This window comes from Rana temporaria, chromosome 9, assembly GCF_905171775.1.
Source record: "Rana temporaria chromosome 9, aRanTem1.1, whole genome shotgun sequence".
NCBI classification, from domain to species: domain Eukaryota; kingdom Metazoa; phylum Chordata; class Amphibia; order Anura; family Ranidae; genus Rana; species Rana temporaria.
In genome coordinates this window covers 124,574,729-124,700,202 of record NC_053497.1, presented here as the reverse complement: position 1 = coordinate 124,700,202, position 125,474 = coordinate 124,574,729, and the positions used below count along the sequence as shown (strand labels likewise).

At 44.8% G+C, this 125,474-nt stretch overlaps 2 protein-coding genes across 2 annotated transcripts in view; both read left to right on the top strand.

Moving 5' to 3' along the window:
- The first annotated feature begins 5,435 nt into the window (after positions 1-5,435).
- On the top strand, positions 5,436-85,603 carry TTF1 (transcription termination factor 1). The gene is made up of 13 exons (XM_040324418.1): positions 5,436-5,539; positions 10,810-10,931; positions 16,769-18,591; positions 23,343-23,509; positions 41,458-41,643; positions 50,198-50,276; positions 53,154-53,284; positions 64,935-65,151; positions 71,815-71,904; positions 74,996-75,058; positions 77,342-77,427; positions 79,987-80,072; positions 84,980-85,603. The coding sequence occupies exons 3-13, from the start codon at positions 17,840-17,842 to the stop codon at positions 85,088-85,090; spliced, it is 1,968 nt and encodes a 655-aa protein (XP_040180352.1). The 5' UTR covers positions 5,436-5,539; positions 10,810-10,931; positions 16,769-17,839; the 3' UTR covers positions 85,091-85,603.
- A 32,900-nt stretch (positions 85,604-118,503) lies between these two features.
- Positions 118,504-125,474, top strand: part of SETX (senataxin) — a 199,136-nt gene continuing 192,165 nt past the window's right edge. The window contains exons 1-2 of the mRNA XM_040324416.1: positions 118,504-118,627; positions 121,132-121,319. Of these exons, the coding sequence (XP_040180350.1) occupies positions 121,140-121,319 (180 nt within the window). The 5' untranslated portion in view covers positions 118,504-118,627; positions 121,132-121,139. The remainder of the gene's footprint in view (positions 118,628-121,131; positions 121,320-125,474) is intronic.

Here is a 125,474-nt window from a genome sequence, read left to right as displayed (position 1 = left end):
CCTGGTCATGAAAGGGGTAAATCCTACCGGGACTAAAGTAGTTAAAGTCACCATTATACAATATGGCCACTTGAGGGCAACATAACACCAGTTTTCCTGTCTCATTGTCATGTACCATGTACTGACCTTCTCACTGTTTTATATGAACCAGTCAGGTCTAGACAAAATGTATTAAAGGCTTTATTTGTTAGAATTAACCCCTGCAGACTAGATAGACTAGTATTCTGACCCCCTTAAATTTTTCACTCTGTTATATTGCAGCCATTTGCTAAAATGATTTTAAGTTCATTTTTTTCCTCGTTAATGTACGCACAGCACCCCATATTGACATTTTTTTTTGCAGATTTATTAAAAAAGAAAAACTGAAATATCACATGGTCCTAAGTATTCAGACCCTTTGCTCGGTATTTAGTAGAAGATCCCTTTTGATCTAATACAGCCATGAGTCTTTTTGGGAAAGATGCAATAAGTTTTTCACAACTGGATTTGGGGATCCTTTGCAGATCCTCTCCAGTTCTGTCAGGTTGGATGGTAAACTTTGGTAGACAGCCATTTTTAGGTCTCTCCAGAGATGCTCAATTGGGTTTAAGTCAGGGCTCTGGCTGGGCCATTCAAGAACAGTCACTGAGTTGTTGTGAAGCCACTCCTTTGTTATTTTAGCTGTGTGCTTAGGGTCATCGTCTTGTTGGAAGGTAAACCTTCGGCCCAGTCTGAGGTCCTGAGCACTCTGGAGAAGGTTTTCTTCCAGGATATCCCTGTACTTGGCCGCATTCATTTTTCCCTCGATTGCAACCAGTCGTCCTGTCCCTGCAGCTGAAAAACACCCCCACAGCATTATGCTGCCGCCACCATTCTTCACTGTTGGGACTGTATTGGACAGGTGATTTTTCGCCACACATACTGCTTAGAATTAAGGCCAAAAAGTTCCATCTTGGTCTCATCAGACCAGAGAATCTTATTTCTCACCATCTTGGAGTCCTTCAGGTGTTTTTTTTTTAGCAAACTCCATGCAGGCTTTCATGTGTCTTGCACTGAGGAGAGGCTTCCGTCGGGCCACTCTGCCATAAAGACCCGACTGGTGGAGGGCTGCAGTGATGGTTGACTTTCTACAACTTTCTCTAATCTCCCAACTGCATCTCTGGAGCTCAGCCACAGTGATCTTTGGGTTCTTCTTTACCTGTCTCACCAAGGCTCTTCTTTCCCGATAGATCAGTTTGGCCGAACAGCCAGCTCTGGGAAGGGTTCTGGTCATCCCAAATGTCTTCCATATAAGGATTATGGAGGCCACTGTGCTCTTAGGAACCTTAACCACTTGCCCACCGGCCCATAGTCAAAGTACGTCCTGTGTTTAAAGATGGATATCTCGGTAACGGCAGCAGCTGCTGCCACAACCGAGGTATCCATCTTTAGTGCCAACGGTCCTGTAAACGATAACGGCGGTCTCCGTGGCGGATTCGCTGCAAGATCGCCGTTATCGGTGGCGGGAGAGGGCCCCCCGCCGCTCTCCCGCGCCCTCCGCCGCTTACCGGAGCCGTCGGTAGCGGCGGAGGCGATCGGGTCCGTTCGGCACCTGTGTGGGGATGCGACTGCGGGAAAAAACGCCCCCACCCGTCCCCATAGCTCTGCTGGGCGGAAGTGACGTCAAAACGTCAGTCCCGCCCAGCAACTTAAAGAAACATTTTTTTTTTGTCATTTGAAAAAATGACAGTTTAATTATTTTTTTGCATTTAAGCCTAAATATGAGATCTGAGGTCTTTAAGAGGACCTGTCATGCTTTTTTCTATTACAAGGGATGTTTACATTCCTTGTAATAGGAATAAAAGTGATAATTTTTTTTTTTTATTTCAGTGTAAAAAATTATAAAAATAAATAAGAAAACGAAAAAATTTTTTTAAAAACGCCCCGTCCCGACGAGCTCGCGCACAGAAGCGAACGCATACGCGAGTAGCGCCCGCATATGAAAACGGTGTTCAAACCACACAAGTGAGGTATAGCCGCGATCGTTAGACCGAGAGCAATAATTCTAGCCCTAGACCCCCTCTGTCACTCAAAAATTGCAACCTGTAGAATTTTTTAAACGTCGCCTATCGAGATTTTTAAGGGTAAAAGTTTGACGCCATGCCACGAGCGGGCGCAATTTTTAAGCGTGTCATGTTGGGTATCATTTTACTCGGCGTAACATTAGCTTTAACTATATATAAAAGAAATTGGGCAAAAATTATTGTTGTCTTATTTTTTAATTCAAAAAAGTGATTTTTCCCCCAAAAAAGTGCGCTTGTAAGACCGCTGCGCAAATACGGTGTGACAAAAAGTATTGCAATGACTGCCATTTTATTCCCTAGGATGTCTGCTAAAAAAAAATATATAATGTTTGGGGGTTATGATTAATTTTCTAGCAAAAAAAATGTGATTTTTACATGAAGGAGAGAAGTGCCAGAATAGGCCCGGTGGGCAAGTGGTTAAGTGCGGCAGAATCTTTTTTGTAACCATGGCCAGATCTGTGCCTTGCCACAATTCTGTCTTTGAGTTCTTCAGACAGTTCCTTTGACCTCATGATTCTCATTTGCTCCGACATGCACTGTGAGCTGTAAGTCTTATATAGACAGGTGTGTGGCTTTCCTAATTAAGTCCAATCAGTATAATCAAACACATCTGGACTCGAATGAAGGTGTAGTGCAGGGATATGCAATTAGCGGACCTCCAGCTGTTGCCAAACTACAAGTTCCATCATGCCTCTGCCTCTGGGTATCATGCTTGATGCTGTCAGAGTCTCGCTATGCCTCATGGGACTTGTAGTTTGGCAACAGCTGGAGGTCCGCTAATTGCATATCCCTGGTGTAGAACCATCTCAAGGATGATCAGAAGAAACGGACAGCACCTGAGTTAAAGCGGAGGTTCACCCTAAAAAAAGGGAGTGGGCGTTCCTATTCAGAGGTTAGATGATTGACGTCTGGTGAAAAACTTCCCCTGGCGCATAAGGCACGTCACCAGTTTTCTGTAACTAGCCGACCTGCGAGTCGGCTCTATACGGAGCCTGCGCCCGCCGTGTAGAGCTGACTACGCAGGCGCCATATAGAGCCGACTCGCAGGTCGGCTAGTTACAGAAAAGTGGTGACGCGCCTTATGCGCCAGGGGAAGTTTTTCACCAGACGTCAATCATCTAACCTCTGAATAGGAACGCCCACTCCCGCGGGAGCCGGGGGGAAAATAACAATAAAGCGGTATGTACGGCAAAAAAAAAAAACAGCATACTGTAGATGTCGGAAGTTTGCTGGATGTAATGGTATATCATTGTTTTAGGGTGAACCTCCGCTTTAAAGGGTCACTAAAGGAAATTTTTTTTTTTGCTGAAATGACTGTTTACAGGGCATAGAGACATAATAGTTAACTGATTCCTTTTAAAAATTATTAAAAATTGATAAAAAAACAATCATATAATGTGCCTGCAGTGTAGTTTCGTTTTTGCTGTTGTTTGCTGGTTCTCTGATGTACAGAGAGCCACTAGAGGGCAGTCAGCCAATAGAGAGCAGTGATACTTTGTCTAAAACTCCTCAGCACCAATCCAGTTTCGTTTTACACACAATAATCACATTAGTGACCACCGTGAGAAATCTCCCAGCACTGTGGTTATCAGGAAACAGGCAACCAGGAAGTGTCCAGAACAGAGAGGAATTACAGCAACATGAAAGCAAAAACGAACAATGAGGACATGAAACCAGGACTGCAGCAAGGTAAAGGAAGCTATTTAGCTAAAAAAAAAAATTCCTTTAGTGACCCTTTAAGTATACGAGTGTCACAGCAAAGGGTCTGAATACTTAGGACCATGTGATTTTTGTGCATCTGATCATCCCCCCCACAGCTACTACCCTTTGTTCCACTTAACCCTCCCTTCTAGACTGTAAGCTCTAACGAGCAGGGACCTCTGATCCTTGCTTTATTGAATTGTATTGTGACTGTACCGTCTTCCCTGATGTAAAGCGCTGCGCAAACTGTTGGCGCTATATAAATCCTGTATAATAATAATGTGATAGTTCAGTTTTTCTTTTTTAATAAATCTGCAAAAATGTCAACAATTCTGTGTTTTTCTGTCAATATGGGGTGCTGTGTGTACATCAATAAGGAAAAAAATGAACTTTAATGATTTTTGCAAATGGCTGCAATATAACAGAGTGAAAAATGTAAGGGGGTCTGAATACTTTCCGTACCCACTGTAACTGATTAGATGTAACCGTTCATGATTGGGAAAACTGAGGGGAGCATACACACAGACGGGATTCCGGGCCAAAAGCTCTCCTCGCAGTTTTCCCAATCATGAAAACTGCGCAAAAAAAAACGCCGGACAAAAAAAGAGAACGTGCTCTTTTTTTTCCCGCCGGAAAGTTGTCCTGTGGGGAAAAAGCACTATGGAGCATACACACGGTCGGGATTCTTCGTTACAACTTGCCTGCAACTTCAACAGAAGTCAATACAAGTCTTACTGAAGTCGGACCAAAAGTAGTGCAGGAAGCTTTTTCCAAGTTGGAGCGACTTCTGATACGACTTGTGCTCCAAAGTCAGAGCTCTATGGGTCTCTAAGGTGGGGGGGGGGGGTCCTGGGGAAGTCTCTGCTGCTGATATAAAGGGGGGTCCTGTGAGGAGATCTCTGCTGCTGATATAAAGGGGGTCCTGGGGGAAGTCTCTGCTGCTGATATAAAGGGGGGTCCTGTGAGGAGATCTCTGCTGCTGATATAAAGGGGGTCCTGGGGGAAGTCTCTGCTGCTGATATAAAGGGGGTCCTGGGGGAAGTCTCTGCTGCTGATATAAAGGGGGTCCTGGGGGAAGTCTCTGCTGCTGATATAAAGGGGGTCCTGGGGGAGGTCTATGCTGCTGATATAAGGGGGGCCCCAGGGGAGGTCTATGCTGCTGATATAAGGGGGGCCCCAGGGGAGGTCTATGCTGCTGATATAAGGGGGGCCCCAGGGGAGGTCTATGCTGCTGATATAAGGGGGGCCCCAGGGGAGGTCTATGCTGCTGATATAAGGGGGGCCCCAGGGGAGGTCTATGCTGCTGATATAAGGGGGGCCCCAGGGGGGTCTCCTATGCCTACATACTTTTACTAATAGGTGTCCCCCCTCATTCCCATCTCAAAAAGTTGGGACAGAGGAGGAGAAGGTTAGACAGCAGCCAGGACAGGCCACTTCCTCCCTCCAACTCACATACCTGTCTGGTGTAGTGATGTGGTGAGGAAATCACACATGAGGGGTCCTATGAGGACACAGGATGAAGGGGGACACAGGCTCCTTCATGACACCTCCTCCATATGACTGACAGTTATACAGACACCTCTGACAACCTCCCCCCAGTCCGTGCCTTTCCCGGGACACTCTGACTCAGAAAATACAACCCGTAAATCCTCAACGTTTACAAGCACCGTGGATCTCCTCCCCCGGAAGTGACGTAGCGGCGCTGCTTGTTGTGCTGGGGAGCGTTGTGTGAACGGTCACCTGGGTGGTAATGACGACTTCCGGGGGGCCGGAATATACACACGTGTGGTGCTGAGGTGAGTGTGTGAAGGGGAGGAATTGCGGGAAGGGGATCTAGTGATGCCGAAGGATAGGGATGGCGGTGCTTTGTGCCGAGGAGGGGGAGGGAATTTCTGTAGGGCCGGGCCTCTGTAAATAGATATGTGTCCAGACATGTGTAGCAGACCGAGCTGTTATTTGTAGTTCCGCACACTGACCAGCAGTGGGAGGCAGAAAACTGAGTCTGGCAATAAAACTTTAACAGGATAATGTGGAACTAAAGACAAAACTTGCTTCATCAATGTGAAGCAAGAGAGATTTGCCTTCACTTCCTGTCTCGTAGCCAGAACAGGAAGTGAGAGGAAGTCCCTGAACCTGGTTCATCCTGCCACTTCCTGTGTCCCTCTTTGTGTGCTGACCACGATAATCATGACTACTGAGCTCTGACAACTGTGGTCAGTATACGTTCCGCTGTCATCCGCAGATCCCCTCTCTCTTCTCCCTGCCTGGCATCTCCGTGTCTCTGCCCCCCTCCTCTCTTGCTGCTTTTAGTATAAAATATTAGAAATTAGGGTTGTCGGATAGCGATACTAGTATCGTTATCGATACCAAGCATTTCCCCTTGTACTCTGGGAAAATGCTTTGATTCACCCGATACCTGGGCAGTCAGAGATGATCTGTGCGGCGGGGGGGAGTTGCAAGCACCGATCTCCCTGTATAGATTTCAATACAGCCTGACCGCTTCTCCGTGGACCCCACCACCCCTTTTTAGCTGTTTTAGTGAAATCTATACAGCAGTGATCAGTGCTTGTAACTCCCCCAAAGCCGCACCGATCACCACTGACTGTCGCTGTATCCTCCTCCAGTTCCTCCATTCTGCTCTCCCCCTCCTCGCTCAGTGTCCCCCTCCATTCTGCTCTCCCGCCACTGCGCTCGGTGTCACCCTCCATTCTGCTGTCCCCCTCCTCGCTCAGTGTCACCCTCCATTCTGCTCTCCCCCTCCTCGCTCAGTGTCACCCTCCATTCTGCTCTCCCCCTCCTCGCTCAGTGTCACCCTCCATTCTGCTCTCCCGCCACTGCGCTCGGTGTCACCCTCCATTCTGCTGTCACCCTCCATTCTGCTCTCCCCCTCCTCGCTCAGTGTCACCCTCCATTCTGCTCTCCCCCTCCTCGCTCAGTGTCCCCCCTCCATTCTGCTCTCCCGCCACTGCGCTCGGTGTCACCCTCCATTCTGCTGTCACCCTCCATTCTGCTCTCCCCCTCCTCGCTCAGTGTCACCCTCCATTCTGCTCTCCCCCTCCTCGCTCAGTGTCACCCTCCATTCTGCTCTCCCCCTCCTCGCTCAGTGTCACCCTCCATTCTGCTCTCCCCCTCCTCGCTCAGTGTCACCCTCCATTCTGCTGTCCCCCTCCATTCTGCTCTCCCCCTCCTCGCTCAGTGTCACCCTCCATTCTGCTGTCACCCTCCATTCTGCTCTCCCCCTCCTCGCTCAGTGTCACCCTCCATTCTGCTGTCACCCTCCATTCTGCTCTCCCCCTCCTCGCTCAGTGTCACCCTCCATTCTGCTGTCACCCTCCATTCTGCTCTCCCCCTCCTCGCTCAGTGTCACCCTCCATTCTGCTGTCACCCTCCATTCTGCTCTCCCCCTCCTCGCTCAGTGTCCCCCTCCATTCTGCTCTCCCCCTCCTCGCTCAGTGTCACCCTCCATTCTGCTCTCCCCCTCCTCGCTCAGTGTCCCCCTCCATTCTGCTCTCCCCCTCCTCGCTCAGTGTCACCCTCCATTCTGCTCTCCCCCTCCTCGCTCAGTGTCACCCTCCATTCTGCTCTCCCCCTCCTCGCTCAGTGTCCCCCTCCATTCTGCTCTCCCCCTCCTCGCTCAGTGTCCCCCTCCATTCTGCTCTCCCCCTCCTCGCTCAGTGTCCCCCTCCATTCTGCTCTCCCCCTCCTCGCTCAGTGTCCCCCTCCATTCTGCTCTCCCCCTCCTCGCTCAGTGTCACCCTCCATTCTGCTGTCCCCCTCCTCGCTCAGTGTCCCCCTCCATTCTGCTGTCACCCTCCATTCTGCTCTCCCCCTCCTCGCTCAGTGTCCCCCCTCCATTCTGCTGTCCCCCTCCTCGCTCAGTGTCACCCTCCATTCTGCTCTCCCCCTCCTCGCTCAGTGTCACCCTCCATTCTGCTGTCACCCTCCATTCTGCTCTCCCCCTCCTCGCTCAGTGTCACCCTCCATTCTGCTGTCACCCTCCATTCTGCTCTCCCCCTCCTCGCTCAGTGTCACCCTCCATTCTGCTCTCCCCCTCCTCGCTCAGTGTCCCCCTCCATTCTGCTCTCCCCCTCCTCGCTCAGTGTCCCCCTCCATTCTGCTCTCCCCCTCCTTGCTCAGTGTCACCCTCCATTCTGCTCTCCCCCTCCTCGCTCAGTGTCCCCCTCCATTCTGCTCTCCCCCTCCTCGCTCAGTGTCCCCCTCCATTCTGCTCTCCCCCTCCTCGCTCAGTGTCCCCCCCCATGTCCCCCTCTGCACTCCGTGTCACCCTCCACCGCCCCCTCTGTCAGGATGGAGAGCGGAGGTAGGAGCCGCTAAACCCGACTTCTACCTTTTCCGCATGAACCGAGTCAGTGATCACTGACTCTGTCCATTCAAATAACTGAAACATCGTAACTAGGGTTGTCCCGATACCGATACTAGTATCGGGATCGATACCAAGCATTTGCCCGAGTACTTGTACTCGGGCAAATGCTCCCGATGCTTCACCCGATACCTGCACTGTCAGGGGTGATCAGTGCATGGGGAAGTTACAGGCACCAATCACCGATATATAGTGTATTCCAGCGTGTATCCCTCCGTGTATCCCGCCGTGTTTCTCTCCCCTTCCGTGCTTCTCCTCCACCCCCTGGAACTGTCAGGATGGAGAGCGGGGTAGGAGCCGGTAAATCCAGCTCCTTACTGCTCCGAATGGACAGAGTCAGTGATCACTGACTCTGTCCATTCACATAACTGAAACATCGTAACCTGTGATTACAATGTTTCAGTTTATGAATGAAGAGAAGACGCTGTATTCACTCATTTTCAGCGCAGCTGCTGAGAAAGGGACTGGGGAAGCTGTGTTTTTAGTCCCTTTCTCTGTCTCAAAGGGGAGATGTCAGAGGTCTGTTAAGACCCCTGATATCTCACCAAAGCCCCCCAACAGGGCTAAAAAAAAAATTGCAATAAATAATAAAAAAAATAAAATTAAAATTAAAAACACACTGACACCACCCACTCCCCCCAAGAAAGCATTGTAAAAAAAAATAACAAAAAAAAAAATAAATAAAAATACTGACACATGTGCCACTTTCACATGACATTAAAAAAAAAGTATCGGTATTTGGTATTGGCGAGTATTCAGTCTTAAAAAAGTGGCATCGGGACAACCCTATTAGAAATGGTCACTGCCAGCCCCTCTATTATAGCTAGGCATACCACACTGTGTTTTATTAAAACAAGGCATGCAAATACCTTTTTAGAGCTATCTTCAGGCCAGTCACGTGACACGGGGCCGCTCTACACCTCCGATCTAGGGCTGAGCAGCCACATGATCTCCCCAGCTGATGTCACAGGGAGATCACGTGACCAGCCTGTATTTAGCTCTAAAAAGGTATTTACATAATTTTTATTAACATTTTTCACAGAACACAATAAAGACTTTGCATTGACTCTGAACAATTCATAGCTTCCATATTCTGAAGAACATGCAGTACAAGAATGACAAATCAAACTTTACAATTACATAAGTACAATGGGAGGAACATGTTACCACACTCCATGTGGCAATAGGCCATGTTCTCTAAGACAACATGCTTCTTAGAGGCAAGAAATCGTAACAGTCTTGAGCTGTGAGGCAGACTGCAAAACCTAAACATCTCAATATATCCTATGTCATGGTATCTGCTCAGTTAAACGGGACCCAGAGTACGCCCCCCTCCCCCCATGCCAATACATGGCTTATTTTAATAAAACATTTACACAGTGTGGTATGCCTAGCTATTATAGAGGGGCTGGCAGTAACGCACACATTTTAAGCCCATAGGAATGCCATAGCAATACTGATATTCTTGTGAAGCTGTTTTTGGCTCAAGTTTCAAGTAGTTTTTGCACAGCTCAGCTCTGATTCTCCTCTTGGGCCCCCCACCGGCACTCCTGGCTCCCCCCCGATCACTGGCTGTGATTGGCAGCAGTGGGAGCCAATGGCTCCTGCTGCTGTCTCAACCGATGAGGAGTGGGAGTCCTCAGGACAGCTGAGGCTCTCCTGCACATCGCTAGATCAGATGGGGCTCAGGTAAGTATTGGGGGTTGTGGGGGGAGCAGCACACAGAAGGTTTCTTATCTTTATTCATAGAGTAAATGCATGAAGGTAAAAAAAACATGTCGGTGTATTTTCAAGCTTTTAATAAAGGGGAGGAGCCAAAGAAAATGAATTCAGCCACCACATCGAATGATTGGTAAGCTGCAATATATTAAGTTTTGGGTTTAATGCCACTTTGCATACTTAAAAAGTATGCACAAAAAAATAAAAGTCAGCAGCTACAAATACTGCAGCTGCTGACTTTTTTAATATTTGGACACTTACCGTATTTATCGGCGTATACCGCGCACTTTTTTGCCCTGAATATCAGGGCAAAATCGTGGGTGCGCGATATACGCCGATACCCGCTTCCCGCGCCGAGTTTGAACCACTGCGCCGGCATATACCGAGCGCAGTACACTCGGGTATAGTCGGGCAGGCTCGGCTCCTCTCACGGTCACGTACAGGACGCACAGGATGTGACTGCGAGAGGAGCCGAGCCTGCCCGACTATACCCGAGTGTACTGTGCTCGGTATATGCCAGCGCAGTGGTTCAAACTCAGCGCGGGGATCGAGCGGGGAGGACACCGCAGAAGGACGCCGGACCCGACGAGGAGGACACCACTGAAGCTGCAGACGGACGCCGGACCCGACGAGGCGCCGATGGACACCGCGCAAGACACCAAAACTGTAATCTTTTTTTTTTTTTTTTTTTTTTACAGGAATGCGGGTCCAATTTAGGGGTGCGCGCTATACGCCGGAGCGCGCAATACCCCGATAAATACGGTACTTGTCTTACTTGCCTTACTTACAATGCAAGTGAGTGTTCATATGGTGTGAGCGAGCCCCCAATTTTTGGTTTTAATTGTACATTTACATTGTGTCTTGGATTTTGCTTTGCTCATATGAGCAATATTCAAACTGTAGGCACAAATGCTTGTCTACAGGTAAAATATATATTTTTTTGTAATTCTTTTTATTTTCTAATAGTGTCCGTCCAGTTCTCGTTTACATAGGACTGGGAGAAACTTTATGACGACACGCCTTTCTAAAAAAAATGTCCGGCTATTTGACTGCAGATCATCATGTTAAAAAGAAGAAAAGGAAAACGGGTAATATTTTCTGTATTTGTAATGGTCAAAGAAGAATCAGTATGCTGATAGTAATTGTCTGATGCAGAAAAGTAGAATTTACATTATGTTCTTTTACAGGATGCCTTTTACATTAAAGGAGAAGTACAGCCAATGCTCGTTTGTCTGTACTTCTATGGATCACAGGAGTGCAGTTTGTTCTGCACTCCTGTGACCTGTCCTCAGCAGATAGCGGGCTGTCAGCTGACATCAGATACCGGCCCCTTACCATGTGATCAGCTGTCAGCCAATGACAGCTGATGATGTAGTGAAAACAGGAGATTGGTAATCTGTTTTTCTTTCTCCTCACGCTGACAGCGCGAGGAGAAAAAGGCACAGCCACCTCAACTGTGCCGCCTGCCAGTGTCCACTAGTGCTGCCTGTCAGTGTCACCTATCAGTGCCTATCTGTGCCACCTTTCAGTGCTAGCTATCAATGCCCATCAGTGCCGCCTATTAATGCCCATCAGTACAGCCTCATCGGCTTACATCAATGAAGGAGAAAAACTACTTGTTTGCAAAATTTTATAAAATACACAAAATATAAAGATGGTTTTGTGTATTTTTTATTTTCAAAATTTTCGGTCTTTTTTTTCATTTTTGTTTAACAAAAAATAAAAAACACAGTGGGAATCAAATACCACCAAAAGAAAGCTCTATTTGTGGGAAACAAATTATAAAAAAATGTAATTTGGGTACAGTGTTGCAGGACCACACAATTGTCATTTAAAGAGTGACAGCGCTAAAAGCTGAAAATTGGTCTGGGCCAGAAGGGGGTCTAAGTGCCCAGTAAGCAAATCGTTAAAGGAGTTGTAAAGGGAAAAACATTTTTCACCTTAATGCAATCTATGCATTGAGGTAAAAAAACATCTGATGCTGCCGGCCCCCAGCCCCTGTTTTACTTACCTGACCCGTCGAAAGTCCCGCGCTCGGTCCCGAGATCCTCTACGCCGATAAGCCTGGCCGCTGATTGGCTAGAGCGGATGGATTGAGAGCAGCGCAGCCATTGACTGGTGCTGCTGTCAGTCACAGGGGCGGGGCCGAGTGATACAGTGATACGGGAGCCCGCCCGCAAGGACTCATCACCATGCGAGCTCTCTCGCATGAATGTGGTGAGTTCTTGCGGGGAGGACCAGAGACAGCCACCGAGGGACCCCAGAAGACGTGGATCGGGGCCACTCTGTGCAAAACAAACTGCGCAGTGGAGGTAAGTATAACATGTTTGTTATTTTAAAGAAATTATTTTTTTCCCTTTACTAACCCTTTAACCTCCCTGGCGGTATGATTCTTTCAGAAAAAAGGTGCTGAAAGCGGTACCATTATCTGCAAGGAATTTTGGCGTTTTATATTGTAGGCCTGTATTCTTTAGGAATAACTCACTTAAATCTGACCAAACAAGATTCTAATAGGCATCCCGGGAATGACATTTTTTTTAAAAACAAAATTATAAATTATAATATAATAAATAATTATAACAAATAATATAATTATAATAAAAATTATTCAATAATGTAATCAAATCAAAATCACTAAAATTCTCAGTTGCAGAATTGTCGCTGTCATTTTTTTTTTTTTATGACGAATTTCCCCACAAATCGCGATCGCACAATTCTGCAAGTGATTATAATTTATTATCGCTGTTTTTTAGCTGCTCTTAAAATATTTTGGACATAAAGGGACACTTTTGGTTGCTATGGACAATCTACAGTTTACAGGCAGAAAGAACAGTTTTTATTATATAAAAGTACGAGTAGGACACTGGGCAGACTACTAGGGACAAGGGGGGTGTGTATTTTTTACATACAGTACTGTAATCTATAAGATTACAGTATACTGTATGTAAGGTGTTTGATTACGTTTTTGAATTTGGCGCCGTTCTCCGCTCCCGTGCGTCGTAACGTCGCAGGGAACGGAGATCGGCGGCACAGGAGGACGCTGTGTGAATCGAGCGAGGTCCCGCTCGCTCACACAGCGCGGTGGCATCGCTGGATCCAGGGACAAGGTAAGTAAACACTCCCTGTGGATCCAGCGAGGCGAGCCCGAGTCTGACTCGGGGTTACCGCTCGCAGCATGAAAATCTAACCCCGAGTCAGACTCGGGAATACCGCCAGGCAGGTTAAGCAACTATTGAGCTGTATTGACATCCAGTTGACTTTGTTGGTCCTCCAATCCTTATCGCCAGGATAGCCTTGAATGGGTCACTTGCTGTGTTTTTGTAAACTACCAATCTTGGGGATGTTATGGCCACATTTATTTTGGTGCGTGTGTTTTAGACTTGTTTGTAATTTTTCGCTATAAAAAAGGTTGTATACAAAAATGTTTTAAATAGTTGTGCCTCCAAAGTCCATTCCTTTTTTCACTCATGATTTGTTATGACAATGATTAGGACGTTGCTTATTGTATTTTCGGTTGTCCACGGTGCCACCCTGTGATGACATTATTGTTTTATCCAAGCATGTGTGTGTGTGTGTCTGTGTGTGTGTGTAGTTGTATACTGTATTTATATAATGTGTGGTCTGACACAGACACGCTTTTTAGGATGTGTTGTACAGCTCAGGACCTGCAGATGTGAGAACACTCCTATCTGTCTTCCTTTACAGCCCCAGCAGCTCACGTGTTACAATGCAAAAAGCCACAAAGAATGTGATTACTGAAACACTTCCTCTGCTGCTACTCTGAAAAGTGACAGTAGAAACTGGGGGGGGGGGGGGTGAGCTGGTCTCATATCTGCGGATCCTAGTCTGACAGTGGTCTGGATAGGGTGGCTGCAGCCTAAAAATACTGCAGAGGCTGCCCCCAACCAATTGCACCTGGTTTGTCTCTATAATCGTAGACTAACACTACTGCGCAGCCCTACCACTGTATCTGGGACTGCCAACCCACATGTCATTGAATGTGTACAGTATACCTTAAAGTAATGCTAGGAGCTTGTGTTTTTTTTTTTTTTTAAATAACTAACATGTTATACTTCCCCCTGCTCTTCTTTTTTTTTTTTTTTCTTTTTTTACGTTAAGAAAAAAAACTTCTGCCTTTAAAAACACTTTAGGACTTTATAGGAAAAAACAATATTGGGTGCCTTTTTTAAATATGTATGCAGAATATATATTCACAAAATGTCCCCAGTACTTATAGGCAGGGCTCAACATTTCAAGTCCTGAGTTACTAGCCAGGCCTCAAGGGTTACTCGTCACATGTTGCCCCGCCCAACCCCTACAATGTCCCCGCCCCTAGACACGCCCTCATAAATTATCTCATGAAATGACACTTTTATGCAGAATAAGTTATAAAAATAAATATTAACAACAACTTTATCCGTGTCCCCAGTGCTGGCTAAGGGAGAGAAGAGCCGCCGCTGCCGCCTGGTTGGTCAAAGCGCGGGGAACATAACATCTTTCAATTCAATAGCTGTGTTCCCAGACACGAGCCATCATATACAGCCCCCCTTGTTCGGGAAACTTTGATAGACAGATCACCCGTCCAATCCTGGGATGGGTGATCTGTCTATCAAAGTGCCTGAACAAGGGGGGGGTGGGCTGTAATGACGGAGCACGGCAGGGAACACAGCTATTGAATTGAAAGCTGTTATGTTCCCCACGCTCTGAACAACCAGGCGGCAATGGCGGCGGCGACTCTCCTATCCTCTCTCTTCCCAAGTTCCCCTATATTCACTATTTTCTCGCTATGTATTTGCGCTGATTGGGCCAGTGTTGTCACATATTCAAATATTCCTCCATCCTCAAGTTCTGAGTATTTCCTTGTCTCCAAGTGTTGAACAGTAAGGTATGTATATACTGCTGGGGGATTGGGGAGGATTAACATAAACCTGTTTTTTTTTTTTTAACTGAAACATTTAGAATTTTTGCGCTTTCATGCAATGTTGTATCCAAATAATATTTATGTACTTTTTTCCCACAATTAGAGCTTTCTTTTGGTGGTATTTGATCACCTCTGCATTATTTATTTTTTGCGCTATAATCTCCAAAAAAAATGTACATTTTGGGGATAAAAAACAATTTTTTTTTTACTTTCTGCTATAAAACCTATCCAATAAATAAAAACAAAAAAAATCAAATTTCTTCATAAATTTAGGCTAGTATGTATTCTGCTACATGTGTTTGGTAAAAAAAGAAATCCCAATAAGCGTATATTGATTGGTTTGCGCAAAAGTTATGGTGTCTACAAGCTATAGTGTGTGTGTGTGTGTGTGTGTGTGATAATAAATATATATCTATCTCCTGGATTTTTGTTTTTATACTAGTAATGGCAGCGATCAGCGACTTATAGCGGGATTGTTGTGGGAACCAGCGACACTAATGCAATGATCAGTGCTAAAAATATGCCCTGTCACTGTACTAATGACACTGGCTAAGAAGGGGTAAAACATCTAGGTTGATCAAAAGGTTAACTGTGTGCTTAACGTGTTTTTGTGAGTACTACAGTCGTATGCAAAAGTTTAGGAACCCCTGACAATTTCCAAGATTATCATTTATAAATATTTGTGTGTTTTGATCAGCAATTTAATTTTGATCTAAACTTTTGCATACGACTCTATGTGGTGGTTTTACTAAGCGATGTGGTGGACTTTATCAAACCATGTCTTCCCTGCTGACAGGACAGAGCTCTGCATTGTTTACATATGCAGAGCTCTGTCTTGTCTCTCTCCTCGCTGAGCAGCAGGTGCCAGCGGACATCCATTGGTTAGCTCCTGATGACGGCTTGTACTGTGTCTGTCTAATCACAGCACAGCTGGGCCGCCGGTGGCTCGCGTGCCCCCTACCTGGAAGAGCCAGATCATACTAGGTACGTGATCTGTCACAGAAGAGTCGCTCACGCGTTGCGCATCTAAGAGATGTGGTCGGCCAGCATGGAAGCCATGTTTAACCACCTACCGCCCACGGTTAAATGACGGAGGAGCGGTGCGGCTCTCATTCTGGGTAGATGCTATATGATGACACCCTAGAACGGCCACTCCTGGGGGGAGGGGGGCAGTGGTACCGCGCCGTGTTGCTAGGATCAGCTGATCACATGGAAGTGCCGGTAACTGTCTCTCCCCGCCTCACACTGGCAATGTGTGTGGCGAAGAAAGCCGCGACATCTCCCCACAGGGGGGTACAGGTCAGGTAATCGGGGCACTGATCATTAGTGCCCTGATTACAGTGAAGCCCCAGCAGTGCCACAAATCCATGCCCATCAGTGACACACATCAATGCCCATTACTGATGCCAGTCAGTGCTGGCTTTTAGTGCCTGCCCATCAATGCCTATCAGTGCCCATAAGTAGCACCTCATCAGTGCCCATCAGTGAAGGAGAAAAAATACACATTTTACAAAATTGACTGACCGGAACTAAAACTTTTTTTTTTTTTTTTTTTCATTTTTGGTCTTATTTTTTGTAAAAAAAATAAATAAAAACCCAGCAGTGATTAAATACCACCAAAAGAAAGCTCTATTTGTGTGGAAAAAAAATTATAAAAAAAATCGCATGAGTACAGTGTTGCATGACCACCCAATAGTCATTCAAAGTGTGACAGTGCTGAAAAATGGCCTGGGCAGGAAGGGGGTGAAAGTGCCCTGTATTGAGGTGGTTAATTGTGCCTACATGCATTTAGCCGTATTTTGCCTTCAGTTACACAGATGTACTGATCAGTACACCTGTGCTGTGTGCCATGTTATGTGTATTCATAAGAGTTTAGAAATCTCCTGTAAATGCATTTAATCCCTGGTTTGAGATCAACGGTGTAAAGCATCATAAGATGCATTGCTTGTTTTGAGTTTAAAAAAAACCTGAGCTGAACAATACATTTCTTACTAATCATTCCAGGAGATCTATCACTCTCAGAAAATGGCTTTTATTCTGAACACCCTGAGTTAGAGGGGTCTGGGGAAAAGGATGAGAAGAAGAAGAAAAAGAAGAAGAAAAACAAACATAGGAGTACAGATGACGAGACATTAATGGACGTTGGCTCCTTGGATCGGTCTTGCAGCCGCAGCATATCTGCCAAATTTAAAGAGCAAGAGGATACTTCAGAGCAGGAGTTGTCAAACCAGGACTATAAGTCTCCTAAAAAGAGCAAGAAAAAGAAACATGTGCCTGTGGAGACAGAGGAGACAGATAATACTGGCCAGACAAGCTTCTTGTATGATTATTCCGATGAAGCCCTCCATAGTGACTCTTTTAGAAAGAAAAAAAAGCGGCATAGACACCCAGAGACCAGAAGCCTGAAGGAAGAGGATTTGGAGGACGTACAACAAACATCCCCAGAAGTCACTGTAAATTTAGATATTGATGTGGAAAATCCTGTAAGAAAAAAGAAAAAAAAACACAAATATAATTCATTTTTGGAAGAAGAAAATTTGAGTCATGGCATCCAACAAACAGTTGAACTTGACAGTCCGTGTCAAGTCGTCTCTAAGAAATCTAGGCAAAAGGGCAATAAAGTATCTGTGGAAGATGCAGGTCATACTGGCCAACCAAGCTTGTATGATGGACACTCTGAAGTGACTTTCTCTGAGGAAGTCCTCAATAGTGACTCTGTAAGAAGAAAAAAAAAAAAAAGGCATAGACCCTCAGAGACCAGAAGCCCGGAGGAAGAATTTTTAGAGGACGTACGACAAACATCCTCAGATATCACAGTAAATTTAGATATCGATGTAGAAAATTCTGTAAGAAAAAAGAAAAAAAAAACGCAAATATACATTTTTGGAGGAAGAAAATGGCCAACCAAGCTTGTATGATGATCCTGGTCATTCGGATGAAGTGGCGGTTTCTGAGGAAGTTCTCCATAGTGAATCTGTAAGAAAAAAGAAAAAGAGGCACAGACCCTCAGAGACCAGAAGCCTCGAGGAAGAGGTTTTAGAAACATCCCCCATAGTCACTTTAAGTGAAGACAATATGGAAAACTCTGTAAGAAAAAAGAAAAAAAGACACCAATATGACATTTTGGGGGGAAAAAATTTGAGAGATGAACTAAGCAGTCCGTGTCAGGTTGCCTCTAAGAAATCTAGGCAGAAGAACAAGGAAGTGTCTGTGGAAGAGACCGATCATACTGGCCAACCCAGCTTGTATGATGGTCATACCGATGAAGTGGCTGTCTCTGAAGAAGACCTTCATAGTGAATCTGCAAGGAAAAAGAAAAAGAGGCATAGAGCTACTGGAGCAGATAGTACATTCGGTGACGAAATGGAGTCCAGAACAGTTGGCTGCCTAAGCCCAAATGTCAGAAACTCTGTGACAGAAGACATGTCATTTAGTGAAGCTACAGATTTAGAAAGTTCTGAGCGAAAGAAGAAGAAAAAGCATCGGACTAAGGAGGTTGATTGTCAGACAGAAAGTAGTATATGTAAACCTTTCAAAAGATATACCAGTCCAGAACGAAATGGGGAAGATGTTGCGGTGGCTCAGCGATCTCAAAAGCTGAATGGCAAATATTTAGCTGTAACTGCAGAAGAGGCATTTGAGAACATCACAGAGGCAACAAATGGCAAGGCAGACGCTGAAAATGCAGGTACTAAAGCAAAGCCAAAGAAGTCTATAAAGCTTGGGATACCAGAAGGAAACCAGGATCAAGATATGACTGCAGAGTTGGAGGAATCGGACAGAAATCAGATGGAAACTTCTCTTGAAGCAGAAACCAGTATTCAGAGGTAAGAGATTACCTCACACTGACTTGTTTTTTAGACGGTTTAGCGCTAAAAATAGCATTGCTATACCACCTGAAAAAATTGTGCCCTGCAGTCTTCAGTGTGAAAGCCCGAAGGCTTTCATACTGAAGCGCTGCGTTAGCAGGACCGCTCCAAAAGTCCTGCTAGCCGCAGAATAGGAAACCGCGGCAATATCGTGGTAAATACGACGGAATAGTGGCGCTAAAAATTGCACCACTATACCGCCACTGCACCTCCCCTGCCCAGTGTGACATGGGCCTTAAAGTGGTACTAAAGCTTCCCTTTTTTTCATTAAAACAACAAACATGTTGTACTCGCCTGCTCTGTGTATTGGTTTTGGACAGAGCAACCCCGACTCTCCTCTTCTAGGGGCCCCCGGCCCAGAGCTTCTGGCCCCCGTCAAGTGCCCATCATAGGAAGGCACGTCTTATAGGGACACTCGTTCCAGCCCCCCATTTTCTGCTCACAGGTCTTGACTGACAGTAGCAGGGGCCAATGGCTCGCGCTGCTCTCAGCCAAGCCTGTGAGAGCAGGGAGAGTAGGAGCTGCAAACGTGCACATCGCTGGGCTGAGATCAGACTCAGGCGAGTATTTAGGGGGGGTTCGGAGGGGAGCTGCATGTAAAAGGTTTTTCTACCCTAATGCAAAAGTGCATTGAAACCTTTTACCTTTACCACCCCCTTTTCTGCAGCATTTATTTTGCTCCCCAACTGCTCCACTCAATCATATGGAGTATATAAAAAACACAATGGAACCCTGCAGGATCCATATTCCTTCTAAATTGATAGGGGAGCCCTCCACAAAAATACAGTACTACAAAAAACCCACAATGAATGGATATGGGCTCAACCCACCCATTTTTATTAATCGCAAACTGTATGTATTGGTGAAAATAAGTCCTATTCAACAGATCTATATCGCTATGGATGCTTGACAACTGCATTAATATAAGTATCTTTATTCTATCTACAGTATATATTAAAATCCACAAATGGTACACATTCACCTCAAAACACAGGACTATACAAAAAAAATTCCTGTTGTCCCAGCACCACCCATTTTCCTCATTAAGGGCCAGTTCACACCAGACGCAGTTCCATTATGTGTGCTTTTTTTCTGCACAAAATGCATGCACAGTGTTTTGCATGTATTCCAATGGCTCTAGTTGGCTCTAGTTCAAACCATGCAGTCAGTTAGTTTCTGCACTGGAAACTGACTGCATGGTGCCAACTATAGCCATTGGAATACATGGAAAACACTGCATGCATTTTTAGTGCAGAAAAAATGCACACAAAACTGTACGGAACTGCGTCTGGTGTGAACTGGGCCTAATATCTACCAAATTCTTTAAAGGTGAAATGTGCATACTTTTATATTATATTGACTTAATAAGTGTAGATAAACCACCCAGACAAAAATCTGGTACTGCAATATAAGAGCCAAGCGAAAGACCCCACAAAAGTGTCTAATCGTTCAATGTTATCCACTTACGCCCGGACGGTGGTTTAGTTATCCTGACTGGATGTCATGTGACGTCCAGCGGGATAACAGCGTGCATCATGGCGATCAGTGATGCGGTTTGTCAGTCTGACACATCGCTACACCGATCTCGGTAAAGAGCCTCCGATGGAGACGGAGGCTCTTTACCATGTGATCAGCTGTGTCTAATCACGGCTGATCATGATGTAAACAGGAGGAGCCGTTGATCGCCTTTTCCTTACTCGTGTCTGACAGACGCGAGTAGAGGAGAGCCGATCGGCGTCTCTCCTGGCGGGAGGTGGGGGTCTGCGTTGATAATCAGCCAAGCCCCCCCCCCCCAAGGGAAGCTTCCAGAACCACCAGGGAAGCCCTTAACGTGGATAGCCAGGTATGTCCCCCATGGCCATCCACATGTGCAAATTTATGCCCAACATATGCCAAGTGGTGCCCACAAATGGGCACTGACTGGAACCATTATGGCACAAATAAAATCATTAATGCCACCCATCAGTGCCACCTATTATTGCCCAAGGTGAGTAGATGATAGATGCTTGTGAGGAATGACCCACCAGAGGTCAAACAACAAAGCCCAATGGAGAGTGTTCAAAAAAAAAAAAGGCACATAACGTAATACTGTAAAGTGAATGAATTTAATGTAGGTAAGAACACTTGCAGTAGATGGTAAAAATGAGCGCTGATCAACCTAGTGCATCGTCCCCACTGTTGCCGCTTTTTATCTGATCATCGCTCATTTTTACCATATAATGTAAGTGTTCTTACTTACATTAAATTAATTCACTTTACAGTATTACGCTATGTGCCCTTTTTTTGAACACTCTCCAGTGTAAAAAGTAAAAAAAAAAAAAAAGATTTTCTTTTTTTTTTTACCGCGCCCCGTCCTGCTGAGCACGCGCAGAGAAGCGAACCCATATGTGAGTAGCGCCTGCATATGTAAACAGTGTTCAAACCACATGTGAGGTATCACCACGATTGTTAGAGCGAGAGCAATAATTCTAGCCCTAGACCTTCTCTGTAACGCCAAACATGCAATATGTAGAATTTTTTAAATATCGACTATGGAGATTTTCAAGGGTAAAAGTTTGTTGCCATTCCACGAGCGGGCGCAATTTTGAAGTGTGACATGTTGGGCATCAATTTACTCGGCATAATATTATCTTTTACAATATAAAAAAAAAGTGGGCTAACTTTACTGTTGTCTTATTTTTTTTATTAAAAAGAAAAGTGTATTTTCTCAAAAAAAAAGTGTGCTTGTAAGACCGCAGCGCAAATACGGTGTGACAAAGTATTGCTACAACCGCCATTTTATCCTCTAGGGTGTTAGAAAAATATATATATGTTTGGGGTTCAAAGTAATTTCTAGAAAAAAAAAAACCTTTAAACCACTAAACGCCAAATCTCAGATGGAGGCTCTGTCCTTAAAGGGGCTGTAAAGGAAATATTTTTTTTTCATAATAAGCATTCTTTACTTCCTCATTGTTCGTTTTTGCTCAGAAGTTGCTCTATTTCTTCTCTGTTCTGTTCACTTTCTGCTTGTCTGATTTTACTCACCACCGTGATGGGAGGCTTTACTGCGGTGGTCAGTAACGTGCTCGCCCCCTCCTGGGAACTACATGTGTGCGGCAGGACGCTCTCTACATGTTAGAGACTTCAAGGAGGTGTGAATTACTGGGCGTGCCGCAATGCATACTGGGAAATGTAGTTCTTACATGAACGAATGATGCAAACCAGGAAGTGAATGAGAGAACAGAAACTAGAACGCCGGAGGTGATATAGATGAAGGAATTTAATAGGTATTTACTCGTTTTTTAACAGAATCATTACACTATTCTGTCTGTCTACCTTGCAGACATTAATTTTAGGCAAACATTTTTTCCCTTTAGTGACCCTTTAAGTGGTAATGAGGAAAATAAGTGGAGCTGGGACAGCAGGACATTTTTTTTGTATAGTCCTGTGTTTTGAGTTGAATGCGTTATTCATATTAAGGTGAACTATTCTTTTAAGTGTTTACCGTGATGGTTGTGGCTTAAAGGAGTTCTCTGAGCTAAAACTTTTAACCCCCGCTGTGCCCGGGCTGTAAAACTATACAAAATAAACCTTCACTTACCTGCCTACGATCCCCCGTTGTTCCGATATCGCCGTCCCGTTTCCCGGTCTCTTCCACTTCCTGGGGGTCGGTGACTCACAGTGCGCTCAGCCTATCGGCGGCCGCAGCAATGTCCCGTCGCGGCCGCTGATAGGCTGAGCGCACTGTGAGTCACCGACCCCCAGGAAGTGGAAGGGACCGGAGAACGGGACGGCGATATCGGAACAACGGGGGATCGTAGGCAGGTAAGTGAAGGTTTATTTTGTATAGTTTTACAGCCCGGGCACAGCGGGGGTTAAAAGTTTTAGCTCAGAGAACTCCTTTAAACCATAAATAAAGGCTTGTGAATTAAAATATATATGCTAAATATAACCATTACAGGTATTATAAAAAAAAAAAAAAAAAAAAAAAGAATACAGTAACCAGGATAGAATAGAATATGTTTTGCTATAGTGGTCTATTATAAAAAAAAATGAGGGCTGTTATAGTGGTTGTAAACCCCTGAAATGAAAAATGAACAAAGCATATCCTCCTTCAGTATGTACTTCCCTCAGTCTATAGTACTTAAGCTGGACATACATGCGTCTAAACTTGGCTGGTTTAGCAGGGACAGGACAAACTACCCCATCCAGCCCCCCCCCCCCGGTCAGGTTTTTACCACTCGATTTTGTGACGGCAGCACTGGTCATTGTATTCTGGCAGCGGGGAAGTCTTTTGCCTGTCTGAATACAATAGTTCTGTGGGGAGGATTCCCCCATCCACCTCGAATTTGTGGATGAGGGGGATTGAATCAAGCTTCTGGAAGCTTAAAAATAGCCTGTTATGTATATATTTTGGCTCTTGAGGAGATAGGGCTTTAGATAAACCGGTACAACTTGGGTGTAGGTGGATTTGTTTCATCTCTGCATATTGCCTGAGGCTAGTCATTTTATTGGGTGTATATAATGGTTTATTATCACTTTAATGGAAAAACTATCTTTTCTGTGAGTGTCTGGAAAAAGTTTTCCCTCCTTTAGACCGCCTGCTGACTCATAAGTTGGACCTTCTGGCTTGTGAATTCTGTGCTGGCCTGTCTACGACTTCAGTCTTGATCACAATTTAAGTAAACTTTTTGTAATAGCAACACTTTTTTTTTTGTTTGTTTTCAAAGGCCTAAACGACGGGTATGTTCGGCCAATGATATCCTCTGTACCATACCTGCAAGAGACCTTGCTCTGCTGGAGGAGTATTTCCCCAAGATAAGATCTAGGGCAGGGAGGACTGTCGAAGACTTAATTTCCTATGAACTGCACAGAGTCAAAGAAGCCAAAGAAAGAGGTATGTTGGTGCGGAAACAGGGCAAGATTAGCTTAAAGTGATTGTAAACGATCACCTTGTAAAACAATCCATTCTGTTTCAAATGGAAATGAAAGGTAATACATTTGTGTATTGATATAAAAAAGGAGGGAAAAATTAAATATATATATTTTTTTAATAAGTGATCGCATTGCCTGTGTTTTCAGCTGCATAAGAGTTGGGGAGAGGAGAAACGGCAGTACACTGATCTTCCGGGGGGGTGTCAGGACATGTTTGACCATTGGAGGAGAGTAGGCCGAGTTCCCAACACAGCTAGAGAACTGACCACCAGGGATTTCACATAAAGGACACAATACAAAGAGAACAGGATACTTTCTCATACAAGTACATGGTACAGCAGCCACATATCAGGAATATGAACTGTTGGGGTAACATATTCTTTAACCCAGGGGTTGACAAATTTGCTTGGAATCTAGGAGCCAGCTAAAAAAGTTAGGAGCCAGAAAGCGCGCCCCGTCCCGACGAGCTTGCGCGCAGAAGCGAACACATACTTGAGCAGCGCCCACATATGTAAACGGTGTTCAAACCACACATGTGAGGTATTGCCGCGATTGGTAGAGCGAGAGCAATAATTCTAGCAATAGACCTCCTCTGTAACTCAAAACATGCAACCTGTAGAATTTTTTAAACAACGCCCATTTTGAAGCGTGACATGTTGGGTATTAATTTACTCGGCATAACATTATCTTTCATAATATAAAAAAAAAGGGGATAACTTTACTGTTGTCTTATTTTTTAATTAAAAAAAGTGTAATTTTTTTCCCAAAAAAGTGCGCTTGTAAGACCGCTGCGCAAATACGGCGTTACAGAAAGTATTGCAACGATCGCCATTTTATTCTCTAGGGTGTTAGGATAAAAAATATATATAATGTTTGGGGGTTCTAATTAGAGGGAAGAAGATGGCAGTGAAAATAGTGAAAAATTACATTAGAATTGCTGTTTAACTTGTAATGCTTAACTTGTAATACCAACGGCCACCACCAGATGGCGCCAGCTTACACATCTGGTGGTAATAACTTGTAATACCAACGGCTCACCACCAGCTCACAAAAAAAAAAAAGATGTTTTTTTTTTTTTTTTTTGCCCCCCCTTCCAAGCCAAGTCGCCAGGACCCTATTTCTAGTCGACCTGGCGACCGGGATTTGTCGAGCCCTGCTTTAACTGCCTGCAGACTGCACCGTACACGTATACTTGGTACACGATCTGGCAATTCTGGGTCTGGGGGGGCGTGCTGCCGGCGACCCGCTGTGATTGGACAGAGCAGGAGCCAATCAGCGGATCCAGCTGACGTGATGTCCGAAGGGACAGGCAGAACTGCAGGTCTGCCTATGTAAACAAGGCAGACCACCATTCTGTGATGGGGATGTACGGATCCTGTGTTTCTGCTTCCTCTCTGACAAAACGGCAGTTTGCCTTGTTTACATATGCAGACGCTGTTCTGCTTCTCCTCTCCTGTCAACGATTGGAGGGTCCTGGTAGACATCGCATCCGCCGGACCCGCTGGTTGGCTCCTGCTGTATCCAATCACATCGGAAGCAAGTCACCACCCCAGAAGAAGACACAACATACAGGTACATTGTTTCGCACAGCCGGGCTGCCCTGCCGCAGTAAGTAGACGGTCTGGAATTGGTTAAAGTAACGCAAAGCCGTATTGCAAAAAAAATGGCCTGGTCATGAAGGGGAGTAAACCTTCCAGAGATGAAGGGGTTAAACAGTGGAGTCTTTGATACATTAAAAGATATGCCCAGGCATTAACCAAATGTCCCCCCATCTAGATCATGCCCAAGCCTTAATTTATCTTTCCCTGTTTCTGTAGCGAGAATCTAATTGTATTACTCCCTATGAAAACTACCACACTAGTAAAGGGGGGTAGCTGCTCAGTTCCGCTTGATAGACATGCCCCTGGAACTGTCTTCCAAAAGCCCTTTGTGAGGGAGATTTACTAAAACTGAAGCACACAGAATCTGGTGCAGCTGCGCATGGTAGCCAGTCTGCTTCTAATCTCAGCTTGTTAATTTAAGCGTTGGAAATAACACATGGAAGCTGACCTTTTACATTTTACTACTAAAAGCACCAACTATTTTAGGCCCCTTTACACTGGGTTTCCGATCAGGTCTGCCTGTCCGTTTTCGGGTGGACCTGATCAGAGCCTCCATTCACTCCTATGGAGCGGCGGATGTCAGTGGTGACATGTCCGCTGCTATCCGATCCAGACAGGTGGAGACCCTACTTTCCATCGATCAGATGAAAACACAGGCAGTCTGTTTTAATCCGATCTCCCCATAGAGGAGAGCCGGACTCTGGCAGGTCTGTCTCGGCACAGTGAGCAGAGACGGACCTGTCATCCACCGGATCAGCGGACTGATCCCCCACAGACCAAAGTGGAGTCCGCCCAGCGGATCGCCCATGTTAACTATCTGGCAACTGTTACCTATTGGCCACAGGCTCACTGCCCAGCAGCTATGGGGTCAAATCTGTACAGCTGCGCAGATGATCAGCAGCGTTAATGACAATCACTGATGTCTGGGCTGTCATTGCCCTTTTAATGTCACTAGTGAGATCTCCACCCCCTGCCTGTGTGGTTGCCCAGCATGTATGGGGTTAAACAGTTTGAGGGAATTTGTCAGCTCCAACTCGGCTTGTCACTGTGTGAGTGAAGTATTGGCATTCACAAGTACAAGTGGGTATTTACCAACCCACATACACTACAATTCACTTGGCATGATGGGAATTGTAGTCTGTGAAGTGTGAGAGGGCAGAATGTGACGTCTCCCTTGCATGAACACCTCCTCCTCTGCTCAGCTTTTTTTTTTTTTTATTATTGTTAAATGAAATGAATTTTCTACTTGACTTTTCTCCAAAACAGCGAGTTATGTGATTTCTTGATTCAACAGGTCTGGCAGTAATCAGGCCTGGGTGTGGCAAGTGAAATTTAACTCTGCTTTCCAAAAAATCGTGGTTAATTGCAGTTCATTCATGATACAGCATGGGAGGGGGCAATTACTTTTTCACATAGGGCCAGGCAGTTTTTTCCCCTTAGGCCTTGTACACACGATCAGTTCAAACTGATGAAAACGGACTGATGGTCTGATGTGCGTACACACCATCAGTTCAAAAACCGATCGAGTCCAACGCGGTGACGTAAAACACAACGACGTGCTGGAAAAAACGAAGTTCAATGCTTCCAAGCATGCGTCGACTTGATTCTGAGCATGCGCGGGTTTTGAACCGATGCTTTTGCGTACTAACCATCGGCTTTGACCGATCGGTCATCCGTCCATCAGTCTGATTTTAAAGCAAGTTCTGAGGCCCTGTACACACGATCAGTCCAAACTGATGAAAATGGACTGAAGTTCAGTTTCATCAGTCCAAACCTACCGTGTGTATGGCCCATCAGACTTTGGTCCTTCAGACCAAAGTTTTAAAACTTTCTTTAAAATCGGACTGATGGACGCCTGACCGATCAGTCAAAACCGATGGTTAGTATGCAAAAGCATCGGTTCAAAATCTGCGCATGCTCAGAATCAAGTCGACGCATGCTTGGAAGCATTGAACTTCGTTTTTTTCAGCACGTCGTTGTGTTTTACGTCACCGAGTTGGACTCGATCGGATTTTGAACTGATGGTGTGTAGACACATCAGACCTCAGCCTTCAGTCCATTTTCATCAGTTTGGACTGATCGTGTGTACAAGGCCTAAAACTTTGGACTGAAGGACAACAGTCCGATGGGCCATACACACGGTCGGTTTGGACTGATGAAACTGAACTTCAGTCCGTTTTTCATCAGTTTTGACTGATCGTGTGTACAGGGCCTTAATGAAATAATGTGAAATAATGAAATAATAACTGCATCTTGGATTTACTCGGGTTATCTTTGTGTATTATTAAAATGAGTTTGATCTGAATTATTTAACCACTTCCAGACCTTAGGTGTTTTTCAGATTTGGTGTTTGCAAGACTAAAACAGTTTTCTTTATCGTACATCACGGGACACAGAGTCTTAATCATTACTATCTGGGTTATATTCCACCATCAGGTGCTGGACACTGGTGTAATCAATTAGAACAGGAAGTTCCCTCCCTATATAACCCCTCCCATACTGGGAGCACCTCAGTTTTTTCACCAGTGTCTAAGATTCATTTAAGACACCTACTCGGCATCTAGCTGTGTTAGCAAGCATTATTTGCTAGACTAAGTTCAGCTGTTGATGCACCAGGGTTAAAGTTCCTCTGCTTTTTGCTTAGGACTCTTTTGTCTCCCCGTAAAAGAGGGTTCAGGGGTAGGAAGGGGTATCACCACCTAAATCTGGTGGCCCCTTTTTATCATGCTTGCATGATACTATGCTCCCCTGTAGAGACTTAAGATAGCTCACATAATTGGCTATCAGCCCTGTCAGGCGTGAGCCTCCCCCAACATTGCAGCACTCTGCATATGTTTTGTTGCATTGCATGTATAGGTCTATAAGAGGTTAACTGCTATATTCACAGCAGCCTCACACGCAGAAAACAGGGTGTGTCCCTTTCCCTGCTCTAAATCCTCAAACAAGGGATTGAAAGACCTGAGGATGAAGGTTCACTGTCAGATAACAGGTGTTAATGAGGAGAAAACTATCAGAAGCCCCAAAAGCTCTGGTTGCAGCTGCAGTCTTTTCAGAGATCCAAGCTGCATATAACTTCACTTAGCCTAGAGAGCCTCTGTCTCTTTAAAGTCCTTATCCTGGTGTTGGCTTCAGGCTAACCGAATGCACAACAGGGGGGGTGCACATTTGCTGCTGTGCACATGGCTAACGTTGCAGGTTCGCGGAGACGCACATCTGCAGAGCATAACTGCCTCTTTACAGTCCACATGTTTGCATGAAGTACATGAGTTTGGAATGTTCAAAATGCATGTGGGGTAAAAACCGGTAACGAAGCATGTTTTATTGTTGATCACATAAAGAGACATGTTATTTTGTTCGTATGATTTTATATGTTCACATAAGGGTGTTTAATCACAGCAAAGTGCCTAAAATCGCATAAAAATGCTTAAGTGCATAAAGATGCGGGATCTCACATGGTTACTTGATAACCCAGGTCCTTGATTACCCAAGGTTATTTAGGTCACACAGAGAGGCTTGTTTCCACAGGAATGCCTAAAATCGCATAAAGATGCTTAAGTGCATAAAGATGCGGGAGCACACATGGTTACCTGATAAACCAGGTCCTTGATTACCCAAAGTTATTTAGGTCAAACAGAGAGGCTTGTTTCCACAGGAATGCCTAAAATCGCATGAAAATGCTTAAGTGCATAAAGATGCGGGATCTCACATGGTTACTTGATAACCCAGGTCCTTGATTACCCAAGGTTATTTAGGTCACACAGAGAGGCTTGTTTCCACAGGAATGCCTAAAATCGCATAAAGATGCTTAAGTGCATAAAGATGCGGGATCACACATGGTTACCTGATAAACCAGGTCCTTGATTACCCAAGGTTATTTAGGTCAAACAGAGAGACTTGTTTCCATAGGCATGTCTAAAATCGCATGGAAATGCTTAAGGGCTTAAGGATGCGACATCACACATGGTTATCTGATAACCCGAGTCCTTGATTATCCAAGGATATTTGGTCGTACGGAGAGGCTTGTTTTATACAGGAGTGCCTGAAATCGCATAAAGATGCGGGATCACACATGGTTACCTGATAACCCGAATCCTTGATTACCCAAGGCTATTTGGTCACACAGAGAGGCTTGTTTCCACAGGAATGCCTAAAATCGCATAAAGATGCTGGAGTGCATAGAAATGCGGAATCACACAGGTTTACCTGACAAACCACAATCCTTGATTACCCAAGGATATTTGGTCACACAGAGAGGCTTTTTTCCACAAAAAGGTCTGAAATCGCATAAAGATGCTGGAGTGCATAAAGATGCGGGTTCACACATGGTTATCTGATCACCCGAGTCCTGGATTACTCAGGCATATTTGGTCACACAGAGAGGTTGTGTCCGCAAAAATGCCAAAAATCGCATTAAAAGGCTGAATTGCATAAAATTGCTGGATCGCACAGTGGTGCTCGATCATACAAGAATCCTTGGTCCCACAAGGGTACTTGTCCGCACAGGAGTGCTTAAGATGCATAGATGTTGGATCGCATGAAAATTTGCTGAATCGCATAAGAATGCATGTTGCCTAGAGTTTGACTTAGGAGGCATTATAATTAGGTTTCCTTAATTATACAGGATTCCTTGGCCTTACATAGGCGCATACTTGCTTGCAGGATGCTTGTTCATAACTCACATGCTATATGCATGCGTGTATACAGCACGCCCCCTTTTTTGTGTATTTGCGGAAAACATATTCTTATGAACTCAAGCTTCTATGAACACACGCTTCCATAGAGGCATATGGCTTTAAAGGTTGCCACATGCACATAGGGGGAGCTATTTGCAGGTGTGTTTATTTACAAGGCTGCTAGGGCCCGCCTCTAGCAGGGCTAAAGGCCCACAGTTTAGCAGTAATGTCATTCCGAGGCAAACCCGTGCTGACAGATCAGTCAGTAGCATGGCTGGGCCTAGGGGAGTCCAGCATGATTAATTATCTGGAACTCCTGGGTTGGGATCCCAGTCTAGAGGGAATATGCTGTCTTTATTCAAACACAGTTCCCTATGCTCAGTTTTATTCAAGGCTGATATAAACTTTGCTCTGTCGGCCTGGAACGAGTGGATCCTAACTTAGCATTATCCTAGGAGTCTTGTCCCAGGGATATGCTGGAATTTCAGTTTAGGGTTCTTAACTGAATGATTGGCAGAAGGGAATATCCTTCATACCCGTTACCTGGGAGCAGGTTGCGAGGACTGGCCTCTAGGGATAGAATCCAGGCCTGGAAGAGACCACGGCACAGGGAAGGTGGTCAAGCTCCTAGGGAGCCTTATCTGCTAGCTTTCTAGAGCTACGGATGGAGCATCCGGCTTAAGGACCTGAACGTTTAGGTTACAGGGTTGCTCTGTCTGAATACAATCTGACTATGCCTCTCTAGTGGTTTACTTTGGTTACCAGAGAAGAGCTTGTGCCTTGCCTTTTGTCAATTGTCATTTCATGGAATGCTAGATTGGCAGGCGATTCGCTGAAGCCATCAACAATCGGGTCCGGGAGATTGGCCTCTACACCCCGACTTTTTTCTGACCAAATGTCACAGAAACGTTACCCTGCACATAGAGTGTTGACGTCCAGGTTCAACAAGGGATTGAACAACTTTGTGTCAAGGCCAAAGGATCCACCCGCATGCGGGACAGATTTTTTAGTGACCCTGGGGGCCCAGTTGTCGCTGGTTTATGTGTTATCTCCCCCCAGGGCCGCAACCTTCGTGGCTTCCATGCTACATCAGAAGAGAACGGAAGCTGGCTTAATTGCTCCAGCATAGCCCATACAACCTTACTGCGCAGGGACAGCAGAACTGATCGTAGAGGACCCAGGGTCCCTTACAGCTTGTCCAGGCCTGCTTTGCAGGGTTACATCCTGTCTTGCATACATGGGTATTAATGGTCTGGCTGTTATAGCCTGCATTCTTGAGGATCGGGGCGTACAGAATCAGCGGCAGTTACCTTGATTCATACAGGACAGCTGGCCTCCAGAACCAGATATCCTAGGATATGGAAGGCCCATATTCCTGGTGTGAAACCAAGGGGTGGAATCCTTGGTAGTAGGTCCTAGGTAAAATTCTTACCTTTCTACATTGGAAAAGAGATGGAACTGTCCTTAAGTTCCATCAAGGGTCCGATCTCGGCACACTCTTGATCTGGGCCGTTATACAAGGGGTGACGGGTATAAGTCCGCCAGTTAAGGTGCCCTTGTGCTCGGAGGATTGGATCCAGTATGCTGGCTTACAGTCAGCACCTTGGGCTGATGCACCATAAATATTTCCCTTTATCCTTCTAAAGAGGAAATTGGTGTTCTTGGTTGCGGCTGCCTCCGCAAGAGAGTATTGGCAACTTTCTTTGTATAGAGCCATACTTAATTATTTGTACAAGAAGGGTGATGTTAAATACTCACCCAACCTTATTGGCTAGAAGGATCCAGTGTTCATTTGAATTAAGATATTCTTGCCTTCCTTTTCCTTTTTTTTCAGGACCTTGATCCGCGGAAGGAGAGGTTATTGCTTTCTCTTAATAAAGATATAAGCAGTTAAAGATCTATCTGAAGGCTTCAGATATAGAAACCTAACATTTTGTTGCCAGAAATCCCCTAGATGGGGCGGGCAGTGTTCAGATCGGCTATTAAAATGGCTATGCGCTCTCTCGTTATAGTAAGAGAGGTCAAGACCTATCTGAAGCGGCTGCTCGGATACGGAAGACTGATGTTAGTGCGCTACCAGGAGGCCCCAGCAAGGGGCAGGCAGCGTCTAAATCAACTATTGTCAAATGTTGATTCATCAGGTTATTACGTTCACTAAATCCTATCAAGTGAACATAAGACGGCAGGAGGATGCAGCCTTTTTTTGTTGGCACAATATGCGGCAGGCAGCATTAGAATTCCTCGTGTCTGATGGCAGTCTGCATTGTTGGTGTCTCCCTCCCCTCAGTAAGCATTGCTTTAGGACATCCCAGATAGTAATGATTAAGACTCTGTGTCCCGTGATGTACGATAAAGAAAATAGGATTTTTATAACAGCTTACCTGTAAAATCCTTTTCTTGGAGTACATCACGGGACACAGAGTCTTAATCATTACTATCTGGGTTATATTCCACCATCAGGTGCTGGACACTGGTGTAATCAATTAGAACAGGAAGTTCCCTCCCTATATAACCCCTCCCATACTGGGAGCACCTCAGTTTTTGTCCCAAGCAATAAGTGTCCCAATATCCCCAAACAAGAGGGGTGGGGACTCTGTGTCCCGTGATGTACTCCAAGAAAAGGATTTTACAGGTAAGCTGTTATAAAAATCCTATTTTTTCTGCTAGAAAATTACTTAAAACCCCCAAACATTATATATATATATTTTCTAACACCCTAGAGAATAAAATAGTGGTCATTGCAATACTTTTTGTCACACCGTATTTGCGCAGCGGTCTTACAAGTGCACTTTTTTTCAAAAAAATTCACTTTTTTTAATTCAAAAATAAGACCACAATAAATTTGGCCCAATTTTTTTATATATTGTGAAAGATAATGTTACGCCGAGTAAAATGATACCCAACATGTCACGCTTAAAAATTGCGCCCACTCGTGGCATGGCGTCAAACTTTTACCCTTAAAAATCTCGATAGGCGATGTTTAAAAAATTCTAGAGGTTGCATTTTTTGAGCTACAGAGTAGCTCTAGGGCTAGAATTATTGCTCTCGCTCTAACGATCGCGGCGATACCTCACTTGTGTGATTTGAACACCGTTTTCATTAGCGGGCGCTACTCGCGTATGCGTTCGCTTCTGCGCGCGAGCTCGTCGGGACGGGGCGCTTTAAAAAATTTTTTTTTTTTTTTTCTTATTTATTTTTATTTATTTTATTACTTTTTACACTGAAAAAAAAAAAATTTATCACTTTTATTCCTATTACAAGGAATGTAAACATCCCTTGTAATAGAAAAAAGCATGACAGGTCCTCTTAAATATGAGATCTGGGGTCAAAAAGACCTGAGATCTCATATTTGGGCTTAAATGCAAAAAAAAAATAAAACATTTGGAAATGTCATTTTTTTTCAAATGACAAAAAAAAAAAAATTGTCTCTTTAAGAGGCTGGGCGGGACTGACGTTTTGACGTCACTTCCGCCCAGCAGAGCTATGGGGACGGACGAAGGAGATTTTTCCTTCAGTCGCGTCCCCGCTCAGCTGCCGAACGGTCCCGATCGCCTCCGCCGCTACCGACGGCTCCGGTAAGCGGCGGGAGGGGGGGCCCCTCTCCCGCCACCGATAACGGCGATCTCGCGGCGGAGACCGCCGTTATCGTTTACCAGACCGCGCACACTAAAGATTGATACCTCGGTTGTGGCAGCAGCTGCTGCCGTTACCGAGATATCAATCTTTAAAAAATGGACGTACATCGTCGTGCGCAGGTCTGAAAGTGGTTAAGTGTGAGAAATATGCAAAAAAAAATAAAAAATCAGGAAGGGGGCAAATACTTTTTCAAAGCATTGTACGTACATACATGGTGAGGGGAAAAAGTATTTGATCCCCCTGCTGATTTTGTACGTACATTTTCACACTGACAGAGAAAGGATCCGTCTATAATTTTAATGATAGGTTTATTTTAATTGAGAGACAGACAGAATAACAACAAATATCCAGAAAAACGCATTTCAAAAAAGTTATAAATTGATCTGCATTTTAATGAGTGAAATAAGTATTTGATCCCCCTATCAATCAGCAAGATTTCTGGCTCCCAGGTGTCTTCTATACAGGTAACAAGCTGAGTTTAGGAGCACTCTCTTAGGCTGGATTCACAGCTATGCAGTTTTAGTGCTTTTTTTATTTTGCAGATTTGCACTACAGAACGTGTTCCATAGGAAACCATGTTAAATGGACGGTAGTGCAAATCTGCAAAATGCAAAAAGCACTAAAAATGCATAGGTGTGAATCAGGCCTTAAGGGAGTGCTGCTCATCTCAGCTTGTTACTTGTATAGACACCTGTCCATATAAGCAATCAATCAGATTCCAGGGCCAAATCCATAAAAGGGTTACGACGGCGTATCTGCTGATACGCCGTCGTATCTCTGTTTCTATCTATGCGGCTGATTCATAGAATCAGTTACGCATAGATATCCCTAAGATCCGACAGGTGTAATAGTTTTACACTGTCGGATCTTAGGATGCAGTACCGCGGCCGCCGCTGGGGGGCATTTCTTGTCGTAAACCAGCGTCGGGTATGCAAATTAGCACTTACGGAGATCCACAAAGGTTTTTCCCTTCGTGAAGTCGCCGTAAGTGTTTGCCATCGCAAAGATAGGGCTGCTTTTACAAAGTGTAAAGTTAGTACACCATGTAAAAGTATACCTGTCTTTCCCGTGTCGCTGTCAAATTTTTAAAAAAAAAATTTTTTTTTCCTGCCGCATCTCTTTTTTTTACCCGTCGCGATTCTCAAAACTCGGCGCAACGTAACGCAAAGCACGTCGGGAAAATGGCGTCGGGAGCATGCGCAGTACGTCGGTGCGGGAGCGCGCCTAATTTAAATGGGACTCGCCCCATTTGAATTGGCCCACCTTGCGCCGGACTGATTTAGGATACACCGCCGCAAATTTCCAGGTAAGTGCTTTGTGGATCGGGCACTAACTTGGGCAATTTGCGGCGGTGTAACTTAAATCACAAAAGTTACGTTGCGCCCGCTGGTTGTGGATCTGGCCCCCAATCTCTACACCATGGCTGGAATGGGCTACAAGACCACCGCCAAGCAGCTTGGTGGGAGGGTGACAACAGTTGGTGCGATTATTTACAAATGGAAGAAACACAAAATAACTGTCAGTCTCCCTCAGTCTGGGGCTCAGTGTAAGATATCACAAAGAAAACAATAGGTAACACACTATGCAGCGAAGGACTGAAATCCTGCAGTGCCCACAAGGTCCCTCTGCTCAAGAAAGTAGTTTGCTAATGAACATCTCAATAATTCAGAGGAGAACTGGGTGAAAGTGTTGTGGTCAGGTGAGACCAAAATCAAGCTCTTTGGCAACAACTTAACTTGCTGTGTTTGATGGAGGAGCGAGGCTACCTTTGACCCCAAGAACACTATTCACATCGTCAAACATGGCGGTGGTAAATATTATGCTTTGGGGAGTGGAGGCTTTCTGCTAAGGGGACAGGGCAACTTCACGTTAAAGGGATGATGGACGGGGCCATGTACCATAAAGTCTTGGGTGTGAACCTCCTTCCCTTAGTCAGGATATTGAAAATGGGTTGTGGATGGGTTTTACAGTATGCCAATGACCCAAAGCACACTGCAAAGGCAACAAAGGAGTGGCTCAAGAAGAAGCACATTAAGGTCCTGGGGTGGTCCAGCCAGTCTCCAGACCTTAATCCCAAAGAACATATGTGGTGGGAGCTGAAGGTTCGAGTTGTGTGCAAAACTGGTGGCCGACTACAAGAAACTTCTGACCTCTGTGATTGCCAACAAGGGTTTTGCCACCAAGTACCAAGTCATGTTTTGCGAAGGGGATCAAATACTTATTTCACTCATTAAAATGCAAATCGATGTATAACTTTTTTTAAATGCATTTTTCTGTTTGTCAGTGGGCAAATGTACAAAATCAGCAGGAGATCCAAATACCTTTTTCCCCTTTGTGTGTGTGTATGTGTGTAATATATATATATATATATTAGGGGTGTTGAATATAATCGTTGCATCGCGATTCGGGGCCCCCCGATTCGGCATCGATGCATGTGACCCCAATAATCGATGTCGGGTGACGTCATCCCGACTTGCCCCGCCCCTCCCGGGAGATCGCTCCGAGCAGGTCTTTTAAAATGCTTTTTTTTGTAATGAATGCGCGTTGTAATATATTAAGTGGCCGGCGTTGTGTGTGCTTTTTTTAAATATATGTAGATTCATACCTCGTAGCTCCGTGTGTAGTAACTGTACATGCGATCATGTGACTCCATGGCCCGGCCCGCCTCTCTCTTCCTCTGTCCTCTCACATCCCTCGTCTCAAAGTCTCTTCTGATGTCAGCCCCGCCCGCCTCTCTTGTGATCTGTTACTTTAGCTATAGACGATGGGCAGGGCTGAGAACGGACATCAGGGGAGATGAGAGGCAGGTCCGAGCATGGAGTCACATGAGGGGAATAGAATACAGTTATATACACACGGAGACATGAGGTATGATTCTGCATATGTTTTCAAAAGCACATTACAGAAGTGGCTATAACAGCATTTATTATCACAGGTATTTTATCAGCAGTCTGACTCTTAGGCCTCGTACACACGACAGAGTTTCTCGGCAGAATTCACCGAGAAACTCGGTCAAAACCCGGATTCTGCCGAGAAACTCTGTCGTCTGTACAGTTTTGGCTCGATGGAGCCGCCGAGGAACTCGACGAGAAAATAGAGAACATGTTCTCTATTTTCTCGTTGTCCGCGTTGTTCTATGGGAGAAGGCGGCCCGCCGAGCTCCTCGGCGGCTTCATCCCAAAACTCGACGAGGAACTCGACGTGCCAAGCACGTCGAGTTCCTCTGTCGTGTGTACGGGGCCTTACACTGCTCTGGCTGTGCTGACATTCCACTGTGTTAACTCCTAGTGTGCTGGAATGTGCAAAGAGTCAGAGAAATTTCAGCAGGGCTGTCAGTTGTGGAATCTAATCCCTGAGTCCTGCCCCCCCCCCCCCCCCCCCCCCAGCAGCCATGTGTGTATTCCTGTGCACTTTTTAAAGGGGAGTTTCACCCTATTTACACCCTTTAAAAATGAACAGATGACAATGAACCCTCAATAAAAAATATCAGCGAGGACTTGGAAATGTGTCAATTGTAATAGAAAATAAATAACACGGTAGTCCTCGCTGTACTGATATTTTTATTGAGGGTTCATTGTCATCTGTGCATTTTTAAAGGGCGTATTGATGACAATGGCAGTACATAAAAACACACTGAAAATGCACAGGCAAAATCATGTATTTTCCTCATTGTTCCCTCCAATCATCCTGTGTGTGCAGAACAGCATGCAAGTACAGAGGAGGAGGGGGTGCTGTTATCCGGGGACACAGGGGGGGTACGGGCATGTAGTGGAATCTGATGTGTCACCTGTGATAAGTCATTGTCACTGCAGGGACTGGGCTGTATGGAGGAGAAATATAGGCCATGTCTGCAGTCTCTGATCGTCTACTGTACTATGTCTGCAGTCTCTGATCGTCTCCTGTACTATGTCTGCAGTCTCTGATCATCTACTGTACTATGTCTGCAGTCTCTGATCATCTCCCTGTACTATGTCTGCAGTCTCTGATCATCTCCCTGTACTATGTCTGCAGTCTCTGATCATCTCCCTGTACTATGTCTGCAGTTTCTGATCATCTCCTGTACTATGTCTGCAGTTTCTGATCATCTCCTGTACTATGTCTGCAGTCTCTGATCATCTCCCTGTACTATGTCTGCAGTCTCTGATCATCTCCCTGTACTATGTCTGCAGTCTCTGATCATCTCCTGTACTATGTCTGCAGTCTCTGATCATCTCCTGTACTATGTCTGCAGTCTCTGATCATCTCCTGTACTATGTCTGCAGTCTCTGATCATCTCCTGTACTATGTCTGCAGTCTCTGATCATCTCCTTTAGTATTTTGGGGGGAGAGCCATGCGCACTTGGGCTGCAATCATGATGCATCGCCGAATCGAATCGTGGACTTGATAATCGTAATCGCATCGAATCGTGAGACCGGTGAAGATGCGCAGCCCTAAATATATAAATTATATATATATATATATATATATATATATATATATATATATATATATATATATATATATATATATATATATATATATATATATATATAAAATGTGTGTGTGTGTGTGTGTGTGTGTGTATATATATATATATATATATATATATATATATATATATATATATATATATATATATATATATATAAATTAGAGATGCGCATCTTCACTGGTCTCACGATTCGATTACGATTATCATGTCAACGATTCGATATCGCGATTACATCGTAAGTGCGCATGGTTTTCATCAAACAAATTCAAGCAGTCAGGAGAACTCCATTTTTTTTTTTTCTATCCGTTCTTTAAAAAAAGAAAACACTCCCTGCATGTAGCAAAGTCTAAGCACAGCAGACAACAACTTAAAGGAGCAACAGGCTCTCCCCCCAAAATACAGAGGAGATAATCAGAGACTGCAGACATGATACAAGAGATGATCAGAGACTGCAGACATGCTACAGAAGGTGATCAGAGACTGCGGACATGCTACAGAAGATGATCAGAGACTGCGGACATGCTACAGAAGATGATCAGAGACTGCGGACATGCTACAGAAGATGATCAGAGACTGCGGACATGCTACAGAAGATGATCAGAGACTGCGGACATGCTACAGAAGATGATCAGAGACTGCGGACATGCTACAGAAGATGATCAGAGACTGCGGACATGCTACAGAAGATGATCAGAGACTGCGGACATGCTACAGAAGATGATCAGAGACTGCGGACATGCTACAGAAGATGATCAGAGACTGCGGACATGCTACAGAAGATGATCCGAGACTGCGGACATGCTACAGAAGATGCCCAGGCCAGTTTTTGCGATTCGGCACTGCGTCGCTTTAACAGACAATTGCGTGGTCGTGCGACGTGGCTCCCAAACAAAATTGACGTCCTTTTTTTTCCCACAAATAGAGCTTTCTTTTGGTGGTATTTGATCACCTCTGCGGTTGTTGTTTTTTGCGCTATAAACAAAAATAGAGCGACAATTTTGAAAAAAATGCAATATTTTTTACTTTTTGCTATAATAAATATCCCCCAAAAACATATAAAACGTTTTTTCCCCCTCAGTTTAGGCTGATACGTATTCTTCTACCTATTTATGGTTAAAAAAAATCGCAATAAGCGTTTTATCGATTGGTTTGCGCAAAATTTATAGCGTTTACAAAATAGGGGATAGTTTTATTATTATTTTTTTTTTTTGCTACTAATGGCGGCGATCAGCGATTTTTTTCGTGATTGCGACATTATGGCAGACACTTCGGACAATTTTGACACATTTTTGGGACCATTGTCATTTTCACAACAAAAAATGCATTTAAATTGCATTGTTTATTGTGAAAATGACAGTTGCAGTTTGGGAGTTAACCACAGGGGGCGCTGAAGGAGTTAGGGTTCACCTAGTGTGTGTTTACAACTGTAAGGGGGTGTGGCTGTAGGACTGACGTCATCGTTAGTCTCCCTATAAAAGGGATCATTCGGTCGATGCGCTGCCACAGTGAAGCACGGGGAAGCCGTGTTTACATACGGCTCTCCCCGTTCTTCAGCTCCGGGGAGCCATCGCGAGGGGGCGGCTAGAAACGAATAGCCTCGTCCCGGATCGCTCCCCGCGGGTTACCGACCGCCGCATGTTTCCCGGGGGGGGGGGTCCCGATCGGACCCGCGGAAAGGCAGGGACGTACATGTACGCCCATATGCCTGTACGTGCCTTTCTGTGGACGTACATATACATGCGGCGGGTGTTAACCGGTTAAGAAAAAATGATGCCCTTTAGTATCACTTTAACAAACCTATTAAGTCTTTTGGCAGCAACTTGGATAGTAAACAGGTCAACGTCACTGCACTAATCAGCAAGAAATATACTTTGCAGATCAGTAGATCCAGAGGGGAGAGGTGATGGGGAAATCACAGGACGAAATTACATAGTAAAAGAGATTGAGCAGCCCCCAATGTGTTAGGCACACAGTACACACACACAGGATAGCTGCAGCAGGTAAGGAGGGGGGGGGGGGTGTGCCACCTCTATACACTCGCCCATATATCAAGCTTGACAGGCTGATCTCTCACCTCCGGAGCACTCCCATCCCCCCCTCCTATCCTCGCAGCTCGTTTCCAGAAGCCGACTTTATGCCTCATCCCACGGATGTTAAAACAGCTGCAGTGATCTGTGTCTCTGTCTCAGCTCCCCGTGCGGCTCGGCGCCGCCCATCGGGGAGGTGACCAGTGTCACTGTCCAGAGCTACAAATCCCAGAGGAGGGGGAGAGCGTGGGTGGGGGCAGCAACGAGGCTACATTGTGTCCGTTGAGAAGGGGACAGCACCAGGCGCAGCCAGCCGATCGGCGGCATGTCATGCCAGCAAAGACATTGCTGTGCCGGGGTAGGGGCCGCAATGATGTCATTCACAATCGATTATCGCTAAATACCGCATTGATGCAGAATCGGGAAGGGTATAATTGCGATGCATAGATGCGGCGATCATTTTCAAGACCCCTAATATATATATATATATATATATATATATATATATATATATTACACACATATATATATATATATATATATATATATATATATATATATATATATATATATATATATATATATATATTACACACAAGTGTGTCTTGTCTACAGTCAAGCATGGTGGTGGGAGTGTCATGGTCTGGGGCTGCCTGAGTGCTGCCGGCACTGAGGAGCTACAGTTCATTGAGAGCACCATGAATGCCAACATGTACTGTGACATACTGAAGCAGAGCATTATCCCCTCCCTTCGGAGACTGGGCCGCAGGGTAGTATTTCAACATAACGACCCCAAACACACCTCCAAGACAACCACTGCCTTGCTAAAGAAGCGGAGAGTAAAGGTGATGACATACTGGCCAAGTATGTCTCCAGACCTAAACTCTATTGCGCATCCTCAAATGGAAGGTGGAGGCAAGGTCTCTAATATCCACCAGCTCCGTGCAGTACTGGAAAAGAATGGTGGCCACACAAAATATTGACACTTTGGGCCCAATTTGGACATTTTAACTTAGGGGTGTACTCTCTTTTGTTGCCAGTGGTTTAGACATTAATGGCTGTGTGTTATTTTGAGGGGTTATACAAGCTGTACACTCACTACTTTACATTGTAGCAAAATGTAATTTCTTCAGTGTTGTCACATGAAAAGATAAAATATTTACAAAAATGTCAGGATGGTCCCACTGTATGTTAGAACGTAGCCGTCCTCTCTCTTTCACTCCCAGCTAAAGTCTATGGACTATGATTTGTAGTGTGCACATGACCACAACTAATGCGCACTGCTTATTTCAATCAAATGGAGATGAGGGGGGAAAAGAAAGCTTTGGGAGCTTATGGGGGATGTTAGAAGGCAAAAAAAACAAAGTCATGATTTAATGAAAAGCCATTATGGATTTAAAAATGAAAAATAATGCCATTGTTACCCTCACTTTAAGAATGTTCGGTCTCATGGCAGCGTCTCTTTAAAGAGATAAGCATTAATGTGTATCTTTTCATTTAGGAATTAAGTTTGAAACTGGAAGATTTGACAGCACAGAAGATGAACTGATCAAAAATAATGTAGAAGCCTTCATGAAATTAACAGGGTTGGAGTCAGGCGAGCTGCTCTTTCACAGTTATAGGTTTCCAGAGGAGAAGAGCATGATCGAAAAGTTAAAGAAAAAGTTCCACTTTCGGCAACGAATCGGTAATCTATGTATAATATATGTTTTCATGACAATTGTGTGAGTTATAGCCATGATTACTGTGCACCTTGCATAATAGATGGAAAGGCAAGGTATAATCAACGTGTGTGTGTGTGTGTATATATATATATATATATATTTCTTTATCGTACATCACGGGACACAGAGCGGCATTCATTACTATATGGGTTATATGGAGTACCTTCAGGTGTAGACACTGGCAATCTCAAACAGGAAATGCCCCTCCCTATATAACCCCCTCCCATAGGAGGAGTACCTCAGTTTTTACGCCAGTGTCTTAGGTGTTAGTCATGGTTTAGCTTGCCTCCGCATCCTTGGGATTAGGTGAGCTACCGGTTCTGTCCAAAAAAGCCTCAGCGCTAAAGTGGTCAGTAACCGGACCCCAAACCCTTGGGGTATAGCCCATAATGCTTTTCTTTTTAGAGAGCTGGACCCTGGGCCCAGAACTTAGAAACCTTTGGGTACCTAAAGTTTTCTGTTGCCAGGGTGCTATATGGGCCCAGGACAGTGGATCCTTCATAGGAACCCAGGGCCTGAAGGTCTAGACATCCCCACGGAGATGGGGGAAGATTGGGCCTCTTGCTTGGCAAAGTCCTGCGGCATGGAGCAGGTAAGTGAGGGGAAAACTTGCGGAACTTGGTTCTTAGCAGGTTTTTTTCTGGGGGGTCACAGGGGACATGCCTAAAGTTATGCACTGCATCTGGCAAACTAGTCACATATCATAAAGATAGGATGGCTCTCTATGTATTATTCCCCATAAGATGTGACCTCCCTTGTAGTGTTGGAAAAGCATTGAGTGGGGCCTGTGTTATATAAAAATATATGTGTGTGTCAGAGAGCTTTGCTTACCTGCAGGCCTCCAGGCGATGCTCCATTCAGTCTTCCTCCTCAGAGCCTGCAAGCACGCAAAACGCTGGCCTCCTCATGGTTCCAGGCTGCAGGCTGCAGTTTGCTGGAACAGAGAGGTCCCTTCCTCCCAAAATCCCCCCCCCCTCCCCCTGTCGGGAGGGGCATTTCCTGTTTGAGGTTGCTGGGGGGGAAGGGCGGGTCAGTGGCTTAAAGGAAGGGGCGGCCCTTCCTTGTTTGTTCCATCAATACTTTGGAACTGAGGAGAAAGACCAGAGCGGCAGCACGGGGCGCCGAGGACACACAGTGGCCAGAAAGGATATTGCAGTCTTCAGAGGACTGTTTTGTCAAGCCTAGAAATAGGCTGTTTCTTTTCCATCTCATAGTTTTTCTTTGCAATACTACTCAGGGGGACAGAATGTTTTTTCTTTCCTGGATTTGAAACAAAAACGAAAAAAAAAAAAAAAAAAAAAAAAAAAGTCATCTAGGGGAGAGGAAGCATTTTTTTATCCCCCAAACAGGTGTTTGGACAATTAACTTTTATAGTTCCAAATACCAATAGGTAGCAGGTGTACCTCGGTATTGTACCATGGTATGCCGCTGTTTTCCCTACAGGGAGCCTTGGGGCCATCGGGATCTGGGGCTGGAGCTGACGCGGGTCAGTCCAACCCTAAGATGGTCACGGAGGAGGTATTACTCACCTCTTTAAAAGAGATGCAGAAAAGCATGGGAAAAATGATATCCGCAGCTATGCGGGGCAGTAAGCGGAATAGATCTCCGTCGCCCGAGCGCGGACCCTCAGAAGAGGAGGTCCTTTCCTCAGGGGAATTGGACGACCTCTTGGACACGGACCAAGTAGGTTCAGGGATCGAAGACCCGGATACAGAGGAGTCTGGGGCAGTCTCCCTGAGGGAGAGCTGGTGGATTCAAGGATTGTCGGACTTGGTCCATAGGACATTCAACTTGCCAGTACCAGATCTCCAGGTATCGACGGTTTCAGCTTTGGGCTCACTGAGGGCGCCTCAAAGCAATGCTGTGTTTCCGATCCATCCTCTATTAGAGGGAATTTTGTTCCAAGATTGGAACAAGCCAGATAAGATCTTCTTACCACCTAAAAGGTTCTCTGTCCTATATCCTATGGAAGAAAAATTTTCCAAAAGATGGGCTACTCCTGCAGTGGACGCAGCCATCTCATCTCAGATCGTTAACATGCCCTGTAGAAAACATACAGGTGTTCAAGGATCCAGTTGATAAGCGCTTGGAAGCACTACTTAAGAACTCCTTCACTACTGCAGGGGCAGTAGTACAGCTAGCTGTGGCTGCGATTGGGGTCGCTCAAGCATTATCGGATCAATTTAAGCAGATGCTTAAACTTATTCCGGCCCAGCAGGCAGAAAAATTTTCGGATGTCCCTAAGGCCATATGTTTTACGGTAGACGCAATCAAGGATTCTATCCAGCAAGCGTCACGTTTATCGTTATCCCTTATCCATATGAGAAGACTCTTATGGTTAAAAAGCTGGGAGGCTGAGCCCCCATGCAAGAAGCTCCTGGTAGGGTTCCCCTTCCATGGAGGACGACTCTTCGGAGAAGACCTAGATAAATACATTCAGACCATTTCAAACGGCAAGAGTACTCTCTTGCCAACTAAGAAGAAGGTTCAGGGACCTGCGTTTAAACGACAGTATTCCCCTGGGCAGGGGCCCTCTAATGCCAAGCAGTATCGACGGCCTCCTGCAAAAGCAAACTTCGGCTTCAACAGCAGATCACAAGGACAGGCTGTTAGAGGCAAAAGGCAGTGGTTTCGCAAACCAGCAAGACCAGCCCCCAAGCCAACCTTATGAAGGGGCGCCCCCACCCACGAAGGTGGGGGGAAGGCTGCGACTCTTTTCAGAGATTTGGGAAGCCAGCATTCCCGACGAGTGGGTACGGTCTTCCGTGGCCACAGGCTACAAATTAGATTTCCTAAGGTTTCCTCCTCCTCATTTCCAGAAGTCGAGGATTCCAAACGATCCGGAAAAGGGAGCCGCATTAAGATCGGCATTAGATCATCTACTTTCCCAGGAAGTAATAGTAGAGGTACCAGTCCTGGAACAGGGGCTGGGTTTCTACTCCAACCTATTCATCATCCCAAAATCCAATGGAGATGTCAGGCCAATTTTGGACCTAAAGATGGTAAATGCATATCTAAAGATCCGCTCATTTCGGATGGAATCCGTGCGGTCAGCAGCTGCCACACTCCAGAAGGACGACTTCATGGCGTCCATAGACATAAAGGATGCCTACCTTCATGTTCCAATTTATCAGCCACATCAAAGATATCTACGCTTCATGGTGGCTTCGCGTCACTTCCAATTCGTGGCGCTTCCCTTCGGGTTGGCTACGGCCCCCCGGGTGTTCACGAAGGTCCTAGCTCCAATCCTAGCCAAACTAAGGATCCAAGGGGTCACGATCCTAGCATACCTGGACGACCTCCTAGTCATAGATCACTCGTCTCCCGGCTTGGAGCGAGCAGTGGCCCTCACGGTCCAATACCTCGAGAGGTTCGGCTGGGTCCTAAATCGAGAAAAGTCAGCTTTCCAGCCCACAAAGCAGTTGGAATATCTCGGCATGAGATTAGACACAGAACAACAAGGAGTGTTCCTACCTCTGAGGAAGGTAAAAGCCATCAAGGAATTAATCCTACTGGTTCTAAGCAAGAAAGAACCGACTATTCGCCTATGTATGAGGTTACTAGGCAAGATGGTGGCCACATTCGAGGCGGTACCATACGCCCAGAGCCACACTCGCATCCTACAGGCAGCCATCCTGTCAGCATGGAGCAGAAGGCCACAGGCCTTGGATATCCCGTTGCCGCTCTCATCAAGAGTCCGACAAAGTCTGTGTTGGTGGTTAGACCCTCAGAATCTACTGAAGGGGAGGTCTTTCAGCCCAGTGGCTTGGAAGATAGTGACCACAGACGCCAGCCTGACGGGCTGGGGAGCAATTTTGGATGGTTGCACTCGCCAAGGTACTTGGGCAAAGCCAGAGAAGCAGTTGCCCATCAACATCTTGGAGCTCAGAGCTGCTCGACTAGCCCTCAGGGCTTGGACGTCAAAATTGCAGGGGTTCCCGGTGAGAATTCAATCAGACAATGCCACGGCCGTGGCACACATAAATCACCAAGGGGGAACCAGGAGTCAAGCCGCTCAGAGAGAGGTGAGCTTGATTCTTCTATGGGCAGAGGCTCATGTGCCCTGCATATCGGCAATATTCATTCCAGGAGTGGACAACTTTCAGGCGGACTTCTTAAGCCGCCAGACTCTATGGCCGGGGGAATGGTCTCTGCATCCACTAGTCTTTCAAGCACTCTGCCAAAGATGGGGAGTGCCGGACGTGGATATCATGGCATCGAGACTCAACAAGAAACTAGACAGGTTCATGTCCCGCTCAAGGGATCCGATGGCCTGCGGAACCGATGCGTTGGTTTGCCCTTGGCATCAGTTCAAACTTCTTTATGCGTTTCCCCCGCTCCAGTTACTACCCCGCCTGCTGCGCAGGATCCGGGTGGAGCACATACCAGTCATCCTGGTAGCTCCAGCATGGCCCAGAAGGGCATGGTACTCACTAATCTTAAGGATGGTAGTGGGAGACCCTTGGACTCTTCCTCTACGGCCAGACCTGCTATCGCAAGGTCCGATCCTCCACCCTGCCTTACGGCATCTAAATTTGACGGCCTGGAAGCTGAATCCCTGATTCTCAGGGGTAGAGGTCTGTCTCAGAAAGTAATCTCTACCCTAATCAGAGCCAGGAAACCGGTCTCTAGGGTGATTTATTACAGGGTCTGGAAGGCCTATGTAGGCTGGTGTGAGTCCAAGCGATGGCTTTCTCGCAAATTTACCATCGATAGAGTATTAAGTTTTCTCCAGCTAGGAGTGGATAAAGGATTGGCATTAAGCACAATCAAAGGACAGATTTCTGCTCTGTCAGTGTGGTTTCAGCGGCCGCTGGCCACCCACTCGCTGGTTAAGACCTTCCTTCAAGGGGTCTTACGTATTAGACCTCCAGTTAAATCCCCGCTTTGTCCGTGGGATTTAAATCTTGTTCTGTCAAGTTTACAGAAACAACCGTTTGAGCCGTTGGCTGATATTCCTTTGGTTCTACTGACAAGGAAGTTAGTATTTTTGGTTGCCATAGTTTCCGCAAGAAGAGTTTCGGAGCTGGCAGCCTTATCCTGTAAGGAACCATATCTTGTTTTTCATAAGGACAGGGTCGTTCTCCGCCCTCATCCTTCCTTCCTTCCGAAGGTCATATCCAGTTTTCATTTGAACCAGGATTTGGTATTACCATCCTTCTTCCCTAAACCTACTTCCAGAAAGGAAGGGTTGCTGCATACCTTGGATATTGTCAGGGCCATGAAGGCCTATCTTAAAGCTACAAAGAAGATCCGGAAGACAGATGTGCTGTTCATTCTACCGGATGGGCCCAAGAAGGGGCAGGCAGCTGCAAAGTCCACCATTTCTAGGTGGATTAAGCAATTAATCACTCAGGCCTACGGCTTGAAAGGGTTGCCTCCTCCAGTATCATTAAAGGCTCATTCTACTAGAGCCATGGGCGCCTCCTGGGCAGCACACCACCAGATCTCTATGGCTCAAGTTTGCAAGGCGGCAACCTGGTCTTCTGTCCACACGTTTACAAAATTCTACAAGTTGGACGTAAGAAGGAATACTGATACTGCCTTCGGGCAGGCAGTGCTGCAGGCTGCAGTTTGAGACCCTCGGATTCCGGGGGCTCCTCTTGTTCGAGTTAAATTTAAAAATTTTATTTTTCTCAACTAAGTTGGATTTATTATGATTTGAGTATATCTCTAAATTAAATCCTTTTGTCTTGGAGATGTTCTCCCTCCCCTCATTGTAAGCATTGCTTTGGGACATCCCATATAGTAATGAATGCCGCTCTGTGTCCCGTGATGTACGATAAAGAAAAAGAGATTTTTAATACAGCTTACCTGTAAAATCTTTTTCTTGGAGTACATCACGGGACACAGAGCTCCCACCCCTCTTTTTTGAGGACCATTTTGGGAGGCATACTGCTTGCTACAAAACTGAGGTACTCCTCCTATGGGAGGGGGTTATATAGGGAGGGGCATTTCCTGTTTGAGATTGCCAGTGTCTACACCTGAAGGTACTCCATATAACCCATATAGTAATGAATGCCGCTCTGTGTCCCGTGATGTACTCCAAGAAAAAGATTTTACAGGTAAGCTGTATTAAAAATCTCTTTATATATATATATATATATATATATATATATATATATATATATATTATATTATAAAATAAAAAAATTCTCATGCACGCTGAATATTCTGCGATCTTTCCTAGATGCCTTTTCCTCCTGGCAGCAGCATTTTGGTAGAAAAAAATGCTTGAAACGTGTAACATGTTTTACTACTTGCCGACCAGCCGCCGTCATTCTACGGCGGCAGGTCGTCTCTCCTGGACGAGAGCCCGCAGCTCTACGTCGGCTCTTTGAGCGGCCACTAGGGCCCCCCGCTCGCCCCCGACTCCCGTGCGTTTGCCCGGCGGGCTCGATCGCCGCGGGCACCCGCGATTGCTCGTTACAGAGCGGGGACCGGGAGCTGTGTGTCAGCGGGGGAAATGCTGATCTTCTGTTCATACAATGTATGAACAGAGGATCAGTGTTTCCCCTAGTGAGGCCACCCCCCCCACAGTAAGAACACACACAGGGAACATACTTAACCCCTTCCCCGCCCCCTAGTGTTAACCCCTTCACTGCCAGTGGCATTTTTATAGTAATCCAATGCATTTTTATAGCACTGATCGCTATAAAAATGACAATGGTCCCAAAAATGTGTCCGAAGTGTCCTCCATAATGTCGCAGTACAGAAAAAAAATCGCCGCCATTACTAGTAAAATAAATATATTAATAAAAATGCCATAAAAATACCCCCTATTTTGTAAACGCTATAACTTTTGCGCAAACCAATCAATAAACGCTTATTGCGATTTTTTTTTTTTTTTTTTTTTAACGAAAAATATGTAGAAGAATACGTATCGTCCTAAACTGAGGATTTTTTTTTTATATATTTTTGGGGGATATTTATTACAGCAAAAAGTAAAAATATAGAATTTTTTTCAAAATTGTCGCTCTATTTTTGTTTATAGCGCAAAAAATAAAAACCGCAGAGGTGATCAAATACCACCAAAAGAAAGCTCTATTTGTGGGGAAAAAAGGACGCCAATTTTGTTTGGGAGCCACGTCGCACGACCGCGCAATTGTCAGTTAAAGCGGCGCAGTCCCGAATCGCAAAAAGTGCTCTGGTCTTTGGGCAGCAATATGGTCCGGGGGTTAAGTGGTTAAGGTGTGTCAGGTGCTTGGGCATTCAATTAATTGGCCAGAAAAAACAAAGCAACTCTGTGCCCAGCACTTTTTAGTGCATAATTAAGCAGTGCGGCTGCCGGGCACCGACATTGCCAGGGAGAATAGTCATTTGAATAGCGTTTGTCTGCTTGGCACCAGAAATAAGGGAACAAGCAGGGAAATGGCAGGAAGGTATTGATAATCGTAAGCTTACACAGTTTGTAATATACAGAGATTATGGGAAGCTTGCAAATGAGTTTTTCATTTTGACATGAAGTTATGCTTTAAAGTTGTTCTAAAATCAAAATGGTTGTTCATCTGTTAATTTTTTTTGTTTTAAATTAAGTCAGCAGCTAGAAATTCTGTAGCTGTTGACTTTTATTATAAGGACACCTACCTGTCTAGGGATCCCGTGATGTTGGCCGATTTGTCAATCTGCTTCGGGTGCAGGTATCTGTAGTAAGGGAAATGGGAAGTTGAGCTTTGCGGCTTCATAGCCTGTTTCCTACTGAGCATATGCCAGTCGCACTGCGCTTTGTGTCCCAGAAGGCAGCAGGAGGAAAAGGGCAGAAAATGTAGATCCCTGTGTGGCAATCTTATTTGGAAGTGGGAGTGGGTACCTGTCAAATGTGGCAGTGGAGGGGGAGGGGGGTGTGAACAAGCGCAGCTTCCCCTTTTGGGTGGAGCTCCGCTTTAATGCACTGTCTACATTCATGTAAAAAAATGTCCTGCTACCTGTTCCACCTCTGCCCCTAAACACCTGGCTCCTCTCGCCAATCCAGCACTGTCCGTGCTAAAGCACCATTGTGCTGATTTCCTGATCTCTCAGGAGACATAGGCTCCTACTGCTATCAGCCAAACCCATATGAGGATGGAGTGGGACCTTAGCTTACTTGCGATGTGCGTGTCTATGGACGCACACAGCCAGGCACGGGAGCACACTCGCATAAGTGCTCCCATACTATACAGCTTGCTGTGGTTACACCCCGGAGGAAAGAGGAGTGGACAGAATTAGCAGAGGGCTGCCAAAGAGGTAAAGAACCACTCTGTGCAATACCCTTGCAGAAAGCAGGTAATTGTAACTGCTTTTTTTTATGACCAGCGCTCCAGTTACCTCTGTTTCTCATGTGTCAGAGGCAGGAAGTAAGTGAAGTTCTCCTAGTGGAGTCAAACTGCTGTAACTCCTTCCCCGACTATCCATAATGTAAAAAATAAAAGAGAGAATGTCTGGGGTTAAGCTTTAATTGGACATATGTACAACCGGAATATAGATTTTAGACCATAACCATTTCCACCATTGGATGACTTAATATATTTTCTTCCCCAGCAATAGGATTAGCCCGCACTGTAAAAGAAGTTATGAATCGAGGATCAAAGTTATATGATTTGTCTGGCAATAAGGGACGGTAAGTTATTGCATTAAATAGCAAGCGTTTTTATATTGCCGGAATTAATTCTGAAGAATGTTTATTGCCTGTTCCATCATTGGCCATTAAATTGACTTCACCAAGCACATCTCAACAGAGGACATTGGTAGAAGTGTGTGTTTCTAGTGGGTGTAGCAGAAGGTGGTCACCAGCACACTGGATCTCCAATGTGGGTGCAAAGTTTTATTCAGAGATCACATTGTTACAGCAAGAACAATGTTTCGGAGCCTTGTAGGAGGCATGTGATATGCCTGATGAAGGGATCCCGCAAGACTCCGAAACGTTGCTCTTTCTGTAACAATGTGATCACTGAACAAACTTTGGACCCACATTGGAGATCCACGGTGTGCTGGTGACTTTCTTCTGCTTTGACTATCCTTCGTTCCAGCTGATGGTCGCTGCGGCACCTGCTTACATACAGACGTTTCTAACCAGAATTGTGTGCGTTGGGATTGTGGATTGTATCTTTAGTGGCTATAGAACTCTTCTCTCCTTACAAATGTAAACCAAACCTTACCCTTGGAGAAATGAGGGGGCTTTCCACATGTGCATATTTGATTCAAGTCAGAGGTTGTGATAAAAGCCAAAGGACCAGTGTTTCAATCACAATCAAAAAACCTTTTCAATAGGACGCCGGTGCCATTGCACCAGGTTAGGAAGTTCAGTTCTTGTTTGCCTTTTTTCTCTCCAGATCACTGATCCATAATATTGAAGTAAAAGAGGGTCACCATGACATCTAGGCAACAATCGCAGCCTTCATGTTTGTTGCCCATCAGTAGTATATGCCTTTTTACACAAATAAAACACTTTGAGGCCAGTTTTTATAAATCAGTGGTCTGTCCTTACCTGGTCATCATTTTTCAAAGAAACACATCGTCCTGAGCATTTCTAAAAATCCAGCAATAGGTTTTACAAATTTGCTTTCCTCTTTGCATGCTTTGGGACACCTTTTAACCACTTGTGACCAAATCACGTAAATGTATGACATGTACGGCATACTAGCTCATTATGAAATACTTACCTTAGAACGAGGCGTCGGTATCTCACCTGGTCCATGCCAAGAGAGCTGACATGTTGCCTCGGTGTGTCTTCCAGGTATCGCGGCTCCAGTGCTGTGAGTGGCTGGAGCCGCAATGTCGTCACTCCCAGTGCATGCGCTCGGGAGACTTCTTTCCGGCAAGGTCCGGTGTCCACATGGGCCTTCAGCCAAGAATCCCCTCTGTGCGTGCTCCGCTGAAGTCAGCAGCTCATTGCAAGTGGAATATTTCCTAAACCGTACAGGTTTAGGAGATATTCTTTTTACCTACAGGTAAGCCTTATTATAGGCTTACCTGTAGGTAAAAGTAAACATTTTTACTATACAACCACTTTAAGGGTAGAGGAGAGATCTGAGGTCTTAAAGCCTCGTACACACGCTCAGTTTTCTCGGTCAGAAACGGCAAGAAAACTGCTGGCAGAGCTTTCTTGCCGAGTAAACCAAGTGTGTGTACGAGGCTTTGAGGTTTCTGGTCGAGAAAACTGCCCAGAATCTGCTCTCTATTTTCTCATCGTGATTCTCGGCAGTGTTTTCCTGCCGAGAAACCCAAGCGTCTGTATAACTACCTGCCTCCATGGAAACCCGCGCATGCTCGAAATTACTTTGACGCATGCGCGGTAGCTTCCAAGGTATAGGTAGGGTGAAGCAACATGGCGGCGACGGCATCGAATGTGGCGAGCGCGTGCTCGTCATTGTCATCACGGCTTCAGGCTGGATTCACACCTATGCAGGTTTAGTGCATTTAGCAGATTTGCACTACAGTCCATTTAACATGGTTTCCTATGGAACACGTTCTGTAGTGCAAATCTGCAAAATGCAAAAAGGACTCAAAATGCCATAGGTGTGAATCCAGCCTTACAGAGCACAGATATATCCATAAGGAGGACCTTCTGTGCTTTATTTCTATCACAAAGGATGTTTGCATTTCTTGTGATAGAAATAAAAGTGATTTAAAAAAAAAAAAGGTTAAAGGGACAGTACATTTTTTTTTTTTTTTTTTATTCTCACTTATGGAGAATTTATAAGTACTGTAGTATGTCGCCATTCCACAAGCGTGCACAATTTCAAAGCCTGACATGTTAGGTAGCCATTTACTCAACTTTTAGATTTTACCTAAAAATTGAGTTTTGTATTCATTTTGCGTGGTTTTTTATTTTTTTTTATTTTTTTTGGGGCATATGTCTTTGTGCTGAAAGCACACTCCCAGCACAGAGACCGGGGTCCCGTGCCAAGGATCTGAACCCGGAACTCCCGTTTCCAGGTCAGCTAATTGCTGTGATAGCCTCTGGTTGGCTGTCGCTGTTTTTTTTGTTTTGTTTTTTCTCTCACACTTATGCAAAGCAAATGGGTACGATTCCTATGCAGATTTTGCTGGTGTTCAGTGCGACTTTGTGCTAAAGACAGTTTGATTGTAATTCAAATTTATTGTGTTTTTGGATGGGATTGGGCACAGCTGCAATTTCTGCATGGGGGTATGTAAAAATCTACACCGAAAATGCAGTATTTGCACACATCTGAACACAAGATGCGATTTCATGTCAGTTTCCATTGATGTCTATGGAGAGTAGAATCGCACTGCTGCCCCATGACATTCTCGTAGCATTTGCAAATTATAGATGTCGCTGACCGTCATTGAACACAATGTGCTATTGAATGACATGCAAATCTAGGCTTTTTCTTTTGCATCAATATGTACCGGCACTTAGGCTGGAAGGGGTTAAGGCAGAACTAAACCTTTCGGTCGTTTACAGCCAAGGAAGCTGCTATCTTACCTATGGTTTGTCCTGTTAGTCAATGCTGTCTTTTTTTTATCTTCCCAGTTTTTCAAAAGACGATGTAGAAAAACTGCAGAAAGGAATATCCGAATATGGGAATAATTGGACTGCTATTGCACAATTAGTTGGCCGAAACAATACACACACTCAGTTAAAAGCCTCGCAGCTCAGGCATGGTAAGCATTGTTTATGAATATACAACTGTCTCTTTATTGTATGATTTCTCTAGCTAAAATGGTAACCTGCTTTTAAAAAAAAAATCGCAGAGGGTTGAGATTCTAGCCAGCAAATTGTGGTTCACCCTCTTAGGGGCTCACCAGTACAATGTTTGTATGAGACTCCAAAGCTGTTATTTTAAAGGGGTTGTAAAGGAATTTTTTTTTTTTCCTAAATCGCTTAATTTACCTTAGTGCAGTCCTCCTTCACTTACCTCATCCTTCCATTTTGCTTTTAAATGTCCTTATTTCTTCTGAGAAATCCTCACTTCCTGTTCTTCTGTCTGTAACCACACACAGTAATGCGAGGCTTTTTCCCTGGTGTGGAGAAAGCCTCTTGAGGGGGGAGGGGGCGAGCAGGCAAGTCAGGACACTCTACTTTGCAGATAGAGAAAGGAGCTGTGTGTTAGTGGGCATCCTGACCATCCTGCTCGCCTTAAGAGGCTTTCTTCACACCTTCCTTCCACATGTCCTTATATCACTACGGGACATGGCTGGTGATTGGAACACAGGACCAGACATAGTAAACCCCTCTCAAATCAGCTGTTTGCGTCTCTTTCAGGAAATTTCCATTCGCTTCCTGTCTCTGAAATGCAAAAGGAAGTGCGTGGAAATCTTTCCAAAGTGAGTGAAACCGCCTAAGCCTAGGTTCACATCTGTATGTTTGCTGTAGGGAGTGTTTGAGCAGGCATAACAGCATTTAAATGTGCACTTGCTAAACAGTGTGTTTTGGCTGCGGGTGCAAGTTTGTGTGCGATTTACATGTATTCCTGCACTCGCAATAGTGTGAACCTAGCTTTAGACTATTGTACACTACTGTGCAAAAGTTTTAGGCAGATGTGAAGAAATGCTGTAAAGTAAGAATGCTTTCAAAAATTATTCACTGTAAGGTCATCACCGAGGACAAGGGGGCACACGTCTGGAGGAAAAGAGATTTAATCTCCAAATACGGAAAGGTTTCTTTACAGTCAGAGATATGGAATAGACTCCCTCAAGAGCTGGTTCTGTCCAGCTCAGTTTATTGCTTTAAAAAGGCCTGAATTATTTCCTAAATGTACATCATATACCGTAATTGGATGCTAACATTTATAGGTAAAGTTGATCCAGAGAATATCTGAGTGCCTCCAACATATTGGCTCATGCTTTGCTGTTTGTTTGTTTGTTTTTTTGCCTTCCTCTGGATCAACTATGGATAAAGGATTGTAATATTTTTTTTTTCCCTCCCTTCTTTTTACTAGATGGACTTGTTTTTTTTTCCAACAAGAGTAACTTAAAAATATATATTTTAATTGTTCCTTTTTTATCAATTTACAAAATGCAAAGTGAACAAACAAGAACAATTTAAATCAAATCAATATTTGGTGTGACTACCCTTTTGGCTAATCAATTCTTCTAGGTACATTTGCACAAACTTTTTGAAGGAACACGGCAGGTAGGTTGTTCCAGACATCTTTGAGAACTATTTACAGATCTTCTGTGGATATCGGCTGCCTCAAATGCTTCTGTCTCTTCATGTAATTCCAGACAGACTCTATAGTATTGAGCAGATAACAGCAGGGCACAACCTGAGTGTAGCACAGTAACAGATTTTTTTTATGGTAAAAATACAAATGGCAACTCACATTGTGACAGTTTAAAATAAAATGCCATTTCTTCTTCCCATGTGTATCCATCCACCCAGTATTTCTATTCTGGCCTAAGGTTCCCTGTTGTGCGACTGTCAACTAGGAACTTACTATGTGATGAACCTGATTTTAATAAAATCAGGTTCATCACATAGTAAGTTCCTAGTGGACAGTCGCACAACAGGGAACCTTAGGCCAGAATAGAAATACTGGGTGGATGGATACACATGGGAAGAAGAAATGGCATTTTCCCTGTTCGTCTTTCAGGACAGGTACTGTAGAGAGACACAGGCTCCTCCCCTCACAGGAAACACCACCTTCCAATTAGGAATTTAAGCCTCATCCTCCCTCAGCTCCTCAGTTTATGGTGTTTCCTCCGGAGGGGAGACACCGCTTGGGGCCAAGGGCCAGACAGCTGGGGAAGTTGAGGCCAATATTCCTGAGAGGGGGGACCTGTTCTCCCTGGGCTCAGGGAGACTTACCCAGGACATCGCCGTGTAGCGTCCCGCGGACATTCCTGGGGTGGTTTCAACCGCGGAGGTCTGTTTTGCTAATCGCACAGGGGTGGCGCTGCAGGCGGTGTGCACACTCCCTGTGAGAAATCACAGTCGGCCAGGAAGCTGGGCCGGACCGGATGACGAGTGACGTCAGTTCCGGGGGGGGCGGGCACTTCCGCCGGATACGCGTCACTGGTCCCAGACGCTGCAGTGTGAAAAGGCCTGACGCTGGGCTGGTGCGGCCTCTCTCTTCTCAGCCGTAGGGTCGGCGTTTTTGGAGGCAGTCGCGACCACATTCCTCAGCGAGATGTCCGAAGCAGAGGCTTCTCGTGCACCTCCGGACGACGACAGCACCAGCCACTCTAAGGTAAGGAGAACCCTGGGGTGGTGTTCCCTTATCATGTTACACAGCTTCACTGGTGATTTTGTTGTTTTTTCTTCTCCTGGTGGTCGGGGAGTTTGTTTGTGTAGTGTGTCTAGAACCCTGGTGGTGGTTGGTCCTGGAACACTCCTGGTGGTTATCTGTGTCAAGCGCTGGGCTCTCTCTCATCTAGCCTCCACTTTCTTCTGTGTTTTTCAGAAATCCACAGAAAAATCAGCCCACAGCAAGAAGAAATGCCCTTCCTGCAGATCTTCCCTTAGTGAGAGTTGGAACAAAGCACTTTGCAGGAGATGTAATGAGGGGCTGGTTAAGGAAAGGGAGGCAGAGCAGGCATCTGAATTAGCAGCTTCTATGAAAGAGCTTTCTGGCACCTTTCAATCGTTTAAAGATATTTTTGCTAATTTTCAGTTGCCCCAAAGCAGCCCTTCTGTAGCGCAACAGGTAATTCCACCCAATCCTGAGGTTCTTCCCTCTGTGAGTAGAGAGAAACCTGCGGACACCAGAGAGGATGCTGAGGAGGAGCAAGACAGTGCCGCTTCTAGCTCCCAAGAGGAGTCAGATGGTGAGGGGACAGAGGCAGGGCCCTCAAAGGTCTCTCGCTACAAGCTTTCCCTTGAAGAGGTGGAAGAATTATTGGAAACTATCCACACTACTTTAGGGATAGTTGAGGAGAAAAAGACACTGTCACTCCATGACCAGATGTACAGTGGCTTGGGAGAACAAAAGAGAAAGGTTTTCCCAGTCCATGAAGTCCTGGTCAATGCCATCAAAAAAGAGTGGCAGGATCCAGAAAGGAAACCTTTTTTCTCAAACTCTTTGAAGAGAAGATTTCCTTTTTCTGAAGAGGAGGCTTTAGTATGGAACAAATCCCCTAAACTGGATGCTGCCTTCTCGCAGGTATCCCAACATACTTGGCGTTTGAGGACATGGGGGTCTTTTCAGACCCCATGGACAGGCGGATGGACTCACTGTTAAAGAAGTCCTGGGATGCTTCCCAAGGGAACCTTAAGCCAGCTATGGCAGCAACGGTGGTGGCCCGTAATCTAGAGCATTGGCTCTCACAGATCAGGGCACATATTGAAGCCGGAACGCCTAAAGAGACTATACTATCCTCTTTTCCAACTTTACTGAATGGCGTGCGGTATGTAGCGGACGCCTCGGCAGAGTCAATCCGCATGTCTGCCAGGTCTGCAGCTCTATCTAATTCTGCAAGAAGAGCTCTCTGGCTCAAGACATGGCAGGGGGATAGCGCCTCAAAGGTGAAGTTGTGCGGGATCCCCCTTACAGGAGATTTATTATTTGGGCCAGGCTTGGAGGCTGTCTTAGATCGTACAGCCGACAAGAAAAAGGCTTTCCCCTTAAAGAAAAAATTTGGGGGACAAGCAAAGAAAAAATTCTGGACCCAAAAGAAGGTGGAAGTCTCAAAACCTGAGGGAAAGAAAAAGTTTTGGGGACAAAAGGGTAAGGGCCGTGCCGGGGCGCTTTTTCGTGCTCCTGAACAGCCCCAAAAACCTCAATGACGGAGTCAAGGTGGGAGGAATGTTGGGGGCCTTTCTCCCACAATGGGAGCTGATCACCAGCAACCAATTTGTGCTGGGGATCATAAGGAGAGGGTACAGACTAGAGTTCTCAAGTCCCCCCCCATCCAGACTTTTAGTCACCAATTTACCACAGTGCAAAGAAAAATCTGTGGCCCTGCTCTCCTCTCTTCAGGAGCTGGAGGATCAGGATGTGGTGGTTCGGGTTCCATCGGAGGAAACGGGCAAGGGCTTCTACTCCCACATCTTCGTGGTCCGCAAGCCTTCCGGGAAATTCAGGCTTATACTGAATTTGAAACCTCTAAACACCTCGGTCACATACAAAAGGTTTCGGATGGATTCTATCTATTCCGTGAGGACGCTCCTCCTTCCGAACTGCTTCATGGCATCCATAGATCTAAAGGATGCCTACCTACACATCCCAATCTCCTCTTCCCCCCGCATATTCACCAAGGTGATGGTGGAGGTACTAGCCTTTCTACGTCTCAGGGGCATCCTGGTGGTGGCATACCTGGACGATCTGCTATTTTTTGCAGACTCCCCGACACAGTTGTCCCAGGACCTCCAGGTAGCAAAGGAGATTCTGGAAAACTTAGGTTGGCTACTCAATCTGGAAAAATCCAGCCTGACGCCCTCCCAAAGAGTCACTTTTCTGGGATATGTACTGGACTCAACCAGACAGATGACTTTTCTCCCAACAGAAAAAGTTTAGAAGGTGGACAATGTAATATCACTTCTTCAGAGCAGCGGCCAGCTTCCGATAAGGAAGGTCATGTCAGCTCTGGGGTTATTAACATCCTCTCTTCCTGCAGTGCAGTGGGCAGGTCTGCATTACCGACCCCTGCAACTGTTCATACTGAACATTTGGGATCACAAACCGGACTCCTTGGATTCCCTGATATCCATACCGGTTCACATCAAGAGGTCCCTTTGGTGGTGGAGGAAGGGGGCGAACCTTTTACAAGGCCTGGAATGGATCTCCCCAATCTCCAGAACAGTGACAACAGATGCCAGTGGCTCCGGTTGGGGAGCACACCTGGACTCCCTTCTGACACAGGGTCGCTGGGCAAAAGAGGACTCGCAAAAATCTTCGAATTGGAGAGAACTAAAGGCGATAGAGTTAGCCCTCAAAGCCTTTCAAAAGGAGCTGCAGGGACAGCATGTTCGAGTCAGGACAGACAACTCCTCCGCAGTAGCTTATGTCAACAAGCAGGGGGGCACCAGGAGCAAGTCCTTATGGGATCTGACAAAGTCTATTCTCATATGGGCAGAGGCCAATGTCTTGTCCCTCTCAGCCATACATCTGAAGGGAGAGTTAAATCAGGTCGCAGACTTCCTCAGCAGGAAGAAACTGAGGGAGGGCGATTGGGTTCTGAATCAAGAAGTCTTCAGAGCGATCACTCAAAGGTGGGGTCTCCCGGAGGTGGATTTATTCGCCTCAAGAGAAAACGCCAAGACTCGGCTCTTTTTTTCCCTAAACAGGTGGGATGGAGCTCTGGCGGTGGACGCTCTGGCCCAAACCTGGCAGTTCTCCAGGTGTTATGCTTTCCCCCCTCCGGTTCTAATACCAGCAGTCCTGAGGAAACTGCAGGGGGAGAACACAACACTGATTCTCATCGCACCTCATTGGCCCAGAAGACCATGGTTCTCTATCCTGAAGAATTTATCGATAGAACCTCCTTGGATTCTACCAATCCAGGAGGATCTCCTTTCACAGGGTCCAATCTGCTGCCCGCAGGTAGAGAGGTGGAATCTGGCAGCTTGGCTTCTGAGGAAGAGCTGCTGAGGGGCAAAGGGTTTTCAGAACGCTTGGTTGAAACACTCTTAAGCTGTAGAAAGGAGACACAAGCCATTTACCAAAAAGTGTGGAAACGGTTTAACATCTGGTGCGCAGAAAGCTCCTTCAGCGTCAACAGCTCTGTGGCTGTTTTAGAATTTCTACAGGCTGGGGCTGATAAAGGACTGGCAATTAGCATGCTGAAGGGTCAGGTGTCAGCGTTAAGTGTATTTTTTGAAAAACAACTAGCGTTTGACCCTTGGGTCTCTAGATTTTTCAAGGCTTTGAGTAGACGGAGACCTGTAAAAACCTCCAAATTCCCAGTTTGGGATCTCTCATTGGTTCTTCAGGCCTTTACAGTAGAACCATTTGAACCTTTAGACAATTGTACTTTAAAAGTGATCACTCTCAAAACAGTATTTTTAGTAGCGATCATTACTGCTAGGAGAGTGAGCGAACTCGAGGCCCTATCTATTAGGGCCCCCTTTTTTCAAGTTTTTCCGGATCGCATCATTTTTAAGACAGATCCGGCTTTTCTACCAAAGGTAGCTTCTAATTTTCACAGGAGTCAAGAAATAACATTGCCTTCTTTTTGTTCAAATCCTGTGAGGGAACAGGAACACAAGTTTCACAACCTAGACGTTAGGAGGTGTGTCCTACAATACTTGGATTACACGAGTCAGTTCAGGAAAGCTGATTCACTGTTTGTTTTATTTTCTGGGTCCAGGAAAGGGTCCAGGGCTTCTAGACGCACGATAGCCAGGTGGTTAAGGGCAGCCATTGTTCTAGCTTATTCTTCTAGGGGAGTAGAGCCTCCACAGGGTATCAAGGCTCATTCCACCAGGGCAGTAGCAACTTCCCAAGCAGAGTGTGCTGGTGCTTCCCCGGAGCAGATCTGCAAGGCTGCAACATGGTCTAGTTTTTCAACGTTTGTAAAACATTACAGACTGGACCTACTTTCAACCAAAGACCAGGCTTTTGGACGCAAAGTACTGCAAGCAGTTGTCCCACCCTAGGGTAAGGTGCTCGCTTATCCTCTCTACAGTACCTGTCCTGAAAGACGAACAGGGAAAAACGGGGTTACTTACCGGTAACATCCCTTTTCCAGGAGTCTTTCAGGACAGCACTGGTACCCACCCTCTTTGTTGTAGGGGATATTATGAAAACTCATCAGACGAGGCCGTCAGGTAAGATGTAATTTTATACTTTTATGACGTGTTCTTGTGTCTCCCCAGCTGGCCGGAGGTACTCTGGAAAAAACTGAGGAGCTGAGGGAGGATGAGGCTTAAATTCCTAATTGGAAGGCGGTGTTTCCTGTGAGGGGAGGAGCCTGTGTCTCTCTACAGTACCTGTCCTGAAAGACTCCTGGAAAAGGGATGTTACCGGTAAGTAACCCCGTTTTTTTTGTATATAATCCATGAGCAGGCGGCTCATACATCTGGGATAGGGAGCCTCTTCCTAAAACTTACAACCTATTAAGTCTGTACATCAGGCTAAATGACGGCTTGGATGAGGAAGTGGAAACCAACAGGATGGCGCAGGGCTTCTTGTGGGATGCAGAGCAGACCCATCCCACATGAAACCCTCCACCATCTTGTTGATTTCCACTTCCTCATCTAAGCTGTCATGCAGCCTGATGTCTGGACTTTCCAGGCTGCAAGTTTTGGGAAGAGGCTCCTCATCCCAGATGTATGAACCCGACTACTCACAGATTACAAAAGTGCCATTTCTTCTTTCCATGCGTATCCATCCATTCATTCAGTGCTTCTATGCTGGTCTGCGGTTCCCTGCTGTGCGACTGTCCACCAGAAACCCTTACTATGTGATGAGCCCAAATTTAACTGTCACAATGTGAGTTGCCATTTGTCTTTTCACCATAATAAATCTGTTAATATACTACACTCAGATTGCACCCTGGTATTCTTGTCTGTTTGCCTAGAGATACTTTGTCAATCTCTTCAGATGTGTTGCATTGGGATCAGCGGGAAGTTACCATGAACGTTCCTATTAGACTCTGTATTTGCAAAATTGTCATATTTATGAACACAAAACAATTATCGTGCCATTACTACTGCATGGTGTTGAGATCAGGGCTCTGCTTGGGGCTAAACCATCACTTCCAGGACTCCTTGTTCTTTACACTGAGGATAGTTCTTAATGACTGGCTGTATGTTTGGGCCATTGTCCTGCTGCAGAATTCATTTTGGATCAATCGCACACCTCCCTGATGGTATGGCATAATGGATACGTATCTGCCTGTATTTCTCAGAATTGGTTGCACCATTGATCAGGCAACATTAAGGACTGTAGATGCATTAGTTGGCCAAGGAAACCCAATGCAGCAGATGAAAGATGCATCATACATACTTCCCCTTCAACATCGGAAGATATCCAGCCGTTCTATCGGCACAGAAGGGGCAGAAACCAGTGGGACCCAGGTACACCCATCTACTGTCCTGAGAAGGAGTCCTGGAAGTGATGTTTGGCCCCCGCAGAGCTCTGATCGAGTCTTGTCTGGGATTAAATGACGAGACAGAGACAGCCTACATTCACAGAAGATCAGTGCTTGGTTCTCCAAGATGTTTGGAACAACCCGCCTGCCGAGTTCCTTCAAAAATTGTGTGCAAATTTACCTAGAAGAATTGATGTTTTGAAGGCAAGAGTGGTCACACCAAATATTGATTTAGATTCCTCTTCTGTTCATTTACTTTCCATGTTGTTAGTTGAGTGAGTGAGAAACTTTTATATAGCGCAACACATGCGAACTGAATCGCCTCTGGGCGCTTAGTATCCTTTCCCTACTGTACTTTTTCCCTCAGAAAAGATGGGTTTTGAGGGTTTTTTCTGAAGGCCAGGTGATTCACCTCCAACCGGATGCTGGTTGGTAGAGCGTTCCATAGTCCTTGGATTCCAAATCTTCGTTCTCCTTTGGACTTGTGTCTGGCTTTGGGTATCTGGAGTAGATTTTGGTTGGTGGATCGCAGAACGCGATTGGGGTTGTGACATTTTAATTTTTCGCATAGATATTGGGGGGCAATTGATAAAAATAAACTATCAAACACTTCTATTTCTGAAAGCGTTCTTAATTTACAGCATTTTTCACACCTGCCCAACATTTTGCAATTTACTGTAACGGGAACAAACAGGTGTCCCCATGGGGAGATTTTCTCACCTCCTTGTTCTGGTGACAGCTGTAAAATATTGGATTTCCCATCACGTCCTGCCCCAGTGACATTGGTCAGCAGGACAGATACTACCTAGCAGGGACACAGGGGAGAGTTTTTTTAAAATTGGAGCACACAGCATCTGACGCAGCTGTGCATAGTAACCAATCAGTTTCTAACTTCAGCTTGGTCAATTAAAGTGAAGGGCCACCCTAAAGAAAAAAAAATGCTTTCTGGGAACTGTGTGTATCCCTGAGAGCAGCCACCCATTCATACAGCGCCACAAGACTCGCGCATGCACAGTAGGAAACGGGCAGTGAAGCTGCAAGGCTTCCCTTAGTAAGGATGGCGGTGCTGGGACCTGCCGACATTGCGGGCACCTAGGACAGGTAAGTGTCCTTATTAAAAGTCAGCCGCTACAGTGTTTGTAGCGGCTGACTTTAAACATTTTTTTTTAAATTGCGGGTGAAACCCCGCTTTAAGCTTTGACACAAAAACCTGGAAGCTGATTGGTTACTGTGCTGGGCAGCACCGGATTCTGTGCACACCAGTTTTAGTAAATATCCCACAGAGAGTAATGATAAGTTGACAGGTGTTCTAACTCTTTTACACTCTTTCCAAAAGACCAAAACTTTATAAAAAGAAACAAGTTTGGACTTTACATTAACTTTCCGACTAGTGTGGACAATCTCCAAGCGAATAAAGCTAACTCTTCCACTAGGGACACCTGTTTGGGACCCAAAGGGGAATCCAATTCTCTTTGGTGAATTATCCTTTCACCACCTGTTGTGATGGGAAGAGAAATCTCCACAGTGGGACATAAATGGCAAAAATTAAACCAACAGGGATTTTAACCCTTCCGTACTGTATCCAATACTAAAGAAAAGTGTGTGTGTGTGTGTGTGTGTGTGTATGTATATATATATATATATATATACTTTTTTTTTTTTAAAGTGGGGGTAAACTCCCATGCATAACTTTTGCCTAGAATAAGGCTTACATGTAGGTAATGTAAATATCTCCTAAACATGCACTATTTAGGAGACATTTACTGTACATGTAGCCAGTGATGTCACTGTCACATGCACTCTGCAGGAATGGCCACACGGATATTTGGCCGGTTTAGCAGATACTGGTCAAATTTCGGTCTGTGTGTGGCCCTCCCTGTTTGATAAAAATTGATCATTAGGAAGACTTCTGTCAAATGGACAGGTTGGAAAATGTTTTTTTTGTGCCTTCCCTCGCATCTCATTTTTTATTTTTTAATGGACTGCTCTATGCATGTGAAACACAAAAGGCTGCCAGCATGATTTTTAAAATTGTACAGGACCAAAACAAATGGTACTACAGTACCATGTGTTGGCAGACTCAAATATACACTAATTTTCTAGATGCGTGGGGGGTTTCATCGGGAATTATGGCACCCATCCGCGTCTGCAAAAGACGGTACATTTTTGTGCATAGCAGGAAAACGCATGATTTGCCACCTGAACAAGTCCTAAAATGTAGCACAAATTCTGTTCTTACAGTAGTGACAGCAACAGAGAGGAAGAGAAAAAACAGGAGGTGATGGGGGTTTTGCTCTCTTTCACCCCACCCTAGCTCCTCTCCTTTATTTACATTAGGATCTGAGCAATCCTCTATTACCGTCAACTCCAGGAAGGAGAGAGCACCATTAACTTGTGTTTTTACAGAGGAGACAGAACTCAGGACGACCCCCGTGCTTGGTTTCTCTCTGTACTCTTGCCAGCCAAGGCTGGGTTATCTGCCTCCTCTGTACATGGGAGATAACAGTGCTCTCTATGACCAGCTTTACTTTGTCTAACAAACAATTACGTGGAAAGCATCTGACTGCTGGGGAAGGGAAAACTCAGGAATGCTCCATAGAAAATCACCTGTTAATTGGCAATTTTATCTTAACATGTTGATCTCAGGCAGACTTTGAGAGACTATTCATAGACATTTGACTGAAGGTGCAGTTTTATTCAGTTCTGTTTTTGCTGTATATTGTGACACGTTTGTAAAACCCAACTTCTGACCTTGAAAAAAGAACAATGTAGCAGCCTGTATATCTGACCAGTTTTGTGGCTCTGACTGAAATCTGATTCTCCTCCTATCCTAAGATGACCAACTTATACCTTGGCATTTGCTCCCAGGATTTTCTCTAAATGAATTCTATAGTGCTGGCTTTCACTGGGAGAGCCAAGTATTTAAGCACTGGGGCAGAACGATCAGGAAGGATAGAAAAAGGAAACTAAGCGTGCTTTCACAAAGTGCCCGGGCTTCGGCGGTAAAACGCAGCTATTTTTAGTTTCGATTTACCGCCGTTTTTGCGGTGCTTTTTGGCTAGCGGCCGAAAAAAGGCTAAAGGCACCCGTATATCGGCACTGCCCATTGATTTCAATGGGCAGGGGCGCTTTAGGAATGGTGTATTCAGTGCTGCAAAGAAGCTGCTAGCAGGACTTTTTTTGACGCCCTACCAGCGCAGTGCCCTAGTGTGAAAGGCTTTCACACTGGGATTGCAGCTGAGGCTTTTTTCAGCCTGAAAAGCTCCTCCAGTGTGAAAGGGGTCTAAAAGCAAAGGGGTTATAGGATTCTTTTTAGTAATATAGTTTCTACCTTTTGTAGAGGTCACTGGAGGAAAGTGGAGTGTCGAAGAGGTAAACCTGCTTCTTAAGGCTGTGAAGACATTTATTCTGAGCTCACTGAAAAGGAAGAAGGGGAAGAACGTCTCCAGGATGGAGCCTCAAACAGTCCCTAAGGAGATGCTCTTCACCGGAATTCCCTGGGCCAAGATGGAGAAAAAGGTGAAGACCAGGAACTGGACGCACTGTAAATCCAAGTGGTAAGCAGGTTATATTTTAAATGACCCCACCACTGTCTGTCTAATCCTTATTGGTCCTGTCAGGTGATATATGGCCCTATTAACCAATAGATTTGCTCAAAGGGTGGAAAGATACCTAAATGAGCTTTTACAGGAAGACTTATTTCAGCTGCCTGTGTTTCTGATTTGCGGGTGACATCGATATGTTTTTTTTTTTTTTTTTTATGAAAGGTGGCCTCTACTTTAAAGAGGGGGTTCACCCTATAAATTTTTTTTTTTTTTTTCTAGCATTAAATTAGGCATAGTAGCGCGAGCTACAGTATGCCTTTATTTATATTTTTTGCCCGGTACTCACTGTTTAATCCTATAGTGAAGATTCCGACTCCCCGCGGGGAATGGGCGTTCTTATCCAGAGGGAAGATGATTGACGGCAGGCTCTGGCTTATAACTTTCAGATATGTTTCATCCAAAAGAGGCAGTAGTATCTGTGCAATGCAGGAAGTATAGAATTCATATGTATGTAATTAGAAAATATGGCTGCCTTCATACATACAGATATATCTATATATGTATGTGTTTTTTTTGTTTTTTTTTAGGCACTTTGTAACAACGCATACGTGTAAAATTAAGAAACGGCATAATTCTATTAATACAGAAAGTTTAAAAACATAGGTATGGCAATACAGCATTGCTTATAATGTAACTTCCCTGAATAACCTAGATCAGTGAAGGCGAACCTTTACACCCCAGATGTGTTGGAACTACATTTCCCATGATGCTTATTGTTGTGCCTTTTAACGACTTCACCCCCGGACCATTTCGCTGAGCATTTTTTGCAATTCGGCACTGCATCGTTTTAACTGACAATTGCGCGGTCGTGCGACGTGGCTCCCAAACAAAATTGATTTTCTTTTTTTCCCCACAAATAGAGCTTTCTTTTGGTGGTATTTGATCACCTCTGCGTTTTTTGTTTTTTTTTATGCGCTATAAACAAAATAAAGCGTAAATTTTGAAAAAAAAAAGCTAAATTTTTTACTTTTTGCTATAGTAAATATCCCTCCAAAAAATATACGTATTCTTCTACATATTTTTGGTAAAAAAAAAATCACAATAATCGTTTATTGATTGGTTTGCGCAAAAGTTATAGCGTCTACAAAATAGGGGATAGTTTTATGGCATTTTTATTAATAATTTTTTTTTTTACTAGTAATGGCGACGATCAGCGAATTTTTTTTTATTTTATTGTGAATGTGACATTATATCGGACACTTTTGACACATTTTTGGGACCATTGTCATTTTTACAGTGATCAGTGCTATAAATATGCACTGATTACTGTTAAAATTACACTGGCAGTGAAGAGGTTAACCACTAGGTGGCGCTAAAGGTGTTAAGTGTACACTAGGGAGTGATTCTTAGGGCCCTTTCACACGGGCGGATCAATAATGATCCGCTCCGTGTGTCCGCAAAAGCTCAGCGGGGATCCTCCGTAAATCCCCGCTGAGCTGACAGGGCGGTCCCCTCACACTGTGCAGGGACCGCCCTGTCTTTCCTCCACTCTCCCCTTTGGGGGATCGGATGAACACGGACCGTATGTCTGTGTTCATCCAATCCGGCAGACGGAAGAAAAATAGGATTTTCTAACGTCCGCAAATGCGGATCTTTGCCGAGGCGGACAATTACGGGTGTCAGCGGTTGGTCATCCGCTGACACCCGTAATCACATAGGGACCCATGTATGTCCCGTTTTCATCCGCAACGGATGGATGAAAATGCAGACATACGGTCTGTACGTGTGAAAGGGCCCTTACTGTTAGGGGGCGTGATTGTCTGTTCCCTAACTGTAAGAATCAGTGACAGTGTCACTAGGCAGAACGGGGAGATGCTTGTTTACACTTGCCTCTCCCCGTTCTGCAGCTCTGTGACCTGTTCGCTGGACACCGGCGGACATCGAGTCCGCGGGTCCCACGGTCACGGAGCTCGCGACAGAGGCACGCACGGTGGGAATTTCAAAGTGACGTATATACACGTCACTTTGCCCAGCCGTGCCATTCTGCCGACGTAAATGTACTGGAGCCGGTCGGGAACCGGTTAAGGAACGTTTTCCCGCACAGTATTTACTATTCAGTAATTTTTACCGAGGATATTTTTAAGATACAAAAACCAATCTATATGACGACAGTCTATACATATGAAATGTATTCATGGAGATGTGTAATCATACAAAATAGTTATATTGGTTGACAAAAACAAACCTTTACATGAAATTAAATTACCGGTTGCGTTGGGGCCCTTTCACACGATCCGTACATTTCTCATTCGCTTGCTCAGCGAGGATCGCTCCGTTGATCCTCGCTGAGCCGGCAGATGACAGGACGGTCCCCGCACACTGTGCAGGGACCGCCCTGTCAGATCTCCGCTCTCCTCTATGGGGGGGGTCAGATGAACACGGACCGTCTGTCTGTGTTCACCCGATCCGCAGACACCTTCGTCTGCAGAAACAGACCCTAGCGGAATGGATGAAATATAGACATATTGTCCGCACGTGTGAAAGGGCCCTTGCAACAAATCTTGAATATCAGTTGAAACACCCGTAAAATGGGAGTGTAGTACCTTTTGCCATGACACAGCACTAATACATTTCTCTGTAGAATCAATAACCTTGTAAAATTGACAGTTAAACAGAACGTCTGTATTTCACACATCCAACCGTTGCTATTCTGTAGGTAAGTAAGTGGTTAACAATGTGAAATAAATTAGACGTTTTGCCAATAGAAATGAAAACTATGCAAATTAAAAATATTTTGAAAATGTAATCTTCAGAGAAAAATCTACAAGGCGGTTGGTTATTAATTCGGGAGAAAAATTTCAATTGTATAATATTCAATAAATCCAATATTTTAGAGAAAAAAATTAATACAAGATAAAATTAACACAACGTAATTACCCATTGCAAAACGGCTACTGGCCTAAATTGCTGGTTACCAGAGTTTTTAGAATGGCTGCCGTGGCTTTCAAGATGGCTACTCTTAAAGAGGAATTACTTCTTGCGACCTCCGCGTTCCAAAGCATAAGGTGTTCTGGAATCTTCATGAATGTAAAAATATGTATTGATGAATGGTGTATGTCTCTGCGTGTATGATTGGTCTTCAGTCTCTTTTCTGTGTATCTGAGTGTCCTTTTTATGGTGCAAAAACTTAGATGGTTACCTCCTTTACTTTATGTTGACCCTCTGGTGATTGGTTGGCTGCAAATATGGGAGGTAACTGCCCTGATTCTCACCCTGCCCATCTACGATCATGGCTAGAGTGTAATCAGAATATGATGTATAGTGTTTTTATAAAATATGTTTCATGTTAATCTAATATGATGATTGTTTGACTTTTTGTCCATTCATGTACTGTTCCCATCTCATGTACTGCCTGATTTTCAGGGCAAAATAGTGCGCGGTATACGCCGATAAATACGGTAATTTCTTCTCTTCTACTCCTCACACCTCTACTTCTACTTCTACTATTTGCTCCCATCTATCTCCTCTACCTCACTCCTCTCCACTAGGTAAACCATCATATACCGTATTTATCGGGGTATTGTGCGCTCCGGCGTATAGCGCGCACCCCTAATGTGGACCCGCATTCCTGTAAAAAAAACATTTTAGTACTTACAGTTTTGGTGTCTTGCGCGGCGTCCATCGGCGGCCTCGTCGGTCCGGCGTCCGTCTGCGGCTTCGGTGGTGTCCTCCTCGTCGGGTCCGTCTGCAGCTTTGGTGGTGTCCTCCTCGTCCGGTCCGGCGTCCGTCTGCGGCTTTGGTGGTGTCCTCCCGACTTCTCCCGCGATGTTACCCGTCGAATCGCCGCCTCCCACGCTCAGTTTGAATGCCTGCGCCGACGTATACCGAGTGCAGTACACTCGGCTACATTCGGCCAGGCTCGGCTTCGCTCGTGCTCACGCATAAACTCACAGAGCGTGAGCACGAGCGAAGCCGAGCCTGGCCGAGTGTACTACACTCGGTATACGTCGGTGCAGGCATTCAAACTGAGCGCGGGTATCGGTGTATATCGCCCACCCACGATTTTCCCTTTATTTTAAGGGGAAAAAAGTGCGCGGTATACGCCGATAAATACGGTAATTGAGTACTAGGATCTATCCAGCATGACCATATTTTACCAAACCTTTGGGGTGTACCTCCTATGCTTGTATGTTGTTTTTTCTCTTTTAAGTATATAATGAAGTTTCTCAACCCATTGTTTATGGGTTGGAGGATCAGCAGATGACCATTTTTGTAGAATAACTTTTCGTGCTAAATATAGGGATCTTATCCACATAGTATGCATCTCTACTGGTAACATTACATCGGGGATTATTCTCAGTAGTGCAAGTTTAGGCTTTGCTATTATCTCAGTGGAGCATAACAAATTTAAAGTTACAAATATTTTTTTCCCAGTAACAATAATGCTTTGGGCATCGCCAGAGCATGTGGATAAGAGAACCATTAAGTAAAGAGCATCGTGGGCATAATGGTGTTATATATTTTCCCCAAGCATAGAGTTTTTGTGGGGTATAATGAGCCCTGTATATGAATAAAAGCTGAGATAACCTTTGAGAGGGTGAGAGGGATGTCCTGGGAAGTGTTTCCAGGGCATGTGTCCAGTCCTCCTCATCTAGATCCTCTAGGTCTCCTTGCCACCTGGCAAAACTATTTTTATGTTTTTCAGTGTTCTCTATTATTTGTAAATTAGAATAAAGATCTCCTATTAATCCTTGTTTCGTGCAAGAAACCGAAGTTGCCTTAGATTGTATTTTTAGAGTGTTTATACTGTAGTTGAATTTTTGAACTCTGAATCTGCAATGCGTGGCGTATTTGAAGATATTGGTAGAAGTTTTTATTCGTTAACTGATGGCGGTCTTTTAATATATTAAAAGTAAGTAAAACATCCCCTTCATATAACTGATACAAGAATATTATACCCGCTTTTTTCCAATCCAAAGTATGGCATCTCTAATGCAATAAACATATGTCATGCATTGTAATTATCAACAATATTCACTTCTGAACAAACCTATTCATGTTTAACAATTATAGACAATGGGGGGGGAAGGGTTTCATTAACCCTTGGTGGATGATGGTCCGGATGATGACTACTGCATGTTACTTTTAGCTTCATACAGCGCGGTTATGCTCACCTCTATCCATCTGATCGGGTGTAATTGTTATACATAAGTATGAATGCTCAGAAGTAAATATTGTTTCTAATTACAATGCATGACTTATTTTTAATTGCATTATAGAGATGCAATACTTTATATTAAGGCTGCAACTAACGATTATTTTCATAATCGATTAGTTGGTCGATTTATTGTTTCAACTAATCGGTCAATAACGTAAAAAAAAGGAATTTTGCGGTGATTTGCATTTTTTTTTTGACAATTTGTTGTTGGGCAGATTCAAAAACACAAATTGCTGAAAAAACACATTACATGCTTTTCTGCAGCTTCTCCATTGAAGTATAATAAACCAAAAAAACAAAATGGCACCATTTTGCATTAAAAAAAAAAAGTCCCTGCCCTTTCCAAATAGGCAGTAGCTGAAAAAAATCATGGATGTGAACGTGTCCCATAGGAAACCATGTATATGAACTGTAGTGTGTTTCTGCAAAAAGCACCAAAAAACAGGTGTGACCCCGGCCTGAGATGTTTAGTAACATAATAGGGTTAAAAAAACTAAAATTAGTACAAAAAGAGCAAATAAATGCTACTGTAAGGGGTTCATTTTTTACTGTTGGACAGTGAAAGTAATATTTACAGTAGCGATTTGCTCTTTTTGTACTATAAAGGGTTCATTTTTTTTTTTTTTTAACCCCATTATGTTACTGGCCGATTAATCGATTATGATCGAATAATTTCATAATCGATTAGTTGTCGATTAATCGATTAGTTGTTTCGGCCCTACTTTATATACCCCTGAAGGAGACTGGTTTTCTCTGAAACGTGTCGGTAAAGGAAGGCTTATCAAACCATCTGTTATTCAGGACAGTTGCATTATAAACAATGTTGTATGCCGTACCTATCTTTTTAAACTTTCCGATTTTTTTTTTTTTATAATCTGTACTTTTTTTTATTATTATTATTCACATGTATGCTTTGTTACAAGAATGCCTGAAAAAGTCCCAATAGGGGAATGTACATTTATCCAGTTGACGTATCAGGGATGTGGCACTTGTCAGAATACACCTACCAATAGAAATATTCAGATTGCTAATATTTACATAAAACTGATCTCTTTTAGGCCTGGTGCGTTTTCAGAAGCAATTTGAGTTGCACAGAATTGCTTGAAAATGGGAGTGGTATTGTTTTCACTTATGCCCGTTCACATCAACCCAGCACGGAACAATGTTGGAAAAGGGCCCTGCACTACTTATTGTGCGATTCCAGCAAGATTTTGGACCCAAAGAATATACAAACCACAACCAAATTCATTCAAGTTGCATTACATAATCAAAGTGAAAATTGGATGGCAGTAGTGTGAACCGAGGCAATCCATCAGCTGATTGGGCATGAGCTAGTTCACGCTGCACTGCATCTGTAATGTTTTATAGAGGATTCACATATTTCAAATTTTTAGAAATGATATAGGCTCTAATAAAATAATACATGGCTGTGCTTTTCTTTTTTCTTTTTATTGTAGGAATGATATTCTGCTTGTGCGCATGAACAATGGTATTCGCTATTGTGAGCGACTTTTCGGCTTGCAGTCCAACATAGAAATTATCAAATGGTAACTATGGCAATAATGAAGTGTATTCCTGATTTTAAACTGGATTTAGTCTTAAGGGGTAACTCCACTTTTGGAGCCGGGTGCCGGGAGGCTGGGTCGAGTGGTCTATGAATGTAAATGCTGGATTCGGGGAGCGTGCCCGCAAGGTAACCCCCCCCCGGGAGAGCGCCTGTAGTCGCTGTTCTGGGCCACTCTTTGCAAAATGAACTGCACAGTGGAGGTAAGTATGATGTTATTTTTAAAGAATAAAAGACTTGGTTTTACAACCCCTTTAAAAATTTCCTTTCCTTTTCAATTTGCAGCCACTGTAATTTTCTACAATTCCAATAAAATATGGCTACATGGAGTTGTTCTGTGCACAGAATGTGTACTGACCATGCCCCAGAAACCTAATTTCCTGCTTGTGTGATTGGCTCACCAATTTTCCAAAAAGTCTGCCTAAGATACAAGTCATATTTCAGGCATCCCCTGCATCAAAATTTTTATTTTTGGTGAGATATTTCCAATAGGAACACATCTAAAGAGATGCAGGCCCATCATCTTTCCTCAGAGTTCTACAGCTGCCACAGCAGACTGATAATTATGAAACCACTCCCATTAGACCAACTCAGCATAGACAAACGCACATGAATTTCTTCAGAATAAGAAAAGGTAGGAATCTGCAACAAAGGTTGTTATCCTTGTAATGTACAGAGATCACTCAGAGGGGAATGTTTTTTTTCTCAACAAAGTTTGAGTTTAATGTTTTAAAGGGGTTGTAAAGGTAAAAAAATGTTTCCCTAAATAGCTTCCTTTTCCTTTAGCGCAGTCCTCCTTCACTTACCTCATCCTTCCATTTTGCTTTTAAATTTCTTCTGAGAAATCCTCACTTCCTGTTCTTCTGTCTGTAACTCCACACAGTAATGCAAGGCTTTCTCCCTGGTGGGGAGAAAGAAAGCCTCTTGAGGGGGCGAGCAGGAGAGTCAGGACGCTCTCTACTTTGCAGATAGAGAAAGGAACTGTGTGTTAGTGGGCGTCCCGACTCTCCTACTTGCCCCCTCCCCCCTCAAGAGGCTTTCTCCACACCAGGGTGAAATCCTTGCATTACTGTGTGGAGTTAGACAGAAGAACAGGAAGTGAGGATTTCTCAGAAGAAATAAGGACATTTAAAAGCAAAATAGAAGGATGAGGTAAGTGGAGGAGGATTGCACTAATGTAAAGGAAGCCATTTAGGGAAAAAATGTTTACCTTTACAACCCCTTTAACTACTTGAAGACCAGACCTCCTTCTGACACTTTTTGTTTACAAGTATAAATCTGTATTTTTTGCTAAAAAATTATTTTGAACCCCCAATTTATTTATTATATATATATACAATATAAAAAAGGAAGAAAACTGCACATTTTGTAAAAAATAAATAAAAAGTAAAATTCCAATCATAAAAGTGGGATATAATCACAATAAACATCATATAGAAAAAAATAATGCGCTAAACATGAAATTGCTCATATTAAAGTCCAACTGTAAAAAAAAAAAAAAAAAACAAGTCTCTGATAGGTAGTTGAATCAAAAAAAAAATCCACCTCGAGCTTGCACCGTCACCATAGGCAATATAGACTCTTACCAGAGAGCCTGGACCCTTTATTATGAAGGGACAAACAGGCTTGATATAACAATCTTTGCAGGGGTCATCAGCTGGAGATGTGTCCTCAGATTAGACTGGGCATAAGCAGAATACTCAAACCAAGCTCCATTCACCCCACGATCAGATTGATCATAAAATGAAAGAGACGCTAGATCACACAGCATCCAATGTATGCCTCTGCATCTACTCTGTGTCCCAGCACAAATGTGGCAGCGCTAATGTGGTGATAAAAAAAAATCCAGCTGCATGGAAAGCTTCCTGTGTGTCTGTAAATGTTCTGCCTGCATGTGTTTGTATCAGATCTGATTTATTGTATAGCTCTCACCTCCAGTACTAGATATAGCTTGACATCTATACATGTCATTTTCTGTACTTTAAAGCGGTGGTTCACCCATAAAAACGACTTCCCCCTATTACACTGCCCCCCCGCATTACAATACGAATATGCCATTAATTTTTTTTTGGCTGCTGTACATACCTGGGTACAGCTATTCACCCGTGTCCTCCGGGTTGCGAGTCCCGCGGGAGTGGGCGTTCCTACCATGGCGGTGATTGACGTTTTGACTAAAAAACGAGCTCCCCCCGTCGCGTAAGCAGCATCACGATTGGCGGAAGGAGCCACACGGCGAGTCGGCGCTATACTGCGCCTCCGCATCGCAGTTCGGCTCCTTTCGCCAGTCGTGACGCGGCTTACGCGACGGGGGGGAGCTCATTTTTTAGTCAATCACCGCCATGGTAGGAACACCCACTCCCGCGGGACTCGCAACCCGGAGGACACGGGTGAATAGCTGTACCCAGGTATGTACAGCAGCCAAAAAAAAATTTATGGCATATTCGTATTGTTAATGCGGGGGGGCAGTGTAATAGGGGGAAGTCGTTTTTATGGGTGAACCACCGCTTTAAGTAATTGAAGAGCTCTCAACCTTTTCAATACTGGTTCCTTGCGTGGGTTTCGATTGATGGATCTAACTTTTTTTTATCCCAATATGGGTGTAGCCATTCCACAGGGCATGGTTTTGAGATATGCAATTTGCTAGGAAAGGAGTCGAATGACAGGGAACCCAAAAAGATGGCACTCTTATTACTACACTTATTAGACCCTGTTGTCTTCTTCCAGTATGACCTCCAATCCCTAGACTTGCTTGTCTGTTACACTGAGAGCTGCACAGCCTCTAATTAAAAAAAAAAAAATCTACTGGTCGAGCTCTCTTATTCCTATTCGTGCACACTGTGATCACCATTCATTCCTAGAGACAGCCCATAGTCCTGACGGTTGTGTGCACTTATTTAATCTATGGATCCAGACACTAGCTTTTTCAGGAGCCCATCAATAACACCTTTCCCTTCTCATTCCCCCCCCCCCCCCCCCCCCCCCCCAAATCTACATTGAAACGGTAGATCTGCATGCTCTGTATTGACAGTGTTATTGCATCTAGGAGTTGATTTACTTTTATGATTTCTTTGTAGGTTGCATGAAGCAGAACTTCGAAAAGGACAAGTAAATTGGCTGGAAATGGCTAAAGCCATTGGGTAAGTAACTTCTAGTTGTGTACTCATTGTTGTGAAAGAATTTTTAAAGCATAACTTATGTTCAAGTATATGATGATGTGAGACAAGACAAGAAAATCTCTTGTCTTGTCGTTGGAACAGTTAATTTACTGTGCAGCATAAGCCCCTGCTTGTACAAGTTACATAGCGGCTGTACTTCTCCTGTAAATTGCATGACTGCAGTTCATTCTTTGACCTGACTTCAGCAGACAGCGTGCTAAAAGCCTGCTGTCGGCTGATGTCACAGAGCCATCCAGGCTCGGTAAAGATCGCGCCCATATGGTCAGAATCTGCCCACATGCCTGGACTGACACCTGGCTCAGCCTCTCGGCAAGCCAATGAGAGCCTGAGCCGGCCGCTCCTGACCCCTTTACAGCCCAGCGCTCCAGTGAGTGCGTGGGGGGGTTGTTGGCAGAGCAGAGAGCCATTGACCGACAGTCACCAGCTCTCTGCTCAGAGAGCTCTGAGACCCGAGCGATTGGCAGTGTTTGATTGCTCAGTTCTCAGTCTTAGAGGTGTCGGGGGACTGATGCTGTATCCACCTAAGTATGATTATCAAAAACAAAATCCCCATACTTCTCTTTAAAAAAAAAAAAAAAAAATACCTTGTACATTAATTAAAAAAATTCTAACGCTGCAATTGATCCAGAGAAAGCAAAAATCATAATTTGCTCTAACTGGTAGAAAAATTTCCTTGTACATTTTTGAGCACAAGATGAGTATTTTTGGTACTTTGAGTTATGCTACTGCTTCAGGAGACTGGACACTGCTCTCGGAGATGCAAACTATTTCCTATATTCTGTTTTACATGTTATCAAGTTATTATTTTTTGTCTGCTATCAAGATTATTTGGTGGTTGCACAGCCACCAATGCTCATTGTTGCAGCTTCAAATTCGCTATTGCTCAGCTTTGTCCTGATAAACTGTACCTTGTCCCTGCCAGAAAGAAGGGTTGGTCTGTAATGTTTTTTTTCTGAAATAGCTTCCTTTACCCTAGTGCAGTCCTCCTTCACTTACCTCATCCTTCCATTTTGCTTTTAAATGTCCTTATTTCTTCTGAGAAATCCTAACTTCCTGTTCTTCTGTCTGTAACTCCACACAGTAATGCAAGGCTTTCTCCCTGGTGTGGAGTGTCGTGCTCGCCCCCTCCCTTGGACTACAGGAAAGTCAGGATGCTCTCTACGTTGCAGATAAAGAAGCTGTGTGTTAGTGGGCATCCTGACTCTCCTGTAGCCCAAGGGAGGGGGCGAGCACGACACTCCACACCAGGGAGAAAGCCTTACATTACTGTGTGGAGTTACAGACAGCAGAACAGGAAGTGAGGATTTCTCAGAAGAAATAAGGACATTTAAAAGCAAAATCGAAGGATGAGGTAAGTGAAGGAGGACTGCACTAAGGTAAAGGAAGCTTTTTAGGAGAATTTTTTTTTACCTTTACAACCCCTTTAATACTGGAATTGTGGCCGTGACTTTACAATGGCAGACACAGAACACTGGGGCACTTTACATACACATGGTGCCCAGTGGCCAATTTGCATAAGGCTGCATGGCACATTTTAAATATGCCCGGCGGATGCCCTCTGAGCCTGTGTGGTCAACTTCACTTTTCATGTGCACTACTGTGTTGTGCATGCTTTGACTGCCATCTTGCCCTCCCTGGAAGCAGCACCATTGAACATGAGCAAGTTTCCTCTGGGGTTGCCTGCTTGACACAGACAACCACATGACCCTCCCTGCTCCTGCAGTGGTCTGTTTGTATCGTGGGATCTACACTTTACACATTCATGGTATGTCAGGTCATGGGGCAAGTGATCCAGTAGGCTCTCCTGATTTTGATCCTCTCACTTTAAGTCCCCCTAAAGCAGAACTAAAAAGGTTTTTGGCAGGAGTTATGCTTTAAAGATATGTGAAGGTTCCAATAGGTGTCTGCATTGTTATGTTGTAAACTCTTCAGTCCATGTAAAGTAAAACTTCTTCAAGCAAAAACATTTACAGGCAGAAAAGTTTCTATTGCAGAAAAGACGGCTTCTTGGCATGTGCATGTGCACGGGTTGTAATGTCAACTCAGGCTAGCCAATTAAGATGATCAAAGATACCAAACCCAGAAGACCCGGCAAAAATGCAGCAAGAAAGCTTGTGTATGTCACTTTGCAGGAGGGGAAGCCAATATATGCTTCTTTAATAGCATTTTAGGATATTGACAGGTTTAATTATAATTGATGTCTTGAGTTTTCTACCTACTCATAAGAGTTGTTTAATGTTTCAGAAATATTCCTCCAGGCATCTTGCAGCAAAAGGTTTACAAGCTGAAGGCCCGGCATGTTCCTGACTGGCAGAATCTGAGTTTTAAAGGTACTCTCCATTTTCACTGAGTATACATTTGGTCGCATATGCCTTTTTTAAAGCAGGGGTCAGCAACCTTTTTTCCCACATAAGGGCCATATTCAATGTATATGAATGCATGGGTTGTCCCCAGAAAAGTAATAGAGGGGAAATCTTCCAAAAAGGACACTAGTTCTGGTGACCTGGGGGTCCCCAAGAGATTTCCTTTATTTAGCAGGGATTTCTTGCTTATAGTACTACTTTAACAAGGAAAGAAAGAAAAAGGCACGTAGCCTAGTGCATCATCCTTGGTAAAGCATTCACCTGCTAATAAATGAAGATCATAATCTGGCCCCCTTTACATTACCCAGCCCCCACACTTCTGGACCCCTTTACATGACACAGCCCTTTTCCCATTTCAATTTTTAACCAGTTCCCGACCCCCGCATGTACATATACGTCCACAATATGGCACGTACAGGCACATGGGCGTACACGTACGTCCTTGCCTATTAGCGGGTCCGATCGGGACCCCCCCCCCGCTACATGCGGAGGTCGGGTCCGCTCGGGGAGCGATCCGGGACCACGGCGCGGCTATTTGTTTATAGCCGCTCCGTCGCGATCGCTCCCCGGAGCTGAAGAACAGGGAGAGCCGTATGTAAACACTGCTTCACTATGGCGGCACATCGATCGCGTCATTCCCTTTATAGGGAAGACACGATCAATGACGTCATTCCTACAGCCACACCCCCCTACAGTTGTAAACACATACTAGGTGCACCCTAACTCCTACAGCGCCACCTGTGGTTAACTCCCAAACTGCAACTGTCATTTTCACAATAAAGAATGCAATTTAAATGCATTTTTTGCTGTGAAAATGACAATGGTCCCAAAAATGTGTCAAAATTGTCCGAAGTGTCCGCCATAATGTCGCAGTCACGAAAAAAATAGCTGATCGCCGCCATTAGTAGTAAAAAAAAAAAAATTAATAAAAATGCAATAAAACTATCCCCTATTTTGTAAACACTTTAAATTTTGCGCAAACCAATCGATAAACGCTTATTGCGATTTTTTTTTACTAAAAATAGGTAGAAGAATACGTATCGGCCTAAACTGAGGAAAAAAAATGTTTTTATATATGTTTTTGGGGGATATTTATTACAGCAAAAAGTAAAAAATATTGAATTTTTTTCAAAATTGTCGCTCTATTTTTGTTTATAGCGCAAAAACTAAAAACCGCAGATGTGATCAAATACCACCAAAAGAAAGCTCTATTTGTGGGGGGAAAAAGGACGCCAATTTTGTTTGGGAGCCACGTCGCACGACCGCGCAATTGTCTGTTAAAGCGACGCAGTCCCGAACTGTAAAAACACCTTGGGTCTTTAGGCTGCATATTGGTCCGGGGCTTAACTGGTTAAGATTGTGCACACTTGTGGAATGGGGACAAAGTACGGTACTTAAAAATCTCCATAGGTGCTTTAAAAATGTCTACAGGTTACCAGTTTAGAGTTAGAGGGGTTCTAGAGCTAAAATGATTGCTCTGCCTCTAAAGATTGCGGCGATGCCTCACATGTGTGGTTTGAACACTGTTTACGTTTGCAGTCGCAAATTATGTATGCGTTCGCTTCTGTGCACGAGCACAGGGGGGTGGGGCGCTTTAAAAAATATATATATATTTTCAGAAGAAATTTATACATCCCTTGTGATTTCTTGTTAAAAAAAAAAAAAAAAACATCCCTTGTGACAGGTACTCTGTTTTTTAAAAATTTGGTGCCTTTAACCACTTGCAGACCACCGCAAGGCAAATGGGCATACCTGTATTTCCCTTTAAATTTGCTGGCCAGCGGGCAGCAACTCGATTCCCGGGCGGCCTGCGATTGCAGTCAGCAGGGAGGATGCCTTTGTAAACAAGGCATTCCCCTCTTCTGCATAGTGACGTGTCACTGGTAGCCACACCTCCTAACAGCAAGAATCACTTCCTAGGTCACACTTAACCCCTTTAGTGCCACTTAGTGGTTAACCCCTTCACTGCCAGTGTCATTTTTACAGTAATCAGTGAATTTTTATAGTACTGATCGCTGTAAAAATGACAATGGTGTCCGATGTGTCCGCCATAATGTCAGTCACAATAAAAATCGCTGATCGCCAGCATTACTAGTAAAACAAATATATTAATAAAAATGCAATAAAACTACCCCCTATAGTGTTTTGGCACTAGAAAATGGCGGTGGGACGGTGCGCTTGCAGGATGTTAGAAAAGGTCCTGCAAGCAGCATCTTTGTGGCAGTTTGCGAGCGGTGTATACATACCGCCCCTGCCTCTTGCGTTTCAGAAATGCTGCATCACAGGTGCCTTTAACCCCTTCTTGGAGGTTAAAAGCGCCCCTCTACCGCCTGCATAGCGGTGCTAAAATGAGCTGCACTCTACCGCTCGGGCGGCTGCAGTGTGAAAGTAGCCTTACGTTTGTGTCAGCACACATGTCTAGCAATTGCTAATGGACTTTAAGTGTAATATTGTACAGTCTGTTTTTACAGCCATTTAAATCCAACCTAAAACACTTTTTTTTATTTATTTTTTTTACTTGCTTAGAAGTTGTAGATCGTTTGTACGATGAGGTTCTGCCGAAGCTGGAAGCCAAGGTGGTCCTAGCATCTACTTCCCAGGATACATTCGATGTAAGTAGAATTTGGCACTTCTTGTATAGTTTACAAACGTTGGACATATGTTTTTATCACAAGATGTACAGTGTCTGAGTGCCACCTATGGTTACTACATGTACATTCCAGTTCCATTTTTACAGCACAGCTTCACCAATACTGAATGCCATTGGTGATCACAAAAGACTATATTTAATAATTGCATTTAAAGCCAGTCGGGAGTAGGCTCCTTTTTTCTTTTTTTTTTTTTTTTTTATGATATTTACCAGATATCGGATATCCATATGCACCTATCTGAATCGGCATTTTGTCAGGCTGACTTTGGAGTGCTGTACCTGGACTTAGACGTGCAAGAATGAACTGAAATGTGACCTTCAAGCACTGGTTAAACTACAAACTGGTAAAAGTTAGATGGTCCAGAGCTGTGGCATAGCTATGATCCGATTTCTGAAGACTCACTTTTTGAGTAGGCCAGGCGCCACCCTGTTACTGGAACCAAAGGTGTCTTTAAGTTTCCTGGTTTCTATCAGTGCTAACACAGAAGGGGATAACCCTGAGGAACTGAGCATTGATGCCCCATGCAGGGTGGAATGTTGCAGACTCTGTGCCTTTTCCTACATTTAGAACTTTACTGCAGCTGCCCTCATTTGCAAGAAACACGTGGAACTATCTTCAGTTTCCCCTTACTGCCTGCCCTGGTCACTTTCGTCTGCTTGACGCACTTCTGCTACTCTAACAGACACATTTTTTGAGTATCTGAGACCTTGCCCCATCCCTTAGCTATGCTGCCTCTGCCTTGTCCAATTTCTAGACACTGTCCTAGCTCACATTCGTCTAATTTTTCAAATGTTTCCTGTGCTGTGCCCCATGAGGTGCAGGCATGTCTCCAAGCTGGCACCGCTTTTTTTTTCTAAAGGACCCTTTCTTATCTTTTATATAGAGAGAAAGTGGTCCTGGGACCCTCCTTTCTTCCCAAGGTGGTATCTTTCTTTCACCTCAATAAGGAATTTATCCTCCCTTTTGAAACACACCAGGGATATTTTTGCTTATTTGTCTGTATGTGGTCAGAGCAATTAGGGTTTACCAGCACCATCTTCCTTCCAAAAAACGGATTCCATTTTTTGTTCTCCCTGAAGGTCCCAAGAATGTTCATCCTGCTTCCCCTCTCGCCATAGCTAGGTGACTCAAGCAGCTCATTTTCTGGGATTATTCTTACAAAGAAAGGTTTCTCCCCCTTCCCCCTCTTTCCTGTGGGCCCACTCAGTTCTGTGAAAGTTTTTGGGCCTCTGAGAATCAACCATCTGTTTTGCACGTCTGCAAAGCCACCACCTGGTCTTCTGTTCAATTTTTCTGTAGCAGGTGGATCTCCAGGTCTCTGCCTATTTGAACCACTTTAACCACTTAATACCAGGCACTTACACCACCTTCCTGCCCAGGCCAATTTTTAGCTTTCATCGCTGTCGCACTTTGAATGACAATTGCGCGGTCGTGCTGCACTGTACCCAAACAATTTTTTTATCATTTTGTTCCCAGAAATGGCTTTCTTTTGGCGGTATTTGATCACTGCTGGGGTTTTAATTTTTTGCGCAACAAATAAAAAAATCCCAAAATTTAGAGAAAAAACGTTTTCTTTGTTTCTGTTATACAATTTTGTAAATTTTTCTCCTTCACTGACGGCCACTGATGAGGATGCACTGACGGCCATTGATGAGGCAGGCATTCATAGTGGGCACTGACTGGCACCATATGTGGGCACTGATTGGCATCCCTGGTGGCCATGGGGGGATATCTGGTCATACATGTGTGGTGGGTGGTCCTGGCGGCATCCCTGGTGGTCCAGTGTGGGCATCTGCGGGGGTGCTGCACTGATAAACAATCAGCGCAGATCCCCCTGTCAGGAGAGCTGCCGATAAGCTTCTCTGTTTTACACAGTGATCAGCCGTGATTGGAAATGGCTGATCAAGTAGCTGATCAAGTAGTAAAGAGCCACCCCCCCAATACCCCCTTCTTGTGACAGTGGGTGGGGTATTCTCTCCCGCACCAGCTGTCGCTTTTCAAAAATAGTGCAGCTGTATTGTTGTTTCTTTTCTTTTCTTATAAAAGGGGAACTTATCCTTTTAAGATGATAAAAATTTTCACTTGTCTATAAGTTCCAGTACAGGACACCGGTCCCTCCCCTCCCGATAGCATGTAGCCCATAGCCTTTGATCACAGATCCTGTGTCCTTTACTGTACTCCATAATATAGAAGTTACTGGTTCAAATCCCCATTTTGTCTTAATCCTTTTACCTAGAGACCATTGAGCGAAATGGGTCCCTCCTGGCTGTATTAATGATCATGCTCTCGGTATTGCTTTGCTACAAAACTGAGACATGTTGGTAGTAGGAGAGATTATCCTGGGCTCTTCTTTAGATTGTTTTTTTATTTGTTTTGGCATTGTCCATTCTTTCTGTATGTGGCAGTATAACCTGAAGGGTCAAAGATTCCCTGTGTCCTTCAATGGACATCAAAAAAAAAAAAAAGTATTTATGGCAAGTACAAAAATTATATTTTTATATGTATTGATGTACTGTGGAAAAGGTAAGAGGACTCTTGGGCTCCAGAAGTCTTTGATATCAACACTTTTTTTTTTTTTGACCACGCCTTCATGCAAAATTCCTTAAAGCGGAGTTCCACTCAAAAGTCGAACTTTCAGGGGGAGGAGAACGGGTACCTGTTTTTGACAGGTACCGTTCCCTACTTCCAGGGACGGCGATGCGGCGCCGTCTCTCAGAAGTATGGCCTCCTTCCTCCACCGCCGGGCCAATTAGATCAGCGCGCCTCATGCATGTGCAGTAGGGAACTGGCTGTGAAGCCGAAAGGTCGGCTGGGGTGCTGACAATGCGGGCTCCTTGGACAGGTATGTGTCCATATATTAAAAGTCGGCAGCTGCAGTATTTGTAGCTGCTGACTTTTATTTTTTTTTGGGGGGGGGGGGGGGGTGGCTGGACCTTTTTTTTAAGTTGCAAGATGTTTGTGGGTTTCTGTGCATGAACTAACCATTTAAAATTCCCCCACACCATTTCAATAGACTGCAAAAAAAGGCTTGGGCCAGTCAATAATACTTGATTTCTCCTCTTCCTTCCTTCCTTCCTTCCTTCCTTCCTTCCTTCCTTCCTTCTTTCTTCTTTCTTCTTTCTTCTTCTTCTCCTCGTTTTTTATTTTTAAAAGATCCATTTCTGATTTAGCTTCAACTTTTGGATGGTTGAAATCCCATTCTTATTAGGCAGCCTTAATATGATGCAGAGTAATTGACTGGACAACTGGAAGCTATCCATATCTCATAGCAGTAAAGCAACCACAATTCATAGCCTTTCAAGCACCACATTGTTATGCTGACCAAATTTTGTCAGAGCAGATTTGTTCAAGAAGGCCTGATCTTTGTCTATATGGTTATTGGCTAACTGTAGGGATGTCTTTTAGACAACAAAGGCTTTTTGCTGGCACGGATCCCACATGAAGAGCTGTTGTTTTTTGTTTGTTTTTTTAAAGTGAAATATATATATATATAATCTCTGAATACTATACTCTCCTTGGCTCCTCCGAAGACGCCAGCGGCCGGCTTTGAGGTTCCGGGTATCGAATGCCATTCGCTTTTATTGGCTGGGCGGGGATGGCGTTACTCGTGAACTTGCGCGACTGACTGCTTTTGGCAAAGCACGTCTCTTCTGTGTTTAAAAATCATGCCTGTTCCCACATTTTTTAGTACCTAAAGTTCCACTTTAAGACATATTTTAGTGACTGTGGGCTTATTCACTGAATCCGCTGGGCTAACCTGTCCTGGACAGATTAGCAGGCTTTGAAATCTTTGCCACTATTTTCCTTGTAGTGGGATGATTCATTTTCAAATCCTATGCTAGACTTCTAAGCGCCTAGAATTTTATTTCTGAAGACCTAAGAGAGAGCTCCTCTTGATTTTGGCATTAAGACATTAGGCCCTAGAAATCTCAGGTTTTTATAAGACCTGTTCCACCTGCATACTTCTAATGAATGCTTAATCCTCAGTACCTGATCTGGAGCACCCTATTCTAATTGTATGAATTTAAAGTGACATATCTGCATTATTTGTTAATTGAGATGAGAATTAGCAAATTGTCAATTTTATGTGCCCTTTGTTTCAAGTACAGTATATCACCTTTATCTGTAGGTAATGTTTAATCAAAGATCTAATGTAGAAATGGAGAACTCCAGCGCTGTCTGATGGACTGGGGGGGGGGGGGGGGGGGGGGGGGGAACTGCAGCAGCACCTGTGGATCTGATCCTAACAGAAAAAGTGATAATAATGTGAAGTATGGTAGCTGCGCTGTGGGGGAGGGAATAGGAAGGTGGAAGTAAAGATATAATGTTTGCCTATTCAAATATGTTAAAGAAAAAAAAATCATTCATTCCCATTGGAAGTACATCTTTATATGACTGTACATGTTAGTTGTTTTGCTTACAGACATCAGTAGCCATAACTGGCTTTTCATACACAGCTGAGTGACTCGATTCCTCTCACCTTCCCTTCCTCCTCCTTGTAAGAATTATTCAAAAAGGGCTGCTTACAGTTTCAGTCTTAAAGGTTGGTCTGAAGGCAAGCTAAATCTATAAATTTACAGTTGTCACCGCAAAAAAGGTGACAGTTGTCGGGGGTGGAATTCCTCTCAACTTTGTAGAGATTTCCCCTCACTTCCTGTTGCATCTCCAGGACAGGTGGTGAAGAGAAATCTCAATGTACATCGAAAAAAAAAAAAAAAAAACCTACTCTATAAACTAAAAAAATAATAAAAAAGGTTTAACAATACATACAGTTTTAAAGGCCGATATGCATTAATATAGAGGAATGGGTGGGTCACAAAGTTGAGGAATCTAATGTTGTAACTATTTTACCTGTGCTTTCTTTGTAGCTGCCAGAGAAGAAGGATGAATTCCTAATCCGTGATATATTTGAGGAATATGTCGGCGATGACCAATTGCATTTAAGCAAACAATTCTGCATTGAGGGCCAAGTCGTATGAATGCTTTAGGGAGAAGTGCATCTGTAACATGGCAGTTAATAAAATTCATAAATATGGGGGAGCAAGAGAAGGAAGCTGTGTACAATGACAAATTACATTTATATTTTTAATGTGAAAACATACTGTATTTCTTCTATGACAGACACCCCTTTAAGTAGAAATGTGGCCAGGCTAAAGACCTTCACACATGTGATCCTGCACAGAGCGGCCCATTTGTAGCAGTAAAACTGCTTATAGGGCTGTTGGCGACTGGTTAATGTGGGAGATTCCCCTCACTTACTACTTTGGTGATAACCTGTAGAGGATATAGGGGGGTGCATTTCCAACAGGGCACACACCTGCAGTCTTCTTGTGCCAATATTTTTTTCTTAAATATATATATATGAAGTGACATGTACATATGTATATACTCTTTCCACAGTTTGTACGTATTGAAAAGTGGTTTGATAAAACATGTTATTTTATACAATCTTGTTGTAAAGCTTTAAATAAAGTCTATAATGTTCTTATGGATGGCCAGCAAATGCTTATTTTATAACCTATTGAATCAGATTATTAAACTTTCTCGCCTTGAACATCTCTTCTGGAGTCCCCCGCTGGCTCTTCTGTGTCTGCCACCATAGCGATCTGCCTGCTGTAGGCTGTGTGTTTTCCTGATCCTCCATTCTTGCAGGTGTAGTGATATCATATATAGTGGTGTTCGGTTAGATAATTGATATTTAGGTATTAGTATAATGAATATAAGTTATATGTATCGCAGCAACACCCAAGTTCTCCAGAGTGCATTTTATTTGGCTTCCAACACAGAACAAAGTCCAAACTCCACAGATGATACAAATCCAACAGAGTATAAAAGGGGGAACTAAAGCGCTGGCCAATACTCTCAACGTGAGAAATGAATAATATAAACAATGACGTGAGTGAATAAATAAATGCGGCTCAAATCTGTAATGTACTAACGACAAAGAATGTGAAATGAATAAGTTTAAATGATGAGCGCAAAAATAAGTGAATGGTGTATGTGCACACAATAATAAAATAAATAAGATCCCCAATACCAGGGAAACAAATAAGTGAATGAATTACGGTCTGAATAAGTACCATAAACACTCAAAGCATTGTGACTGTGATAGCAAACAATAGAGTATATAATTTAGAGTCCCATCTTTTCCTAGATCAATTCTAGACCTGTGCCATATTCATACAGAGTGACAAGACTGACAGCTTAAATGTCTCAAATATTGGTCTCACACTTGAGGGGGGGGGGATCTGCCAGGTCAACCAAATGTTTCCCATGAATCAATACCCCCTCAAGTCTAATTACCATCAATAAATACTTCCTTACGTATGTAAACAATGTACCCTGTGAGGTTAACAGGCCACCTCACACCTAGGTAGCCTTGCACGAGATTAACCACTTAAGGACAGAAGGTGTTTTTCAGATTCGGTGTTTACAAGACTAAAACATTTTTTTTGCTAGAAAATTACTTAAAACCCCCAAACATTATATATTTTTTTTTTTACTAACACCCTAGAGAATAAAATGACGGTCATCGCAATACATTTTGTAACACCGTATTTGCGCAGCGGTCTTACAAGCGCACTTTTTTTTGGAAAAAATTCACTTTTTTGAATTCAAAAATAAGACAACAATAAATTTGGCCCAATTTTTTTATATATTGTGTATATAATGTAACGCCGAGTGAAATGATACCAAACATGTCACGCTTTAAAATTGCGCCCGCTCGTGGCATGGCGTCAAACTTTTACCCTTAAAAATCTCTATAGGCGACGTTTAAAAAATTATATAGGTTGCATTTTTTTGAGCTACAGAGTAGCTAGAATTATTGCTCTCGCTCTAACGATCGCGGCGATACCTCACTTGTGTGGTTTGAATACCGTTTTCATATGCGGGCGCTACTCGCGTATGCGTTCGCTTCTGCGCGCGAGCTCGTCGGGACGGGGCGCTTTAAAAAAAAATGTGTTTTCGTTTTCTTATTTATTTTTATTGCTTTTAGTATTTTTTACACTGAAATAAAAAAATTATCACTTTTATTCCTATTACAAGAAATGTAAACATCCCTTGTAATAGAAAAAAGCATGACAGGTCCTCTTAAATATGAGATCTGGGGTCAAAAAGACCTCACATCTCATATTTAGACTTAAATGCAAGAAAAAAAAAAGGGGGGAAATGTGTCATTTAAAAAAATGACAACAAAAAAATTGTCTCTTTAAGACGCTGGGCGGGACTGACATTTTGACGTCACTTCCGCCCAGCAAAGCTATGAGGACGGGTGGGGGCCATCTTGCCCTCACTCAAGTCCTCACACACCAGGCAGCAGCATCCGATCTCCTCCGCCGCTACCGACGGCTCCGGTAAGCGGCGGAGGGCGCGGAAGAGCGGCGGGAGGGGGGGGCCTCTCCCGCCACCGATAACGACGAATCCGCCGCGGAGACCGCCGTTATCGTTTACAGGCCCGCCCACTGAAAAGATGGATACCTCGGTTGTGGCAGCAGCTGCTGCCGTTACCGAGATATCTATCTTTAAAAACAGGACGTATATATACAGTGGGCGGGCGTTAAGTGGTTTACACATCTAAGGGTCTTCAGCTGTCCCTTTTGATATGTCAGAATTCAGCTGGCTTGGACAGTTCAACTGAATTCCTTGTCAATATGGTAATGGAATACAATATCCTACATAAATCGGCCACCATTTTACAACATATACCCCCACTTGTGTCGGTTCTAACTACTATAACTGACCCATAAATCAAGCAACAAACATTATGGTTTGAGGTACTGGATGCTTTACAATGGCTCATATGAAATATGAAAGTGGGACTGGTTACATCTCTTTTCACCAACCTCTAAAATATCCCCATGAAACATTTATTCGATAATATAACTTTAGACCATGACTGTAAAAGGGCTCGGTAAACATCCGTGGCCCGTATAGCCATTAGGCCTCATTTCAAAGCTTGCTCCTTCTTGTGTAAATCACATCAAGATCTTGAATATTGTTCAAAAACGCTCTGATGTCACAGTCCATTCTGACTTCATCACATCTCTCCATCTCGCTGAAAGTAAAGCTTGGTAGGCTTTGGGATTTCCAATCCACAAAAGTCCAGGATTCTCTCATCTCCAGGCTCAAAGTTTTCATTTTTAAAGATGCTTTTACACAAACACCAGCAAATCCTGAAATTCTACTTCCATCTTTATAGTAAGAAGAACCATCAATGTACCAGCAGTCCCTTTTCAAGGTCAAAAAGGTTTGGATACGGCAGTAAAAACTCTGTGCTGCAAACAATCTAAAAGTCCATCTTGTAAGCATTTCACAATTCACATCTGCTTCTTTCCATTTAATGATGACCTGTTGTGCACCTGTCAAGTACCTGAATTTGTTGATTGCCAGCAACAATTTGCTTTTGTAATTTGCTGTAGGCCGACCCCTCATTGCCTTTAAAGCGGAGGTTCACCCGTACATAATACTTTTTCCCCTTAGATTGATGCTCGTTTTGTCTAGGGGAATCGGCTAGTTGTTTTAAAATATGAGCTGTACTTACCGTTTACAAGATGCATCTTCTCCGCCGCTTCCGGGTATGGGCTGCGGGACTGGGCGTTCCTATTTTGATTGACAGTCTTCCGAGAGGCTTCCGACGGTCGCATCCATCGCGTCACGATTTTCCGAAAGAAGCCGAACGTCGGTGCGCAGTATAGAGCCGCACCGACGTTCGGCTTCTTTCGGCTACTAGTGACGCGATGGATGCGACCGTCGGAAGCCTCTCGGAAGACCCATACCCGGAAGCCGACGGAGAAGATGCATCTCGAAAACGGTAAGTACAGCTCATATTTTAAAACAATTAGCCGATTCCCCTAGACAAAACGAGCATCCATCTAAGGGGAAAAATTGTTTTATGGGTGAACTCCCGCTTTAATAGAGCAGTTACTTGTATCATTCAGTCCATAATTCCATAATTTATGAAAGGTAGAAAGGTCTTTTTTATCCATATGTGTCATAGCCTTCAGCATATTATAAACAACTGATTCAACAATGTTTCAAATCATGACTAGAGTGATGAATTTCACTCACCCCGCTTATAAATTTAGGAAAACCACCCAACCTACTATAATTTATGTTATGCCCAGCCATTGTGCAGCATCACCTCAGATGTCAAATATATTGATATCAAAATCCATTCATGTCATATGTACAAATGTTATAAAATTATTTTATGTTTAACCACTTCAGGCCCGGGCCAATTCTGACGCTTCGTTTCTACATGTAAAGATCATCTTTTTTTGCTAGAAAATTACATAGAACCCCCAAACAATATATATATTTTTTTAGCAGAGACCCTAGAGAATACAATGGCGGTCATTGCAACTTTTTATCTCGCACAGTATTTGCGCAGCAATTTTTCAAACTTGTTTTTTTTTAAAAAAACTGTTTCATGCTTTAAAAAAAACCAGTAAAGTTAGCCCAATTTTTTTGTATAATGTGAAAGATGAAGTTACGCCGAGTAAATAGATGCCTAACATGTCACGCTTCAAAATTGCACACACTCGTGGAATGATGTCAAACTTTGGTACTTAAAAATCTCCATAGGCGACGCTTTAAATTTTTTTACTGGTTACATGTTTTAAGTTACAGAGGAGGTCTAGGGCTAGAATTATTGCTCTCGCTCTAACGTTCGCGGCGATACTTCCCATGTGAGGTTTGAACACCTTTTTCATATGTGGGCGGGTCTTACGTATGCGTTCGCTTCTGCGTGCGAGCACACGGGGACACTTTACATTTTTAATTTTACTTATTTGTTTTACATTTTGACACTTTAAATTAAATCATTTTGATCACTTTTATTCCTATTACAAGGAATGTAAACATCCCTTGTAATAGGAATATGCATGACAGGACCTCTTTACATTGAGATATGGGGTCAATAAGACCCCACATCTCACCACTAGACTGGGAAGGCTAAAAAAAAGCCGAAGCGGCGCAGTTATTTTGAATGCAGAGGCCGGGCGTGCCATCATACCATCGACCTCCGACGATCATAGAGACTTCGGCGACCATCTGGAGTTCTCTGTGATCTGCATCCGGGGGGCGACGGTTCCTGTCACCGATCGCACAGGTGCATCGGTAGAAGCACCGGAGGGAGGGGGACGTCCCCTTTCGCCGCCTGTAGGAATGATCAAGCGGTGGAATAGCCGCTGTGATCGTTCCTATGGTGTAGGGAATCGCCGGCTGAAAATGCCGATATCTGAATGATGCCTGTAGCGTCAGGCCCCGTACACACGGCCGAGGAACTCGACGTGCCAAGCACGTCGAGTTCTGGGATGAAGCCGCCGAGGAGCTCGGCGAGCCGCCTTCTCCCATAGAACAACGAGAAAATAGAGAACATGTTCTCTATTTTCTCGTCGAGCTCCTCGGCGGCTCCATCGAGCCAAAACTGTACAGACGACAGAGTTTCTCGGCAGAATCCGGGTTTTGACCGAGTTTCTCTGTGAATTCTGCCGAGAAACTCTGTCGTGTGTACGGGGCCTCAGGCATCATTCAGATATAGCCCCACAAAGTACCACAAAGCCCAGGACATCATATGACGTCCTCTGGGCGCCAAGTGGTTAAATGCTTCGCTCTGGTTTTAAGATGAAGTTCAAGAAATAAAACATAATGAAAATAAAAAATTACAAGCAAAATATATCAGGGAAAGGGAAAAAATAGGGCGTTGGAATAAAAGTCCATCAAAAAATAAATAAAATTGAATGTTCAAAAAAAGTCCATCGCTTGATGATAGTGATATATTGTCAATTCAGCATTTCTCCCCCACTAGCCAGCAATTTCTCCTGCTGTTCACATGCAAACGAGTATCTCCAGCAATATTCCTGAAAGACAAAAAACTCTCCAACAAAAACTCATTAGCAAGGTCCTTAACTACCAGCCGTCGCAGTTATACGGCGGCAGGTCGGCTCAGCTGCACAAGATCACGTAGCTATACGTCATCTCGCATTTCAGCCAATGGGGGCACGCGCTATCACCGCCGGGCACCCAATATCGCTCGTTACGGAGCGAGAACCCGGGAGCTGTGGGTGTAAACCCACAGCTCCCGGTCCTGTCAGGGGAGAAATGATGGATCGTCTGTTCATACAATGTATGAACAGCGATCAGTCATTTCCCCAAGTCAGTCCCACCCCCCCCTTCAGTTAGAACACACACAGGGAACATAATTAACCCCTTCCTCTCCCCCTAGTGTTAACCCCTTCCCTGCAAGTGGCATTTTTTTAGCACTGATGGCTATAAAAATGCCAATGGTCCCAAAAATATGTCAAAAGTGTCCTAAGTGTCGGCCATAAGGTCGCAATACCTAAAAATCGCTGATCGCCGCCATTACTAGTAAAAAAAAATATTAATAAAAATGCCATAAAACTATCCTCTATTTTGTAGACGCTATAACTTTTGCGCAAACCAATCAATAGACGCTTATTATGATTTTTTTTTACGAAAAATATGTAGAAGAATACTTATCGGCCTAAACTGAGGAAAAAAATAGTTTTTATATATTTTTGGGGATATTTATTACAGCAAAAAGTAAAAAATATAGATTTTTTTTCAAAATTGTCGCTCTATTTTTGTTTATAGCGCAAAAAATAAAAATCGTAGAGGTGATCAAATACCACCAAAAGAAATCTGTATTTGTGGGAAAAAAAGGACGCCAATTTTGTTTGGGAGCCACCGATCATTGACTAGCAATATGGTCCAGGGCTGAAGTGGTTAAACAAAGTACTATTTACAGTTTAAAGCTAATTCAACCCCACTGCTAGAGAAGTGTCATTTGCATTAAAAAACAGATCTGGAGAATGTACATTTGCATTTATGACACCCTGTACAACTGTTCCAATAATGTGTCACGTTCTATTCTGATCTTATCATACTCAATCTTTAGGTGGTCATATTTCTGTTTTAACTGAGAAAATGGTATCCAGGTCCTTTTCTTATGATTTTGGTCAGCTCTGTTTTTCATATTAATATAACCTATGTTTGACCCAGAGTTTCCTCTCTTGTTGTGATCATTAGATATTATCTTCTGATCTTTCTGTTCAGTGTTTGTCCTAAACAATGTGGCTACATCAATTCTGACAGCTTGCTCATTTGACTTTCTCCATAAATGATCTGCTCTCAATAATACGTCTTTTAAATCATGAGGATTCGGGGTAACTAATAAAATATTTTCCTGACGCATTCATGGCAGCACACACACTGGGTTGTGACTCCGCCCCCACAACCTGACAGGATTGGTTAGCTATAAATTTGAAGGGGAGACGCCCTGCACCATTCTCTTTTTTATCCTCACCTGACGGATTGGACGGACACGCAAGTAATGCCTCTTACCGCACATCGCCCCAGCAGGTTCATGCCTCTCCTGTTTGGAAGTCCCTCCTGTACAGTCTCTAAATGAGCTTTATGGTGGGAACCCCGCTCTGGTGGTCTCAGGGGCTCATGGAAATATCTGGCACATTTGTAGCAAGCTTTAAAGAAGCTTCAATTCTCGCAGTGACCCCCACTTTCCTCCTCTTCCTCTCCATTATGTACTGTCATGAATGTATTGTTTTCTAAAGCATTTACCATCAATTCATATTGCGGCAGTGTGCTATGGCACCCCCATACTGTCTGGGTCACCCCCACTATGTTTACTTCTGCCATGCAGTGTCTGTATTTATATCTGGTACCTTTTTACATCAGCTCTCTCCGAGCCTTGTAAAGCATTTACCATCAAGGTTATTTATATTGGTATCTTTAAGTTGGATCAGCTCTCTCGGCGGTGTGCTGTGGCACCCCCATACTGTCTGGGTCACCACCACTTATGTTTACTTCTGCCATACAGTGTTTGTTTTTATATCCGGTACCTTTTTGCATCAGCTCTCGCTGAGTCTTGTGGTTCCTCTGGCACCCCCATATTGTGTCATCCCCACCGCGTCCTCCACGCCGGTCTGCGCATGCGCGCAGCACAACGATGACGCCGCCTGTCCCCTCTGCCCTCTTCCAAGATGGCGCCGGACGAGCGGGACGCTTCTGCGCATGCGCGAACGCGTCATCCGCGCCGCGACGGCAGCGGCGAATTAAAAAAAAAAAAAAAAAAAAAACTTAGTCCTACGGCGGTGACTGGAAGCTGTCGTTTTGCTGCTCTGCCTTGCCAGAGTGAAGAATAATAAAGGTTGGTACACTGATGTCCCAGCCCAGCTGGCCCAAATGTATTTTACAGCCTAAATAAATAAATAAAGGGAAGTTTAAATGTATGAAGGGGAAAAAATATATATAATTAATTATTAAAAAAATAAAAATAAATAAATAAAAAAAATAAAAAGAATAATAAAAAATATAACTTTCTAATACTTAATGAATAAATAAAATTCATTGGGGGGGGGGGGGACATATTTAACGTCTCGCCCTTTCTCTCCTTTCCCTATTTTTTCTGGGCTGTCTCTTCTATCTTCTCATGGGGGTCACTGCCCTCGCAGACCACCATTAACTACTAGGTATAGAGGCCGTCCAGTAGGTGGTAAGTAGAGAAGAGACAAAAGAGAGCCTGACCACCAACGCTACTTCTTGGTAGCCCCATCGGGTCACAAGACGCAAGTTCACGGCAGACGGGATCAAGCCATGCTTCCGGCAGGTCACGCAGAAGTCGCTCAAGGTCGCCTCTCGCTATCATCACTCATAGCATAGCCGTTCACGTCACAGCCGCTCCCGTCATAGTCGGTTTCACCGCAGACGATCACCTTCATCCCACCATGAATGGAGCTATTATACCCGCCCCATGGCAAACGCTTGCTGAGTATGCGGGGCTCCAGTCTTGCCAGATAATCGGCTTACCGCCTTTGCTTCAACAAAGCAACCAAGGAGAAGGAATGGGATGCCAGAGGGGCTTCACCGGCCATTACGCTCAGGCTTCAGAGACCCTCTCGGAGATAGAGGGGCGCCAGCCGGCGTCCAGCTCCCTCTTCTGTCACAACGCGCCTACGGCCGATTCATTTTTAATGCAACTCGCTAGGCACATTATCCTACCGATTGAGGATGTAGTTACCTTCCGGCACGTACTCGGTCGTAAAATGGATCTAGAGCTGAGGGAAGCTTACTCCACAGCAGGAGGTGTTTGTAGGCCGGCTATCACCACGGCTGTAGTAGCTAAAGCCATCACTACAGGGGCGGCTAACGTTGAGAAGTCCATTCCAGAAGGGGCCGACCAGGAGAAAGTCATTTTTTCCCTGCAGAAAATAAAGTTGGCAGGTGACTTCATGACAGGAGCCTCAGTCGGGACGCAGCATCAGGATCGAACTGGTGCAAATTCCATATGTCGGCTCAGATCTTTTGGCGCAAAGCTGGGCTCAGCCATCTCCAAGTACCGGAGGAACATTTGGGCTAATTCCCTCCGATAGGAGACCGAAGCCCCAGAGGGGCCCCGTTTACAGGTGTAATCTTCCTGACAAGTACAGGGATGTAGGATCCTACCGTCCCGACAGAAAGCTCTAGAGGGACCGGAGGAATACTCGACCCTCCTTCTCGAGGGTACAGAAAGCCAAGGCCATCACATCTGGGGAACAGCAGAAGTCCCTTTGAGGGTTCGCCCGCCCACCTAATCAGGCGCCAGGCTCAAGGGATTCATTCGAATATGATCAAGTCATATAATAGACCCATGGACACTGTCCACTACCAAGACCGGTCACAGACGGAGGTTCAGGGGCACATTGCCGGAGAACACATTCCAGCCTACCAGAGTACCGTCTTCCCCAGACAAAAGAAGGTTACCTCTACAATATGTAACAGAACTGTCACAAAGGGGGCAATAATAGAAGTACCTCCGCACCAGGGAGTTTTATTCCTCCTTATTTAAAAAAAAAAAAAGAAGGGAAACAGGGGACCTGCGTCCAGTCCTGGACCTAGGTAGGCTCAACAAGAAGATCAAAATGGAAGGTGGAAAGCCTTCACATCCCGATTCATCCCTCCTTCCAGGAGTTCCTTTGGTTCTCTATTAATCAGTCTCATTTCCATTTTCGGTGCCTCCCATTCGGCATCTCTTCGGCACTCAGAACATTCCCCAAAGTTCTCTTACCCCTGATTGCACTTCTCAGGGAGAAGGGGTTGCGGGTGCATCTTTATTTGGATGACATCCTGCTCCTGGCGGAAAATCAAAGGACACTGACTAAGTCATCATCGGAAGATATTGCTCACGGTCCTGCAAGACTTCGGTTGGCTAGTCAACTTGGAAAGAAAAGGGGGGCAGTCCCCAGCCCAGCGTAAACCATGGTTTTCTAGGAGCAGAATTGACTACCAGGCTGAACCAGGTACAATTCCCTCAAGAGAGGCTGAAGCCCTTAGGACAGAAGATGCAGAATCTGCTATCATCCAGACGCCTACAGGCCAGAACCTTCCTCAGTATTTTGGGGTCCATGTTTGTGACCATACCCGTAGTACAGTGGTCCCATTGGCATGCGGGTCTTACAAGACTCCTTTTTAAGGCAGTGGAGTGAAACGTCAATGCTCCAGACCATTCACATTCAAAGCAATCAGTGTGGCAGCGGACGCATCTGTCCAACCTCGGAATGTTCAGACGGATAGTTCCCCCAAGTCCAGAAGCAGCAGCATCGGATGCCAGCCAGCAGGAATGGAGAGCACATTATCCGGACCAGGTAGCTCAAGGCCAGTGGCACTTTCAAACCCAGGGCATAGGGTCAAATATTTTAGAGCTCAGGGCAGCCTCTCAAGTCCTCAGGACCTTTGCGACTCTTCTAAGAGGAGAGGAGTGCCCTTATCAGGATGGACAACAAGGTGACGGTGCCATATATCTAGAGACAGGGAGGCACCAGGAGTCGGACGCTTCTGGAGGAAGTTCGCCCCATGTTGTAGTGGGCACAAGTGCACCTGCTAGATCTGAGGGCAGTGTATGTCTCGGCAGCACATAATTTGTTGGCCGACTACCTAAGCTGAGAGACACTTTAAGCATTGAGTGGTCCCTGAACCAACAGGTACTCTCCATCATTATGAAAGTTGGGGAGTACCAGAAATCGACCTAGCGACCACGCCAGAAGACTTCAAGTGCCGGGGGTTCCTGTCCAGAGCCCACTTTCCACTAGTGGAAGGAGCAGAATGCCTAGTCCACCCATGGAACTTCGAGCTGGGGTACATTTTCCCTCCAGCTCCTCTAATCACGAGACCCCTGTCCCGACTTCGGAGGTCCTCAGCAATGGTTTTGCAGTAATTCCGTTCCGGCCAAGGAGGCCATGGGTTACGACCCTGCTACAACTCAGTACGCAGCCGCCAATTTATCTTCCAGTAACCAGGGATCTCCTATATCAAGGGCAATTCCTCCATCTAGTCCAGAGAAGCTGCATCTGACAGCCTGGAAGTTGAGGAGGATAGGTTAAGGGGGCAAGGATGCTCTCGGGGAATAAGATCGGCCCTAATGCAAGCTCAAGAGAACTCCACTAATGTCACCTACACTAGGATCGGGGAGAGGTTCGTGTCGATGTCGCAGGAAGAGATTGGAATCCTATCTCACAGAACCATCTCAGATTCTTGAATTTCTCCAGTCAGGACTTAACAAGGGCCGAGCTCGGGTACCCTGAGGGTGCAATTATCCGCCCGTTCAGCCAAAACGGGTGCTAGTTGGGTTCTTCATCCTCTGGTCACTCAATTCCTCAGAGCCTACGTAAAGATCAGGCACCTGAGAGGACAGTCTTTCCAACATGGGACCTACCAGAGGTACTCGAGGCCCTGTCCAATCCACCCTTTTCCGTTCAACTTAATCTCACTGTGGAACCCGACTCTGAAGATGGCTTTCCTTACCTCAGCTAAAGGGGTGTCGGAGAATCAAACCCTTCGGCTACGGATCCCTATTTAATGTTCTTCCTGGCAAAGTGGTACTGAAGCCTTCAGACCAATTTAGTCCAGAGGTAGCTTCCTCCTTTCATCATATCCAGGACATCGTTCTTCCATCTTTTTCTAATGGGAGGGGTGAGACCCATGCCTTGAATGTCAAGTCTACCATCTCCAGCTACCTCACAGCTACATCTCACCTGAGGAGGAACGATTCTCTCCTGATTATCCCACACGGGAACAGACTAGGTCAGGCAGCTACCTCCCATACCATTTCCTCTGGCTTAGTTAAAGCTATCAGGGAGACCTATTCCATCCAGAAACTTACGGCTCCGGAGGGCATTAGGGCTCATTCGATAGAGGCAGTGGCCACTTCATGGGCAGCATATTGCGGATTTCACCAAAGACCATATGCAGAGCAACAACTTGGTCTTCCCGACACACCTTCATTTCTCACTACAGAGTGAATTCTGCTCACCTGGATACTGCCGACTTCGGCAGATCTGTTGTTGGAACCAATTTCTCAGCGCTATAAAGAATAAATATTACTGTTTTCTTGCACCCTCCCGACTGGCGAGTTATTTCCCAGTGTGTGTGCTGCCATGAATGCGTCAGGAAAACGGAAAATTGTATACTCACCTTTCCGTAATTTTCCTTTCCTGACGCATCTTCATGGCAGCACACAGATGCCCACCCAACTGTTTTGTTTAGTGATGATATATACAGAGAATAGTGCAGGGCGTCTCCCCTTCAAATTTATAGCTAACCAATCCTGTCAGGTTGTGGAGGCGGAGTCACAACCCAGTGTGTGTGCTGCCATGAAGATGCGTCAGGAAAGGAAAATTACGGAAAGGTGAGTATACAATTTTCCGTTTTCCTGGGCGTCCTACTGCGGCACACAACGGGTTAAGCTTTCCATCTAACCCCTAAGGGAAGAAAACTTAAACTAGCAGTGAGACAAGTTAAATCAATTAATCAATTAATCAAGCACAGCAAGTCCACCTGTCCTGAAGCTATAAACCTCCCCCAAGAACACACACAGACGTATTTTTTTCTTTCTTCTTACCACAGATGAAGAAGACGTGAGGCAAGTGCTCACACCCGGTGCTTCTGGGTTCCTGAGCTTAGGGGCGGCTGTTTACCGGGTGCTATCCTCGGTCCCTCGACCTGCACCCCCACATCCCCTGGTCCGGCAATAAAGGACGTTGTTTTCCTGAGGAGGCCGCCATGTATTCCCCGTTCAGCGGCTGAATGGATACCGGGGATGTTTGCGCTCCATAAGCCGGAAGTCGCCGCAGAGGACCGCGCAGACCTATGACGCACTTCCGGGAGTTCCGGAATTCGCGTCTAGGACCGGAGGAAACGGTAAGCACCGATGGCGTGAATGCATGAATATGGTGTACAGTATAGGCGGCTGGGGTCCGGAGATCCCAGTGCTCTGCCGCGTCACTTCCGGTCCAGGTCCCTGGCTTATTTCTGACCGGCGGGATCTGCAAATGGCTGCACTCAGCCTAGGCAGCAGATCCCTTGGCCGGTCAGAGGTAGGAGGCATGGTCCTTATTTTTTACTTATTTTATACTTAAAATCTGCAGCAGCATATTATTTAAGTGGCAACTTATGCAACAAATGTGAACAACCACTGCCAGAATCATATACAAGTGACACCTGCGCATCTTGTTTGAATCGATCTGATAATGCCAGTTCTTTCCTGTCATGGTTTAAGGGAGAAATGTGTAACACATTCAAAGAAATTAAAGACTCTCTGGTGCCCAAAAAGAGAAAGAGAAGTACCAGAGATATATCCCCTGCTGCATCTAACTTCTCATCTGGGGAATGTAGTGCCTCCTCATCCGATCCGGAAATAGTGTTTGAGGATTTGGATGACGACTTGTACTTGTTACCCAAAGATAAGATTCCCAAGTTACTGTCTGCGGTAAAGGACACTATAGAATCTTCCAAAGATGTATCGGCTAGACTAAAGAAGGTTCAGCTATATTATTTTCCTCAGATCCCAGATATGAGATTCCCTTCTCATCCCATTCTGAGTGACTGGTTCAAAAAGAACTGGGCCAATCCTGACAGAAAATCTGATGCGGGGGCCCGCTTTAAATCCTCTTATAGGCTGGACTCCAAATTTTCATCTGAGTGGGAAAATCCACCTAAGCTGGATCTGGCGAAAGAATTACCTAGCGGCGGCTTCCACCTCAAAAATTGCGGCTTTCTCAGTTCCGGTAGCCAGAGCCCTAAGGATCTGGCTGAGTCAATTATCTCTAGATATAGAAGAAGTGGTGTCTAGAGACTCTTTGTTGAAAGGAGTTGACATGATGAAGTCGGCCGCAGCGTTTTTATGTGATGCTCCTGTGGATGTTCTTAAATTTTCTTCCAGATCTCTCGCCTTGTCCAATGCGACCAGGAGGGCGCTTTGGATAAGGCAATGGTCGGGTGACATATCATCAAAGTCAGTTTTGTTAACATGCCTTTCCATCCTTCATCCATGTTTGGCCCTCATCTGAAAGATATTCTCAAATCTTACAATGAGGAGAAAGATGCTGCCTTTCCCTTAGAGAAGAAAAGGTTGAGTAAACCGTTCTACGGGAGATCCAGATACTCCCCAAAAAGGAACTATTCCTTTCGGGGCAGAAGGTCCTACTATAAAAAAAGGCAAGATTCAGCGACAGCCGAGAAGCAGCCTTTCAATAAGCCCAAAGAAGCCTGACGCCATCAGCGCCTCTCCTCCAGTGGGAGGCAGGCTGAGTTTTTTTTCCTCAGATCTGGCAAAAGACGTCGTCGGACTCCTGGGTAACGGACATCGTCTCAAGAGGGTTCTCTGGGGTCTTTTCCACCACAGAGGTTCATGCTCAACAAGCCCTCCAACCCAGTAGTTCTAGAGTTGGTGGAAGATTTCATAAGATAGCACGCAAGAAAGAAAGATTCCAAGGTCTCTACTCCCTGATATTTCCAGTACCCAAAGCCTCAGGAGGATGGAGGCTAGTAATAGACCTGTCTTACCTAAATCAGTTTTTTGTCAAACGCAAATTCAGAATGGAATCTATTCGGTCTGCCATTGCGAACATAGAAGGATACTTCCTAGCGTCAGTGGACCTTCAGGACGCATACCTGCACGTCCCTATTCTCAGGGCACACAGGAAATATCTACGGGTCGCTCTCCTCTTCAATCTCCAGATTCTCCATTTTCAGTTCACATGCCTGCCATTTGGCATTACCTCGGCACCTCGAGTTTTTACGAAAGTGGTGGTGGTCCTGACTGCAGCCCTGCGTCTACAGGGGATATGTGTGACACCCTGTCTAGACTGGCTAGTCAGAGCTCCCTCAGAGGCCATGTTGAAACAACATCTTCACAAGACTCTACAAATGCTGGATGCCACGGTTTCATAGTAAATGCAAAAAAGTCTTCTCTGAACCCTACTCCAGTCATTCCCTACCTCGGGTTCACAATAGACACCCTTCAAATGAAGTTGTTCCTTTCAGATCAGAGGGCTACCAATCTTCAACAGACGGTACAAGATCTCTTGCAAATCGATCACTGCTCAGTGAGGAAGGCAATGAGAGTACTGGGAATGATGACATCATCCTTGGAAGCTGTTCCTTGGGCCAGGGCTCATTTCAGAGTGCTACAGGACTGCATTTTGACCCAATGCGACAAGAGCCCAGACTCTTTGCAGAGAACTATCAACATTTCTCTGGCAGTGAAGCAGGATCTCCGTTGGTGGATGCACCCACAACGTTTCCTGCAGGGCAGATCCCTCAAGGCTCCGACTCAGACGGTCCTCACCTCGGATGCCTCAGGCTTAGCCTGGGGTGCCCATGTGGAGGATCATTGGGTACAAGAAGCCTGGTCGCAAAGGGAGCTTCTAATGTCTTCGAACTTGAAAGAGCTCACGGCAATCAGGAAAGCGCTCGTCCATTTCAAATCCAAAGTTCTCCACAAGGCGGTTCAGGTACAATCAGACAACTTAGCTGCAGTTTTCTACCTGAACAAACAGGGGGGAACACGAAGCCCTTCCATGCAGAAGGAGTGTGCCCGCATCATGCTCTGGGCGGAGGAAAACCTCCTTTCTCTAACGGCCATCCACATCAGAGGAGTGGGAGAGCAGATTGGCTCAGCAGGAATCCGATCGGCCCGGGAGACTGGGAGCTGAACCCTCTGGTCTTCAGGAAGATCACCTCCAGGTGGGGTCTGCCAGATTTGAATGCGATGGCCAACTCTCAGAACAGGAAGCTTCCCCAGTTCTGCTCCCTATTCAGAGTGGGGAATCCGCTAGCGATAGACGCTCTGTCGATAAGCTGGAGGAAGTTTTTGGTCTCTATCTTTCCCCCGATTCCACTGATCCCGAAAGTGCTGCAGAAAATTTGGGACGAGGAGGTGAGAGCAATAGCAATCCTGCCATTTTGGCCCAGGAGGGCATGGTTCCCGCTAGCCTTGAATATGGCAAAGGATCAGGTCTGGAAGTTACGCATCCAGAAGGACCTTCTTCTCCAATCGGAGATGCTCCACCCAGACCTCGAGAAACTCCAGCTGGCGGCATGGAATTTGAACTCAAAGCCTTGACGGCTCAAGGCCTATCTCAGGAGGTTATTGCTACCCTTCTAGCCTCTAGGAAGCCTGCTACCTTAAAAGTCTACAGTAGAGTGTGGACCCTCTACTCGGCCTAGTGCGCCAGGAATTCATCTTCTCCTGAGCAAGTGGCATCTCTCTTGCAGTTCTTACAAGAGGGCTTCCAAAAGGGTCTGAAGCCGAACACTCTGAGGGTCCAGTTGACCGCCATTAACTCCTGCCTGAACGGAATATTTGCAAAAACACCTCTCGTCAGCAGGTTTTTCAGAGCAATTATTAAATTACGACCATCCTTCCATAAGCCATTACCAGCTTGGAGCTTACCTTTAGTGCTAAAAAGGCTAACATCACCTCCCTTCGAGCCTCTGGAGAGTTCATCCTTAAGGTTCCTCACTTTCAAATGTATCTTTCTGGTAGCAATTACATCCGCCAGAAGAATAAGTGAGCTTCAGGCCCTCTCATCCAAAGAACCCTATCTCAGGTTTCTATCGGATGCAGTTATTCTAAGGACTATGCCGGGTTTCCTTCCCAAAGTCTCCACGTCCACGAATATTAATCAGGAAATTGTGTTGCCTGTGTTTGAAGATGTTTCTGAGGATGACCTACACCTCTTGGACGTAAAAAGAACCATCTCTACCTACTTACAGAGAACCTCGGGGTTCAGACAGTCCAAGGCACTGTTCTTACAGTTCCAAGGGCCAAACAAAGGGAAAAAGCAAGTAAGTCATCGCTAGCAAGATGGATAAGGGATACCATCAAGCACTGTTATTTTCTAGAAGACAAAGAATCCCCTCTTCTCTTAAGAGCTCACTCCACAAGGTCTACAGCTACGTCCTGGGCTGAGAGGTATCATGTTCCAATGGACCAGATCTGTAAGGCAGCTATGTGGGCTTCACCGAACACGTTCATAAAACACTACAGAATCTATGTAGTTTCGTCCGAGGGATCGGCCTTTGGCTCGAGAGTGCTTCAAGGTGCCATAAACCATTGATGTCCCTCCCTTTCTTTCTTGCACTGCTTTGCAAATCCCATTGTGTGCCGCCGTAGGATGCCCAGGAATAGGAAAATGTATTCTTACCTGAAATTTCCTTTACCTGTAGTCCGTAGGCGGCACAAGTTTACCCTCCCATTAAAATTACTCTATTGCTGCATAAGATACGTCTGTGTGTGTTCTTGGGGGAGGTTTATAGCTTCAGGACAGGTGGACTTGCTGTGCTTGATTAATTGATTAATTGATTTAACTTGTCTCACTGCTAGTTTAAGTTTTCTTCCTTTAGGGGTTAGATGGAAAGCTTAACCCGTTGTGTGCCGCCTACGGACTACATGAAAAGAAAATTTCAGGTAAGAATACATTTTCCTATTGTTTAATATCTTCGTGCAAAGCATCTAGCAACATACTGATATGTATTCAGCCTCCACGCTCAAATGCAAGATTATTACTGACCAAAAATTCCATAATAGTAGAAATCCTGTGTGACAATTCATAGGGAGATTCACTTTGCATTTGTTGGAACTTCCCATGAATCATAACGTACTCCATACGAAACGCACAAGACGGATAAGAAAAAAAAGGGATCCCAGTGTGTAAATCGGTACATAAAAATATATTGCTTAAAAGTTGTAAAAAGCACTGTCAATAGTGCCAATGATTAACAAACGATTTGAACAAAATCGTCTGGGACGCCTTGCGCTCCACAGACCAGGAACTCTGTAAGCTCCGGCCCTCTGCGTTTCATCGTGCAGGCGTGATCACTGACGTCTGCATGAAGAAACACGTAGAGAAGATCTTGCAGCGTCACTACGTCATTTCCGGTTCCTGGTCTGTGGACCGCAAGACATCCCAGATCTTGTTTTGATCTTGTTCAAATTGTGTATTATCCATTGGCACTATTGACAGTGCTTTTTATAACTTTTATGACATAAATCTTTATTTACAGATTTACACGATTGGATCCCCTTTTCTTATCCATCTATATGTGAGTTTAATGAGCGATCGTGGATTGTCAGAGGGAACGAAGGATAAAGAGCTGACTTCATTGTGAGACTTTTTACCCTTGCAGAGGGTACATCCCTTTGGTGACTGTGGACCTGAGGGGGATCGGGGGCACGTATTAAAAGTCACCAAGTTTTGCAGATTAAGGGCCTGTTCACACTGCTGCAATGCGGGAACCTTGCAAATCCACTACGGGTTTCTACGTCGCAGGTTTCCCGGCGGCAGTTCACGCGGCCCTATGCAAACTGCTGGGAGTGTCAGTTAAAAGTTAATGACACCCCCAAATCAGTTTGCATATCACAATGCGATCTGCAAACTCGAACAGGAATTAGATGGCATGGGTGTGAAATCGCATCGCACAGAGATCGCATGGGATTTTTCACTGCAGTGTGGTGCAAATCACATTCGAACACTGACATCGCAGCATTGTGAACCGGCCCTAGATTAATTCCTTCACTTCACCACTACCTTTTATGAACTTGAGCCTAGGTTCACACTGCTGCGAATTCAAAATTGCGGTAAAATGCGTGATTTTACCGCGATTTCGCGGCCGCGATTTTGCTGCGATTTGCCACGATTTCGGCCGCAATTTCGCGGACGGAAATCTCAAAAAGTAGTACAGGAACTACTTTTTGAAATCGCAGATGTGGCGTCGCACTGATTAGGACAGTGCCATTGCCGACAATTGCCGCCGATTTGAGATGCGATTTGACATGTCAAATCGCATCTCAAATCGTACCCAGTGTGAACCAGGGCTTAAAAATTGAATGGATTCATATGAATATTTTTGCTGAAATATGTTGTAATATTAATATAGATGTGTAGGTATTTAAAATGTTATGTTATATATATATATATATATATATATATATATATATATATATATACTTATGGCATGGTTTACATACAGGCATTCAAGGTTACACATCAAAGGGGTTAGTGGTCACGACACGTATCAATAGGACTCTTCGATGTGTTAATCTTATCTAAGACGACCTAGGTGTGTGGCCTGGTACTTCCTTACTTAAGGAAGTGTTTATTGATGTTAATTAGACTCGTGGGATATTCATTCAATGGAAACATTTGGTTGACCGCCCCCCCCCCCCCCCCCCCCCCCATCCAGTGTGAGTCCAATATTTGAAGCAGTCAAGCAAGCTGGCATTCAAGGAGTCTAGTCTTGTCTTGTCACTCTATAATGAATATAGCACAGGTCTAGGAGAGGATGGGATTCTGAATTATACTCTGTTGGATTCTTGTATCGTCTGTGGACTTTGTATGTTATTGGAAGATCCATTAAATGCGTTCTCTGGAGAACCTAGTGTGAGTTGCTGCGAAACAACGTAATTTATGGTCATTATACTAAACATCTAAGATATTAATTATCTGACCGGAGTACTGGACACTATACATGATCACTACATTTAGTGGACAAATTTGATCACTACAATATACTGATGTTTTTTTGCTGATCTATGCCCTTTGGAATCACTGAAGAAACGGACACTTGTTGGACACATTTATTGATCCATATTTGAACACTATAATTATTGGGGGAGATTCACAGAGAGCGGGCGCACATTACGCCGCCGTAGCCCAAACAATGTACGCTACGCCAACGCAGCGCAGAGAGGCAAGCATGGAATTCACCAAGCCAGTGCTCCCAACGCTGCGCTGGGTTTCGAAGGCATACGCCGGCGTAGGTGGAAGTGGGCGTGAGAAAATGATGGGCCGAGCGCCAGACAGATACGTATCATGAACTGCGCATGCGCCGAGACGTGGACGCATCCCTCTGCGCATGCTCACAACCACGTCGGAACAACTGCCTAAACTACGCCGGATCATTGCGTACGGCGTGAACGTAACCTACGCCCAGCCAGACACGTCCAACGTAAAATACGCCGGCTTGTGTTCCCTGGTGCAGACTTTTGCATGTCTGCTGCTGGGTTGCACCTCCTTTATGGGGCATAACTTTACGCTGGACGTACAACTTACGAGCACCTCGCGTAGCCTGCGCCGGGCGCACGTACGTTTGTGAATCGCCGTATTTCCCTAATTTGCATATTTGAATAGCTAATCAATGGGAGCGCCACCATGCGTCCAGCCTAAATGTGAGCCCATCCTACGCCGGCGTAGGCAAGTTACGTCGGCGGGTTGAAGCCTATTTTTAGGCATATCTTAGTTTGTGGGTCGGGCACACAGATACGACGGCGCACATTTGCACTTACGTCGGCGTAACTTGTTATACGTCTGCGTAAGTGCTTTGTGAATCAGGGCCATTGTGTTTGCACTTTACATGATGTCTTAAAAACCCCTTAGCGCCAACCGTAGGCACATATGCGGCCTCGGCTTTCCGGTGTTATACCGGGGTGATGTCAGCAGCTGCAGAAATCACCTCGGTACCGTTTTTTGATCGGCAGTCGGCTCTTTAGGGCAGTGTTTCCCAACTCCAGTCCTCAAGGCACACCAACAGGTCATGTTTTCAGGATTTCCTTTAGATGAAACAGCTGTGGTAATTACTAAGGCAGTGAAACTGATCAAATCACCTGTGCAAAATAATTGAAAGCCTGAAAACATGACCTGTTGGTGTGCCTTGAGGACTGGAGTTGGGAAACACTGCTTTAGGGATAACAACCAAAACTGCTAAAAATCGCTCGGTTGTTATCCCACAGGGGTGGGAGGGGACGTCCCCCAGCCCCCACCACTCTTTACGGGCCTCCCGTCCCACCAGTAGACCCGATTCGCGATCCGACTCTTCCGCTGGCTAGAGAGTGATTGAATCAAAGCCGAACGAGTCTCCTATGTGTAAACACTGAAGCGACGTCGCTTCCGGTTTACTCGGCTGCCAATGGCGCAGATTAAAAAATAAATAAAAAATACAGTATTCAAAATTGCTGTTTTTGGCCTGAAAAGAGTACCTGTCACCACCTATTACTGTCACAAGGGTTGTTTACATTCCTTGTGATCAAAATTAGTATTTTTTTTACAGAAATAATGAAAAAAAAATGAGAAAAAAAATAAAATGTTTTTAAGGACCCACATATGTAATCTGTGTTCAGACCACACATGTAAGGTATAGTCGCGATCGTCAGAGCGAGAGCAATAATTCTAGCACCAGACCTCCTCTGTAACTAATATGCTAACTGTTCATTTTTTTTTTTTTTTAAAGTGTCGCCTATGGAGATTTTTAGGTACTGTAGTGTGTCGCCATTCCACGAGTGTGCGCAATTTCAAAGCCTGACATGTTGGGTATCTATTTACTCGGTATAACATCATCTTTCACATAACACAAAAAAAAGGGGTTAACTTTACTGTTTCGTTTTTTAAATTTTTTTAATTCATGAAAAATTGCGTTTGAAAGACATAAATATTGCAACGATCGCCATTTAATTTTTTTAGGGTCTTTGCTAAAAATACATATATATATATATATATATATATATATATATATATATATATATATATATATATATATATATATATATAATGTTTGGGGGTTCTAAGTAATTTTCTAGCAAAAAATACATATTTTAACTTGCAAGCAACAAATGTCAGAAATGGGCTTAGGCACGAAAGGGTTAAAGAGACAACACACTTTTTTCCACAAATATTTTGAGAATTTTCATTTTTACAGTAGTAACACTTAGCAGCGCCAATCTTACCCATATACCAATTTCTTATATTCCTTACTGATCCCACCTTTGTGGGCACAGTTGGGGTAAGCTGCAGCTAACCAGCAGAGATTCGAACAGTGTATGGACAGGCTTTGAATGTACCAACCAGCATGCCAGTTTTTACCTGCGATTATCGCTAGCGGTTGCTATAGCTGCTAGCAATAATTACTGTCTTCTCCCAGCTAGGGTGGCCTCCCATATCCCCCCCCCCCCCAGGAGATGACAGCACTGTCTGCCTGTCTGCGTTAATGGGGGATTCGATCAAATTTCTTTCTTGCAACCCGTGGTTACAAGAAGAAAAACACTCAGTGTGTGGCCAGCTTTAGTACGGCAATCCTGTGTTTGGGTCTAGTATGGATTTGGAGCAAACCAAACCACTCAACCCCAAATCACCAACACCACCAAATATTTAAAAAAAAATGTAACAATGACGTAAGATCCCGCCCCAAAAAAATATATACTAGACCTTTATTCGAGCACGCAGCATGGCAGGTCAGTAAAGGGAGGGGATGAGCGAGCCCCTCCCTGAACCATACCAGACCGCATGCCCTCAACATGGGGGGTGGGTGCTTTGGGGCCTCTTCCCCACAACCCTGGCCGGTGATTGTGGGGAGCTGCGGGCAGGGGGCCTTTTGGAATCTGAAAACTCCCATGGCCCCCCCATGTGAATGAGTAAGGGGTACATTGTACCCCTACCCACTTACCCCAAAAAGCAGTGACGTGTTGGTTTTTGACAAGTCGTTTATTAAAAATGTAAATGTTCCCCATCGTAGCTCCAACGTGTCTTCCTCCGGTGCAGTCTTCTCAGCCTATTGCTGCCGTCGTCCTCACCTTCGCTAACCCGCTAAAAACAAAAAAAGCCAATCTTCTAACGCTGTCTTCCTCTGTTGTGTTGTCTCCAGCTGTCTGCCATTTCTTTTCATTTTTAAAATTGTCGCTCCTTTTTTGTTTATAGCGCAAAAAAAAAAAAACTACAGAGGTGAGCAAATACCACCAAAGGAAAGCTCTATTTGTGGGGAAAAAATGGCGCAAATTTCATTTGAGTACAGTATCGCACGACCGCGCAATTGTCAGTTAAAGCGACGCAGTGCCAAATTGTAAAAAGTGCTCTGGTCAGGAAGGGGATAAAATCTTCCGGGACGGAAGGGGTTATAGAAGATCTGTAAAGAAGAGTGGACCAAAATCCCTCCTGAGATGTGTGCAAACCTGGTCACCAACTACAAGAAACGTCTCACCTCTGTGCTTGTCAACAAGGGTTTCTCCACCAAGTACTAAATCATGTATTGCTTGGGGATCAAATACTTATTTTACTCACTGAACTGCAACTCCATTTATAACATTTGTGTCATGTGTTTTTTTCTGGATTTTTGGTTAATACTCTGTCTCTATTATTTAACAAACACCGGTGATAACATTTATAGGCCCTTTATTTCTTTGTAAGTTTTCCCCACTGTATGTGCCAGGATCCATTCTGAGCTCTGATTGGCTAGTTTCAGGGTCACTGAACTGGAGAACTTGAGAACACATACGGTTACTTGCACGTGATATTATTCCAAACCCCCCATTATCTGAAACTATTGTAGCTTCCAGTCATTTAGGTGTCCTTGACTGCCTACTAGCAGAATATTTTGTCAATATCTTTTCTCACATGCGAGAATAGAGATAAAATAATGTAACTTCCTGCACAGACAAATGTTATGCCAATGCAGACAGAGTAAAGTATTTAGGAAACAGGATGCTGCGGTTTTATTGTTTTCGACAATAATAATTCGATTTGACACATTACACTTAAAAGTGGTACTAAAGTAAAACTAAAAAGCAAAACTTGTTGTTGTTTTTTTTAGTTTTGAAGTAGGAATATAGAATGTTTGACATTTGTTTGTGGTCTGTGTTCCCATTAGAAAGATTCACCCTCTATTTGTCCTGTTTACCATTATCAATGAAAAGAAAAAAAAAGTCCCCAATTTTGGGTTGTCCCCAGAAACATAATAGAGGGAAAATCTTCCAATGGGGACACTAGTTCTGGCATAGCTCCCAACTGTCCCTGATTTGGAGGGACTGTCCCTGATTATGAGAAATGTCCCTCTGTCCCTCTTTGCCCCTCATTTGTCCCTCATTTGGTCTGATCCATATCGTTCTATATAAAATGCACTTTTTATCTTTCAAATAGTGTTTCCCAGTGCTAAACCTTTCATCCAATTTCTAAATTGCTGCATTTGTAAATTTTAAAGGCCAATATAAAGGAATAGGAGTGGTAAAAAAAAAAAAGTCCTTGTGGATTTAATTAACCTTTTTTTGGTTAATTTGCCTTTAACCACTTAAGCCCCGGACCAATATGCTGGCTAAAGACCCAAGGGGTTTTTACAGTTCGGGACTGCGTCGCTTTAACAGACAATTGCGCGGTCGTGCGACGTGGCTCCCAAACAAAATTGGCGTCCTTTTTTCCCCACAAATAGAGCTTTCTTTTGGTGGTATTTGATCACCTCTGCGGTTTTTATTTTTTGCGCTATAAACAAAAATAGAGCGACAATTTTGAAAAAAATGCAATATTTTTTACTTTTTGCTATAATAAATATCCCCCAAAAACATATATAACAATTTTTTTTGTCCTCAGTTTAGGCCGATACGTATTCTTCTACCTATTTTTGGTAAAAAAAATCGCAATAATCGCTTATCGGTTGGTTTGCGCAAAATTTATAGCGTTTACAAAATAGGGGATAGTTTTTTTGCATTTTTATTTTTTTTACTAGTAATGGTGGCGATCAGCGATTTTTTTCGTGACTGCGACATTATGGCGGACACTTCGGACAATTTTGACACATTTTTGGGACCATTGTCATTTTCACAGCAAAAAATGCATTTAAATTGCATTGTTTATTGTGAAAATGACAGTTGCAGGGAGTTAAACACAGGGGGCGCTGTAACATTTAGGGATCACTGTGTATGTGTTTACTAGTGTAGGGGGGTGTGGCTGTAGGACTGACATCATCGATCGAGTCTCCCTAATAAAAGGGATCACTCGATCGATGCGCCGCCACAGTGAAGCACGGGGGAGCGATCGCGACGGAGCGGCTATAAACAAATAGCCGCGCCGTCGTCCCGGATCGCTCCCCGAGCGGACCCGACCTCTGCATGTACCGGGGGGGGGGGGTCCCGATCGGACCCCCCACCCACGTCTAGGCAGGCACGTACAGGTACGTTGATGTGCCTGTCCGTGCCATTCTGCCGACGTAAATGTACATGAGGAGGTCGGGAAGTGGTTAAGGAGGTGTGTCAGGGGGCATGTCCTATGCCTACATAGGTTTGCAAGTAGGTGTCCCTCATTCCCATCTCAAAATGTTGGGAGGTATGGTTCTGGTGACCTGGGGGGTCCCCAAGAAGTTGCCTTAATTTTCAGGGATTTCCTCTCACTTCCTGTTTGGCAATGGCACAGGAAGTGAAAGTAAATCTCCCCAATGGGACAGTGATGGCAAAAGTAAACCTTATATAACAACTTTTCCTTGCTATCCTTGACTTTAAAGTCAAAACAAAAATTTAATATATTGCAGTTTACTAATCCTCAAATGTGGTGGCTGCATTCGTTTTTCACTTCTTGTCTCAGGGTGTCACCACTATGTCTGCCGCCAGATGAGGATGTCACTTGCCACTATGTCTGCCACCAGATGGGGATGTTACTTGCCACTATGTCTGCCATCAGATGAGGATGTCACTTGCCAAGCTGCCTGCTGCCATCATTGAGATTGCCAGTTACCTGGCTGCCACCCAAAAAAATAGCAGTTTGTCGTTAATTAATTTACATGTCAAATCAAGCCCCCCTCCAGCATTGAAGAGTGCTTGCAGCCAGGTACACCGCTGTCAGCCTCTCCTCGGCGCAGGTAAAATAGCTGCAGGTGAAACACAGGCAAATGCGAGGGAGAGGTGAGGGTGGGCGGTGAAAGATGACGTCATTCTCTCTCTTCTGGGTCGCGGCTGAACCTCTGTGTAGAGCAGCCTTCGCGGCCCTGTAAGAAAGGGTCGAACAGCAGTGCGGGCAATGAGAGATGATGTCATCTCTCTCTCCCGCCGCCGAAACCGCTGAGACCTCTGTCCTAGATCACACCCTTTCGACAAAAGATTCCTAGATGACACCTCTCACGCCAACAGGCCATTATTGTTCCCACAGCACTAAATGACAGATCAACTTAAGTGGTTGTAAAGATTTGTGTTTTTTCATCTTAATTAGAGATGAGCTTTATGTCCGGGTCATACATGAGTTCAAATCAAACATTGGGTGTTCGCCGAAAAACTAATTTTATGGGGCAAATTCGAGCACAGCGTAACGCCCCATAATGCACTGCGAGATCGCAGTGCATTGCTGTATGATGATTGGCTAAAAGCATGCACCATGACCTGCATGCTTTGGCCAATCCCAGCGCCCTCAGCTAAGAGAGCCATAATTGGCCAAAGGCAGGGTGCCTTTATCTGGAGATACGCCGTCGTAAGTCCTTTCTGAATCTGGCCCTCTGTGTCTATGGACGCAGAGTCTATGAGACGGGAGCGTGTCTGCAAGGTAACCCCCTCGGGAGAGAGCTTCCCAGAGAGGAGGTTATCTATTGCGGGGAGGAGCCGAGGGACCCCAGAACAGGAGGATCGGGGGCCACTATGTGCAAAACAAGCTGCACAGTGGAGGTAAGTATGATATGTTTGTTTAATAAAAAAATGAACCGAAACAACCCCCTTTAATCCTATCCTCTTTTTGTGAGGAATCCTTGGCATTGTTAGCGTGCACTCGTGCAGCTTCCATGCAGCCTCTACATTTAACCACTTAAGCCCCGGACCAATATGCTGGCTAAAGACCCAAGGGGTTTTTACAGTTCGGGACTGCGTCGCTTTAACAGACAATTGCGCGGTCGTGCGACGTGGCTCCCAAACAAAATTGGCGTCCTTTTTTCCCCACAAATAGAGCTTTCTTTTGGTGGTATTTGATCACCTCTGCGGTTTTTATTTTTTGCGCTATAAACAAAAATAGAGCGACAATTTTGAAAAAAATGCAATATTTTTTACTTTTTGCTGTAATAAATATCCCCCAAAAACATATATATAAAAAAAAAAATTTCCCTCAGTTTAGGCCGATACGTATTCTTCTACCTATTTTTGGTAAAAAAAATCGCAATAATCGTTTATCGGTTGGTTTGCGCAAAATTTATAGCGTTTACAAAATAGGGGATCGTTTTTTTGCATTTTTATTTTTTTTATTTTTTTTACTAGTAATGGCGGCGATCAGCGGTTTTTTTCGTGACTGCGACATTATGGCGGACACTTCGGACAATTTTGACACATTTTTGGGACCATTGTCATTTTCACAGCAAAAAATGCATTTAAATTGCATTGTTTATTGTGAAAATGACAGTTGCAGTTTGGGAGTTAAACACAGGGGGCGCTGTAACATTTAGGGATCACTGTGTATGTGTTTACTAGTGTAGGGGGGTGTGGCTGTAGGACTGACATCATCGATCGAGTCTCCCTAATAAAAGGGATCACTCGATCGATGCGCCGCCACAGTGAAGCACAGGGAAGCCGTGTTTACACACGGCTCTCCCGGTTCTTCAGCTCCGGGGAGCGATCGCGACGGAGCGGCTATAAACAAATAGCCGCGCCGTCGTCCCGGATTGCTCCCCGAGCGGACCCGACCTCCGCATGTACCGGGGTGGGGGGGTCCCGATCGGACCCCCCACCCACGTCTAGGCAGGCACGTACAGGTACGTTGATGTGCCTGTCCGTGCCATTCTGCCGACGTATATGTACATGAGGAGGTCGGGAAGTGGTTAAAGGCACTAGGGAGGTTACTGCTGAGTATGGTGTAATACACTTCAAAAGGGTATCCTTATGCCGCATACACACGATCAGTCCATCCGATGAGAACAGACCGAGGGACCGTTTCCATTGGTTAACCAATGAAGCTGACTGATGGTCAATAACCGATCGTGTCAGAACGCGGTGACGTAAAACACAACGACGTGCTGAAAAAAATGAAGTTCAATGCTTCCAATCATGCGTCGACTTGATTCTGAGCATGCATGGATTTTTGGCTTTTATTTAACCAATGGTTAAATAACCTATGGGGCCCACACACGATCGGTTTTGACAGATGAAAACGGTCCATCAGACCGTTGTCCTCTGTTTAACCTATCGTGTGTACGAGGCCTTAAAGATTGTGTGAGTGTGTATTCTTCTGTTTGTATCATTCTTTCCGTTCATTTAACTCTGCCGCCCCGCCCACCAATCCCTTTCTCTTTTGTGGCTCAGTTCTATGCTCATATGAACCCCACCCCCCTTCATATTTTCCATTTCTGGGTTGTTTTCAACAAGTGTTTTTTACAAGGCATCTTTACCTTGTGCCCTGTATTGTCATGCCAATGTCACACCATGTCAATGCCTAATTAGCTCCACAATGGCTCTCCTGCGCAAATTGCTGTAGGTGTACGGCGGCTTGCGCAGGCTCAGTTGCAGACGTGTCGTGCGCTGTTGTACCCAGACAAAATTGATGTCCTTTTTTTCCCACAAATAGCTTTCTTTTGGTGGTATTTGATCACCTCTACGTTTTATTTTTTATCTTTTGCGCTATAAACAAAAAAAGAGCGACAATTTTTTTTAATTTTTTTTTTTACTTTTAGTTTTTTTTCCTTTGTCTGAATTTCTCACTTCCTGTTCCTCCTCAGTAAGCTTACCGAAGATTGGCGCCATTCCATGATTGTGTGCAATTTTAAAACGTGACATGTTAGGTATCTATTTACTCGGCGTAACATCATCTTTCACATTATGCAAAAAAATTGGGCTAACTTTACTGTTTGTTTTAAGCATGAAACAGTTTTTCATCTCCAAAAAAACGTGTTTGAAAAATTGCTGTGCAAATACCGTGCAAGATAAAAAGTTGCAATGGCCCACATTGTATTCTCTAGGGTCTCTGCTAAAAAAACCCCACATATATAGGCCCGGATTCACGTAGCACTTACGCCGACGTATCTCGAGATACGCCGCGTAAGTGCACATATGCGCCGTCGTATCTATGCGCCTGACTCTGAAAGCAAGATACGCCTGAAACTAGCCTTCATCCGACCGACGTAAGTTTCCTACGCCGTCGTATCGTGGGCGCATATTTATGCTGGCCGCAAGCAGGGCCAGATTAAGAACAACATGGGCCTGGTGCTGAGGATTTTGGTGGGGCCTTTTATAAATAATAAATAAATGCGTGGGAATGACATGAACGCAGCCCAGCCAAGGCAAGTGACCAAAGGCACAGAACCCAGAAGGAAGACCGGGTGAAGATGGAAGTGCCCGGGCCCCACCTGATTCATCACAGCGCAGCACTGGAGGGCTCAGTCTGAAAATTTAAGTGTACACTAATGTGCTAATATGCTGTGCATACTTGTACGTTGTGGCATAACCTACCCCAGGGCCTCTAAAAAGTAGTAATGTCAGGAAAATTTACTACCGCTTTATTATCACAGAATCCCAGGAGCCTCTCATGGGGCCCCTACTGACCCAGTGGACCTTGGGCAGTGCCTAAGTGCACAGTTGCCAACATTTAAAAAATATTTTCAGGGACACTTTTTTTATATAAGTGCTATATTTAGAGTAGCTGAGATCCCCGATGTTCCTCTATACATCATAGTAGTAATCACAAAATTAAATGAGTACTAATAATGGGGCAGAACAAATATGAGAACTGATATTTCCTTTAGTTGAACTAACAAAAGTGTGTCTATTCTAGAGCTGGTAACATTGAGGGTATTCAGTATAATTTTAAAGAACTATTTTTGTGGGTAAGCGACATAGGGGAGGAGTATAGACGGTCAGGCCTGTCGGAACCTGACAGGCAAAGCAAGCATTTGCCTGGGGCCCCGAGCTGGCCAGGGGCCCCCGAGCTGGCCAGGGGCCCCAGCAGGGAGGGCCCTTGCCGCACCGCTGCGTCCTCCTGCAGTCCGGTCAGCCGTGTATCATAACCGCGCGGTACAGGAGAATCAGGTTCCTGTTCCCGGCCGGACTGACAGGAAGTGCACACACTGAGTGTTCACTTCCTTTCTGTCCGGCAGTGGCGGCCGAAGTATTGCATCCTAAGATCCGACGGTGTAAGTCAATTACACCTGTCGGATCTTAGGGCTATCTATGCGGAACTGATTCTATGAATCAGTCGCATAGATACGACAAGATATACGACGGTGTATCAGGAGATACGCCGTCGTATCTCTTCTCTGAATCTGGCCCATAGTAACTAACGATTCCTTCTTAGATCAAAGGGATACACTTGTGTGTGTAAAGAAAAAATCTGGGCAGTCTGCCAAGTTTGTAAACAAAATGAAACATTGTAACCAGCTTCCTTCTTAGATCAAACTTCTGTGTGTAAATGCGGGAAATTTAACCACTTAAAGTCCAACACTTGTTTCTTAAAGCGGTGGTTCCCCCTTAAAAACAACTTTTTTTTATTCCACTGCCCCCCCACATTCCATCACGATTAGGCTATTATTATTTTTTTCCTGCTGTACATACCTTAGTACAGCATATTCACCCGTGCATCCGGGTTGCGAGTCCCACGGGAGTGGGCGTTCCTCACATGCTGTTGATTGACGTTTTGCCCAAAAACGAGCTCTCCCCCTGTCGCGTAAGCCGCGTCACGATTGGCGAAAGGAGCCGAACGGCGATGCGCATGCGCAGTATAGCGCCGACTCGCCGTTCGGCTCCTTTCGCCAACCGTGACGCGGCTTACGCGACAGGGGGAGCTCGTTTTTGGGCAAAACGTTAATCACACACATTTGAGGAACGCCCACTCCCGCGGGACTCGCAACCCGGATGCACGGGTGAATATGCTGTACTAAGGTATGTACAGCAGGAAAAAAATAATAATAGCCTAATCGTGATGGAATGTGGGGGGGCAGTGGAATAAAAAAAAGTTGTTTTTAAGGGGGAACCACCGCTTTAAGTTAAAAAGCAATATTATTTGCTAGAAAATTACTTGGAACCGCCAAACATTATATATATTTTAGCAGAGACTCTAGGGAATACAATGGCAATTGCTGCAAAATTTTATGTCACACTGCATTTGCCCACTTCAATGAATAATAAAAACCATAAAAACAAAACAGTAAATAGCCCATTTTTTTTTTTGTTTTGTTTTAATGTGAAAGATGATGTTACGCCGCAAGAATCGTTAGAGAATCGTGATCTATCTTCTAAGCAAAAAAATTGCAATTCTCATTTTAGCCAGAATCGTGCCGCTCTGTACCCTGCAACATAAAAAGTGCAAAGACCACCATAGAGGAATTTTCTAGCAAAAAATGTATTATGATTTTGACATGTAGTAGAGAAGTGTCAGAATTGGCCTGGGTGGCAAGGGGTTAATTACCATGAGTAATATACAAATAATTAATATAAGCACTGTGATCCTATCAGTCTGCTGCAGTGTGTCAGCTTGTATTTATACTGGCCGCTCTGAATGTAGCTTCTGACAGGCTGTGCAAGCAGGCCCGTATCTCCGGAACCATAAATGATAGCCGTCCCATATTTTCACCAGTTGTGGGGTAGCTCTTCCCATGCCTACCCCCAAATGTGGGGTTTCTGTGACCTCTGGTCATCGAGCTACAACCCCGAAGTCGATCTTTTTTTTTTTTCTGAATTTTTTTTAGGCAAATTGGCCTATCTTGAGAAAGGGGCCTGGAGCTGCAGCTCCATCAGCCCCTCTTGTTAATCCGGCCCTGGCCGCAAGGGGCGCTCCCATTGATTTACGATTCGAATATGCAAATGAGTGAGATATGCCGATTCGCGAACGTACTTGCGCCCGGCGCATTAATATACGCGGTTTACGTAAGTCGTACGTCCGGCGTAAAGTTACGCCTCATAAAGCAGGTGTAAGTCAGTAGCATCAATGCAAATGGCTGCACCAGGGAACACAGCCGCCGTTTTTTTACGTCGTTTTCGTAGTACGTGAATAGGGCTGGGCGTAGGTTACGTTCACGTCGTAGGCAGTGATTCGACGTATCTTAGGCATCCATTCCGCCGTGATTCTGAGCATGCGCACTGGGATACGTCCATGAGCTGGCGCATGCGCCGTTCGTTATTCGTATCTTGATGGCGCTCGGCCTCATTAGCATGGCTCACGCCCACTGCCACTTACGACGAGTTACGCAGAGGGAACCCAGCGTAGATTTGGGAGCAAGTGCTTGGTGAATACTGTGCTCGCCGCACTGCGATACGTCGGCGTAGCGTAAATTTAATACGCTACGCCGGCATAACTATGCGCCGCTGTACGTGAATCCGGGCCATAGTGTTTGGGGGGTTCTGTGTAATTTTCTAGCAAAAAAATTATGATTTTTACATGTAGGAGCAAAGTGTCAGAATTGGCCTGGGCTTGAAGTGGTTAAAGCGGGAGTTCACCCAATTATATTTTTTTTTCTCTTTTCCCCTTAGATTGATGCTCGTTTTGTCTAGGGGAATCGGCTAGTTGTTTTAAAATATGATCCGTACTTACCGTTTTCGGGATGCATCTTCTCCGTCGCTTCCGGGTATGGGTCTTCGGGAGCAGGCGTTCCTTCTTGATTGACAGTCTTCTGACGGTCGCATCCATCGCGTCACTAGTAGCCGAAAGAAGCCGAACGTCGGTGCGGCTCTATACTGCGCACCGACGTTCGGCTTCTTTCGGAAAATCGTGACGCGATGGATGCGACCATCGGAAGCCTCTCGGAAGACTGTGAATCAAAATAGGAACGCCCAGTCCCGCAGCCCATACCCGGAAGCGGCGGAGAAGATGCATCTCGTAAACGGTAAGTACGGATCATATTTTAAAACAACTAGCCGATTCCCCTAGACAAAACGAGCATCCATCTAAGGGGAAAAAGTGTCATGTGCGGGTGAAACTCCGCTTTAAGGGGGCAAATCCTTTTGGGGCTGAAGTGGTTAAATCCACAAGGTTTTTTTTACAACTATTTCTTTTGCTTTTAAAATGTACAAATGCAGCAATTTAGGAATCAGGTGAAAGGTTTAGCACTGGGAAACACGTTTTGAAAGATAAAAAAAATGCATTTTATATACAACTGTATGGATAAGACCAGAATGAGGGAAAATGAGGAGGAACAGTAGTGATCTCCGGATCGTACAGTGTATGCAGAGATTTAAAGGCCGCGCTTAGTTTGGAATTGACAGCAGGGATTTATTATGGGGTTGAAAATACAGCGAGGTGGGCGTGGCCTCCACCTCAGCCCTGACACGCGGTGGAGGCGTGGCGGATTAAAAAAAAAAAAACGTCTCTTACCGCAAATAAACAGAGCGGCGCTGTTAGGTCACTTCCGGGAGGGAGGAGCTCCGCGGTGCTTGTGTGAACGGCGAGGGTGGACGGGTATTCTCTGCAGCCCCAGGGGGCATGTCATGGCGGAGGAGGGCTGAGGAGAGCACAACGGAGGTGAGGGGAAGAGGAAGGCGCCGAGCTGTGGGAAGGAGGAGGCGGGAAAAAAGTGTTGCGGAGAGTCAGAGTGTCCCGGGAAAGGCACGGACTGGGGGGAGGTTGTCAGAGGTGTCTGTATCACTGTCAGTCATATGGAGGAGGTGTCATGAAGGAGCCTGTGTCCCCCTTCATCCTGTGTCCTCATAGGACCCTTCATGTGTGATTTCCTCACCTCATGACTACACCAGACACAGGTATGTGTGAGTTGGAGGGAGGAAGTGGCCTGTCCTGGCTGCTGTCTAACCTTCTCCTCCTCCTCCACATCTGGAAGGGTTACATTCCTCCAGGAGGTCATAGAGAGGTCTGGGTGGTCGGTGACATGCTCAGTGTGGGGTAGAGAAGTGGTGAAGCCAGAGGATCACAATGACAGCCGTCGGGTCACTATTTTGAAGAAGAGGACAGCCTGGAGCCTTCCATGGATTTCTTATAGCGACGTCCTTCTCCGGAGTACCTATAGTCAGGGCCGGCGCCCCCCTGAATATGGCATTTGTGAAATAGAATTCTTCAGTGTCTTGCGATTTGGGATCATCGTAAACTCGATGCAATTCTGCGATCGTGGCAAGATGCAAGTTCTAATAAACTCTACTCTCGTTGCCCAAAAGGGAGCATACAATTTTCGGGAAACTAACACGTATAGGACTGCCCATGAAATAAACGGCTGCCCCGTGTGTGACACATGGACTCGTGCGCAGCCACACTTTGGAGCACACGTTGTATCTGAAGTCGCACCCCCATTCAGTGCAATGGAACTGTTCTTATTGGTGCAACTTAGAAAAAGTTTTCTGCACTATTTTTGATCTGAATTCAGTAAGACTTGTATTGACTTCTGGTAAAGAAGCTGCATGCAAGTCGTGCCGAAGTTGCGCTGGGATTTGGGTTCAAAGTTGCTGCAGTGTGAACTCGAGCTAAGGCTCTATGCACACTGGCCTTAAAAAAAAAAAAAAAAACCCTGACAGAAAAAAACACTCCTATAGAGCGTTTTTGTACAAAGTTTGAGAGATTTGTGGGGTTTTTTTCGGCCAGAAAGCTCCAATCAGAAACCATAGGTTTGAGACTAAGATATGCCTCTAATCATCCTAATGGGCATGGATACATAGGATAACATTGAGCTACTTCTACAGGCAAAACTCCTGTAGAAGCAGTGATTTTTTTTTTTTTTTTTTTTTTTTCCAGCCAGTGTGCATGGACCCTCAAATAAGGAGAAGTCGCAACAGGAGTGTGCTGATTGGAGGCGAGGTCAGATGGATGAGCGTTATTTTGCTGCTTCTCCTTTCACTGTCCTGTCAGGCTGAGGGGAAGGACAGAACCTGTAAGACCCCGTTTAAAGGGCCCATAAAAATAGGAGGTTAAATCTTCCTATGCCAAATTACCCAGTCACAAGTTACCGTTGGCCATACTGGTTCATGTTGCAGCAAAATTTAGACCAAAGGTCCTGTCCGGTGGGCAATAAAAGTGTGATCTCCTTAAGTAACGGGCTGCAGTGCAACCGCATGTAATGCACGTGCTGCATTATTTCAATGGTTAAAGCGTGCGGTGAGGAGACCTCATATCATCTCTGAGCTGTCCATGGAATACCACTGAAAATTGGTCCACTGCACTTTGCTCTTCAGGCCCCGTTCACATCTAGAGATTTAGAATTGCTGCGATTCCAAGTTGCACTGCAATTCTGGCAAAACGCAGCACCCTTGCTGGGGTGCTGTCCGTGCTCCAATCACGGCACCACTACATTGAAAATGATCACCCGACACGCTTTGGGCGCCGCGACTTCAGTGAGATTTATAATGCGGCAAAAGTGCACTGCGTTTAGGCACCGTTAAAAATGAATGGCACCTGATCCAACATTGCCGTGCGATGTGGAATAGCTGACAAAATGATTCCACCTACAATCTCCATGTTGCTAGATGTGAACGGGGCCTCGGAGGTGGTGGCAATATTGGCCATGTCTGTAAATGAGCTCTAAGTGTTGGCTGCAGCCAGAACAAATCGGGTCCCCCGCCCTGACAAACAAAGCTATGCTGTGTGGCAGAGCTGTGTAAATCTCAGGACTGGACAGAAATATAAATCCAAAGGCAGGTAAACCCATTCCTTAGTATGTATTTCATCTGTGTATTTGGGCACTTCGGCCTCATACCCCAACCAAAATGTTTTTTCTTAGTCGTGATGACGGTCGGTAGAGTTTGCTTGTCGGGTTTTTTCTAATTCCATTTGGGAGCTTTTCCTTAATTTGTTGTGTGAGCCTTGACTGGGCAAGAAGTCAGACTTTGTCAGAAATCCTAACCCTTCCCCACTCTACTTCTAAAAAAAAAAAAAAAAAAAAATTTGGTTTCGTTTTTGTCTGTGTCCCTGTTGAAGTGTTCTGGCACGTCCTGTCCTTCCGCTTCCAGATGTTGCATCAGGTCAGTTTAACTGTTTCGTTTGGTAATGTTACAGGATTCATAGGTCTTTTTCAATGTCTTTCACAGACAGGATAATGAGCACCTGTCGCTGGTGCACACCTGGGGGCTCTGTCACAGCAGATCTGCTGAAGAGCTATGCTGCTAATGGACTACAAAATGAGGATTTTATTGGCGCCAACGATGACCTCTCCTATTGCATGGAATGTGTGGTGGAATACCACAGAGCCAGAGATGTCGTTCCAGAGCTTCACAAGGTAGAAAATGTCGAGACCTCAAGAAAATACCGTTAGTTATTGGGGTCCTATAATTCAAAATGGGTGAATGTTATTGTAAAATCTTTGACATGGGGTCTTCTACCACTCGCCATCAATATTGCACTTTTATCTGAAGACTAGCAAAGATACTCATTTCAGGCACAGGAGGGAGGAATCGGAGTGATGGATGGAATCCTGTGTCTACTGATAAATTTTGGAAAGAGACATGGATCATAAATAGTTTAGGTAGAGATCTTCACTCTTGGATGCCATAAATGGGGAAAGCGTTTGTTTAATTTTCTTCGTAAAAAGTCAGTCCACCACCTAAATATAGTAAAACTTGGGAATAATGTTAAGCATGGGGTTATAAATGATGTTGGTGGTGTCAGACTTCATATGTCATGAGCACACCAGCATTGAACGGGGAACAGGATATGTCATTTGGCTGGGAATCTAAGGAGCAAAGAAGAGTGAAGGCAGCAGAGATCAGTGGTGCCTTTTAGGCCCCATTCCCACCTGAGCATAGCGTTTTTCAGGCAGAAAGTTGCAAGATTTTGGCACTATTTTGTACAGGTCAACAATGTAAAAAGCAGAAAAACGTCCAAATCTGCCTTATAAAAAAAAAAGTGTCCCAGAACTTGTTTGAGCTTCAGGCGTTTTGGAGTGGAGATGTGAACCGTCTCCATAGAGAATCTGTTGAGGCTTCAAGGCACAAAACGCTCAGGTGTAAATAGGGCCTTAGAGAGGTAGCAAGCGTTAATGATCTAGTAAAGCCTCGTACACACAATGAAAATATTGGGCGAATGATTCGGTTTTGTGTTTGTCTCTTCGGGTAACTTTGCATGAACTGTCGCGATTGGCTCTCGAAAGCTGTGTACTAATGCTCATATTAAATTTTTTGTCTGTGTACAAGGCTTGAGTGGATAAGTAGAGCTCAGTGATGGATTGAACAGGAGATGTTGAAGATGGGGGATGGTGGAGCAGAATAGGGAGAGTGAGAGCAGTGATAATGATGAAGCAGGATGAGAAAAATGGTGGCAGTAATCAAAAACCGTTGAGCAGGATTGGAAAGGTGAAAGCGCGAATCTGTGACTCGCGTGCGATGGAGAAAAGATATTGGAGATCAGTGATGGAAGATTGGGATGCAAATGAAGCAGTAGGACTCAGTAATGGCAGAATAGGGTTTGAGAAGTGGTGACACTTCAGAATTGGATTTGACAGAGTGGGGATGTAAGAGGACCAATACCAGTAGTGTTGGAGTGGATTGGCAAGTGATGCAGCAGGGATTGATAATGGAGTGTGAAGTTGCAGGGATCAAATATTGAAGAATGGGGCATGAAGAAAGGCAGCTAGAATCTATTAGTGGACCTGGATTATAGGTTAGGCAGCAGGGATCAGTGACTGCAGAAAGGATCGGAGTGGAGGCAGCAGGGACCAGCGGCGGCTGAACAGGATAGGGTCTAGTTTGTCTGGGATTGAGAACGGTATAGGATGGGAGATGAACCAGCATGGATAAATTATGGCAAAATAGGATTGAAGAGGAAGCAGCGCCGATCAGTCATGGCAGGATGGGAGAGGAGACAGCTGAGATTGTTGTCAATGGGATGAGAGAGGATGCAGCAGAGATCAGTGACTGCAGGATGAGAGAGGAAGCGGGGATAGTCAATGACAGTAGAACCGGATGGGAGAGGAGGCAGTGAAGACCATTGATGGCAAATCGGGAGAGAAAGGACCAGGCATCAGTGATGACAGAACAGTATGGAAGGAGTGGCGAGGGTCAAATGAACACAAAATGGGATTGTAGTGCAGAGATCAGTGATAGCAAAACAGGATGGGAGAGGAGGCATTGGTGGTCAAAATCGGCAAAGCAGGGATCGTGATTGCAGAGGAGAGAATTGGCAAGGGTCAGTTACTAAGGGAGAGGAGGCAGGGAGATTAATAATGGTAGAACATGATGGGAGAGGAGGAAACATGGTTGGTGACTCCAGAACATGATGGGAGATTAAGTAACCAAGAACGGCAACGGCAAGATGGGACGAGACAGGAAATGGTGGGAATAAGTTGCAGTGCAGTAGGGTTAAAGGGGTGGAGGTTGGCAGAGCAGTGTGGGAGAGATGAAATGGTGACAGTTGGAGAGGAGGACCGGTGATGACAGAATGGGATGTAAAGTGACCAACAAGTATCAGTAGCGGTGGAGCGATTGCGGCAGGGATTAGTGTATTGACATATTTCATGAGATTGAAGTGATCAGGGATAGGATGGGAGGTATGCCAGATAATCTGTTGGTGGACCAGGATTGAAGAGATAGCAGTGGGTATCGTTGTCAGAACTGGATGGGAAAACAGATGGTGCAAATCGATAATGACAGAAATGGAAGGGAGATCACATAGTGATCTGAATGGGTGTCCGTGATAGCAGCACAGTATAGGAACTCCTTGGTTTGGTTATAGTGGCGTGAGCTATTACATGGGCAAGTAGGGATCAGACATGGTAGAAGGGGACTTGCGGTTAGGCAGTTTAAATCTGGTACAGTGCACCAGGGTTGAAGAGGAGAAGCAGATATCGGTGATGTCCAGGAGAGGAGGCATTAAGGATCAGTGCAGGACAGGATTGAAGAGAGCAACAAGGATTAGTTATGGCAAAATGGGATGGGAGAGCAAGCAAAGAAAATTCAGTAACAGCAGGACAGGATCAGAGAGATGGTGGCATAATCGGTGTGTGCAGAGGACAGGCTGGGGGAGGGGGTAGCTGTGATTGACAGTAGTACAGGATGGCACAGGAGGCAGTGATTGACAACAGACTAGCATGGTTGAAAAGGGTTCAGTGATGGTGATTGGAGAGAGCAGCAAAAATGGAGGAAGCCGCATGGATCAGAGCAGTTGGAGAAAGCAGCCAGGATCAGTGATGGCAAAATGGAATAGAACAGGATGGAGCAGGGATATGTTATTTCAGAACTGGATGGGAGAGAATGCAGTGAGGGTTAACAATCGGAACAGGATGAGAGAGGAGGCAGCAGGGATTATTGGTGGAACAGGGTGAGAGGAGATCAGACATTGGTGACGGTTTAGAGGAGTTGGAAAGAATGACCAGTGATAAGAAAATGGGATGTAAGGGGGCTACGAAGTATCAGTGGTAGAGTGGATTGTTAGAAAATGCAGAGGGTATTTTAATGCAGTGAGAAATTGCATCAAGTAGTGGGGATCAATGATGGAAGAATAGCACATGAGATAAGGCAGCTAGAATCTTACAGTAAACTAGGATTGGCAATCTGATGGCAGAAAAGGATTGGAGTGGAGGCAGCAGAGATCGGTGATGGCAAGCAATAGGGGAAGCAATAGAAATTGGTGATAACAGAATAGGAGGATCAGAGAGAAGGGAGCTGGGATTGGTGACGTTGGGAAAGGAACCAGCATAGTCATTTTGTGTAGAGCAGGATTGGAGTGGAGGCAGTGGGGCTTTTTGTTGGCAGAGCAGAATGGAAAAGGAGGCCTTATGAATCGTGAATGCAAACCAGGTTGGAGAGTAGGCAGATGAGATTATTGATAGTGGAACAGGCTGGTAGAAGAGTCGGCTATGATTACCAACGATGGAACAGGATGCAGTGGAGATTGGTTCTGACAGACCAGCTTGGGAGAGAAGGCATCTGAATTCAGTGATGATAGAACAGGCTTTGAGAGGAGGCAGTGGAGATCAGAATTGGCAGAACAAGATAGGAGATAAGGCAGCAAGGATTAGAAACCGGAGGCCGTGGGAAACGGCAATGGGAGAGAAAGCCATGAGGATCATTGATGACCAAACAGGATTGAGAAGGAGAGAGAGTAGGGAATAATGGCACACCGGCATGTGAGAGGAGGCAGTGGGCATCAGTTTGGCAGAATGAGTTGGGAGATGAGGCAGCAAGGTTTAGAAACAGGAGGCAGTGAAGATCAGCATTGTCGGCCATGGGGATCATTGATGGCAAAACACAGGATTGGGGGGGAGCACAGGGAATAATGGCAGATCAGGATGTGAGAGGAGGCGGCGAGGATTATAAAGGACAGAATGGGATGGGACAGGAGGCAACGTGATCAGTGAATGCAAACTAGGATTGGAGAGGAGGCAGTGGAGAGGAGTGACAGCAGAACAGTGATGACAATGTGCTGTAGGGGGACCAGA

What these genes read in the sequence shown, in the direction of transcription:
- TTF1 (XM_040324418.1), top strand. Translation starts at nt 17,840, where the DNA reads ATGGAAAACTCTGTAAGAAAAAAGAAAAAAAGACACCAATATGACATT. An exon ending in CAAAGAAGCCAAAGAAAGAG is followed by an intron (nt 23,510 to 41,457) that starts GTATGTTGGTGC and finishes CTTTTCATTTAG; the next exon opens with GAATTAAGTTTGAAACTGGA. An exon ending in CTTCCCAGGATACATTCGAT is followed by an intron (nt 80,073 to 84,979) that starts GTAAGTAGAATT and finishes CTTTCTTTGTAG; the next exon opens with CTGCCAGAGAAGAAGGATGA.